The sequence below is a fragment of the Nicotiana tabacum genome, chromosome 5 (assembly GCF_000715075.1).
Source record: "Nicotiana tabacum cultivar K326 chromosome 5, ASM71507v2, whole genome shotgun sequence".
NCBI lineage: Eukaryota > Viridiplantae > Streptophyta > Magnoliopsida > Solanales > Solanaceae > Nicotiana > Nicotiana tabacum.
In genome coordinates, this window is record NC_134084.1 from 13499003 (window position 1) to 13643181 (window position 144179).

The 144179-nt window shown below is 39.1% G+C and overlaps 3 protein-coding genes and 1 pseudogene across 3 annotated transcripts; 2 read left to right on the forward strand and 2 right to left on the reverse strand.

The window, feature by feature from the left end:
- Positions 1-11564: 11564 nt before the first annotated feature.
- LOC107791402 (abscisic acid 8'-hydroxylase CYP707A2) lies at positions 11565-14400 on the forward strand. The gene is made up of 7 exons (XM_016613468.2): positions 11565-11871; positions 11984-12302; positions 12458-12841; positions 12953-13127; positions 13248-13354; positions 13456-13574; positions 13698-14400. The coding sequence occupies exons 1-7, from the start codon at positions 11672-11674 to the stop codon at positions 13804-13806; spliced, it is 1413 nt and encodes a 470-aa protein (XP_016468954.1). The 5' UTR covers positions 11565-11671; the 3' UTR covers positions 13807-14400.
- Positions 14401-21393: 6993 nt separating this feature from the next.
- On the reverse strand, positions 21394-95695 carry LOC142180693 (long-chain-alcohol oxidase FAO4A-like; annotated as a pseudogene).
- Positions 61527-67520, reverse strand: LOC107791392 (uncharacterized). The gene is made up of 2 exons (XM_016613458.2): positions 67135-67520; positions 61527-63194 (listed from the first exon to the last, which is right to left on the reverse strand). Exon 2 carries the CDS (start codon positions 63190-63192, stop codon positions 61888-61890), a length of 1305 nt encoding a protein of 434 aa, XP_016468944.1. The 5' UTR covers positions 63193-63194; positions 67135-67520; the 3' UTR covers positions 61527-61887.
- Positions 95696-105109: 9414 nt separating the features above from the next.
- On the forward strand, positions 105110-108526 carry LOC142180694 (uncharacterized). The gene is made up of 11 exons (XM_075252742.1): positions 105110-105259; positions 105378-105432; positions 105544-105842; positions 105909-106186; positions 106291-106455; positions 106556-106581; positions 106751-107215; positions 107378-107509; positions 107955-108023; positions 108123-108253; positions 108344-108526. Exons 1-11 carry the CDS (start codon positions 105110-105112, stop codon positions 108524-108526), a joined length of 1953 nt encoding a protein of 650 aa, XP_075108843.1.
- Positions 108527-144179: the final 35653 nt, after the last annotated feature.

Here is a 144179-nt window from a genome sequence, read left to right on the forward strand (position 1 = left end):
GGAAGAGTAGGCCATTATGCAAAATATTGCAAAATCAAAGATAAAATCAAAGAACTGAATCTAGATGATCATATCAAAGATTCTTTATGTAAGATTCTTTTGAATTCTTCTCCAGATATATCTGATATTGATGAAGGATCTTCGTCAACAAGTGAAGACTTAAGGGTCCTTCATGAAGAAAGTTATACTTCATCTTCTGAAGAAGAGCACGATTCTTGTAATAAGGGACAATGCTCAAATCATTGTTGTAATACTAACGATGAACTTTTTAATATTTACTCCCAATTTAGGGACTTAAAGATCAATGTTCTGTCTAATGACAATTTGATTGTTCTACTAAGGGTTATTAAAGACCCTGAACTACGGTCCCAACTAATAGATAAAATTTCTACCAATCCAGAAACAGGAACAGAGACGGAAGAAATTCCATCTCAAAAAGGACCTTACACCATGTCTGACATCAGAAAAATGGTGAAAAATAAGTCCCAGCCTGAAAGGTTTGCTATTGTCCAAGATTTAAGTACTAAGATAAGTTATCTCAAGAAAGAAATCTCGGAATTAAAAGCTTCAAATGTAGCTTTATATGAAAGAATTTTCAAATTAGAAAACTCTGGGGTAATTAATACAGATCCCAGCATTAAGATTACTGAGATAGATAATATTGCTAGTCCTTCAGAAGAAAATACTGCTAGTACTTTATTGGCAGCAATGGATTTTCCTGAAGATGAATTTTTAGAAAAATTACAATATTTTTTCACTCAAAAGTTTTTAATAAAAATAACTCTTTTAATTGATTACAATTTTAGAAAAGAGTTTGTTGCTCTATTTGATAGTGGAGCAGATTTAAATTGTGTAAGAGAAGGAGTTATACCGTCCAGATATTTTCATAAAACCGCTCACCGTTTAAAAAATGCTAGTGGTGGTGCAATGGGTATTTCATATAAATTACCTAAATCTTATATTTGCCAACAAGACACATGCATTCCTGAGAGTTTTGTTTTGGTAAAAGACATTCAACAAGAAGTAATACTTGGTGTCCCATTTTTCATCAAATTAATGCCTTTTTTATATTGGGATACAAAATGTTTCATGGGTACCTATAATGGTAAGAGTATCACTTTTGAGTTTATAACGAGTCAGTCCAAAGATTTTTAAATGAGATTATTTCTAATAATATTTCTTTAAAAGTCAATCAAATTGAGTTTTTGAAAAATGAAATTTGTTCCATTACGATTGGACAGGATTTAAAAAATCCTAAGTTAACAGAAAAAATCAATTTTCTCAAAAACCAATTTTCTACTTCTATTTGCGGGGACCATCCGAATTAATTTTGGAGTAGGAAAAAGCATATTATAAGTCTTCCATATGAAGAAGACTTTTTCGAGGATAATATCCCTACCAAGGCTCGACCTTGTCAAATGAACTCTGAGTATTTGGAGTTATGCAAAAAGGAAATTGATTCCTTACAGCAAAAGGGTTTAATTAGACCCTCAAGATCTAAATGGTCTTGTACTACGTTTTATGTAAATAAGCATGCTGAGCAGGAACGCGGAGTTTCTAGACTACTAATTAATTATAAACCCTTTAATAAGGTATTAAAATGGATTAGATATCCTATCCCCAATAAAAAGGATTTACTAGATAGACTTCATGATACCATTATATTTTCAAATTTTGATTTAAAATCAGGTTATTGGCAGATTCATATACCTGAATCAGATAGATATAAAACTGTTTTTAATGTGCTAATGGGCCAATATGAATGAAATGTTATGCCCTTTGGTTTGAAAAATGCTCCCTCTGAAGTTCAAAAGATTATGAATGATATTTTCCTTCCTTATATGGATTTTATAATAGTTTATATTGATGATATTCTAGTATTTTCAAAAAATCTTGAAGCTCATTTCAAACATTTATACTTATTCAAAAAGATTATTATTCAAAATGGTTTAGTTATATCAAAACCAAAAATGATGATTTTCCAAACTTCTATAAGATTTTTGGGTCATAACATTGAGAAGGAGAGGATTATTCCAATAAATAGAAGTATTGAATTTGCTTCTAAATTCCCTGATATAATTACGGATAAAACCCAGCTCCAGAGATTTCTAGGAAGTTTAAATTACATTTCTCCTTTTATAAAGGACCTTGTTAAAGATACTGCTATTCTTTATGAAAGATTAAAGAAGAACCCCAAAACATGGACTAACAGTCATACTGGAGCAGTCAAGAGAATTAAACAAAAGGTTAATAACCTTCCATGTTTAACTCTCGCCAAACCTACTTGGGCAAAGATTGTGGAAACTGATGCTTCTGACATTGGTTATGGAGGAATATTAAAACAATGTTCTCCAATAGGTAAACAAGAATATCTTGTTCAGTTTTATTCTGGTAGATGGAATGTTACGACCCTAACCCCAAACTCGGTCGTGATGTCGCCTCTCTTGAAGACAAGGCCAACCAGTCTAACCCAATTCATCTTTTAAAGCAGTTAATTAACATAAATATAGATAATAATGCGAAATTCCAGCCCGACACAGCCCTAACCGGGGTGTCACAAGTAACGAGCATATATAAGAATGAAATTTCCACTTTACAGTCTAGAAATACACTGAACAAGAATAATGAATAACATAGAAAGATAGTGGTGCTGCGAACGCTGGCAGTCACCTCGCTAAAACCTCTACAACTCTGCCTCCACGCAGCCAATACCCGCTACCGGGTGAATAAATACCTGCAACTGCACGCGAGGTGCAGGGAGTAAAGTGAATACTCCAACTCAGTGAGTAATAAAGGTAAATAATAACTGAGCAACAAGAAATCATGTAAAGCAACCAACATGCTATATAGAAGCAGTGTAAAACTCCTTGAGAAAAATCAGTGAAACTGTAAATTCTTTAGAAAATACCTTGGCTCAGTTTTAACCTCTTTTGAAAATGATCTTTTCAATAGTTGTGAAATAATTTCAAAACAATTAGTGTCGCTATGCACAGAAATCCGCCCCTCGGGCACAAATACCACAATTAAACAAGTAAAAGACAAGTGAGTATGCAAAATGAACGTATAAACCTCGCCCCTCGGGCAATCATATAGAATAGTACCAGCCCCTCAGGCACAAATTAGTTCCTGGTCAGCCATTGTTACCTGACCTCACGGTGTTAGTCCTGGTCAGTCATTGTTACCTGACCAAATTGCATCATACAGTGTCATTGTTACCACTGTCTCAAATCACATGGGTACCCGCGCTCACTGCGGGTGTGCAGACTCTGGAGGGGCTCCTACAGCCCAAGCGCAATAATAACATAAGGCCTGAAAGCCTCCTCACATCACTTATAAGGCCTGAAAGTCTCCTCACATCACTCAAGCCACCGCGTGGCATAAATAGTAACTCGGGCCCTCGGCCTCATATCACTCAGCATATCCTCACATATGACCCTTGGCCTCACTCAGTCCGAAAATCATCACAAGCCCCTTGGGAATTTGTAAAACAGTAGTTCTCAGCCCAAAATATCATTTAGAAATATCATTTGAGTTTCAAATCTGTATAAAAGTGGCTGAGTTTGTAAAACAATAATCATCAACAGGACTGAGTTTAAATATAAGTCAAAATAGTGAGGAAATAGTGATAAAAATTCACGAAGGATTCAAATAATTGGCACGAAGCCCAAATATGGCAAACAACCCAAATCATGATGATAACAAATCAGTTTCAATCAAATATGCAGTAAAATCATCAATACGGGATGGACCAAGTCACAATCCCCAGTAGTAAAGGACCCCGCGCTCTTCATCCAGCGCGTGTCTCACCTCAATATAGCACTATGATGTGCAATCCGGGGTTTCAAACCCTCAGGACATCATTTACACTCATTACTCACCTCAAACCGGCCAAAGCTCTAGCTCGCTATGCCCTTGCCTCTCAAATTAGCCTCCTTGTGCGACGAATCTGCTCAAAATCACAACGAATATGTCGGATTATGCTAAAGGGACAATACCCAATCGAAAACACTCGAAAAAAATCAAAATTAACGAATTTGGAAAAACCCGAGCCCCGGGCCCACGTCTCGAAACTCAGAAATTTTTACATCAACGGGTTCCTTGTCTCCCCACGAGTCTAACCATACCAAAATTATCAAATTCCCATAACATTTCAACCCTCAAATCCTCAATTCTATCCGAGAGGGTTTCTAACTTTTTCCGCTAAATTCACGGATTTAATACCAAAATTTGTAATATATTCGAGTAATCTAACCAAAATTGAGTTAAGAATACTTACCTCGTTGTTCTCCCTGAAAATCTCTCGAAATATTGCCTCACCCGAGCTCCAAATCGTCAAAAATGGAAAAATCTCCCGAAACATTCTGTCCGGTACTGTTCACGGGTCACTGTTCACCCCGCGGTTACTGTTCACGGTACTGTTCACTGGGTACTATTTCTGCAATTTTTCTCCAAATTTTCCTAAGTCTGAAATCACTCTGAAATACTCCCGAGCCCTCGGGGCTCCTAATCAAACATATGCACTAACTCAACAACATCCTACGAACTTAATCATACGATCAAATCGCCAAAATAACGTCATATACCATGAATTAAGCTTTAAAATCCAAGAATTCTTTCAAATTTCATAAAACATCAAATTTTTCGTTTTGAGTCCGAAACACGTCAAATGGCGTCCGTTTTCAACCAAACTTTATAGAAAGTGCTTAAACCATATGTAAGACCTGTACCGGGCATCGGAACTAAAATACGGTCCCGATATCATCACTTTCTAATCAAATTTCATTTCCATTTTCCTTAAATATTTTCAAAAAACAATTTTACTCAAAAATTTATTTCTCGGGCCTGGGACCTCGGAATTCGATGATTCTTGTTCCTATGAGTCAAAAATAATGATACAAACATAGCCCTTCAGTCGAAACTCAATTCGGAGCTCGTTTGCTCAGTGCGATATCCATTTCGCTCGTTAAACAATTAACAGATGTTTCGCGTCAAAAATCCAATCGCGACTTGATGAAATTAGACCAAACTTTCCAGATCAGTCCTATAATTCATTATCAAAATTCCGGAAGTCTCAAAATCAAATTTCAATCTCGAGAACTAAAAATGGACCTTTGGATCATTACGTGCTTATGCTCAAAACGACAAAAATCTTCCAAAAACTCTTTCAAAACTTATCCGAGCCTCATGTGACCCCGACAAAACATGCCAACACACCCCATAACATCATTCAAACTTTTTCCAATCAACAAAATACCTCAAACAACATTAAAACCATCAATTCACATCGAATTCAAGCCTAAGTTTTCCAAAAACTTCTGAAACACGCATTTGATAAAAAACCCGACCAAATCATCTCCGAATGACATGAAATTTTGCACACACATCCCAAATCACATAATGAAGCTACAGAAACTCTCGGAATTCCATTCCAAGACTTGGATAAAAATCTCACCTATCAACCGGAAATCGCTAAAATACTACTTTCGCCAATTCAAGCCAAATTTCACACCGGATCTCCAAAACCAATTCCGATCGCGCTCCTAAGTCATAAATTACCTAATGGAGCTAGACAAATCATAAAAATTCCGATCTGAGTTTATTTACACATAAGTCAACTCTTGGTCAAACCTTTCAAATTCAAAGCTTTCAACTGAGACTATTCTTCCAAATTCATTCTGATTAACCTGAAACCCAACACCAATGATTTACATAAGTCATAATACACCACACGGGGAAAGTAATGCCCAAGAATTGGCGAGCAAAGTGCAAAAGCTCAAAACGACCGGTCGGGTCGTTACATGGAATAACTCCCAGAAAAATTATGCGACTGTAGCTAAAGAAATTCTTGCTGTTGTCAAATGTGTTATGAAATTTCAAACCGATTTATATAATCAAAAATTTCTTATTAAGACTGACTGTCAAGCGGCAAAGTTTATCTTTAATAAATATTTTAAACATGATGTTTCTAAACAAATGTTTGCAAGGTGGCAAGCTTTATTAGCCCCTTTTGATTTTGAGATAATATATTAAAAAGGGTCAGATAATACCCTTCCTGACTTTCTTACAAGAGAATATTTGAACTAATAGTTCTTTATTTTGTTCTACAGATTATGAGGCCTACATATAGACCTCATCGAGAAAGAGGAAGGGCATCTGCCGAAGGCAGAGGGAATAATATTCTCGCCCAAATGGGAAGCCAAAAATTAATGCTGCTAATAAGCAGGAGGTAATACGGATCATCCTTTATATAAGGAATTCATAAATTTTATACAATCCAAGAAAGATGAGGGTACATCATCTAATGTACCAACCTATTCCTCAGTTATATTAGAGGATAGCAATGAAAACTTTGAGGTTTATAACCGAAAGGATATAAAAGAGTTAATAATTCTTTTGGAACAATCTGACCATAAATGGAAGGATAACCCATGGCAATTAATGACCAGATACTTTGATATAGCGTCATACGCTACTCTTGCTTATAAATACAGGATACACAATGAGATTATACTCTCAACGACAGGATCAGCTGAAATTCAACATTTTTATCCTGCCAATACCAAGAAAACTTATAGTTTTTCAAAAATTATTATCAAAAACGTTATACCTGCAGATGAATGGGGTATGAGTACCCTTAGGGATCGAGAATATACTCATCCTGATAAGAAAGTCTCGGCTAAATTTAATTATTGAGACTATGTTGAAAGTTTTAATAAAACTTTCCTCTATGAGAATCCTAATAAGAAACACTCATGGTTCATTAAGCTATTGGCTAGTGAAAAAAAAGGTTGGGAAATTATGCATGCTCAAGGGTAGAAAACATGCCTATAGGACTGCATTCTCTACTTGTTCAAATCGCATTTAGAAAACATGCCTATAGGAATGCTCCAATTCTGCATATTCACATTACATTTAGAAACCATGTCTATAGGACTTACCTGTTCAACACCACATCTAGATAACCTGCCTATAGGGATTATCTAAAATTCTGCATATTTGTCACCGTTTAGATATCATGTTTTTTTAGGGCCCAATTGGTTATAACCCAGTAGCATGCTGAAATCAGTAACGCATAGAAATCATGCCTATAGGGGTTCTTAAATAAATTTGAGTCGTTCCATTCACATTCAATGTTAGATATCATGCCCATGTAGATTAGAGTCAATAATAGTAGATACCATCATCTACAGAATTTGGAACTAGTCTAATTCATTGTATGAGGCCTTCTTATCCTTCATGCCTTATCTTTCCCTTTGTCGTTTATCCTTACAGAAGATTCTTCTGTGATTTCCTTCAGTTTTGCAAGAAAATCTTCAATTTCTTCCATGTTTACTTCTATGTCAGAAGTACTCTGTGCTTCTCCTGCTGCACATACTTCTTCATCTGAAGTAGTTACTAGTGAGGTCATAGATATATCATCCCCTATTCTTGCTTCAAAATTTTTTGCAAGATCCTTTTTTATTTCCTCGAAGTATGAAGCGAGGATTTCTTTTTTGGATATGGCTCTCTTCTTCATTTGGAGCTTTTTGGTGACCTGTTGGAAAGAGCTGATTTCTCCTTCATTGATATGTGTCCTTTCTTGTTTGACATACACATCAATTTTGTCTTTAATTTGTTGAATTAATTATTCACCAAATAATTTTTCCTACTGGTTTGTTTTTACTAACTTTGTCCAGAAATTGTTATAAACAATTCTTTGGAGGCAAGGAACTCCTTCGTTGGTATAACCAACTTCTACATCCTATTTCATAATCCAAGGGATAGAAAATTCTATGAAAAAATACATAGCGGCAATTCCATCGTAAAAGATATTATCTTTTTGTAATGAAATAATTTGGGAGATATATCTACCCATTGAGTATAGGGGTAATAAAAATAACTTTAATAAAGTAAAGGGTCCCTCCATTATTGAAGGGAATCTGCTTTTATAAAGCAATTTGTTCGTTTGTAATTATAGACTTTATCTTTTTATCTTGTCGGTCTCACCTTAATTATTTTGTCGGTCAATTCTACTTTTTAGTTTTGTTTGTTTGTAGACTGATCCATTATATAAGGATCATTTTCCATTCTCTAGAGGCAGGCGTTAGCCAAAGTATTAGCTCAGTCTTCTCTCTAGTTTCTCTCTTCACTTGTAAAGAATCCTTCTGTAATATTTTCTCTTTTAAAATAAAATCAAAAAGGTTGCTTGGCTATAACTAAAGCTTAAATCATTGTTGTAATACTGACGATGAACTTTTTCATATTTACTCCCAATTTAGGGACTTAAGAGATCAATGTTCTGTCTAATGACAATTTGATTGATCTACTAAGGGTTATTAAAGACCCTGAACTAAGGTCCCAACTAATAGATAAAATTCCTACCAATCCAGAAACAGGAACAGAGGTAGAAGAAATTCCATCTCAAAAAGGACCTTACACCATGTCTGAAATCAGAAAAATGGTGAAATTTTCAAATTAGAAAACTCTGGGGTAATTAATACAGATCCCAGCATTAAGATTACTGCGATAGATAATATTGCTAGTCCTTCAGAAGAAAATACTGCTAGTACTTTATTGGCAGTAATGGATTTTCCTGAAGATGAATTTTTAGAAAAATTACAATATTTTATCACTCAAATTTTTTTAATAAAAATAACTCTTTTAATTGACTACAATTTCATAAAAGAGTTTGTTGCTCTATTTGATAGTGGAGTAGATTTAAATTGTGTAAGAGAAGGAGTTATACCCTCTAGATATTTTCATAAAACCACTCACCGTTTAAAAAAATGCTAGGGTCATAGAGGATGTTGTTGCACCTCGAAACACTGGTAATACTGAGATTACAGAAATAGAACAAGCCTCAGATGACACTGTAAAAATCAGGTTCAATGAACCAATACAAACTGATAATATCAGTTTATCATCTAGGTTGACTAAATCAAATTCTTCATACATTTCTCCAATTGATTATGTGGTAGACTTTCCATCTAGAGCATCCCGTAGATAGTGATCATGCTACGTTCAGGTTATTATCTGAAAATGATCTAGCCCCTTATAGGGATTCACATAGATTTATACACATAGGCTTAATACAAGTCGCCTTTAAGCCACTTACTTTAAGAGGCTTACCTGAACGTTTTATAGCAGCTCTCAGAGATGGCAGAAATCAAAACTGGAAAAAGTCTCTTATAGGGACTGTGCAAACCAGTTTGGCTTATGGCCCGGTTTACTTTAATGCTTACCCCAATTTGCAAATTTCTCTTAATGATGAGAATTTCTTAAATGCTTTAATACTTAGCATTAAATTACATGGTTATGACTATTTGCCTGGTACAGAAGTTATATGTATCTGCTATAGGATTTATTATAAACCATTGTATACTTTGAATCCTATGTGCAAAATCATGGACTTCAAAAATGAAAACTATTCTTGTAGAAACCAACTTTGATAAATCCAAAGTAACTTTAAAATAAATACTTCAAGTTGTCAAGTCTAAAATCAACCAGATGAGGTCAGGTCAAACATCAAGTTGAATCCATATTCAACCAAACACGTGGCAACACAAAACAAAAATATACTTTATACTCATATTATAATAATATAAAAATCTCATATCCATGCTTCGAGTCCTTCAAGTTCAACCTTGCATTTAATATGTATGGTAATTTCAGAAACAATGGGAAAAGGTCAAAGTTTGAGGAAATTAAGAGGCTACTAGTTAAATTTGAGCGAGTCAAAATGGGTTAATAAAAAAATGAGTTATGACCGAACATGCCAAAATGGTTTAAGGTGAAGATGGATTAAATAATGGATTATAATCAAACTCGTCCAACATGACCCAACTCCCTTTTTTTCTTTTTTCTTTTTAGTTTGCTTTTTGGAAGAAAAAAAAAAGTAAAAGTTTTTTTTTTTTTTAGTTTAAATTCTTTCAAATTTTCATAATTTTTTATGTGACCTGGAGGTCACGAGTTCGAGTCGTGGAACAACATCTTGCGGAGATGCAGGATAAAGATACGTACAATAGATTTTAGTGGTCCGGTCCTTTCCCGGACCCTGCGCATAATGGAAGTTTAGTGCACCGAGTTATCTTTTTAAATTTTTTTCATTTATAATTTCCCGTCTTCAAATATGATTTTATACATTAGGCTTTGATGGCATTTCAACCTATTGATTATACCATTTTGACCCGTTTTTATCTAATAGTTTAGTGAGTCATTTTGGGTTCAACCTGTTGAGGCAAGTTACCAAACATTTTATAACTCAAATTTTCAAAGTGAATTCAGTATTTTTGACATGATATATAATATGTATATATATATAATTAATGAAAAGTTATCAAATTTTATAAAAAATATTGTGTTTCGAACTCAAATTTTCAAATCGAATCCAACATTTCGACATGAAATATGAAAGCATATGTGTAAAAAATTAGCAAATTTTCAAAAAAAAAAATTATGTTTTCAATCCATAATTTATAACATGTCCCGTAATATATACCTAAAAGTTACTCATCAAATTAAAAAACTCATCAATATATACCTGGGAAAAGGAATCTTAAAGAATATTAATGCATCTGTTAAATTTTATTTTTAAAACTCTTGATTCCATTTACTAATCATTGTTTAAAATTCCTATACGATGGTACGGATAGCAAGTTCATCCCCTCTATACCCTTTTTTCCTCCTTTGCCCTTTCATAATCTGTACGCTGCGTCGCTGCCAGTCCATAGAGTCAACCTAGAAGTTTTATTTTGCGTCTCATACAACTTGCACTAGTTGTATGAGACTCATTTTTATCTCATAAATTTGTGGACCTCAATCTTACATTTCTGGGTTCACAAAAATCTGGGTCCATAAAACTGTGAGACAAAAAAAATTGTCTCATACAACTAGTATCAGTTGTATGAGAACAAAATAAAATTTTCCGAGTCAAGTAAACTTAATAAGTAGCTATCTATTCGAGGTAGTCTAAAAAAGAATAGATTTTGGAGAACTTACTTTGGATACAAAGATCTACCGTGCAACCTATGGGTTCATGTGAATCTAATAATTTTTGCTTAAATATTATATATGTATTAAGAAATTTACTTAATATTTATAAATATTTTATTGTAAATCTAATTATTATTGTTATATTAACTTGAGTTCTTACAGGAAATCCATAAATTTAAATTCTAGATCTGTCTTTCGCCCATGCTCGTCACTCCCCGATACCCCTTAGTATTGTTATGTTAACTTGAGTTCTTACAAGAAACCCATAAATTTAAATTCTGGATCTACCTACTATAAATTTAAATTCTAAATTCACCTCTACCCAATTCTCCCTACCCCTCTACCCTTTACCTCTACTTCACTCGCACACTCTTTCTACATATATCCAAACTTACACGTGCCCCACACCCTCTCCTTTCCGCTCTCTTTCTATTTTGAATATATACAACAAAATAATGAGCTGTAGGGAGATTCCGTGTGTGGGATTCAAGCTGTAAATTAAAGGACCCCACCCACCCTACTCCTCACCCCACCCCATCAATTTTTTTTTCTTCCATTTTATCTATATATACACACCCTTTGCACTTGTTTTTTTTCATTCATTAAACCATCAAAGTTTCAAACTAGCAACCTAGCACCAAACAACATTTGAAGTACTTGTTTCTAGTACCTTTTGTCTGTTGAAACTTAAAGGAAAAACATGGAGTTTGTTTCTATGTTTTGCTTATCTGCTATTGTTTCTTTCTCTCTTCTTCTTATCCATTCAATCTTCAAGTTCTTGGCTTTTGCTGCCAAGAAATTGCCTCTTCCTCCTGGCACTTTGGGTTGGCCTTATATTGGAGAAACTTTTCAACTTTACTCTCAAAATCCCAATGTTTTCTTTGCCTCAAAAGTCAAAAAGTTAGTAAACAAATCACTCACTTTCTTTAGTTTTCTCTTGATTTTCTTGATCTCAAGTTGCTAATGAAAAATGGCTTGTGTTTGTTTTTTTCTTTTTTTTCTTTTTTTATAGGTATGGTTCAATATTCAAGACTCACATATTGGGTTGTAATTGTGTGATGATATCAAGTCCTGAAGCAGCTAAACAAGTTTTAGTCACAAGAGCTAACTTATTTAAGCCTACATTTCCAGCTAGTAAAGAAAGAATGTTGGGAAAACAAGCAATTTTCTTTCATCAAGGTGATTACCATGCTAAGTTGAGGAAATTAGTCCTTCGTGCTTTCACGCCCGAATCGATCAGAAACATCGTCCCAGATATCGAATCCATCGTCGAAAGTACGCTCGAATCGTTCGAAGGAAGATTGATTAACACTTATCAAGAAATGAAGACAGTATGTTCTCAAATTTCCTAGTACTAAAACTTAGCAAAAAAACAGGGGAAAACAGAGGAAAACAGAGTCCCCTGTTTTTTTGCTCTGTTATTGAATAATGCTGCATTTTGGATAGTTTACTAAACTTGTTTTCTACATTTTTGGTCATTTTGCAGTATACATTCAATGTTGCATTGATTTCAATATTTGGAAAAGATGAAATCCTATACAGAGAAGATCTAAAGAGGTGTTATTACATTCTAGAAAAAGGGTATAATTCAATGCCAATCAATCTTCCTGGTACATTATTCAATAAAGCAATGAAAGCAAGGAAAGAATTAGCAAAAATTGTGGCAAAAATCATCTCAACTAGAAGGGAAATGAAGATCAATCATACCGATTTACTTGGTTCTTTTATGGGAGATAAAGGACTCACTGACGAACAAATTGCAGATAATATCATTGGTGTGATTTTCGCAGCTAGAGACACTACTGCTAGTGTTCTTACATGGATCCTTAAATATCTTGGAGAAAACCCTAGTGTCCTACATGCTGTCACAGTAAGATCCATACCCTAAGAAAAATCAAGAAAATTTCTACTTTTTTTTTCCAAGTATGGTTTCATTATAGGAAGCAGGAATATTAATTTTTTTTTTAAATTTTTTTTCCAGGAAGAACAAGAGACTATAATGAGAAATAAAGAAGAGAATGGTGAAGAAAAAGTTCTAAATTGGGCAGATACTAAAAATATGCCTTTAACTACAAGAGTAATTCAAGAAACACTCAGAGTTGCTTCTATCTTATCTTTTACTTTTAGAGAAGCTGTTGAAGATGTTGAATTTGAAGGTAAATTTTGACCCTTTTGATTTGTTCAAGTCAAAACTATCATTTTCCAATTTTAGATATTTTTTAAAAAAAATACTCTTTTCTTGTTATATTTGTTAATTTTTTTTTTGATAATTTCAGGATATTTAATACCTAAAGGATGGAAAGTACTACCACTCTTTAGAAACATTCACCACAGCCCAGACAATTTTCCTGAGCCAGAGAAATTTGATCCTTCAAGATTTGAGGTAAATATCAGAGAAAATTATAATTTTTAATTTTAAGTCTTTTTTCTTCTTATTTTCCCATAAAAATCCTATTATCTGAGACAAATCATTTTATGTGACAGGTGTCACCAAAGCCCAATACTTTCATGCCATTTGGCAATGGGGTCCACTCATGTCCAGGGAATGAATTAGCCAAGATGGAGATTTTGGTTCTTGTACATCATCTGACCACAAAGTACAGGTCAGTAACAGATCTTACAAAAACAAAAAAAGAAATAATTCTAACTGAATTCTCATCATTTATTTCCTAAAAATAGTATGCCAAATATATTTTCCTAAACTTTTTTTTCTTAATTTCTGACAGGTGGTCTATGATGGGCCCACAAAATGGAATTCAGTATGGGCCATTTGCTCTTCCCCAAAATGGTCTGCCCATTAAGCTATATCCCAAGAATTCATCACCATACGTCTAATAAGGAGTGAGATAAAAACTTCATTCCCAAAAAAAAAAATTGGAACAAGAAGAAAAAGGAGGAGAAGATAAAATGAAGATGAAGAAACCACAAATGGGGTTTCCCTCAAGGAATATGAAAATAAAAATATTAAACAAAAATAAGTTCAGGATCAGGGGCGGAGGTAGAGTTTCGACTACGCGTTGGACCGAATTCAAAAATTTTGGTCTGAACTTTATATTTATCTTAAGAAAAAGATATTCAAGGCCTCACTGATGTCGGTATTGCATGAGCTTGACCATTCCAAAGGATACGGCCAAGTTCAAGACGAACACAATCTTGATATGTTCAGGGACCTAAAATTGTAAATACAGAGTAGCTTCACAGAAAGTCAAAACACAAGAGGGTCTGATTCATTTTCCTTGAAGAAAAGGAGAAACTTAGGCCTTAGGGAGAAGGTAATTAATTAGTGTACCATAGTAAGAGGTTTTTTTAAAAAATATTTCTTTAAATATTTATTTGGGTTAATTTTTATTGAATTCTGACATGTAAAAAAGTCCGCAAGGCAATTAATGAAAGTCTGATTAAGACAGCACATAGTTCTGTCAATTTCTCAAGATTATTGTTGTTTATTTGTTATTGCTCCAATATTCATTCAGTTGATTGATACATATTCATCCTCATCCTTTCGATGTAGCTACCGTCCCTTCTTCCTCACAAGATATAAATAATAAAAAAACATATAATAATATAAGTAAAAGAAGTGCACGCGTAGTATTTAATGGGCATTAAAATTTCGAAAAATGTGAGGAAAAAAATTCAATGTTAAAAAATGATATTTGAAATTAAAGTTATATTTGGACATGAATACAAAATAGGAGTTGTTTTTGAATCTTTACGGGTGGTCTGAAATGAAAATTGTAAAAACATGCCTTTTAGAGTTTTTCGAATTCCGGAAAAAGTAAAAAAAAAATTTGCCATACAGGCCCTTAGTGTATATACTTATTTTCAAAATTATAAATTTCATATTTTAAACATGCTTACTTATAAATATTCTATTGATGACTTGATACAACAAGAAGAAGAACTCAGTGAATTTTCACAAATAGCATCCAATGAGGTTAAGATGTACACAACTTTACCTCTACCTTAGAAGGGCAGAAAAACTGCTTCCGATAAACTCTCGGCTAAATAAAAAATTAAAAAGTAACGACGACAACAGATAATAATAACAACAAGATAAAACAAGAAGACCAAAAAGCAAGCAAACACCAAGTAGTGGTAACAATCTAAGAATAAAGAGATACCATGCTAACCCCAATGCTATTGAGCTGAGCATACATACGAAGAACGCTCGACAACCTAATAACCTACTACCCTAATTTTTGATCGTCACATCCTTCTATCAATGGTCATGTCCTCAATAAGCTACAGTTACGACATGTCCGATCCCGCCTAATTAGTTCCCCACGACTTCTTTGGTTTACCTCTACCCATCCTCATATCTCACACCCATCAAGGTTAACCTCTCACATCAGGGCTTCTGTGCTTCTCCTCTTAACATGCCCAAACCATTTCAACCTTGCCTCCCGCATCTTATCCTCCATGAGGGCCACATACCTTGACCCGAATAACTTCATTCCTAATCCTATCTAACCTGGTATGCCCACACATCCATTTCAACGTGCTCATCTCAACTTCTGGACATGAGAATTCTTGGCCGACTAACACTCTGCCCTGAATCCTATTTATAAGTTGATAATATAAAAAATTCTGACGATACATGTAACTTAAAACTCTTTCTCGAATTATCAAATACCGAGCAGTATGGCCTGTATGTCTGGTGTACTTTTTCGTTTTGTTCTCTGTTGCAGCTATTGCTGCTGTGTCATATTCAAATGAGAATTCTTGGCCTTCAACATTTGGATGCTTGACTACTGCTTCGTTTGTAGTGAATGAATTTCTCTTTAGTAAAATTACTATATAATCTTTTTAATATAATTCACATAGTACCAAAATCATTCAGAAAAGAACACAGAAACTTTAAACTACATGTCTAAATTAAGGTGCTGAATTATGGGAAGTCTACGGGATTTTGAAAATTAATTAGAAGAATTAATCTAAATAACCGTCTACGTCCAACTACTTAAATTAAAAATAGCTCATGCATAATCAGTATAGAATTTATGTAATCTTAAGTTAATAAACCATACTTTTTTACATCCCTTCCTTGATGCCAAGCGGCAGTTATCTCATAGTAACACTCAGCTGCCCAAAATCCTCTAGACTCTCTATAAAGCTGCAGTAAACCGTGTCATCTATATGATACTATAAAGGGCAGTCCGGTGCACTAAGTACTCGCTATGCGTGAGTCCGGGGAATGATGATATTACGTTGAGCGTCCTATCTCATCAATATATACATATATGTGAACTAGTTCACTCGTAAAATATGTCATACTAATCGGCAAGAAGTGAACTGGCTTGATTAGCCGATCAATAATGATTTCATGTGACCTGCAAGGGTGGCCGAGTTGGTTGAGCAGCAGATCCTCCATATAGGAGGTCGTAGGTTCCAAACCTTCTAAATGCTTTCTAAGTCAAGCTCGTCACATGGAGCTTGCATAGCGCGGTTTAATTACCTTTTCAGTGTAGTTTGCGAGCTATTGTACTATATTAGTTTTACCCAGAGCGTACCCAAAGGGTAATGGCTGCGAATTCCCTAATTTAACAATAAAAAAAATGATGTCAATGTTGCCAACTGTTACCGAAAGAATTCTCTGTTCGGTGTTAGTGTCTTACTCATGTTTCATGAAACTTAGGCAGTTCTAATTAAGTTACGTGCACTAGTTCAGTACTATACTTTGACTGCAGTTTGCCGAGTGCAGACTATTCTTATGCCAACAGAAGAAGCATCTCTTTCTCATTTATGAAAACGATATTCTTTGTTTGGTTAATTATGATATAGACGACACCACAACATGATTGTAGCCTTTTCAACAAGTAAATAGTGCATATGCATGACAGTTGAACAACCTTATGTCTAATTAAGAGGCAATAATATCTCCAATATCACAAGTCTATTATTGACTTGACTTTTATCATATCGGGAAACTTTGGAGCTAACAATAAATTTGTCTTCGTGTGATATATAGGTCATGGATTTGAGTCGTGAAAAAAGTCACTAATGCTTGCATTAATTAGATACGTTGTCTATATCACACCCCTAGGAGTGCGGCCTTTTCTCAGACCCTGCGTAAATACAAAATACTTTGTGCACACCGGGCTGTCCTTTTCTTTTTTCATATTGTCGGGTACAAACTTGATGAATCATGTTCGGTCTATATAAGTTATGTCATACTTTTATGTGACTTTTTTCAACAAATTATTAACTTGACTTTTACCATATAGTTGAAGGGGAGCTTTGCAACAATAATTAAATTGTCTTCGTGAGATCTATATGTTGCAGGTTTGAGCTATAAAAGCATCCACTAATACATGCATTAGGGTACGCCGTCTATACCACACCCCTATAAGTGCGACCTTAATTTTCTGGACCCTATGTGAATACGGGATATTTTGTGCACACTGACTGGTCCTTTTCTTTTATCATATTGTCGGGTACAAACTTGATGAATCATGTTCAGTCTATATAAGTTGTTATGTCATACTTTTATGTGACTTTTTCAACAAATCATTAAAGTGCACATATGCATCGTATATGAGTAGTCTATGTCTAACAGAGATTACAATTTGAACTGTGATGTTACGATTATGAATCGCCATGACTTCTTTTACCCAATTGACTTTGCTACACTCGTCCTAATATTAGTGGTCAATAAAATGGATTAAGTATCACGAGGTCTCAGGTTTGAATTCCATAAAACGCAATGTTATTTCTTCCCTTCTAATCTAACGTTGGTGGATAGAGTTACTCGATAGTTATGTTGGTGGGAGATAACAGATATTCCCGTGAAATTAACTGTTGAGCAAGCTGATCTGACATTACGATTTTAAAAAAAATGTACTAAGACACATGTCATCTATCATGGGTGGTCCAATGCTAATACTTTTTCATTTGACTTTGATGAATTCAATTGCTTAACAAAAGTAGCTGACTTTAATTGGGACCTTTAATTTTTATGAATTTGGGAACACTTATCTCTTGTTCCTGCTTTCATGCCGCTCTTTAATTTCTAGTTTTAATTTTAAAAGTATAAATTGTAGTTGGGAATGTAAGCTGTAAACTGATATTAATGACTAATTTTTCTTATCTTCCTCTTTTTCTTCCCTTATTATCACGTGAAAATCTATCATATTTGAATTTTTTTTTAGTGTATAGTATTATTCTACTCTTATCAATAAGTCTATCTTGTAAATGGGGCTACGAACATTATGATAGATTTCAAATAATTAGTATTAAGAGAAAATTTAGAAGAATTTTTACACAAGTGTAAAACCAGAATAGTCACAGGGTTAGTTGTCATCATTTTTCTATCTTGAAAATCATTGAGGAATCTAGAACTTATAATTAGTGGGTTCAAGATTAGCGTGATTTTATATTCTATATATATATATATATATATATATATTTTTTAATTTTTTCTTGTGTATTTTTATACAATTCAAGTCATAAGTAATTGGTTCCGTTGACCATGCAAAACCTCCCCTAAATTCATATAGAAAATCTATTAGATAAGTATTTTACGTTAAAAAAGACAGCCCGGTGCACGAAGTATTTTATGTTTATGTAGGTTCCGAAAAAGCAAAAGTGGATCCAATATTTGTAGTTTATGGGTTCCTACATCAATCACAAGTTAATAACTAGGTTTACTCTCAAATATTTATAATTATTTAATGAATTTTTTAATGCATATACAAGGTATGGGCAAAAGCTACTGGGTTCACAGGAACCCGCATCATTGCCTATAGATCTGCCACTGCAGGGAATGGAGGCACCACAATGAGGTGTAATCTAGACAGTTTACCCTAATACAAATATCGGTGACTAATTTCACGTATGGCTCGAATTCGGGCATATAAATCACACAGAAACAACTATGCTGTTCCAAAACTCCCCTCAAGTATTCTACATTATAAACTTTGAATTCCCTGCGTATTTAGAAGAAAACACCACATGGGTTCATCATCAAGATTGTAAACACATCATAGCCAAAATGTCAATGGCTCTTTTATTCAAAAGGAAACATGAAAAGGAGAGATGAAGTGAACTGTTCAGGAAATGGCTAGCTGACTTTCCAGGTGTCCAATTGCACACATCATTTTTGCTTTCTAGCCATGGAAAAACATTCATATTTTGCTAATCATGTACTATTTGATTTTAATCACTATAAATTACTCATCATTAATCATTACTAATTATTCATGTACTAATTTATTGCGCTTTCACGATCATAAATCTTAGTTTGTGGATGCCAGACAGCGGAATAAGAGCTCTTAGTCCTTTCGGCACAACATAAAATAAAGGCTATTTTTATTGCGGATTTATTAGAGCTTGAGAATCTAGCTAGGGATAAGAAGGAATTCCCAGACTTGGAATATTTTTAATTAGTTTCTCATCTTTGGCATTTCTCATCAGTCACTCTAAATAACAACTTCAGAATAAATAAAATTAATAACCCTAATTAAGAAGTCAACCCTATGAGAAGCAGAAAGTTGATTGGCAAGATCCTCTGCAAAATAAATAAGTAAAGAATTCAATCCTGTACATAGATTATACATTGATTATACGGCTATTTGAGTTAATTCTTCTTAAATATTTTATTTTATCCTTAATAAGATGTTTTTATAGCCACACAAATATTATGACATATTTAGACCACAAATTTACAAAATTTAATAGTCACGCAAATATTATGACAAGTTTAAAACTATAAATTTCAAGTCTTCTTTTATAGTTTAAACTTCGTGTCGAATCAAACTATATCACATAAATTGAAATAGAGGAAGTATATTATTGCCTAAACCTATTACCGAACAACCCAAAATTAGTACTATTTCGATTTAAGTAGCAATAAAATTTCTCATCCTGGAGATGTAACGATCTAATCTCTCAGTCCTACCATTTACATCTTAGGGGAAAAGTCTTAATTAAATATTTGCACAAATTAATTTTAACATCTTATATTGTCTTAGGTGTGAATATGGGTAAAAATCAGTTACAATTTTGACTAAGTCTTTCGCTAGCTAATTAGGTCACTACTGAGATTTTAAAGAATTTGACTTAAAAAGGTTTCCTAGGGTCATATATCTCAAGCTACCTAGCAGTACTTTTAATAACAATAACTACTGCTCCCTCCCTCTCTTCACACACTTTCCGTTTTAGTCTGTTAGAAAAGAATGATGAATTCTTATCTTTAAAAAAAAAAGCTTTCCTTTTTACCTTGATGATATAATTTTATAGCCCACGGAAATGTCTATGACATGTATCAAACTACAATTATACATAGGTAAGACCTCTATATATTTGTTTTTGTAAACAGTTAATCTAAATAGTCGATCATTAAACCGCTTAAAGTAAATATATATATATCGATTAGAAAAATAAACAGTTCCCGCTGCTATTTGTGTAAAAATCCCTTATAATTGCATCTACCCTCATGGGCCTAAACACATTATTGAAGAACAAGCCCCCACACACAAGTGAAATGGAGATTTCAGAAGCTCATGGGACATTGCCCCAATGACAATAGAGATCCATTAAAAAAAAAAAGACTTTAAAGTTTGTGGTCTAAAACATATCATAACAGGTATGTGATTGTAAAATTATATTATCAAAGATAAAATAAGAATTTTTTATTTTTTTTTCAAATATAAAAATATACTCGTATCACTTTTTGAGATAGACTAAAAAAGAAAGTGTGGTACATAAGATGAGGCATGCACGGTAGAAAAAGTGCATAAAATCATTGCAAATACAATAATGAGCTTGAACCTTGGATTTTACATTAAGGGGTTGTTTGGTAGGACATATTAAGAAATATAGTATATTAATTAGCTTTGGTATTATTAATCCTTTATTTGGTAGTATTTTTCAACCTATCTATAATTAGTACTTGTATTGCTATAAATAGCCAGGAGCGAAGCTACTTTGGTTGAAGGGTGGTCAACTGACCACCTTTAGTCGAAAAATTATACTACATATAAGGTAAAATATTACTTGTTATTGATTAAAAACAGACTTTGAACACCCTTGCATAGCCCACTGACAAAGGGTGTTCAAACACCCTTATTGAATTTCATAGTTTCGCCACGGTACATAGCAAACCATGATATTAGTAATAACATAGTTTTTAATACATGGATAAACATGTATAAAGGCGGAACTGCCTTTTCAAAATCTTTAATACGTCAGAACAAACAATCGATAAAAAATAATATCAGCATAACTAATCAAAGTATTACTAATTTCAACATTATCATTATCAGTATACCCTATTCAGTAATATTCTTATATATCATAACAATGTATGGACATGTACTTCCAAAAGATATAAATAACTTTTTTTCCTCCTTCTACAAAGTTTCCCTAAGTACAATTCATCCTCAATCCCTCAGCAACAATATCCTATTAATTCATCTTCACAGTCTAAAGAACTTAAAGCACATTTTGTGCAGTGAAATAAGAAATGGCCTGAACAGTGACCATTGGATTTACACCAAGTGCAGTTGGAAAAACACTTTGTGTCACCCTTAAACAAATCCTCTACTTCCCATGTCTCTCCTTTTGGATTAACAACTGATATTTTTGATCCACTCCCATTCTATAACTTCCAATTTGATGTGCTGAACATATTGACACTGACCTCTTTGTTTTTTTTTTAAAGATTAAGAGGTCTGAATTTGAATACACATCTGAATATCAAGATATGTATTTAAGACATCTGAATATATTAAGATGTATATTAAGATCTGAATACTAAATAATTAAGACTGTTTAATTTTTAACATATGAATGTATAAAATTTATCTTTATTTGAAAATTAATAAACATAAAATTCAAATGTAGTACTAACTATTCTAATATTCTATCAATAAAATATATAGTTTTTTAAAATATGATAGTTGGTGGTGGTGATGGCTAACGGGTGAATGCCGACTAGAGGCGGTGGTTGGTGGTAGTTTTGGTTGATGATGGCGTTCATGCTAGTAGCTAGTAGTGATTGGTAGTGGTGTTGATTATGATTGATGATGGTGGTGGTGGATGGTGATAGTTAATAATAGCGGGTGGTGGTAGTAGTTGTGACTGAGGAAGGTAGTGGGTGGGTGGTGATAAATTATAATGATGGGCAGTGTCGGTTGTGGTTGTTAATGGTGATGGGGTGGTAAGCTGTGGTAGTTGAGGTGGATGAGTGTTGATTGTGGGTGAAAATGATGGTGGTCGAAGTGGTGGGGATAGTGGGTGGTGATGGTCGATAATAGTGACGGTTATAATTGAGGATGATGGTGGCGTGGTGGTGGTGGTAGTGGCATAGTGGTAGTTGATAATGGTAATTGGTAGGCGGTGGCGATAGTTAATAATGAATATGTGATAGCATCTTAATGAAATTAAGTCTCTGTTATAGATTTTAATTATACAGACTTATTCAGATCCATTAAGTGGTTGTGAAGTAAAAAAAAAACACACTTAATGATTAAGATCTGAATAATTAAGGTTCAGATTTTAAAAACAAATACACTTAATATCTGAGATCTGAATGATTAAGACTCAGACCTCCATTAAGTGCAAACAATGAGGCCTGAAAGACTATTAAATTCTCTTGAACTTTCTTCTTTTACAGAATTTTCAAATTCCTCAAAACTTGCTTCTTTTACCTTTAAAATTCTTCCTGTTCCATGGTGAGTTCCAATCTCTTTTGCGCCAGTTGCTGCTAAGATTCTTAACAACTTCTCTAAGCCTACATATTAGAAAAGAACAATATAATAAATAATACGAAAAAGGGCCAAAACTGTTCCTAATCTATTCGCTTAAGTTTAAAAATACCCTTTGTTCACCTATTTTGTAAAAACTGTCCTCACCGTTAAAAATCTGGCCCATTCATGCCCCTAACGTCAACTTTTCGTCTCACTCATGCCCTAAAAACTAACAGCCCTATTTTGATTAAGAAAAAAAATTATTATTTATTATGTGTTAATTTCCTATTGGCTTAAATTAAAACCTCACCCCATATCCACTTATTAGCCTATTCCGTCTTACATTTTCACCTTTCAACACCCACGGATCTCCCTCTCCATCTCAGATTTTTCGGCCTTAATTTAATTTTTAAATTAACATTTTTTATTAAATCAATTTTCTGAGTGAAATCAGGTACTCTTTGAAATTGTGCTTCATTGTAAGATTTTATGGTTTAATAAGTTATTTTTCTGCCAACATTATATTTGTTGTGCCATCATGTAGCTTTTAAGAGTTAATTGAAATCATATGACCAATACTTTACGTCATACAACTTTTACCTGAATATATGAACACTAACAGAGTATCAATAGTAATGATCATTGAGCATTTGCAATATTTTTTGTTGTATATTTCCTGATAACTCCGCATCCAATTTTGATTATACCAATGATTTATTTGGTCTCTGCTGTCACACCCCCCTTTTTAAACAAACCTCTACTTCACTAAACCCTCTTAAATAGATAAAAAGATTTAGTAAAGCTTGAAAAGAGTTTTCCAATTAGAACGTGACAAAAATTGTGTTCAAAAGGAAATAACTCAGAGTCGCCACCTGACATTGGTTTCGGTGTGCCAGGTCACCGTTTTTAAAAAAAATGATTTTTTCTTTTAAAACCTTTCAGACTCTAAAAGCAAGTCCGCACCAGAGATTCGGGTAAGGGGGTTCATTTGACTCGGGGAGAAGGTGTTAGGTACTCCCCAAGTCCCGTGAAGGTCACGGTTGCGTACTCGATCTAGGTGGCTTTTAAACATTCAAATTGAGGTAAAACACACAGAAATGAAATAAACACACAAGAGGCTCGAGGTCGTCCCCAACTAATAAAAGAAAAAATAAAAATAAAAAGTAAAAATAAAAATAAAAATAAAAATAAAAACAAAATACTATGCATTCTACTTTAGGCCTCCAAATACAAGTACTTCTGGGCATACCCCGAAAAATATATACAAATCACACGGGGCATTCCCCAGATAATGAACTAAAGAAACGACCTCTTGCCTCGAAAATCAAAATAAAGAAAACTTGAGATTTGCCTACCCAAGTGTGGTCGGCCTAAACATGCTCTTACGAGTCGAAACAATAAAATAATGTGAAAGAAAATTAAGTTAAACTAAATTAATAGCCTGCTGAATTTTCTGTTTTAAATTCTTTAATTTCTCCTACCTCCCGCGACCCATAAGATAGTGATCTAAAATACTTGATTCAAATTATCTACACACGAGGATAGCACTCAACATAGTAGACACATGAAAGAAAACATAGCAACTCAATGAACCAGACAAGAATAATAAAATAAAATGTATCAAGCAACAGATCAAAGCATGACAAGAGCAAATCTAACTTTAGCTGCCTAATCCCTATTCAGACGTGCCTCTCGTTTTCCGACTCTACCTCACCCCAAATCTCACCTGCAGGGATCTTATGTGAAAATCACTAAATCAGATATCCTCCTCTTCCTCCATTTTATCCACAAAATCAATTCCCTCGTATTTTTATCATGAAGACTCCATTAACACCATGTATCCTTATGTTAGACAAACGGAAGCATGAAATTATTTCAAACTTTTAAAGCATTGATTTCATTTTGAACTTTCAGCATTCATTTGATTTCCACACTTTTGAAAAATCAAAATTTCAAGAATGACAACTTGGGCATGTTTGAAAAGCAACAAAAGAAAATTCAGCAGAACATTTCATGTTTAAATTTGCTTAATGTGATAAATAGAAATCGAAGATAAGATAAGTCACATTCAATCTAGCATATCAATTTGATTTTCCCTCAAACTAACTGGAACCTCGCTTGTGCACCAGATTCAAACACAATCACAACACCAAAATCTCTCAAACAAGATTTAAACTAGCCAACATGCACGGTCACCTGGTTAACTAACAGAAAGAGAGACTCCAAACTCGTGACAGAATGTGATATAGACCAACTTATCACACAAACAAGTGGAAAACAACAATTTCGACACATGACCAACTTAATAATTAAAGCTTTAAACCTCACTAACCAAATGCATGTTCTACTGCTATCCATAATACTTAATGGATTCTTCAGCGATTATCAGGTGGCAAATGGAATTATGTCCTCAATAGGAGCTCAATTACACACAAAATCTTTTTCATTTCCTCTTATGCTACAATAAACAATACAGTTCTCAAACAGATCACTTCCTAACAATCAGGAATGCAAGGAGAGCAAGGACCAGATTCAACAAAGCAATCAAAAGCGGTCGGGAAGCTAATTCAAATAAACGTACCAATCTTTACGCTTAGATATACGCATAAGGAGTCATTGGGGATTACTCAACCTTATCGACACTTTGTGTTAAGGGTAGAAAATATTGAAGGATAATTTAATTTGTTTCGAGTTTACACATAATCTCACAAACAGGAACATCAGTGGCAATGACAAACAGTGACGTGATGGCCTCACACTTTATTAACAATTACAAACCAATTAGAGTTTTCGACAGGTTTCACTTTAAGCAAACAAGATAGACTTCAACATGCCTCAAGCTAATCAAATAATGAACAGAGGACTCCAGCATTCTTCTCATGAGAGCCTATTCAAACAGAAACTAATACCAACTCAACTGCAATGTTTCATGCTCTCATTGTCATGTTCAAAATCAAGCAAACCCTATGATTAAACCTCTAAGTTTCAACAGGTAAGAACAGTTTTACGCCCACCGACACTAACAGGAAAACATTGCAAACATCAAGGGGACTAGTCGAACTAAAACTAACAACAATACGACACTTCAATAATCCATACAACTACCAGCCAATTCCAACTTCAGTCGAGCATATTGGAATCAGTCAGATCTGAGATTATACGACATCTGAACACACAAACAAAACAGACCAGATGCACATACCAAAGAAAATCCATCCAAATTCTTCATCAATCAGAATCCAACAATTTGTTTCGATTAACACTTAAACTTAAACCATTTTTTAAGATTTAAACCAATTCTAATGGCTTATTCTAGGCTCTCGTCATATTCGATCACATCTTTACGCAGAGATATAGAAAAGAGGGAGGTATGAACCTGATAGACGAGAATTTTGATTAATTCTGCTTTCAATCGAAGACAAGTGAATCCAGAAATGAAAATCCAAAGAGGACAGGAGCTACAATGCGACAGGATACAAAAACCAACGAACTCAAACTCGAACGACGAACTCGATCTCGGCTCAATCAATCTCCATGTTAAAACAAAATTTAAGAAAAAAAGAAACTAAAATATTTTTTGGGATATTTTCTGATTTTTCGAAATGGAAATAAGTTCTGACAAAAATCTAAACTCACTATTTTTATTTTTTGTATTTTTTTCGAAATTAAATTATGTCTAAAAATCTGAGAATGAAGATGAAAACAAAAGAAGATTTGTTTTTTGTAAACCTTCGCTTCTTTCTCCAACTTCCTCCTCCAAATTTCTGTCTGATTTCTCTCTTATATAGTTCGAGATCGAACAAATGGAGGGTCTAGATTGACAGTGATTCAATCTACGACCTCCATTTATTCGATTCCAACTTAGAGAGCAAGAAAACGCGTCAATAATGATTGTCACACCTCCTTTTTCCGTACCCGCGAGGGGACAAGAGAGTTTTTTCCAATTAAAGGACAATCGAAAGGGGATTTATTTGTTTATTTCAGAGTCGCCACTTGGGAGGTTTAGGGTGTCCCAAGTCACCAATTTTAATCCCGAATCGAGGAAAATAATGACTCTATATTACAGTCTGCATACCAGAAATCCGGATAAGGAATTCTGTTAACCCGGGAGAAGGTGTTAGGCATTCCCGAGTTCCGTGGTTCTAGCACGGTCGCTCAACTGTTATATTCGGCTTGATTATCTGATTTTATACAAGTGTGAACTTGCGTGCAAAATTTAACTTTTAACCGCTTTTGTCATTTACTGTTTTTATCAAGAATTGCAACGTTGTGAAAATGTATCTCGAACCGCGTTACAATCAATGTACCCGTGGTCGTCGACACACTTTGACTCCGTTGAGATTTGGATTTGGGTCACATCAAATGTGCACCCGAGTTTAAGGAAATTAAATTATTAAAGGCGCGCCTAAAGCGACTAGCGTATTTATTTTGGGTAAGACCGTGGAATTTTACTAAACGATCCATCCCGAAGTCCAAATAATTTTTTAAAGCAAATATTTACTGAGGGCCCCGCAATTTGTATTTTATTTGGCGAGGCTCATCTCATTCTTATTATTTTTTTTTTAAAAATGAAATTGCAACGTCATGGACACGCATCTCGAACCACGTCACAATCAATGTACCCGTAATTAGAAATACATTTCGAATCCGTCGAGATTTGGATTTGGGTCACATAAATGTGCACCCGAGTTTAAGACGGTAAGGTTTATTAAAGCGTGTCCTAAAGAGACTAACGTGTTGTTATTTTAGGAGGGTTGTGAGATTTGCTAAACAACCCGTCCTGGAAACTAAATGCTTCAATAATATACATTTAACAAGGGCCCCGCATATGCGCGTTTTGTTTATTTTCATCGAGGCTCATCTCGTTCTTATTTTAAAAGGATATCCTATAGCAACTACGTTTCTTGTCGTGTTTGTCTCTATCAATTGAAAACAGTAGATAATCCTAATTAATTACATGCTTTGCAAGTTGTTTGTAATGGAATTCGGAAATGCTTAGCAAATCGGGACCGAAGCTGCGTGCACAGTCGGCCAAACAAATAATCATGGGCCCAAATCCAGCCCACGCGCGGTTGGCCAGACCTGGGCCACTGCTCGTTCGATGCGGGCCTGCCTGGTCTGTCTTCGACCTGGGCTCGACCTTCATGAGGTTGAGGCCCTGAATTTGTGTTCTTTATCTTGAAACATGATTTTAAGAGTCATATATGGCAATTTATTGGAAAGGAAAGAACTTAATTTACAGTGTACAAGTTTCATGCTTGGACTACATTACAGCATATATGGCAAAGTAAACTAAATCTGAGATGCAACCTAATTCATTGAGACCACTTTTATCTAACAGCATACATATATAATTATCATTCGATACCCTATATTGACCTCAACTAGGCTTGTTAGCTAACTTCAGTATCCCAAAATATGAGCTATTAGACATTACATGACATTCAACACAACAGTACATGTATATAAACAACATCTGCAGATCTTCTCTTTTATACTCATTGCTCAAACTTTCGAGTTACATTGGTAGTGTAATTGTGTACCTGGTATGGAGGACAAAGAAGGAAGGAATGATCAGCTAGGCAGTATGCAGTAAACACAGCAACAACAAATACTCAGCAACAACACAGCAACAACCAACTAAACCAAATGTTTTCCATAGCCACAGACAACCAACAATGATCTCCCAGAATACAAGGACTAGCAAGTAGTCGAGTGCCAAGCCAGTAATCTCAGGAAAGAGTAAAGAAATAGCAGCAGTAACTGAGGGTTCAAATGCAGTAAAACCACCAGTTTAATCAACCACAAACAACTCAGTCAATGCAAGCAACAGAACTTGGCCAAGACAGATTGACCAAAATGCATTCTTATACCACTTTCAGGCAGTGTTTGGTTACAATGTCTTACTCGAGCCTCTCTTATGTTTTCAATCTTTTCTTTTAACTCACCACTCTTTCTTAAGACTTAAAGATTCCAGCCTTAAGACTAAAAATTCCAACCTTTTGTTTTCTCTTTTTCTGAAGACTAAAAGTCCAGCCCTTTTTCAGTTCTCAAATGGCCTATTTATAAGCCAAAGTGACCAAGTGCAGCTAAGCTGCCCCCATGCTGCAACTTGCAGCCTGCCCCTACCCTGTTAAACCCATGCTTGAGCATCTCTTGGTGCCAGCCCCCTTTGTTCCCCACGCCTGGTTTATTCTTTAATCAAGGATTAGGGGCTTATTTTAGTATTCCTTTTAAACCCATACTCTTGTGTCTTGTCCCCCCATTGGCATTAGTTTAATCCTAATATAGTACCCCATTTGTCAGCTCACTTAAACTAATTACTTCTGTTCTTTTTAACACCCCAGAATACCCCTGTCAACCTTGATTATTACTGCCCCTGCCTATTGCAGCATCAAGGCATTTTTTGAACTGATGAAAGTTCGAACTCAAGACTGCCTGGGCTGAACCTTTTCAGTCAGTTTTATAGTGCAAACAAACCATTTCAAACAATGCTGGGGCATACAGTCAGTGACAAAGCTCAATTAGTCATGCGACCTTATTAGCTCATTCGATTTATTAGTTATAGAAAGCTAATCGACGATATTTATCGAGTCGACTATACTAATTATAACAGGTAATAATCAATCGCTCACATAAACAATATGTTTAGGGACCTAAAGGGCATCAGACAATTCTGTGTTCAATAACTGGGAACCTATATAAGTTTATTCATTTGACGACCAATCTAATAGAACATGTTCATCACAGAGTACATTCAGAATACACACATAGAAAATCAACCGACCAAAAAAAAAGGTCTTTAAAGAGATGAAAGAAATCCGAATGAAAAATAACAAAAATAACAAACAAACCCAACGAAACATGCTGACCACTTAATTAAAAACTAACACAAAAGAAAGGAAAACGTACCGAAAATGTTTAAATCACACAGACCCAAATCTGATTCATCTTCGAACTTTGAGGCCGAACAAACTTTAATCAGGGTGTTCTCACATGAGAACACCTTGATTAAGGTCTATTAGACCTCAAACCCATGTCCAAACCGGCCGGATTCCCCAGGTGCGTGTGTTCTAAAGTCTGGATTTCTAGATCTGATTTTTAGGGAGTTGTGGGTAGATTCGGACCAAACCAAGCTTGGTTTGGTCACGAGGAAGGTCAGGGGAGTGTCTGGTATGAAGATAAGGTGGTTTGGCATAGATCCGGGTTCGACTCAAATCTTCAAATGAAGATTCGAGACGAACGAAAGTGATTCGAGGCTCGTGGTTAGTGGATTCGTGTTCAGGACAATGAGGTGGTCCTAGGGTGTTCAGGAGGCGGTCATCGGCGTTCATGCCGCCGGCTTTAATGGCGAGGGATACTGGGGCGGCTGCTAGGGTTCGAGGATGAGAAGGGGTTGTGTTTGGGACGAGGGTGTACAGTGGGGAAGGCGGGGTTTGGTTTGGGGGGCGTGGGGTGTAATGGAGAGCTTATATATGTATTGAGGATTTAGATCCTGGCCGTTGGATCAATGGGGATCTATGGCCAGGATCCATCCACTTAGGAAAGACGGTGTCGTTTGGGCGTGATGGTGGGTGAGACCGGGTAAAGGGCATGGATCGGGCCATGTTGACGGGTTTAGAGGAGGGCCTGGATCCGTTGGATCAATGGGGTTGGACGGCTTAGATCATCTTGCCTGAAACGACGTCGTTGAGGCGAGTTGAACAGCCTGATCTGGACCGTTCGTTTGAATCAGATCAACGGTTTTGGTAGGGATGCCAATACGGCGTCGTTTGAGTCCGTGTTTGGGCAGGCTTGTTTTGGACTGGATCATAGTGCTGGTTTGGGCCTGTTTTATTTCATTTCTTTTGGGCCCAAACCGGTTTTCCCTCACTCTTTTACTTTTTTTTTTTTTTCTTTTTTTTTTCTTTTTAATAATAATAAATAAAATAGTGTAATTAAAATCAACAACACTGTAACATTTCCACATAATTATCACAAAAATATTTAAGTAAGTTAAATCACAACCTAGAACGAACGACGCACATATATTCATATTTTTGAATTTTGTTTTAACGACACATATATTTTATATATATATTTTTTTTTGTATTTTCGTTTGATAATGACTAGATGCAAAATGGACAGACCCACAAACACATGTCACGGACAGATCGAAAAATTGTACATCGAAACCATTTGTCACTATTTTTATTTTCTTTTGGAGTGATTGTCCGTAAAGTAAAAATCACGTGCTTACAGCTGCCCCTCTTTGCCCGAAGACACGAAGGGTTTTCGCGCAAAGATAAAGCGAGCGATTTTTGCCCGTCCGAATACTCCGTGTGAAGCATTTTTTTGAAAAAGATTTGACCGAACCTTTGCTTCAGAGGTTTCCTACATATCCTGGGCTGAACAGGAATCAGGTCAATGTAGTTCGGGAAATCTTTGGTAGCTGGGACTACCGTGTGACTGTAGTGTTTGCTGTTGTTGTGCGCTGTTGCATGCTGCTGTAGGATGCCACTGCTCAAACGATCTCCCTATTACATTGCTCAAAGGAAAACAAGAAGCTAAGCTAAACTGAGGATCCTGAAATCCCATCCATCTTCAACTTGTTCTTGTTGCCTTGCTTTCTTGTCGGCTACCACTTTCCTCCGATGCCTTTACCTTGTGACTTTGGGAGATGATGCTGGTCCTTTGCTGACGTTTGAATGCCAGTTTCATCACTTTGCTTGATCCGCTGGGGACACGACTTTCTTCTTTAAATTTTCCAATGGTTTCTTCAATGGTATGTTTCTTCATCAGCATCGTCATACTGGGCATGCTACAGCGCTCCCAAACTGCTTCTTTTGAGATGCGTTCCTTTTTCCTTTTGAATTGCGCGCTTGCCTCTGCAGTTGTCTGCTTCTTGGTGCTGGGGATTTCATGGTTTCCTGGTGGGCGACCTAGAACTTAAATGTATTCCCGCATTATACTGGTGGGCGACCTAGAACTTAAATGTATTCCCGCATTATACTGGTGGGCGACCTAGAACTTAAATGTATTCCCGCATTATACTGGTGGGCGACCTAGAACTTAAAATGTATTCCCGCATTATACTGGTGGGCGACCTAGAACTTAAAATGTATTCCCGCATTATACTGGTGGGCGACCTAGAACTTAAAAGTATTCCCGCATTATACTGGTGGGCGACCTAGAACTTAAAAGTATTCCCGCATTATACTGGTGGGCGACCTAGAACTTAAAAGTATTCCCGCATTATACTGGTGGGCGACCTAGAACTTAAAAGTATTCCCGCATTATACTGGTGGACGACCTAGAACTTAAAAGTATTCCCGCATTATACTGGTGGGCGACCTAGAACTTAAAAATGTATTCCCGCATTATACTGGTGGGCAACCTAGAACTGGAATGTATTCCCGCATTATACTGGTGGGCGACCTAGAACTTAAAAGTATTCCCGCATTATACTGGTGGGCGACCTAGAACTTAAAAGTATTCCCGCATTATACTGGTGGGCGACCTAGAACTTAAAAGTATTCCCGCATTATACTGGTGGGCGACCTAGAACTTGAATGTATTCCCGCATTATACTGGTGGGCGACCTAGAACTTAAATGTATTCCCGCATTATACTGGTGGGCGACCTAGAACTTAAAAATGTATTCCCGCATTATACTGGTGGGCGACCTAGAACTTAAAAGTATTCCCGCATTATACTGGTGGGCGACCTAGAACTTGAATGTATTCCCGCATTATACTGGTGGGCGACCTAGAACTTGAATGTATTCCCGCTTTATACTGGTGGGCGACCTAGAACTTAAAAGTATTCCCGCATTATACTGGTGGGCGACCTAGAACTTAAAAGTATTCCCGCATTATACTGGTGGGCGACCTAGAACTTGAATGTATTCCCGCATTATACTGGTGGGCGACCTAGAACTTGAATGTATTCCCGCATTATACTGGTGGGCGACCTAGAACTTAAATGTATTCCCGCATTATACTGGTGGGCGACCTAGAACTTAAAAGTATTCCCGCATTATACTGGTGGGCGACCTAGAACTTAAAAGTATTCCCGCATTATACTGGTGGGCGACCTAGAACTTAAAAATGTATTCCCGCATTATACTGGTGGGCGACCTAGAACTTAAAAGTATTCCCGCATTATACTGGTGGGCGACCTAGAACTTAAATGTATTCCCGCATTATACTGGTGGGCAACCTAGAACTGGAATGTATTCCCGCATTATACTGGTGGGCGACCTAGAACTTGAATGTATTCCCGCGTTATACTGGTGGGCGACCTAGAACTTAAAAGTATTGAAATTGCTTCCCCGTTCTTCCGAGAAAATTTTCGACAATCGGCGGAAAATTTTCTGCCCCAGTTTTTGGTGACTTCCATGGCGTTGCATCTTGCTGCCCTCATCAATCCTCTGTTCCCTGCAACAGACAAAAGGATTTGGTCAGTTTTAATCGTGGTGGTAGAGGGTGCCTTTCTGGCGAGCAATTTTTCTCTCTTCCTCTTTTCTTGCTCTTTGTCCCTATAATTGTTTGGCGGGCAAAGTTGCCTGTTGGGGGTCTCTAGCCTGCTGGGGATTGGTTTTCAATTTATCCCCTTTTCTGCTTTCTCTTTAAACACATGATGTGGGAGTCTGCTTCTAACTCCCGAAACCACTCCCTTTTGGAGCTTACTTCTTCCAAAATTTCCGGGCACAATCACTGCATTGCCCGGGACCGGCCTCTAAGACTGTTTGTATTATCCTGCATTGGATGAATTCCCCTTTGGTTCCTGGTAGTAAGCTTTCGAAAAATCCTTTCAAGACACATTTTAGGAAAAGAAATAAAAGATATGGAAAGGAGAAAATCTTTCTGAACCAATATTTTTTGTGGGAGGAGACAATCAAAAGAACTTATCTGGAGGACATGACTGGTCCCCGTGATCATGACGTGCACCATAGATTCCCGACCCAGTCTATTTGTATCAATCGATTTGCCCGATGGTCTGACTTGCGGGGGATGATAAAGGAGTGTCCGTTTTGGATGTTGTAGCTTTTGCCGATCTGTCTTGTCGCCTCATAGTGCCCTTCGAGGGGTTTTCACTAATGAGACTCTCTCGTTTCTCTCATCTCCCGGCGCCTTATGGTGCCTGTGAAGGTTTTCACCGATAAGACTCTCTCATTTTATTTCTTTCGAGGAATCAGGGCGTTGTAGATACGACCTTCTCTTCTGGAAACTTCTTTGACTATCAATCCATTCCCAGTCTTACGATCCTCTTCTTTGCTGGGGATTGGTGTACCATTCTCGGTCTTATTTACCTGACTCGACATCTTTTGAACATTGATCGGGAGGTCTTTTGGACGTTGAATGTTGGTTCTGGTGTGGAGTTAAAGAAAGGCTATGAAAAAATGAAAATAATTTGATGGGTGATGTGCTACAACTTTTGGAATCAAACCTTTGTTGGAATTTTAAAATATAACTTCTGCCCCAGGTTTCTTGCTTGGGGAATTTATTTTTATACTTATGTTGCGCTATGTGCGTTACGCCCGCTTTACGCACACTATGTACATTATGCATCGTATATCCACTATGATGCATACTATGACCGAGCCGTGAGGCGCCTACGTATCCTCTTTGAGGAATCAGGTCAAACGTAGTTCCCACGATTTTGTATTTCTTATGATTTTATCTTCTTCTTTTTTTATGTCCTTTCCATTAGTGATTCCAAAAGAGGGGTATGAAAGAATTACTTAAGGCTCAAAGGGGGAAGCAAGGGTTAAACAGTGTTTGGATAGAAGAAAGAATTGCCTCCGTCATCGAAGCAAGGGTTAAACAGTGTTTGGGTAGAAGAAAAAAAAAAAAAATTGCCTCCGTCATCTCATTATCCAATAAATGCCAAATACAAACAAATAGACCAAAAATTGCCATAATTAAAGAAGTTACGCATAATATCTCTTGACTGCATCTGAATTGATAGCCATGTCGACACATCTACCTTCGACATCTGTCAAACACAAAGCACCGTTGGACAATACTCTGGTCACGATATAAGGCCCTTGCCAATTTGGGGCGAATTTGCCTTTTGCCTCGACCTGATGTGGGAGGATCTTCTTTAATACCAGCTGCCCTACTTCAAACTTCCTGGGGCGCACCTTCTTATCATACGCTCTTGCCATTCTCTTTTGGTACAGCTGACCATGGCACACTGCTGCCAATCTTTTCTCATCTATCAGGCTCAACTGTTCCAATCGAGCTTTGACCCATTCATCATCATCAATCCCGGCTTCAGCGACAATTCGGAGGGACGGAATCTCGACCTCCGCTGGTATCACGGCCTCAGTTCCATACACCAACAAATAAGGAGTTGTGCCTATGGAAGTCCGGACGGTAGTGCGGTAACCCAACAAAGCAAAGGGTAATTTCTCGTGCCATTGTCTGGACCCTTCCACCATTTTTCGCAGTATCTTCTTGATATTCTTATTGGCTGCTTCGACTGCTCCATTTGCCTTAGGACGATATGGGGTGGAATTGCGGTGTGTAATCTTGAATTGTTGGCATACCTCTCTCATCAAGCTGCTATTAAGATTCGCACCATTATCCGTGATGATCACTTTTGGGATCCCAAATCTACAGATGATATGGGAGTGAACAAAGTCCACCACTGCCTTCTTAGTTACTGATTTGAAGGTTTTAGCCTCAACCCATTTGGTGAAGTAATCAATGGTCACTAGAATGAACCTATGACTGTTGGATGCTGCTGGCTCAATGGGCCCAATGACATCCATGCCCCATGCTACAAATGGCCAGGGTGCTGACATCGTATGTAACTCTGTTGGCGGAGAGTGAATCAAGTCTCCATGTATCTGGCACTGATGGCATTTCCTCACGAAAGTGATACAGTCGTGTTCCATGGTGAGCCAATAACACCCTGTTCGAAGGATCTTTCTTGCCAATACATATCCACTCATGTGCGGCCCACAAACTCCGGCATGTACTTCCGCCATAACCGTCGTTGCCTGCCCGGCATCTATGCATCTCAACAATCCCAAATCCGGGGTTCTTTTGTACAATATTCCCCCACTGAGGAAGAAACCATTCGACAAACGCCGGAGGGCTCTTTTTTGGTCTCCAGAGGTATGTTCTGGATATATTCCCATCCTGAGGTATTCCTTGATATCATGAAACCAGGGTTTGCTATCGGCTTCTTCTTCTATGGCATTGCAGTAGGCGTGCTAATCACGGACCTGGATGTGTAGAGGATCAACATACATTTTGTCAGGGTGGTGCAGCATTGATGCTAAGGTGGCTAAGGCATCCGCAACCTCATTGTGAACTCTCGGGATGTGTTTGAACTTTACCGATCGAAATTGCTTGCTCAGATCATGCAAGCATTGTCGGTATGGTACGAGTTTTAGATCTCGTGTTTCCCATTCTCCCTGAATTTGATGTATCAAGAGGTCCGAGTCTCCCAAGACCAAGACGTCTTGGACATCCATGTCGGCAGCCAGGCGCAGCCCCAGAATGCAAGCCTCATATTCGGCCATATTGTTGGTGCAATAGAAGCGTAGTTGAGCCGTAACAGGATAATGCCGTCCTGTTTCAGAAATGAGTACTGCCCCTATTCCAACCCCTTTTGCGTTTGCAGCTCCATCGAAGAAAAGCTTCCAACCCGGTTCCTCGGGTAATTCCAACTCATTCGTATGCATCACCTCTTCGTCAGGAAAATACGTTCTTAAGGGCTCGTATTTTTCATCAACGGGATTCTCTGCCAAATGGTCTGCCAGTGCCTGGGCTTTCATGGCCGTCCTCGTCACGTAGATGATATCAAATTCTGTGAGCAGAATTTGCCATTTTGCTAACCTTCCCGTGGGCATAGGTTTTTGAAAGATATACTTCAACGGGTCCAAACGGGATATGAGATAAGTAGTGTATGAAGACAGGTAGTGCTTCAACTTCTGAGCTACCCAAGTTAGGGCGCAGCATGTTTTCTCGAGTTGAGTGTACTTGACCTCATGTACTGTGAATTTCTTGCTAAGATAGTAGATGGCCTGCTCCTTCCTTCCTGTGTCATCATGTTGCCCCAGTACACAACCAAATGAATTTTCCAAGACCGTCAGGTAAAGAATTAGAGGTTTCCCGGGCTTAGGCGGGACCAATACGGGTGGATTGGACAGATACCCTTTGATTTGGTCGAAAGCCTCCTGACACTCTGCCGTCCAATCTACCGCCGCATCCTTTTTCAGCAGCCGAAATATGGGTTCACAAGTTGCTGTGAGTTGAGCGATGAACCTGCTGATGTAATTGAGTCTACCCAACAAACTCATTACCTCCGTTCTGTTCCTTGGCGATGGCAAATCTCGGATGGATTCAATTTTGGATGGGTCTAACTCAATCCCCCGTCGACTGACGATGAATCCTAGCAACTTTCCTGATGGAACCCCGAATGCGCATTTGGCCGGGTTAAGCTTGATATCATACCTCCGGAGTCTTTGGAAAAATCTCCTTAGGTCTGCCACATGGTCCTCCTGACGCCAAGATTTGATGATCACATCATCGACGTACACCTCTATTTCTTTGTGTATCATGTCATGAAACACAGCAGTCATTGCTCGCATGTACGTTGCCCCAGCGTTCTTTAATCCGAACGGCATTACCCGATAGCAGTAGGTTCCCCATGGCGTAATAAACGCTGTCTTCTCAACATCCTCCTCATCCATTAGGATCTGATGATAACCTGCATAGCAATCCACAAAGGATCCGATCTCGCGCCCAGCGCAATTATCGATCAGGATATGAATGTTGGGCAACGGGAAATTGTCCTTGGGACTTGCTTTTTTGAGGTTGCGGTAGTCGACGCACACCCTGATTTTTCCATCCTTCTTTGGGACTGGTACCACATTGGCCAACCACTCGGGATACCGAGTGACCCGAATGACCTTCGATTGTAATTGCTTAATCACTTCTTCTTTGATCTTTACACTCATTTCTGTTTTAAATTTCCTTAGTTTTTGCTTGATCGGAGGGTATGCCGGGTCAGTGGGCAATTTGTGAACCACTAAATCGGTGCTCAATCCAGGTATATCATCATATGACCATGCAAAAACATCTTTGAATTCCCTGAGAGTTTCGATCAATTCTGCTTTGACATTCGGCTTAATGTGGATGCTAATTTTGGTCTCCTGGACGTTATCAGCGTCTCCTAGATTCACAGCCTCGGTGTCATTTAGGTTAGGCTTGGGTTTCTCTTCAAATTGGCTCAGTTCTCGGTTTATTTCTTCGAAGGCTTCCCCTTCGTCACATTCAGATTCATCGTCACAAACGACCTTTTGCATCATTGAGTCGGTTTCAGATTGATTTATTAGACTAGGTCGAAGATCCGCTGTGCATGCCATGTCATTAGGACCAGTAAAAAGAGAACTGTTCAGAAAGAACAAAACAAGAAGTTAAAATGGGACAAAAGAAAAGAACTTTATTAAATTTGCAGGATAAAAAGGGTTCACACTTTTACAAAACGAAAGTAAAATTGGGATTACACCCTTGAATAATCCGATCAAACAAACAAACAAACAAAACATTAATCAAAGCCTACTACCAAGACTCCCCTCGGACAGGAAGAGGAGTAACCGTCCAATTGTTGGTCTTGGCCTCAGGCCCCACAAATTGTATCTCTGCTCTGCTGGAACCTTCTCCAGCTTCCACCATACTGACATCCGCAAATAGCCTCTCACGACTCTGATTCAGGTCTTCACTTATGCCGATCAAAGGTCCTCGAATCTTTGGGATCGCTGACCCCTTGGCACTAGCTTTAACAAAAGACCTTGAGAGGCGTGGTACTGGTTTAGGCAGAGACCAGACTCTCTTCTTCATTTTTCGCGCTTGCTTCCTGTCTGCTGCGGTTGGTTTGAACCCCAACCCGAAAGTTTCCAGATTCTTAGGAAGGGAGACAGGTTGGACTATCCCTTGAAGTTCAACTCCCAGGCCTTTTCCCGGCACAAACCCATTACCCAGCATTTCTGATACCATCATGACCGTTGCGGCAGTCACCCTAGGGTGCGGGATGATTTCTCCTTCAGAAATTTTGTTGGCCGACCCTGTATCGAGAATCTGGTAGACCCAGGGACCCTTGTCATCAGTGGTCTCTATGAAAGGCACAATGGTTCCGCCCATGGTGCATGTTGTATCCTCGCCGTGCAACACGACCTCTTGTCTTTCCCACTCGAACTTCACTGTCTGATGTAGGGTGGAAGGCACCGCTTTAGCTGCATGAATCCAAGGTCGTCCTAACAGCAAGTTGTAAGATACCGTGGCGTCCAATACCTGGAATTCCATGGTAAACAGGACCGGGCCAATGGTCAGTTCAAGTACAACATCCCCCACAGTGGCTGTTCCGTTTCCGTCAAACCCCCGGACACAGATGCTATTCTTCCGGATTCTTCCACGGTCAATCTTTAACTGGTCCAGGGTGGATAATGGACAAATATTGGCGCTTGAGCCATTATCCACCAATACTCGGGTTACCACCGAGTCTTCACATTTTACAGCTAGGTATAGAGCTTTGTTATGCTCCGTACCTTCCACCGGCAGGTCATCATCTGAGAATGTCACTCTGTTCACCTCGAAAATCTTGCTAGCAATGGTTTCCAGGTGGTTTACAGAAATCTCACTGGGTACATGGGCCTCGTTCAATATCTTTAACAGGGCCCGACGATGTTCCTCAGAATGGAGGAGTAATGACAATAGTGAGATCTGGGCAGGTGTTTTTCTCAGCTGCTCAACCACAGAATAGTCTTGTACTTTCATCTTCCTCAGGAAGTCTTCGGCCTCTTCTTCTGACACTGGCTTCTTGGTTGCCACTGGGTTTGTTTTTCTTAACTCCACCGGAGCAAAGCATCGACCTGATCGAGTCAGCCCTTGCGCTTCACAACTGACTTCTTCCACCTGTTTTCCTTGGTATGTCACCACTGCTTTTTCATATTTCCAGGGCACAGCCCTGCTGTCAAGCATTGGCAGTTGGACCACCGGCTTTATGGTCACCCGTTCTCTACATACCCCTTTCAACATGACTGTCGGTGTGGGCAGGATCCCTGGTATTACCAACTTGCTTGGCTCGGGTTTGCTTGCTATGACGGACGGGCTCTTCCCCCATATTACTACCGGCTTGATGCCTTCTCCCTGCGACTGTAAATTTGTTTCTCCACTGGTTACGACTTCTTTTGGGTCAGCTTGGATCATCATCACTGTTTGTGAGGGTTTTCTTAATTCTCCTCCCTCACACACCAACTCAATCATGTGAGTTTCGTGGTGCGCTGGCAGTGGGTTTTGGTTGATGTTAGGAGCCTCCGGTGTCTGGACCTCGATCTTATTGGTGTCAATAAGATCCTGTATGGCATGCCTTAACTTCCAGCACTTCTCGGTATCGTGCCCGAGCATCCCTGAACAGTACTCACAACTGATTGAACGATCCAAATTCTGAGGCGGGGGATTTGGTTCCCGAGTATGGACAGGACTAACCAGACCCAATTGCCGCAGCTTGTGGAACACAGCGGTGTAGGTTTCTCCCAGTTCGGTGAAGGTTCTTTGCTTCCACAACCTGTCATTTCTGGCATCTGGATTTCCCCTGAAACCTGCCCCTGAAGGATTTCTATATGCCCTTGGTGGAGGGTAAGTGTTTTGTGGTGGTGCATATATGTTCTGGGGAGCCGGTGCGCGCCATTGTGGGCGAACCGGAGGCTGAGTGTATACCTGGGCTTGGTGTACGGAACAATGTGGTTCTCGAGGTGGATAGAAATTTTGTGGTGGGTTGTATGGGTAGTTTGACCTGTGAGGCCTGGGTTGGTTGTAGTGTGGCCTGCCAGCCCTGGACCAACTGCCTGCCTCGATCGTGGCAACCTCTTCTTTCTTTCTTCTTAGCGCACCTCCCGTGCCGCTTTGAATAGCCTGGGTTGTGGCCTTAAGTGCCGAATAGTTTAAGATCTTGTCCGACCTCAAACCTTCTTCTATCATGACCCCTATTTTGACCACCTCGTTGAAAGATTTTCCAACCGTTGTCACCAAGTGACCAAAGTAGGTTGGATCCAATGTCTGCAAAAAGTAGTCTACCATCTCTCCCTCTCTCATGGGAGGATCGACCCTAGCTGCTTGTTCTCTCCAGCGGAACCCGAACTCGCGAAAACTTTCCCCGGGTTTCTTCCCAGTTCTCAATAACGTGAGACGGTCAGGGACTATCTCCAGGTTGTACTGGAAATGACCTATAAAAGCCTGCGCCAGATCATCCCACGTGTACCACCTGCTGAAATCTTGCCTGGTATACCATTCCAGTGCAGATCCACTCAGACTTTGGCCGAAATAAGCTATCAAAAGCTCATCCTTGCCTCCTGCCCCTCTCATTTTGCTACAGAATCCCCGCAAATGTGCCATGGGATCACCGTGCCCTTCATATAAATCAAACTTGGGCATCTTGAACCCAGCCGGGAGTTGGACATCCGGGAAAGGGCACAGATCTTTGTATGCCACACTGACTTGATTGCCCAGCCCGTGTAAGTTCCTGAAGGATTGCTCCAGGCTTTTGAACTTTCTCAACACTTCATCCTGTTCAGGGGCCTTGACCAGCTTCTCAACCTCTGCCGGTACTTCCAACTGTAGATTGTAAGCCTGTGGTTCGGGTGCATGGAATGTAGGCTCAGGGGGATAGTATTGGGTGTCATGAGCCTGAAATAACGGCTCACTAGTCGTTCGCTGTAAAGGGGCTGATGTAGGTCCCACAAAAATGGGAATATTGGGTGTTGGGAGAGGTTGATGGGGTGGTGGAGCTTGGGAATCATGAGGGCTTCTTTCTTGATGATAGAGGGGATTTGGGCGGCTTGTGGAAGGGCCAGAGTGAGGGTACTCCGGCATGTGTCCCAGTGTCTCAGGGCTCTTTTGCGTTTTGGCCAGGGCTAGCTGCATTGCATGCATCTCTAGTCCCATCCTTTCAATCTTTTCCATTGCCTCTTTTAGCAACTGGCTCATCGGCCTTTCTTCCTCATTACTATTCTCTGAAGTAGTCATGCTTGTTGCTACCGGTCCTTTGGATCTGGTTTGGTATGAATGTGTTGCCAGAATTCTTTAACAACTAACTGTCTGGTATCAGACAACAACAAACTTTGTTAGTGTTAGAGCTTAACAGATTTGATCATAACACATAGAGGATGCAATGCACCTAGGCAGTTAATCGTTTCTACATGCTTTGCCTCAAACAACATACGTCATCCCGGTTTGCTCATTCATCCCTTTTTAAAGTACTTTGGGAAACCCTGTGTTTTATTTTGTATTTTTGTTTTTATTTATTAAAAGCGGTCGAATCTTATGGGGATTGCCTACGTATCACGTCCCCGCGTGAATCAGACCAGGCGTAGTTCTGCCTTAAAGTAAAGAAACACACAATTCTTGTGAAATCATTGAATTCATTCTCAAAATTTTGCTATTACAAATTACATCAAGCAAGGAATAGCAACAGTACAGACTCCACGGTTTTAAACTCGGTTTAACGAAAAAGAAAACAACATATGGAAAAACAACCAAAGCCAAATAAACAGGACTTGACCAAAACTAATTCTCCAATTTAAGGGGCCGCGAGGCATCATCCGGCCTTTTCGCGGCTCTAGGTGTAAGGTCTCTTTGCAAGCTCTTCAACTCGTTCATAATCCGGTGGACGCAGCCCATGATGGAAACAAGGAGGGTCTTCCGAGGTGTTCGCTCATATGCCAAGCATTTCATGTAGATGTAATGCCCTATTTCATCAATCCTTCCCCGGATGTTGTCCCTTGCTGTGAACAAATGCCTTATCTGTTGGTTCTTCAATCCCAGTGTTTGCGCATTGTTGGCAAGCTGATCCTGGAACATCTCCATTTGCCTTTCCATTCTGGTCATTGCATCGTAATATTGCCTTCTGTCGGCTTGGGCATTTCGTGTTTGCTTGAGGATCCTTTCTCGAAGAGAGGCATTCGTTTCCCTTAATGTCCCGATGCTCAGTTCATACTCCCTTATGACTTGTTGCAGGCGCTGCCTCCGAGCCATCGCACCCTTTGCCCACTTGGTTCGCAATTTTGCTGTGCTGGCCCTGGCTTTTTCCAAATCTTCCTGGCATTCCGCAACCTGATCTTTTAACCCTGCTATCAATCTTTTATCTGCCCGGCTTCCTAGCTGGCTATTAGCCTCTTTTTTCATTCTCCGGATCTGAGCTTTGAGGATCTCGCCTTCTCTGATTAACTTGTTCTTTTCTCCCTTGTGGGTAGCAGACTGTAATTGGCACTCAAACTTCATATCCTGAACTTGTTGCTTCAGTTTGCCTGCTTTGACAAGATATTCCTGCTCTTTGGCCAACCAGCCCCACTGTTCTTGTGAAGATTTGGCAAATTCTTGCAGGTGAGGTCTTTTGGTCAGTCTTCCAGATGATGTCTCCCCTTTGTACCAGGCCTGATACCCGGGCGAAACTTCCCCTTTTGCCCGATTCATTACACAAGTATTTGCTTCTAAGTATTGACATTGGCTCCAAATTTGACGAACCCTTGCTTCAGGAAACTGGCCGTCGGGACTGATCTCGATTACCTGGATGCTCAGATCCTCGTCTTTCGGCACTATCTGATACCTCCCAAGTTGCCTTAAAACCCGATGCGGCGCGTATGGTTGAATACTTTTAAGTCCCATTAAGAGAAAATGGGGCCTGGCTGCTGGCATGTATATGACTTCATCGATCGGTAGCCACCCTAGCGCCCACTGTATTTGACTGGTGTTGAGGGTATGGAAATATGAGGTCCATGCTATAACTCCTTCTGGTAGGTAGGTTTCATCAACTCTGGTATAGAACTCCTCTATGCAGGTCTTTCCAGCGGATCCATGGCTCAGAAACTGGGCTCGGTGACATAGGTGTTCGATCATCCACATTTGCAACAACAAATTGCAACCCTCGAAAAAGCTTCCTCCGGCTTTGCAAGAAGTGAGTGCCTGGAATATATCAGATACTATCATGGGCGCCAACGTACTATCACTCTGTGTGAGCAACGTACTGACGACCCCTGCTATCTTTATGTCAATATTCCCATCTTTTCTTGGGAATACTAGTAGTCCTAAGAAAGTTATCATGAAAGCAATTCGTCTATGTTCTTCCCACTTTTGGCGATTACCTTTGCTGCACAACTGGTTTTCTGGCTTGTTGAATCCTCCTATGTGACCATATCTTTGATATATGAAACTCATGCTGCAAAAACCTTTTGCCAAGTCAGGGTTATGAATTGTTCTGACTATCTTTAAGGAGTCCAGGAACCGGTGTATTGCTACAGCTCTTGGAGCAATCAGATATTTGTGCCTCAAAGGAGTCTCAGTGCTGCCGATATACCCTGCTATTTCTTCCAAAGTTGGGGTGAGTTCAAAATCTGAGAAACGGAAGACATTGTGCGCAGGATCCCAGTGGGGGACTAGTGCCCTTATGATATCTCCTCGTGGCCTGATATCCAACAAACTCGTGAGGCCTTTCAGATACTTCTTGATTTCGTCATGCCCCTCTTTGCCCAAATCATTCCACCAGAGCCGCAATTGGAGGGGAATTTTATTCATGATTGAAAAGGGTTCATTCGGAATCGTGCTCATTCTGCACATTTATTAATAAGATTTTAACAAACGACACTTATCCTGATAAAACAAAAATATATGCGATTTTTTGTGAATTTTCGTATATATATATAAAAACTTTCTAAAGAAGTCAATAACGGAAAATATTTTGGATTTTTGTTTCGAAAACTGGGAGCCTGAAAGGACTTTTCTAGACCTTTAGCAAGATAAATACTTTTGCCACAAATAAAGATATATATACATTTTGAAGTAAAGCAAAACTTTTGAATTTTTCATATATATATATATATACATATATTTGCAACAAATAATAAAAGTAAAGACAACACAAGACTTTTTTTTATTATTATTTTCATAAAAAAAAACCATTTTAAAAATAAGATCTCTTTTTTTTTTTAATTTTTATGACAAGACAAACTCTATATTTCTATTGATATTTTATTTTTTGAAAATTTTTAAAACCGAACAACGACTTCTTTTTTTTCAAAATTTTGGCAGAGTTTTGACAGTAAACAATCAATTCCTAACCGTTATTTCCCTTTTTTTTCACAATATTCCAAATATTCAAACACCGGTCAGCATGCGGGCATGAGACAAATAAATGCACGGAAAACAATAGGATGCGTCAGAATGGCCTTTTCATATCAGGTTGCTAGTCCTAGACGGACCCAACCCCTGTGTTGAGTCCCCTAAGTCATATGCAACATGATGCAAATAAGCGTTCCTACTAGGGATCCGGCATGAAGTCACGTTATTCTATGTTCAAAACCTGGGTCGGTGTTCTAGACAGTGTACCCGAGCAGACAACTCGAGTTGAGGAAGGAGCTCCTTTCCGGGAACCAAAAGGCCAGCCGGCTTAGAAACTTTCCGAGCCTCTTTTATTTAGGGTATGGCACTAACAGAATAGGGAGTCTCAACCAGTGAGCACATCCCCGGAGGTAAGAAGAGAAAGGTTTCGGCACAGTTTATATACAGTTCCAATAATATCAAAGCGGTAAAAGCATCATTTAGCACATTAGGCTCAGGACATGTAATAATCAGATAAAAAATAAATCCAAATAATAACAATTATTCTAAGCTCGAATTCTTAACCCTGAACCAGTGGTTCTGGGTTATAATCCCCAGCAGAGTCGCCAGAGCTGTCACACCTCCTTTTTCCGTACCCGCGAGGGGACAAGGGAGTTTTTTCCAATTAAAGGACAATCGAAAGGGGATTTATTTGTTTATTTCAGAGTCGCCACTTGGGAGGTTTAGGGTGTCCCAAGTCACCAATTTTAATCCCGAATCGAGGAAAATAATGACTCTATATTACAGTCTGCATACCAGAAATCCGGATAAGGAATTCTGTTAACCCGGGAGAAGGTGTTAGGCATTCCCGAGTTCTGTGGTTCTAGCACGGTCGCTCAACTGTTATATTCGGCTTGATTATCTGATCTTATACAAGTGTGAACTTGCGTGCAAAATTTAACTTTTAACCGCTTTTGTCATTTACTGTTTTTATCAAGAATTGCAACGTTGTGAAAATGTATCTCGAACCGCGTTACAATCAATGTACCCGTGGTCGTCGACACACTTTGACTCCGTTGAGATTTGGATTTGGGTCACATCAAATGTGCACCCGAGTTTAAGGAAATTAAATTATTAAAGGCGCGCCTAAAGCGACTAGCGTATTTATTTTGGGTAAGACCGTGGAATTTTACTAAACGATCCATCCCGAAGTCCAAATAATTTTTTAAAGCAAATATTTACTGAGGGCCCCGCAATTTGTATTTTATTTGGCGAGGCTCATCTCATTCTTATTATTTTTTTTTAAAAATGAAATTGCAACGTCATGGACACGCATCTCGAACCACATCACAATCAATGTACCCGTAATTAGAAATACATTTCGAATCCGTCGAGATTTGGATTTGGGTCACATAAATGTGCACCCGAGTTTAAGACGGTAAGGTTTATTAAAGCGTGTCCTAAAGAGACTAACGTGTTGTTATTTTAGGAGGGTTGTGAGATTTGCTAAACAACCCGTCCTGGAAACTAAATGCTTCAATAATATACATTTAACAAGGGCCCCGCATATGCGCGTTTTGTTTATTTTCATCGAGGCTCATCTCGTTCTTATTTTAAAAGGATATCCTATAGCAACTACGTTTCTTGTCGTGTTTGTCTCTATCAATTGAAAACAGTAGATAATCCTAATTAATTACATGCTTGCAAGTTGTTTGTAATGGAATTCGGAAATGCTTAGCAAATCGGGACCGAAGCTGCGTGCACAGTCGGCTAAACAAATAATCATGGGCCCAAATCCAGCCCACGCGCGGTTGGCCAGACCTGGGCCACTGCTCGTTCGATGCGGGCCTGCCTGGTCTGTCTTCGACCTGGGCTCGACCTTCATGAGGTTGAGGCCCTGAATTTGTGTTCTTTATCTTGAAACATGATTTTAAGAGTCATATATGGCAATTTATTGGAAAGGAAAGAACTTAATTTACAGTGTACAAGTTTCATGCTTGGACTACATTACAGCATATATGGCAAAGTAAACTAAATCTGAGATGCAACCTAATTCATTGAGACCACTTTTATCTAACAACATACATATATAATTATCATTCGATACCCTATATTGACCTCAACTAGGCTTGTTAGCTAACTTCAGTATCCCAAAATATGAGCTATTAGACATTACATGACGTTCAACACAACAGTACATGTATATAAACAACATCTGCAGATCTTCTCTTTTATACTCATTGCTCAAACTTTCGAGTTACATTGGTAGTGTAATTGTGTACCTGGTATGGAGGACAAAGAAGGAAGGAATGATCAGCTAGGCAGTATGCAGTAAACACAGCAACAACAGATACTCAGCAACAACACAGCAACAACCAACTAAACCAAATGTTTTCCATAGCCACAGACAACCAACAATGATCTCCCAGAATACAAGGACTAGCAAGTAGTCGAGTGCCAAGCCAGTAATCTCAGGAAAGAGTAAAGAAATAGCAGCAGTAACTGAGGGTTCAAATGCAGTAAAACCACCAGTTTAATCAACCACAAACAACTCAGTCAATGCAAGCAACAGAACTTGGCCAAGACAGATTGACCAAAATGCATTCTTATACCACTTTCAGGCAGTGTTTGGTTACAATGTCTTACTCGAGCCTCTCTTATGTTTTCAATCTTTTCTTTTAACTCACCACTCTTTCTTAAGACTTAAAGATTCCAGCCTTAAGACTAAAAATTCCAACCTTTTGTTTTCTCTTTTTCTGAAGACTAAAAGTCCAGCCCTTTTTCAGTTCTCAAATGGCCTATTTATAAGCCAAAGTGACCAAGTGCAGCTAAGCTGCCCCCATGCTGCAACTTGCAGCCTGCCCCTACCCTGTTAAACCCATGCTTGAGCATCTCTTGGTGCCAGCCCCCTTTGTTCCCCACGCCTGGTTTATTCTTTAATCAAGGATTAGGGGCTTATTTTAGTATTCCTTTTAAACCCATACTCTTGTGTCTTGTCCCCCCATTGGCATTAGTTTAATCCTAATTTAGTACCCCATTTGTCAGCTCACTTAAACTAATTACTTCTGTTCTTTTTAACACCCCAGAATACCCCTGTCAACCTTGATTATTACTGCCCCTGCCTATTGCAGCATCAGGGCATTTTTTGAACTGATGAAAGTTCGAACTCAAGACTGCCTGGGCTGAACCTTTTCAGTCAGTTTTATAGTGCAAACAAACCATTTCAAACAATGCTGGGGCATACAGTCAGTGACAAAGCTCAATTAGTCATGCGACCTTATTAGCTCATTCGATTTATTAGTTATAGAAAGCTAATCGACGATATTTATCGAGTCGACTATACTAATTATAACAGGTAATAATCAATCGCTCACATAAACAATATGTTTAGGGACCTAAAGGGCATCAGACAATTCTGTGTTCAATAACTGGGAACCTATATAAGTTTATTCATTTGACGACCAATCTAATCTAACATGTTCATCACAGAGTACATTCAAAATACACACATAGAAAATCAACCGACCAAAGAAAAAGGTCTTTAAAGAGATGAAAGAAATCCGAATGAAAAATAACAAAAATAACAAACAAACCCAACGAAACATGCTGACCACTTAATTAAAAACTAACACAAAAGAAAGGAAAACGTACCGAAAATGTTTAAATCACACAGACCCAAATCTGATTCATCTTCGAACTTTGAGGCCGAACAAACTTTAATCAGGGTGTTCTCACATGAGAACACCTTGATTAAGGTCTATTAGACCTCAAACCCATGTCCAAACCGGCCGGATTCCCCAGGTGCGTGTGTTCTAAAGTCTGGATTTCTAGATCTGATTTTTAGGGAGTTGTGGGTAGATTCGGACCAAACCAAGCTTGGTTTGGTCACGAGGAAGGTCAGGGGAGTGTCTGGTATGAAGATAAGGTGGTTTGGCATAGATCCGGGTTCGACTCAAATCTTCAAATGAAGATTCGAGACGAACGAAAGTGATTCGAGGCTCGTGGTTAGTGGATTCGTGTTCAGGACAATGAGGTGGTCCTAGGGTGTTCAGGAGGCGGTCATCGGCGTTCATGCCGCCGGCTTTAATGGCGAGGGATACTGGGGCGGCTGCTAGGGTTCGAGGATGAGAAGGGGTTGTGTTTGGGACGAGGGTGTACAGTGGGGAAGGCGGGGTTTGGTTTGGGGGGCGTGGGGTGTAATGGAGAGCTTATATATGTATTGAGGATTTAGATCCTGGCCGTTGGATCAATGGGGATCTATGGCCAGGATCCATCCACTTAGGAAAGACGGTGTCGTTTGGGCGTGATGGTGGGTGAGACCGGGTAAAGGGCATGGATCGGGCCATGTTGACGGGTTTAGAGGAGGGCCTGGATCCGTTGGATCAATGGGGTTGGACGACTTAGATCATCTTGCCTGAAACGACGTCGTTGAGGCGAGTTGAACAGCCTGATCTGGACCGTTCGTTTGAATCAGATCAACGGTTTTGGTAGGGATGCCAATACGGCGTCGTTTGAGTCCGTGTTTGGGCAGGCTTGTTTTGGACTGGATCATAGTGCTGGTTTGGGCCTGTTTTATTTCATTTCTTTTGGGCCCAAACCGGTTTTCCCTCACTCTTTTACTTTTTTTTTTCTTTTTTTTCTTTTTAATAATAATAAATAAAATAGTGTAATTAAAATCAACAACACTGTAACATTTCCACATAATTATCACAAAAATATTTAAGTAAGTTAAATCACAACCTAGAACGAACGACACACATATATTCATATTTTTGAATTTTGTTTTAACGACACATATATTTTATATATATATATTTTTTTGTATTTTCGTTTGATAATGACTAGATGCAAAATGGACAGACCCACAAACACATGTCACGGACAGATCGAAAAATTGTACAGCGAAACCATTTGTCACTATTTTTATTTTCTTTTGGAGTGATTGTCCGTAAAGCAAAAATCACGTGCTTACAATGATGAGATTCGTTAGGATTTTGCTACGTGGAAGATGAAACGAAGGGAAGGAGGGACCATAGGGGACCAGTGCTTACGTGGAGTACCGGATTATGGGTGATTTCCGGCGGGTTTGGGGTGGCTGGGCTCGGCAGAAGTGAGATGAGAGAGGGGTGGATGCGGCTGATCTATGATGGGTTTTTAGGTTTAGGGTTTCTTAATATTAGATTTATATATTAAGTAGGGAAGAAATAAGGGTTGTTGGATTAGATAGAATGAATGACTAGGATTTAAAAAAGAAATGAGGCGGTTCAGTAGGTTAAGCGGACGGGTCAGCTGGGTTGGGCTACTTGGGCGGATTTGGGGGTAATTTTGGGGCAATTGGGCTCAAATTTAGTGGGTTCTAACTCTTTTAAGTCTAATAATTAGAAACTTGAACTTTTCTTTTAAAAAATAATTTAAAATTAATTCTAATTAATTAAAGTAAAATATATAATACTACGAAACAATATATTTTTTTATATGAATTATTATATTCGAAATAAGAGTGAAAATCATGGTAAAAACAAAATATATGGCTAAAAAAACTTAATAGCCTAAACTAAATAGAAATAAGGTAAAACATGAAACTATATATATATTTATTATTATTTTTTGTATTTTTTAAGGATTATACTAAAAATAAAAATATAAAAACCATGGCAAACTTAACATAATACTACTATAAAAATACTAATGAACTTAAAAAAAAATTAAAAAAAAAAACAAAAACAAGCATATCTAATAAGATAAATTGAAATTTTCTTCTTCTTTTTTTTTCTTTTTTTAATTTGATTTGAAATTAAAAATAAAATAGGCTAAAATTACATAATAACTCAAGTAGATATTTTAAAACATAAAGTTACTAAAACTAACTTTAAAACTATGCGAGTCAAAAATTACATGTCTACAGCTACCCCTCTTTGACGGGAAACACCAAGTGTTTTCGGACAAAGAACGATAAGACATGTTTTTTTGACTCGAACCTTATTTAGAGAGACAAAAACTAAAGAAAAGAGAATGTGACCGAGCCCTGGTGTCTGAGCTGCCTACATATCATCGGCTATAAAGGAATCAGGTCACGTGTAGTTTAGAGTGAGAAAAGCGATGGAGTATACCGAGGTGGAGAGCCAAGTGAAGTGCCATCGAGGTTCCGGTCCGCGGTTCCTGCCATTACATCAAAAATAAAAGGGAAAAATTACGGCAAAAGTAAAAAAAGAATAAAAAATCCTATCTACTTCTTGTCTTGAATCTTCCGTGAATCTCTACTTGATCTTCAATTTGCAATTGAGAAAGGGACCCTATTCTTCAGGCGGGCTCCTGAGGCTTCTTGAATTTGCGAATTGAAGATAACTCTGAAATGAATTCCCTCGTTCTCTAGGTGGGCGCCTACCAATAACTTGACTTTGGTATAAAATGAGTTCCCTCGTTCTCCAGGTGGGTGCCTGATTTCCAAAACTTGAATTGTATTCCCTCGTTATCCAGGTGGGCGCCTGATTGCCAACAACTTGAATCCAGGTGGGCGCCTGATTGCCAACAACTTGAATTGTATTCCCTTGTTATCCAGGTGGGCGCCTGATTACCAAAACTTGAATTGTATTCCCTCATTATCCAGGTGGGCGCCTGATTACTAAAACTTGAATTGTATTCCCTCGTTATCCAGGTGGGCGCCTGATTACCAAAACCTTGAAACTGTATTCCCTCGTTATCCAGGTGGGCGCCTGATTGCTACAAAACAGTCAAAACAAAAGAAATTTTTCTGCCCCAGTTTGGAGATCTGGGCATATTTGTGAATGTTAATCGGATCATGTTACCTACAGAGCTCTAAGAATTTAAAAGCTAAATCCCATTATCTAGGAGGGCCCTGAAAACTTCGAATTAAATCTCGTCTTAAGAGTGATAACTTTAAAGCTAAATTATATTTTCTAAAGGGAGAACTTACGCTAAAACTTAAAATTAAATCCCATTATCCAGGAGGGTCCTGAGAATTTAAAAACTAAATCCCATTATCCAGGAGGGTCCTTTAAAAACTAAATCCCATTATCCAGGAGGGTCCTGAAAATTTTAAATTAAATCCCATTATCCAGGAGGGTCCTAAAAATTTAAAAACTAAATCCTATTATCCAGGAGGGTCCTGAAAAATTTAAATTAAATTCCATTATCTAGGAGGGTCCTGCGAATTTCAAAACTAAATCCCATTATCCAGGAGGGTCCTAAAAATATTTTTTTAAAATTAAATCCTATTTTCCAAGAGGGTCCTGAAAATTCAAAAACTAAATCCTATTATCCAGGAGGGTCCTAAAAGCTTTTAAAGTTGAATCCCATTATACAAGAGAGTCCTGAAAATTTAAAAACTAAATCCTATTATCTAGGAAGGTCCTAAAAATTTAAAAACTAAATCCCATTATACAGGAGGGTCCAGAAAAGTTGAGAATGAACTTACCTGAGCCATGCTCTCGTCTTGGAGGATTCTAAACAGAATTTCTTGCCCCTGAACCATGCCTTTTTTCATGGGAGGTCCCTGTGGATTAAGCAATTTTCTTGCCCCTATTTCAGACAAATGTAATCTTGTTAGTTTGAAAACGTGGTGGTTAGTTTGTGGCATCATTGCTGAGTGTCTACTTCCGCCATTGCCAAGCTTCATTCTGATTAGTTGCTTCGGGCTAGCAAGAAGTTGTTTGACCTTTTGATTGGAACTGGACCACAAAACCTCTGCATGACCTGAATCTCTCACACTCACTTGTTGCATTGTGTTTTCATTTTGAAAGTTGTTGAATCCTTGTATTTTCTCAAAATTCAAGATTCACTTGATTGCCTGAACCTCAGTTATCACCATACTGCTTATTCTAAATCAAGTCAATTGTGATGTGCCTGGCCGGACTCCGCTTTGTGCAATTTAGAAGCTGGTAGTAGGCTTTGAAATCCTTTCCTGCTTGTTCAACAAGGGCTGACTCAAAAGAGACCCATAAAGATAGACTCAAAGAACAAAGTGAAATAAATTTTGACAAAAGGAACAAAGGAAAATTTTGAGCACAGATGACTATATGAAGAAGAATGAGAAAAGAAGACTTATCTGAGGGAAGCAGCTAGCTCCAATGATCATGACATGCATTTTGGATTGATCAGCCTAATCCGTCCAACCAATCATATTTTCAGTTCATGTCCTGTCTGCATACTTCAAAATCGGGCTTTCACATATCCAAATTCTCTGTAAAGTCATGAGCCTCATTCGACTTGTAGTGCCCCAAAGGATTTTCACCAACAAGCCTCTCTCATTTGTTCATCTCTCAACTCACCATCGCCTTATGGTGCCCGCGAGGGTTTTCACCAATAAGACTCTCTCATTTTAAATTTTCTCTCAGCTCACCATCGCCTTACGGTGCCCGTGAGGGTTTTCACCAATAAGACTCTCTCATTTATTCAATTTTCCTTTGTGCCCATGATCAAAGTGTTACCCATGATGTAAATCATACATCTGTCTTGCTTGACCTGGCATCCTCGAAGATTGATCAGAAGGTCTTTCTTTGGACCCTAATGTAGGCTTTTGGACAGGGTTAGAAAGAAAGGATGGCATGAAGGCTCAAACTAATTTAAGATGAAAGGGGTTAAAATTACAACTTTTGGAATTAGATCTTTTCAAAACCCAAACTTCTGCCCCAGTTTCTTTGGGTCTGGGGAATTTTTATTTTTATTTTGATGGGACCGAACCGTGAGACTGCCTACGTATCCTTAAAAGGAATCAGGTCGAACGTAGTTCCAAAGGAAGTTGTTTGTTTTTGTTGCTTTTCTTTTCTTTTCTTTTTTCTTTTTTCTTTTTTTTTCTTCTTTCTTCTTTCTTTTTTTCTTTTTTTCTTTCTTTTTTTTTCTTTTCTCTTTTTTTTCTTTTTCTTTCTTTTTCATTCTTCTTATTTTTCATTCATTCATTCATCATCATTTTTTTTCGTTCTCTAATTTTGTTCCTGATTCCAAAATAGGGGTATGAAAGAAAATAAATAAAGCTCAAAATAAAGGATGAAAGTGTTTGGGTAGCGGAACAAAATGCCCTCATCATTTCAACATTGAACATGCCAAGTACAAAATACAACTGAAGGTATGCAAAGAAATCATACATAGTACCTCTTAACTGTATCAGAATTGATAGCCATATCTACACATTTGCCTTCTATGTCTGTTAAATACAAAGCACCATTGGGCAACACTCTTGTCACAACGAATGACCCCTGCTAGTTTGGGGCGAACTTGCCTTTGGCTTCCACCTGATGAGGAATGATGCGTTTCAATACCATCTGGCCCACTTCAAATTTTTGAGGACGCACCTTTTTGTTGTATGCTCTTGTCATTCTCTTCTGATACAATTGACCATGACATACTGCAGCCAATCTTTTCTCATCAATCAAACTCAACTGCTCTAGTCGGGTTTTGACCCACTCATCATCATCAATTTCAGCTTCTGCAACGATCCGAAGGGATGGAATCTCAACTTCTGCAAGTATAACTGCCTCAGTTCCATATACCAGCAGATAAGGAGTTGCACCTACTGAAGTGCGGATAGTAGTGCGATAACCCAGTAAGGCAAAAGGCAACTTTTCATGCCATTGCCTAGAACCTTGCACCATCTTATGAAGTATCTTCTTTATGTTCTTGTTAGCAGCCTCAACAACCCTATTTGCCTTGGGGCGATACGGAGTGGAGTTCCGATGCTTGATCTTGAACTGTTGACATACCTATTTCATTAAATGACTGTTGAGATCAGCAGCATTATTTGTGATGATCACCTTGGGAATTCCGAACCGATAACTGATATTTGAATGAACAAAATCCACCACTACCTTCTTGGTCAAGTTACAGCTTCGACCCACTTGGAAAAGTAATCAATTGCCACCAGAATAAACCTGTGCCCGTTTGACACTGCCGACTCAATTGGTCCAATAACATCCATGCCCCAAGCAACAAATGGCCAAGGTGCAGACATTGTGTGTCACTCAGATGGGGGAGAATGAATCAAATCATCGTGTACCTGGCATTGATGACACTTGCGGACAAAACTGATACAATCCCGTTCCATGGTGAGCCAATAATAACCTGCTCGAAGTATCTTCTTTGCCAAAACATACCCGTTCATATGCGGTCCGCAAACTCCAGAATGCATTTCAGCCATGATAGTTGAAGCTTTTTTAGCATCTATGCACCTCAGCAGTCCTAAATCCGGAGTCTTCTTGTACAAGATTCCTCCACTGAAGAAAAATCCACTAGCCAGACGTCGAATGGTTCTCTTTTGGTCACCTGTAACATGTACTGGATATACCCTGACCTGATGTATTCATGATATCGTGGAACCAAGGTTCGCCATCGATTTCCTCTTCCACCACATTACAATAAGCATGTTGATCGTGAATTTGGATATGCACGGGGTCAACATAAGCCTTGTCCGGATGATGTAACATTGACGCCAGAGTAGCCAAGGCATCAGCAATCTCATTATGAATCCTGGGAATATGTCTAAATTCAACCGACCTGAATCGTTGGCAAAGATCATGCAGGCACTATCGGTACGGTATGAGCTTCAAATCTCGAGTCTCCCATTCTCTTTGAATCTGGTGAACCAACAAATCTGAATCTCCCAGAACAAGTATTTCCTGGACTCCCATGTATATAACTGACCTCAAACCCAGAATGCATGCTTCATACTCAGCCATGTTTTTGGTGCAATAAAATCGAAGCTGGGCTGTTACAGGGTAGTGTTGCCCTGTTTCAGAGATAAGTACAACCCCTATTCCGACACCTTTCATGTTAGCAGCTCCATCAAAGAAAGAGTTTCCAACCTGGCTTTTCATCACAGTCAACCTCGTAAGCACACATGACCTCCTCATCAAGAAAATAAGTCTTCAGTGGCTCATATTCATCATCCACCGGATTCTCGGCCAAGTGGTCGGCCAAGGCTTGGGCCTTCATCGCGGTCCGAGTCACATAGATGATGTCAAACTCTGTAAGTAAAATCTGCCACTTCGCCAGTCTTCCCGTGGGCATAGGCTTCTGAAAGATATCTTTAGAGGATCCATGCGGGAAATGAGGTAAGTAGTGTAGGATGACAGATAATGCTTCAACTTTTGTGCCACCCAAGTCAGGGCGCAACATGTCCTCTCAAACAGAGTGTACTTAACCTCATAGGGAGTGACTTCTTACTGAGATAATAGATTGATTGCTCCTTCTTTCCCGTGATATCATGTTGACCCAATACACAGCCAAAAGAATTATCAAAGACTGTCAAATAGAGAATTAAAGGTCTTTCTGGCTCTGGTGGGACCAACACAGGTGGATTCGACAAGTACCTCTTAATCTTATCAAATGCTTCTTGACATTTGTCAGTCCACTTGACCGCAACATTCTTCTTCAGCAGCTTAAAGATGGGCTCATAGGTTGTCGTGAGCTAAGAAATGAACCTGCTGATGTAATTTAACCTTCCAAGCAAACTCATCACCTCTGTTTTGTTCTTTGGAGGCGGTAACTCTTGAATGGCTTTGATCTTCGACGGATCTAACTCAATGCGCGTCTACTAACCACGAATCCCAGCAGTTTCCCAAATAGGACACCAAATGCATATTTCACTGGATTGAGATTGAGGTTGTACCTGCGGAGCCTTTGGAAAAACTTCCTCAAGTCCTTGACATGGTCAGACTGCTTCTTTGACTTTATGATCACATCATCTACATAAACCTCGATCTCCTTGTGTATCATGTCATGAAATATGGTGGTCATCGCCCTCATGTAAGTTGCCCCAGCATTCTTCAAACCAAATGGCATTATCCGATAACAGTATGTTTCCTATGGCGTGATGAATGTTGTCTTTTCTGCATCTTCCTCATCCATCAAGATCTGGTGATATCCCGTGTAACAGTCCACAAAAGACCCAATCTCATGCTTGGCACAATTATTGATCAGAATGTGAATGTTCAGCAATGGAAAATCATCCTTTGGGCTTGATTTGTTAAGATCACGATAATCAACACAGACCCTGGTCTTACCATCCTTCTTTGGTACTAGCACAACATTGGCTAACCAAGTGGGATATCGAGTGACTCGAATGACCTTTGCAGTAAGCTGCTTTGTGATTTCTTCTTTGATCTTCACACTTATATCAGTCTTGAACTTTCACAACTTTTGCTTGATAGGAGGGAATGCTGGATCAATTGGCAATTTGTGAACTACCAGATCAGTGCTCAAGCCCGGCATATCGTCATATGACCATGCAAAGACATCTTTGTACTCAAACAATGTTTTGATTATTTCCTCCTTAACTTGCGGTTCTAAATGCACACTTATCTTGGTTTCCCTAACATCATCCTGGTCCCATAAATTGATTGCTTCAGTCTCACTCAAATTAGGCTTTGGTTTTTATTCAAATTGTTTTAGCTCTTTACTGATTTCCTCAAATGCTGCTTCTTCATCATATTCTACTTCTTGGATTGTTATTTCAAAATTAGATTGGCTTTTAAGACTCGGCTGAAAACTCTTCATGCATGTCATATCACATCAACCAACATAAAAAGAACTGTACAAAAGAAAAAAGAACAATATAAAACACTATTAAGAATAACGAAAAACGAAAAATTGCATTTCATTGAAAATAAAAGGATAGAAGGGTTTGAACATCAAAACAAGCAAAAACTAAAAATCTGGATTACAACCCTGGAATAACCCAGATAACAGAAAGGAAAACAAAGCAAACTACCAAAACTCCTTCCTGGTGGGGAGAGGAGTAGCTTCCTAATTGCTAAGCTTCACATTTGGGACAACGAGCTGCACATCTGCTTTACTAGAGCCTTCACTAACTTCTACCATATTGACATCTTCGAACAGACTTTGGAACTTCTTGATCAGCTCTTCATCAACATCGACCACGGGTTTTGGGATTGAGGAGGTTGGAGGTTTTTCGGCCCCTAGATTAACAAAGACTTAGAGATGTGTGGGACGAGATTGGGGAGCGACTATACCTTCTGTTTCAGATTTTTAATCCTTTTCACGTCCTTCTCTGTGGGCATGAATCCCAAACCAGATGTACCAGGATTCCCACTGGGATGCACAATACCCTGCAAAGATGAGCCCAAACCCTTGCCCGGCACAAAACCATTCTTCAACATTTCATTTGCAACCATGACGGACGCGGAGGATAGCTTAGGACCCGGAATGCATTTTCCTTCAGGAATTTTCTCAACAGACACTATTTCGAAAGTCTGATAGACCCAAGGTCCCTTATCATCTTCAGCTTCGATTAACAGAACAATTGTATCATTACAAGCTGACAAGTCCTCGTCACCGTGCACGACTATTTCCTGCCTATCCCATTCAAACTTCACCATTTGGTGCAGAGAAGATGGGACTGCCTTAGCAGCATGTATCCAGGGCCTGCCTAATAACAGATTGTAGGAGACAGCCACATCTAACACTTGGAATTCCATGGTAAACTCAACAGGCCCTATCGACAATTCGAGCATTATATCTCCAACAGAATCTTTACCTCCCCCATCAAAGCCTCGAACACACACACTGTTCAAGTGGATTCTTTCGGTGCCAATCTTCAGTTTTTGTAGAGTAGACAGTGGACAAATATTCGCACTAGAGCCATTATCAATCAAAACCCCTGAGACAACAGAATTTTCACACTTCACGGTGAGATAAAGAGCTCGGTTGTGTTCTGTACCCTCCATAGGTAGGAAGTTCATCGTCCGAGAAAGTGATCCTATTTGCTTCGAAGATCTTGCCAGCTATCTTTTCCAAGTGGTTCACTGTGATCTTATCAGGAACGTGTGCCTCATTTAAAATCTTCATCAAAACCTTGCGATGTTCATCTGAATGTATCAATAAAGACAAAAGAGAAATCTGAGCTGGTGTTTTCCTAAACTACTCCACAATGGAATAATCCTTCACTTTCATCTTTTTCAGGAACTCCTCAGCCTCTTCCTCGGTGACCGATTTCTTTACTGGCATTGGGCTATCCTTGAATGGCTTGGCTCTCCTTAATTCTTCTGGGGTGAAATATCTCCCAGAACGAGTCAATCCCCCAGTTTCATTAATTTCTTCCTCTACTTATTTTCCTTTGTATGTCACTATCGCTTGTTTATAATTCCACGGAACAACCTTGGCATCCACCACTAGAAGCTGGGTTACTGGTTTAATGATGATAGAGGTAGAAGGGGCCCCCTTCACAACAATGACAGGCTTACTTGGAATCCCTGGTACTACCACTTTTGAACATTCCGGACTTTCCCTAACATCTTTTGACAGCCCTTTCACGACCAATAGTGGTGGTTTCAAATTGAGTGAGCTCGGCTTTTCTGTCACCCCTTCAACTATCAAGGGCTTCGCTTTGGTAGAGTCAGGAGCTTTGACCAAATTACTTTCACTGGCCCGAATCATCATGACGGACTTAGAAGACTTCCTGGGCTCCCCGTCCTTGTGAATTATTTCAAATAAATGTGTCTCTACATGGGCTGGCAAAGGGTTTTGGTTGATGTTCGGTGCGTCTGGGCTTTGGACTACAATTTGGTTGGTATCAATAAGCTCCCAGATTGCCGTTTTCAAACACCAGCACTTCTCTATGTCATGCCCTAGAGCATCAGAACAATAGGGACATCTTAAGGAATAGTCGAGGTTCTTTGGAGGGGGATTTGGTATCTTTGACTCAATCGGCCTCAAGACGTCCAACTGCCTTAACCGTTGAAACAAACTAGCATAAAACTCTCCAAACGGGGTAAAAGTTTGCTTTCGCTGCTGCCTCTCTCTTCTATACTCCGGCCTCGATCGAAAGTTTGATACAGTAGGGTTTTGGTAGGGTTGTGGAGGTGGATAGGTATTTTGTGTAGCTGGATAGGTATTCTGCGGAGCTGGAGCATGCCATTGCGGGTAAGGAGGGGGTTGAGCATATAAATGTGCATGGTGAACAAGGTATTGGGATGGCCTGACTGAGTATTGGGGGTTTTGCGGGGAAAAGTAATGTTGAGGTGGATTATATAGAGCTTGGGCGTAGGCTTGAGGTCGGGGTCGAGGATGGGTGTATTGATGAGGTAAACCCCTTTGGCCATGCCATGATCCAGAGACAACCATAACGACATCTTCCTTCTTCTTCTTGCCTAGCAAACTTCCGGTACCACTCTGGATTGCCTGGGTGGTTGCTTTTATAGCAGAATAACTCATGATCTTACTCGACTTGAGCCCCTCTTCCACCATTTCTCCCATCTTCACCACATCATTGAAAGACTTACCAATGGCTGAGATCAAGTGGCCATAGTAAGTGAGCTCCAGGGCTTGAAGAAAGTATTTAACCATCTCGTCCTCTTCCATCGGAGGATTGACTCGTGCAGCTTGCTCCCTCCATCGGAACCCATATTCTCTAAAGTTTTCACTAGGTTTCTTTTCCACCTTGGTCAGAGATAGGCGGTCTGGAACAATGTCTTAATTGTACTGAAAGTGCCGGGCAAAGGCCTGAGCCATATCGTCTCAGGTGTACCACCTGCTGGCGTCCTGGCGGGTGTACCAATCTAAAGCTGCCCCACTCAGACTTTGGTTAAAATATGCCATCAGTAATTCGTCTTTTCCCCCGGCGCCTCTTATTTTACTGCAATAACCTCTCAAATGAGCTACAGGATCCCTATGTCCGTCATATAAGTCAAACTTGGGCATCTTGAACCTGGCAAGCAATTGGACATCGGGGAACAAACACAAATCCTTATAGGCCACACTCACTTGGTTTCCCAACCCTTGCACATTTCTCAATGATTGCTCCAAACTCTGTACTTTCCTAAACATCTCTTCTTGCTCTGCGTTCTTGGGTAGTTTGTCAGTTTCAACATGAGGCTCAAATTGGGGAGTGTAAGAGTAAGGATCTGGGACTTTGAAGGTGGGCTCCGGTGCATTGTAGTGGGCATCTGTAGCGGGGAATGCGGGATCACTAGAGGATCGGTGGAGGGTAGCTTGTGGAGGGGGTACAAAAATAGGAGCAGATATCGGAGCAGGGTACAAGGTTGTTTTGGCCGGCGGAGCATGAACAGTTTGGGCTGAAGTGCCGAGGTAGTTGTGGTAAGGGGTAAAGCCAGGTGCGTGTTGTGGGGAAAGATCAATGGTATTGGGCATCTGGGATTGAGAGAGTGGGGGAATGGAAGTAGGGTTTTCTGTGTAGTTGGTAGGGAACGAGGGTGGAGGGTGTCCCTTAATCCAGGCTTGATACATTTCTGCCATTTGATGCTTCAACCTCCGGACCTCCTCTTGCAGTTCTGATTCCGACTCAACAATCTCCCTTGGTGGGTCTACAACTCCAGTGTATGTTTCCTTGCTAGCCATGACTGTTTGACGCTTTGATCGGGTGTTGTATGGATGACTTGCCAGGATGCCAACAAACTAACCACCTTCCTGAAACTCTGATAAAGATAACAGAGGACAATAACACGAAACCACCATGTTAGCATTAGGGTATTTATCAAATAATAATATCACATTACGTGCAAGGCACCTAGCAACGATTAACGATTCTAAAATGGCTTTGAGGGTCGCAGGGTCATATGGCATCATCCCGATTTGCTCATTTCAGTTCTTCCTTCTCTTTCTTTTCCAACTCTTCTTATCACCCTTTTCTCTTTTTCTTTCTCTTTTTATTTTTGAAACCAAAATGATTTGATCGAACCCGCTGTAGGTTGCCTACGTATCATGTCCCTCATGAATCAGACCAAGCGTAGTTTTGGAAAGGTGATGGAAAATAAACTAAAACAAAATCATTTTGGGATTTTTCATTTAAAACTTTTCGATATTAAAATACAAAGGGAAATACGATAATAAAAGACCTGACAGACCCAACTACACTACGACAGACTCTGACACTACCTAAAGGACTCGATACTTCTAGACAAGGCACGAAAGTAAAAGACAACATAAGACAATCTCAAACACCTAAATAGAATGACTCCTCAAGCTGCTGTTGAATGTGACTGTCCTGATCGGGATGGTCCTAGGCTGTCCGTCATGCTCAAACTCTGTAACATGCCTCGTAAAGAAACACCGATACTGGGAATAAAGGCCCTGGCGTGTGCCCCCGCATCCTGAAGGCCGACCCTAAACAAATATTTGCCATGCTTCTCCACGTTTGCTACCAATCCCGCCAACTAAGACTTTATCAACTCAAGCTTATCCCAGGGATCTTGGTCCGATGCCTCCTCAAAATCATCTGTATGAACTGCCCGACCCCTAAGTTGTGCTGGCAATGGGGTGCTGACCCCTGGTGGGACAGACTGTAACCAAATCAAGTACTCTTGAGTACACTCGGGCCTGCCAACGTCCTCTACTAATGTATTTTTCTTCATCCTCTTTGCATTGTTCCAGTATTGCACATACCTGATTTCATCATCCACCTTTTTGCTAAAATTTATGATGTGCCTCCGAATATTCAAAGTTGGAGGCTCCTCTTGTCTTCTTCCCAACTGTCGCATTACCCTAACAGGAGTGTACGACCTGACACACTTGAGTCTTATCAGCATCAGGAAAGGCTGCATGAGGCATCCTACCAAGATATGGTCCAAAGGTAGCCAAAAATAAGCCCATAAAACATTCCCATTTGTCCTCAAACCAAGGAACTCAATCCAAGTTGTGACGCCTACTGGGTATGTAAACTTAGGATATTTCATCCTACGCTCGATGCATACCACCCGATCCCTCAAGGCACGGTCGATGGAATAAAGTAAGGAAGCGGTGTGCAAATGCTCCATCATCCACAATTGTAGCAAAAGGTTACTTCCTTCAAAATACCTGACACCTCCCCTAACCTCACTCAGGGCTCGGTACAACTCTGCTAAGATCATCGGTACAACGGTAACGATTTTGCATTGCTTCTCATGAAATAGTACCATTACCACTGACTGTAGACGGGTGCTGATATGCCTCTCATCTAATGGAAAAACCAATAATCCCAACAAGTCAAGGCTGAAAGCTTTGAGGCGACGTTTTTGCCATTTTGCCTTGGTTGTGCAAAACTCATCCCAAAAGACGTCAAAACTATCCTGTGGTCCAAATTTAGTAAACAAATAATCCAAAGATATCCAGGACTGCTTGAGGCATTTTAAATGCTTGTTATCTTTCAAGCCCAGGTCGCTGAGGAATCTTGTCCTAGAGTGGTCTCGGGGAAGTATCATGTCCTTGCCTATATAGCTTAAACGAGTGAGACCAGACATTTCCGCCAAGGTAGGAGTCATCTCACACTCTCCAAATCTGAAAATCAAATTTTGCGGATCCCAATAAGTCAGCATCGCCTCCACTAAATCTGGGCGGGGTGTGATATCAAGAAGGGAAGTTAGGGTGCCCAATTTCTGCATTAACTCATGTTGCTCTAACGATGAAGACATTTTCCACCACTTGATCAACTTCCTAGGAATCTTTACTACCATCAGCACTTTGGATCGAATCAGCGGGTCCATACCTGAATGAAGCAAACATGGTTAGCGACTCGGGGCACTACGTGACCCCACCATATTTCCTAATGGACAAATGCAGGACACAACTTGGCTATATTTACAAAATGGCCTAAGTGGCTGAAAGTGGCTATTAGCGCAAACTTGACAAAGTTGACCCATAATGAATGAGAAATACTCCATTTAAAGCTTACATGACTCTAATATCCCGACAATCATGGTCTTAAAAATTACTTTACGGAAATGGACCCCTTTTTTGTGCAAAAATGGCCGATGCAACCAAATGCGACTAGGGACGCAAACACGACATGGATGGACCTTAAAGTGATATGACACCGAGTTATAAACTCAAGATCCTAAGACATGGGTAATTGAGCCACTCTTGCGAAAATAACCCTATTTTGCAAAAATGGCCGATGTGGCCAAAAGTGGCTAGACATGCAAGATTTGGCTACGACCCCGGAAGCCAAGAACCTAGGACCTACTAGGAATACCGGACCCTATGTGGGTTGCCTACGTATCACATCTCGAAAGACGAGAATCAGGTTTGCGTAGTTCGGGAAGATTAAACATGGGATGAAGCCTTTAAAAAAATGCAACTAATTTGGAAAAACCATTTTTTTTGTATTTTTGATGAAAATTGAAAAATATTATTCTTCTTTTTTTTTTGGATTTTTCTTTTTCTCCCTTTTTGAATTTTTGGGAAAATGATGGAAAATGTAAAATCTTTTTTCTTTTTTTTTCCGGATTTTTTTCATTTTCATTTTGATTTTTGGAAAACTATGAAAAAAATGTGAGTGGGCCCTACTTTCTTCATTTTCACCATTCTTTCCCAAGCATCGGTCCATCAAATGACCTTTTTACCCTCACAGATGCAACATTTAGCACATAGGATGATTAAATGTCATTTTGGGCCACGAGCCCATTTTGACAAAATTTGGATAGACTTCCTACAAAGGGACACAGTACCTGGGACCGAGCCCTACTAGGTCTAAATGACATGATGTAAATAAAAATGACCTAAAGGTTGACCTAAGTTTGGGGTTCACTAACCAAGCAATTCGGGGGATCGTATGGTCGATGGTGGCTGCTCAAGCTTTCCACCCACTCTATACGTCCGACGCCCCCCCCTCCTAAATCAAGGGTGACTCAACAAAGAGTTCGTGCACGCTATGCGTGCTCCGAGACTTGTTGCGGAAAGAAGTGACTGGGTAATGCATATGATGACAGTTATAAAGCAATAAACAAATAAAGCAAAAGCTGTAAACACATAAACAACTAGCAAATAACAAGATATAAAAACATAATAAAAATTAAGTAAAGCTAATGAAAAAGCATAAAAACCTCAACCAAATATTCTAAAAGCCAACAAAATCAAGTACTAGCTCGAACCTGCAAGTCCCCAGCAGAGTCTCCAGAGATGTCACACCCCCCTTTTTAAACAAACCTCTACTTCACTAAACCCTCTTAAATAGATAAAAAGATTTAGTAAAGCTTGAAAAGGGTTTTTCAATTAGAACGTGACAAAAATTGTGTTCAAAAGGAAATAACTCAGAGTCGCCACCTGATATTAGTTTCGGTGTGCCAGGTCATCTTTTTTTTTTGTAAAAAAATGATTTTTCCTTTTAAAACCTTTCAAACTCTAAAACCAAGTCCGAACCAGAGATTCGGGTAAGGGGGTTCATTTGACTCGGAGAGAAGGTGTTAGGCAGTCCCCAAGTCCCGTGAAGATCATGGTTGCGTACTCGATCTAGTTGGCTTTTATACATTCAAATTGAGGTAAAACACACAGAAATAAAATAAACACACAAGAGGCTCGAGGTCGTCCCCAACTAATAAAAGAAAAAATAAAAATAAAAATAAAAATAAAAATAAAAATAAAAACAAAATACTACGCATTCTACTTTAGGCCTCCAAATACAAGTACTTCGGGGCATACTCCGAAAAATATATACAAATCACACAGGGCATTCCCCAGATAATGAACTAAAGAAACGACCTCTTGCCTCGAAAATCAAAATAAAGAAAACTTGAGATTTGCCTACCCAAGTATGGTCGGCCTAAGCATGCTCTTACTAGTCAAAACAATAAAATAATGTGAAAGAAAACTAAGTTAAACTAAATTAATAGCCTGCTGAATTTTCTGTTTTAAATTCTTTAATTTCTCCTACCTCCCGCGACCCATAAGATAGTGATCTAAAATACTTGATTCAAATTATCTACATACGAGGATAGCACTCAACATAGTAGACACATGAAAGAAAACATAGCAACTCAATGAACCAGACAAGAATAATAAAATAAAATAAATCAAGCAGCAGATCAAAGCATGACAAGAGCAAATCTAACTTTAGTTGCCTAATCCCTATTCAGACGTGCCTCTCGTTTTCCGACTCTACCTCACCCCAAATCTCACCTACACGGATCTTATGTGAAAATCATTAAATCATATATCCTCCTCCTCCTCCATTCTATCCACAGAATCAATTCCCTCGCATTTTTATCATGAAGACTCCATTAACACCATATATCCTTATGTTAGACAAACGGAAGCATGAGATTATTTCAAACTTTTAAAGCATTGATTTCATTTTGAACTTTCAGCATTCATTTGATTTTCACACTCTTGAAAAATCAAAATTTCAAGAATGACAACTTGGGCATGTTTGAAAAGCAACAAAAGAAAATTCAGCAGAACATTTCATGTTTAAATTTGCTTAATGTGATAAATAGAAATCGAAGATAAGATAAGTCACATTCAATCTAGCATATCAAACAAGATTTAAACTAGCCACCATGCACGGTCACCTGGTTAACTAACAGAAAGAGAGACCCCAAACTCGTTACAGAATGTGATATAGACCAACTTATCAGCTTAATAATTAAAGCTTTAAACCTCATTGAACAAATGCATGTTCTACTGCTATCCATAGTACTTAATAGATTCTTCAGTAATTATCAGGTGGTAAATGGAATCATGTCCTCAATAGGAGCTCAATTACACACAAAATCTTTTTCATTTCCTCTTATCCTACAATAAACAATAAAGTTCTCAAGCAGATCACTTCCTAATAATCAGGAATGCAAGGAGAGCAAGGACCAGATTCAACAAAGCAATCAAAAGCGCCGGGAAGCTAATTCAAATAAACGTACCAATCTTTACGCTTAGATATACGTATAAGGAGTCGCTAGGGATTACTCAACCTTATCGACACTTTGTGTTAAGGGTAGAAAATATTGAAAGATAATTTAATCTGTTTCGAGTTTACACATAATCTCACAAACAGGAACATCAGTGGCAATGACAAACAGTGACGTGATGGCCTCACACTTTATTAACAATTACAAACCAATTAGAGTTTTCGACAGGTTTCACTTTAAGCAAACAAGATAGACTTCAACATGCCTCAAGCTAATCAAATAATGAACAGAGGACTCCAGCATTCTTCTCATGAGAGCCTATTCAAACAGAAACTAATACCAACTCAACTGCAATGTTTCATGCTCTCATTGTCATGTTCAAAATCAAGCAAACCCTATGATTAAACCTCTAAGTTTCAACAGGTAAGAACAGTTTTACGCCCACCGACACTAACAGGAAAACATTGCAAACATCAAGGGGACTAGTCGAACTAAAACTAACAACAATACGACATTTCAATAATCCATACAACTACCAGCCAATTCCAACTTCAGTCGAGCATATTGGAATCAGTCAGATATGAGATTATAGGAGATCTAAACACATAAACGAAACAGAGCAGATGCACATACCAAAGAAAATTCATCCAAATTCTTCATCAATCAAAATCCAACAATTTGTTTTGATTAACGCTTAAACTTAAACCATTTTTTAAGATTCAAACAAATTCTAATGGCTTATTTTAGGCTCTCGTCATATTCGATCGCATCTTTACGCAGAGATATAGAAAAGAGGGAGGTATGAACCTGATAGATGGGAATTTTGATTAATTCTGCTTTCAATCGAAGACAAGTGAATCTGGAAATGAAAATCCAAAGAGGACAACAGCTACAATGCGACAGGATGCAAAAACCAACGAACTCGAACTCGAACTCGAACGGCGAACTCGATCTCGGCTCAATCAATCTCCATGTTAAAACAAAATTTAAGAAAAGAAGAAACTAAAATATTTTTTGGAATATTTTCTGATTTTTCGAAATGGAAACAAGTTCTAACAAAAATCTAAACTCACTATTTTTATTTTTGTATTTTTTCGAAATTAAATTATGTCTAAAAATTTGAGAATGAAGATGAAAACAGAAGAAGAATTTTTTTTCGTAAACCTTCACTTCTTTCTCCAGCTTCCTCCTCCAAATTTCTGTCTGATTTCTCTCTTATATAATTCGAGATCGAACAAATGGAGGGTCTAGATTGACAGTGATTCAATCTACGACCTCCATTTATTCGATTCCAACTTAGAGAGCAAGAAAATACGTCAATAATGATGAGATTCGTTGGGATTTTGCTACGTGGAAGATGAAACGAAGGGAAGGGGGGACCATAGGGGACCAATGCTTACGTGGAGTGCCGGATTTTTGGTGATTTTCGGCGGGTTTGTGGTGGCTGGGTTGGGCAGAAGTGAGATGAGAGAGGGGTGGATGCGGCTGATCTAGGATGAGTTTTTAGGTTTAAGGTTTCTTAATATTAGGTTTATATATTAAGTAGAGAAGAAATAAGGGCTGTTGGATAAGATAGAATGAATGGCTAGGATTTAAAAAAGAAATGGGGCGGTTCAGCAGGTTAAGCGGACGGGTCAGCTGGGTTGGGCTACTTGGGCGGATTTGGGGGTAATTTTGGGGCAATTGGGCTCAAATTTAGTGGGTTAACTCTTTTAAGTCCAATAATTAGAAACTTGAACTTTTCTTTTAAAAAATAATTTAAAATTAATTATAATTAATTAAAGTAAAACATATCATACTACGAAACAATATATTTTTTATATGAATTATTATATTCGAAATAAGAGTGAAAATCATGGTAAAAACAAAATATATGACTATAAAAATCTTAATAGCCTAAACTAAATAGAAATAAGGTAAAACATGAAACTATATATATATTTATTATTAGTTTTTGTATTTTTCAAGGATTATACTAAAAATAAAATATAAAAACCATGGCAAACTTAGCATAATACTACTATAAAAAAACTCATGAACTTAAAAAAAATAAAAAAAATAAAAACAAAAACACGCATATCTAATAAGATAAATTGAAATTTTCTTCTTCTTTTTTTATTTTTTTTTAATTTGATTTGAAATTAAAAATAAAATAGGCTAAAATTACATAATAATTCAAGTAGATATTTTAAAACATAAAGATACTAAAACTAACTTTAAAACTATGCGAGTCAAAAATTACATGTCTACATCTGCTCGGACCTCGACCTTTTTCTTCTTCTTCATTGGCTCACCATAGTCTGAACATCCAACCATGTCCATAAATTAAGCTATTGTAAGAGGATGCTCTTCAGGTTATATCAACACCGCCAATTTTAAAAAAGAGACGGTTAAATCAAGAGAAATATTTGAGATCATATGCGTGAGAATATGAGAGAATACGACTTATTGGTGAATGTGACTATAATAAACACTTGATTGAGCTTATTGTGTGACTATTGATGTGTATATTTAATATACAAAGAAATAGGAAGAGGAAGGTGATTAACTATACAAGAGAGTTTTGTTTGCTTAGGGAAAAAATGGGTGTATGATAGGTCTAGTTGGTGGAATAATTTTTAAAAGAAAGAGGAGAAAGAAACGGAGGAAAAGGGTCTTAGAATATGGGTGAGTTTATTTTAATTTAGGTGAGTCTTAAGTTAGGCCAATGGAACGATGACACATGGAAATTAATTAATTTTTTTTTGCCTAACAGAGTCTTTGAAAGTTGTATGACGTAAAGTATTGGTGACAAAAAAAATTTGGTTGTCTGAAGATAAAACTTTAATGATGTTTGTAGTGATTATTCAAATAGAGTGCAAGGTCAAAAAAAGGATGAGAAGAACAAGAAGAATATGAACACATACACGCTAGAGGGGGGAAGGGTGGAGGAGAGAGATTTTTTGAGATGGGGGTATTATTGTACAAACTCCAATAGTCTAGGGATAGTTCTGACCTTTTTCCGTTATGACACGTGGTATTAATTAAATATTTTTTATCTATCATGGCCGTTAATCGTAAGGGCATTCTTGAGCCGAAAAGATAATGGCGAGGGCAATTTTTTTAAAATAGGTGGACGGAGGACATTATTGTACCAACTCCAATAGTCTAGGGGCAGTTTTTACCCTTTTTCGTAAATAATAATTTAGAATTAAATAAAGGCTTTGAAGCGTAAAGTAACTTTTTTCGTATACTAAACAGAAAAATATTGTGATGACCCAAAATGGTCATCACTTGTTTTAAAATGAAACTCCGTATTCTGAGGCCTTGAAAACCTCATTTAAAGTCACCTTGATTTGGGTGTGCAGTCCGGGCGCGTAGCCGAAAAGCTTAAATATGAAATCCTGTGAAAAATGATAAAATTTAATTATAAAATGAGTTAATATGACTTCGGTCAATATTTTGGGTAAACGGACCCGGACTCTTGATTTGACAATCCCGGAGAGTCCGTAGGAAAATGTGGGACTTGGGCGTATGCCCGGAATCGAATTCCGAGGTTCCAAGCCCGAGAAATGAATTTTTTAAAAGAAATTATTTTCTGAAACTGTTTAAGGAAAATTGAAATGAAATTTGCTTAGAACATGATGGTATCGGGCCCGTATTTTGGTTCTGGCGCCCGGTACAGGCCTTAGATATGGTTTAAGTCATTTCTATAAAGTTTGGTTGAAAAAAGACGTCGTTTGACGTGATTCGGACCTAAATTGCTAAATTTGATACTTGATGAAGTTTGAGAAAAAGTTCTTGATTTTGAGGTTTGATTCATTGTTATTGAGGTTATTTTGGCGATTTGATCGCACGAATAAGTTCGTATAATGTTGTTGAGTTAGTACGTGTGCTTGGTTTGGAGTTTCGAGGGCTCGGGTGAGTTTCGAGGGCTCGGGTGAGTTTCGGGTAGGTTCCGGGATGTTTTAGGCTTAAAACCAGAAGTTGCAGGTCTCTCAACCCCACCAGTGCGGTTCGCGGTCGACCTTGTGCGGTGTGCGGTGAAGGCTGTGCGGCCGAGGTTGGCTTTGTGCGGTCCGCACAGGGCGCTGCAGTGCGGTCCGCGATCGGTTTCGTGCGGAGCGCGGTGGAGACCTATGCGGCCATAGTCCATTTTGTGCGGTCTGTACAGGGGGTCTGAGAGGCGTATAAATAGACAGGATTTTCAGTCATTTTTCATTTTTCAAAACCCCAAAAACATAAGAGGCGATTTTTCAAACAACCTTCCTTCTCCATATCAATTGTAAGTCATTTTTAACTAGTTTTCTTCAATCATTAATGTCACACCTCCTTTTTCCGCCCCCGCGAGGGTGCGTAGGGAGTTTTCTCCAATTAAAGGACAGTCGAAACGGGATTTGTTTGTTTGTTTCAGAGTCGCCACTTGGGAATTTTAAGGCATCCCAAGTCACCAATTTTAATCCCTGAATCGAGGAGAATATGACTCTGTTTATTATTCTGCGAACCAGAAATCCTGAGTAAGGAATTCTGTTAATCCGGAAGAAGGTGTTAGGCATTTCCGAATTCCGTGGTTCTAGCACGGTCGCTTAACTATTTTTATTATTGGCTTAATTATCTCGATTTTACATTTTTATTGCATGATTTTGTTACCGCTTCTGTTTAGATTGTTTAAAATTAAAGACCCTTCTTCGAATCGAATCACGCGTACGTGTATTCGTTTTATATATTATATATTTTTTAACGTGGGAAATCGTGTCACGCGTACGTATACACAATGATATTGATAATATATTTATTATAAAAATAATTATTTTTTCGAAATTGTGTTTAAAAATAAAATTAAGAACATTCGCCTTTCTTAAATAGTGAACCGCACATCTCGGGTTTTATAAAATTAATTTAATATCCCCCGACGAATTAAAATTTTGGCTCAAAGTTGCGCGAACGCATAATCCGAACTGCCTTTAAAAATGTAATTTAGGCCACGCGAACGTATCCCTAATTTCACAAAATATTCTTGATAAAATTCTCTACAAATTGTTTATTGCATCCACTTATTTTTATATGAAGCCATAGAGAAACATTGATTTAGACGTCTCTATATTTTCTTGAAAAGCATTCAAAAGTTATTATGTGTTCACCGCAAATCTTACTTTACGCGTATGAATTATATTCCTCCAAGCCATTAAAATTTTAAAGAATTAATGATATGAAAAAGAAACAAACAACATGTAACTAAAAATACTACCATTTTTTATCGTGGATACAACATTAATATATCCAAAAATCGAATCGCATATAAAACTGGAAAAAGAATTAATTTGATAAACAAATTAATAGTTTCTGAAGAATTTTCATTGTTATATTTAATGCGAACTCTATTTCTACATATCCTTGACATAAAATGTTGCAATTCGTGCTTATAAATCCCATATCCTTCTCATATACTTGTTTTTAGTCCAAAGTTATAATTATTTAGTTAATTTTTGATTACGAATATTGAGTTTGAGATAAATAAACCAATTCTTATTCTCTACCTATGCGAATATTTGTATACACTAACTCTATATTTTGTAAAAAATCATCGACATTATTTCATACATTAAAAGAAATGAGTTGATCGCGTTCCTAAAATAACTATGCCATTTGTTATTAAGAAAGAGAACTAATCTACCAATTGATTTAATAAGACGACATCATCTAGCCTTAAACAAAATTGGATATTTGACAAAATAAGCTAGTAATGTAATTTCTGGGTATTTCCGTACTATTCTTTACTTAGCTAACAATATCACAAGATTTAATTAATGGCCAATTTTCTGCAATGTTCCCTATCTCAACAATTCAAACAGTAAATGTCATCACTAGTCCTCAAAACATATAAGATTATCGTGGAATTCACTACTCCAGAAGGTTAATTAGTTAACAGTTTATCATGTCAAGTATAATACTATATTAACCAACTAAAACAAAACTGAAACTTAAACAACTAAAATTTGATTGAACAATATTTTTAGCAACAACAAACCTATTTTAGGATTTAACAACAACAACAAACAAGTATATTTAGATTTCTAACTTCAATCATATTGAACTTAAAATCAATTCTAACAACATTACAACAAACAATTCCTATATTAAACTTAAACAAGATTATGAGACAAATTCAAGAAATAATCATAAATGATAAACAAGAAATCAAACTATACAAAATTCGGATTCAAGATCATCCAAACAAAGTATGAACATGAATGAATCTATTTTAACACAACAAACATGACGGATTAAACAATTAAATCAATTTATTTCCTTTAACACAACTAAATTCTTTTAGACAAATAACAAGATCGACGAATAAACAATTATGAATTTAAGCTTGAACTTAACAATATTAACAATTTCTAACAATACATAAACTCATGAAACAAATTGAAGAAATAGTTAATTAAATTTCAATTTGAATCTAACAAACATCAAACTAACAAATATTCACTTAAACAATAATACAAACATGAAATGAGTATGAAAACAACTAATTACACTTCTATTTTGAAATCTGAAAATTAATTTAACAAAACAACATGAACACACTAGAAAATTATTTCAACGATGAATCAACGAACAAGACAAGGATTAAATCATTTAACGATTTTGGATCCGAAAAATATCAAACAAAAATATGAAACAAAAATAAAACTTAGAACAACTAACCGGAGATGAACAACGACGAACTCGAACCATGTATGGACTGTTTTGACAAATATCAACCAAAGCTCGAACAAAAGCTTGAACTCGACTTTATTAAGTAACGTCGAAATAGTAGCAATAATTTACGCGAAACAAAAGCAACGTTTGGTTGTTTGTTCGGAGAAGATGAAGCAGCCACAGCATCGTGGCCATGGCGGAAACGTGAGCAGCAGCACAGCGAGGGAGACGACGTGAAGCAGCAGCAATCCGAAGCAGCGAGCAGCAGCACGGCGCGGACAGCCATGGACGACGACATGGTCGACGTCGAAGCTCGTCCATGGCTGTGTTCGTTTGGTTGTTCGGTTGAGACAGAAGCAACAGCGACGGGGCCTCGAACAATAGAAGGAACAAACAACGGGCTGGTCGACGCACAAGCAGAAGCAACTGGTGGCGACGACAGACTGTTTTGCCGGAGAAGATGAAGCTCGACCAAACGACGACGAACTAGAGCAACAATGGTGGACGAAGAAGATGAAATGCTTGGGTAGCAGCTGTTTGGACGATGAGGGTGTGTCGAAGAAGAAGGTAAAGGGCAGCCATGGATGCTTGGTTGGAGCTTTGGAGGAAGAAGAAGAAGATAGGAGAGGGGGGCAGATGGTTTAGATTTTTAGGGTTTTTTCTTCTTCTTTTAATTTTTGTTTTGTTTTGTAAAATGTAAGACAAAGGGGTTTGGGTCTTTTGGGTTATGGACTGGGTCGACCCAGTTAGAAATGGACTGGGTCGTAGGGAAGATTGGGCCATTTTTTGGGCCTGTGGCTTAAAATTGAAGAAGAGGCCCAATTCCGACTTTCTTTATATTTTCGCTCTCTTTTCTTCTTTTATTTTTCTAAAACTAAATTATAAAAATACTTAAACTATTATTAAGAACTAAATTAAGTTATAAAAGCGCAAATTAACCCAATAACAATTAACGCACAATTAAGTATTAATTAAGCATAAAATTGTATATTTGGACATTAAATGCTAAAAATGCAAACGATGCCTATTTTTGTAATTTTTAATTTTTGTAAAACAAATTTAATTACTAACAATTGTAGAAATAAATCCTTCATGTAAAATGCGACATATTTTTGTATTTTTTTTATTAATTTAGCAAATAAACATGCACAAGCACATACAAATAATTATTAAAAATATCACAAAATTGCACACTAAAGAAAAATCATTTTATTTTTGGATTTTTTGGGAGTAATTCTCATATAAGGCAAAAATCACGTGCTTACAGCTGCCCCTCTTTGCCCGGAGACACGAAGGGTTTTCGTGCAAAGATAAAGCGAGCGATTTTTGCCCATCCGAGTACTCCGTGTGAAGCATTTTTTTTTTGAAAAAGATTTGACCGAACCTTTGCTTCAAAGGTTTCCTACATATCCTGGGCTAAACAGGAATCAGGTCAATGTAGTTCGCGAAATTTTGGTAGCTGGGACTACCGTTGGACTGCAATATTACTGTTGTTGCATGCTATTACTACTGCTTACCGATCTCCTTGTTACACCGTGCTTAAAAGAAAACAAGAAGCTAAGCTATACTGCAATTTTTCTTGTTGCCTTACTTTCTTGTCTGCTTGCATTTTTTTCCGGTGCTTTTTATTCTTTTTGACACATGCACTTGAGTTTGTGCTGTGACCTCTTGTTGCAACCTTCTGTTTCCCGGTGCCGGGGAATTTTATTGTTTCCTACTGGGAATTCCTATTGTAACCCTCTGTTTTTATTGTCCTCTGACTTGATCTTGAAATGTATGCCTCTGTTATCTGGGCGGGCTCCCAACTTCAATACTTGAAAATTAACGACTTGAAATGTATGCCTCTGTTATCTGGGCGGGCTCCCAACTTCAATGCTTGAAATGTAAAGACTGAATGTGTATGCCTCTGTTGTCTGGGCGGGCTCCCAAATTCGACTCTTGAAATATAAAGACTGAAATGTATGCCTCTGTTATCTGGGCGGGCTCCCAACTTCAATGCTTGAAATGTAAAGACTGAATGTGTGCCTCTGTTCTATGGGCGGGCTCCCAACTTCAACAACTGAAATGTAAAGACTGAAATGTATGCCTCTGTTATCTGGGCGGGCTCCCAACATCAACAACAACTTTTCAAAATAAGCGTCATTCCTCTCTTCAGGCGGGCTCCTGACTTCATCAACAACTTTGAAAATAATCGCCATTCCTCTCTTCAGGCGGGCTCCTGACTTCAATCAATACATCGCCATTCCTTTCTTTAGGTTGGCAAGATTTCAACAACTTTTAAAAATGCCTTTCCTCTCTTCAGGTGGGCTCCTGACTTCAACAACAACATTGAAAATAATCGCCATTCCTCTCTTCAGGCGGGCTCCTGACTTCAACCAATACATCGCCATTTCCTTTCTTTAGGCTGGCAAGATTTCAACAACTTTTAAAAACGCCTTTCCTCTCTTCAGGCGGCTCCTGACTTCAACAACAACTTTGAAAATAATCGCCATTCCATTCTTCAGGGGGGCTCCTGACTTCAACCAATACATCGCCATTCTATTCTTCAGGGGGGCTCCTGATTTCAACATAAATCGCCATTCTATTCTTCAGGGGGGCTCCCGACTTCAACCATTTTTTTTTCAATTCAAACTTTTTTTTTTTAAATTATCCTAGGAGAAAATTCATCAGACTAGGATTTGATATCTTATCTTAGGAGAAAGATTCATCGGACTAAGATTTGATATCTTATCTTGGGAGAAAAATTTCATCGGACCAAGATTGTGACTCTAGGAGATAAATCGTCAGACTAGGTCCATTTTGTTGTGATCTTAGGAGAAAGATTCATCCGACTAAGATTTTATTATATTATCTTGGGAGAAAAAATTTCATCAGACCAAGATTTTGACTCTAGGAGATAAATCGTCAGACTAGGTCCATTTTGTTGTGATCTTAGGAGAAAGATTCATCCGACTAAGATTTTATCTTGGGAGAACAATTTCATCAGACCAAGATTTTGACTCTAGGAGATAAATTGTAAGACTAGGTCCATTTTGTTGTGATCTTAGGAGAAAGATTCATCCGACTAATATTTTATCTTGGGAGAAAAATTTCATCTGACCAAGATTTAGACTCTAGGAGATAAATCGTCAGACTAGGTCCATTTTGTTGTGATTTTAGGAGAAAGATTCATCCGACTAAGATTTTATTATATTATCTTGGGAGAAAAATTTCATCAGACCAAGATTTAGACTCTAGGAGATAAATCGTCAGACTAGGTCCATTTTGTTGTGATCTTAGGAGAAAGATTCATCCGACTAAGATTTTATCTTGGGAGAAAAATTTCATCAGACCAAGATTTTAACTCTAGGAGATAAATCGTCAGACTAGGTCCATTTTGTTGTGATCTTAGGAGAAAGATTCATCCGACTAAAATTTGATATCTTATCTTGGGAGAAAAATTTCATCGGACCAAGATTGTATCGGGAGGTAAATTCATCAGACTAGGACTTTTTTATCCTAGGAGAAAAATGTAAAGATCAATGATTTAAGAAACTTACCTTTGCAATTTCTTCTTTTCTTTTCTTTTTCCTTTGCGTTGCTTTGTTCTTGCTTGCTGGGGATAATACCATTGTCTCCTTTCTTCCCCTCCTTCAAATTTGTTTTTTTTTATTTTTTATTTTTTTATTTTTTATATTCTCTCAACACAGCCGGGGATAAAAGTGTTATCTTTTGGGATAACGTTGTTGAGGATAATGCTGCTGGGGAATTTTATCCCTTTAAATCGATGCTTCATTCTTCTGGAAGCTGCTGGGGATGATAATGGCTTTTTGCTTTTCTGAGCACAAGCGTCATCCCTTTATTCTGTCTGCTGGGGATAACTTCCTCCATTGAAACTTATTTTGTTGGGGCAACACTGGTTCAAAGACCACTTCCTTGGTGTTATCTTTATTCTTCCCCAGATGGGTACCTGATTTTCCAGAAAATTTTCTAACTGAAAAGAAAATTTTCTGCCCCAGTTTGACAATCTTTCTTGTGGCATGCATTTCCGACATCAATGCCATTTCCTTTACCTGTTTTAACTCAAACAAAATTTGTTAGCTTAAAGCGTGGTAGTTGGTTGTGATACTCCACTGGGATGGCTTTTCCCTTTCTCCTTCCTTGCTCTGCATTCCACAAGGGACGATGATGATATTATTTGCTGGGGATAATCCTTTTATGCTGGGGATATCCCTCTTCTTTCGTGACATGGCTCGGAAACTTGCATTTTCCCGACTTTTTAGTCTCGCATGAATTTCTCAAATCATGCTTATTGCTCTCATTATTTGTCCATGGGCCTTGGCCTTGAGGTTTTAATAACCTTTGATTTCGGCAAGGATATCCCTCTTGACACTCGTCGATCCTTTTGTCAATTCCCTTTTGCTGGGGATATCTTTCTTGACATTGGCCTCGCGCTTGTTCCTTCCTGACTATATCACTTGGATGTATTAGTCAGATCTTATCTTGGAAAGCTGATGGCCTATTTTGAAGTCATTTCCCACTGGTTCTGACCAAACAGACTCTACTGGGGAAATTTCTATGAAAGGAAAAGATAAAAGGGAACAGAATAAAAGACAACGGAAAAATATGACTCTTTAACAAAAGAAACTATAAATAAAAACCTATCAAACGCAAATACTGACTCTAATGGTCATGACATGCACATGTGGCCTATCCTCCATCGTCAATCGTCTTTCAAGATCTTCCCTTGACTATCCTCCATCTGATTCCCAATCTTATTCGACTTGTAGTGCCCAAAAGGTTTTCACCATCAAGTCTCTCTCATTTTGGTTTTTTCTCTCAGCTTTCATCGCCTTATGGTGTCCGTGAAGATTTTCACCGATAAGACTCTCTCATTTATATCACTTTCCAGTTGGGGATTTGGAGTGTTGCCGGTATGACTCTCTCTGTTGAAGATTAGAGTTCTTTCTGCTGTGGAACAGAATGTTGTGTTCGCCGGTAAGACTCTCATTTGTCTGACTTGGCATCTTTTGCAGACTGATCAGAAGGTCTTTCTTTGGACCGTAATGTGGTTTTTTTGGATAGGCTTAGAAATAAAGGGTATTAAAGGCTCAAAAACAAATCAATTTGGGGTTAAAAATTACAACCTTCGAAATCATATTTGTTTATAACAAGCGCAACCCTTGCCTCAGTTTCTTGCTTGGGGATTATTTATTTATTATATATATATATATATTTTAAATTTTTTGTTACACTATGCACACCATGCACATTATGCACACTATGCACCCTATGACCGAACCGTGAGGCGCCTACGTATCCTCTTTGAGGAATCAGGTCAAACGTAGTTCCCAATTCCTCTTTTTCATTTGACTTTATTTTGTTTTTTTGTTTTTTCATTTTTCTTTTTCTTTTTCGTTTTTTTTTTGATTTTTTTCTTTACCTTCCAGGCTCGTATTTCCTAGTCATTGCTATTGATTCTGAACGAGGGGTATGAAAGAAAATAAATAAGGCTCAAAAAGGGGTAACGAAGGATAAAGTGTTTAGGTAGCAGAATAAAATGCCTTCGTCATTCCAGTCTTCAAAACATGCCAAGTGCAAACAACATAATTGAACATAGACTTTTAGTCTCTTCCGATGGTGCTGGACTTGACAATTATGTTAAACACTTGCTTTTAATTTGTCATTTCTAAGCATTGCTGGGCGACACTCTCACTCTCATGCACGACCCTCATGCCAATTTGGCGAATCTTGCATTTAACGGTTTTCTTTATGTTTTACTTGCCCCAGTTCCACATGACTCGGGCTTCAAATAATCTCAAACCGTTCTGATTTCCTTTAAATGCTTTGAGCACCTTCCGAGGGTTTTATGATTAACTTTTAAGATTAGGCCCAATATGTGTGCATGTCATGTCACGAGAATCGGCGCTGAACAAAAAATGATAAAAGGACTAAACAAAAGATGACTGGAAACAATAAAAGACCGGCTTTTGTATTAGACTACCGGCGAAATGGTTTGAATAATAAAACAAACAAAATAACCAGAATAAAATCCTAACACAGCCTTAACAAAACTTAAACAAACTGATATGACAAACTGGAAAGATAAGAAGGTTTGACACAAGACAATATTCGGACTACAACCCTAAGGATAATCCGGACAACAGAAATGACAACAAAATAAGACACCACCAGCTTCTCTTTTGCTAACCAAGGAACGGAGCGTCCTCCCACTTTATCAAAATTGGCATCTTTAGCCACTGAGCTTTGCATCAGTATTGTCTAGACCATTTCCAACTTCGATATCATCAACCTTAGTCAACAAGTCCTAATAGGATTTGAGTGTTTCTGTTATCAAGCTTGATCCCCGCAAAGTGTGCTTTTAGGTCTTGTAGTTTCGGCTTACCACAAACAAACCACCTTCTTTCTTTGCGATTCAAAACAGGTTAGAATGGACTCAGTCGGTCCTCATTATTAACAACATTTTTTTTTCATTCTCTTTTCTTTTTTTCGATTTTTTTTTTCATTTTTTTGTTGTTTTTTTTGTTGTGGTCGAATCTTATGGAGATTGCCTACGTATCATGACCCCGCATGAATCAGACCTTGCGTAGTTCGGACCAATAAAAGATAAACAATAAACATTTTTTTTATCAATTTTCATATTAAAACAAATTGGGTTTCAATGGTTTGAAGATGACCTACAAACTCGAAAATCAAACAACCCACATATTTTAATCAAAAGATTTATAACCTTAAAACAAATGACCGGCTTCCTTTCTCCGTTTGACAAATGCAACCGAACGGTTATTTTTGCAAATGTGGCCCCTTCCAAATTTTGAGGCCGGAGAGGATTATTTTACGACACTTTACAAACTTGTTTATTCTTTTACGAAAATAGCCTTTCGACAATTGAAAGATACTCTAGGGCTATTTCGGCAAGAACGGTTTAAGACGTGGTCAAAGCTGGCTCGGCTTATTTTGACCAAAAATCCAAACGGTATTCACCTGACCGTTGACTCTTTGTTTTTGTTTTTTGTTTTTGTGTTTTTTCTTCAAATTACAATAAAAACCGGGTATTGCAAACACGACCCTTCAGCGCCTCGGGGACGAAGATTTTTAAGGCTGTGTGGGTCAATTGGACCAAATCTTAAAAATGACCCAAAGGTGGTTATTTATGCAAAGTCAGCCTTCCGGCGTCCCTTTCGGGAATATTCGGCTATGTCTTGATAAAACAGCGTCACCCGACTTCTTTATGACAAAATTAAAATTTGACATATTATTTTTGGCTATTTTTTAGCAAAAGGGGAGGTTGGACACCACCCGACTTATTTATGACAAGATTAAAATTTTGACACGTTTATTTATTTATTTATTTATTTATTGGTTTGGCTATTTTAGCAAAAAGGGAGGGTTGGACCCGATGAGGGTTGCCTACGTATCTCACATCCGGTGAGAATCAAACCAGCGTAGTTCGGGCCAGGTCATGAATAAAGTAAGTAAACTAATTTTAAATTATTATTATTTTTGACTTTGTAAAAGAACTGCTTTAAAAGAAGAAAGGAAGTATATTTTTTTTGATTAATTTCTTTTTGAAAGAAAGACTTGTAAAAATTTCTTTTCTTTTGATTCGAACTTTGAGAATTTCAAAAGTAAAAGGAAGATATTTTTTCCTGAATTTTCATTTGTTTTTTTTCTTATTCTAAGAAGAAAGAAAATATTTTTTTTTTTGGAATTTTACCTTTAATAAAAGAAATGCTTTCTAAAAAAAATATTTTTGAATTTTCTTTTCAATTTTCAAGAAGAAGGAAAATATTTTCGAATTTGTTTTATTTTATTATGTATATATATATATATATATATTAATAATTAAAAAAAACTTTCTAAAGAAGTCAATAATGGAAAATATTTTTGGATTTTTTGTTTTGAAAATTGGGAGTCTAAACAAAACTTTTCTAGACTTTTTTGGCAGGACAAATATTTTTGCAACAAATAAAGATATATATACATTTTTTGAAAATAAAGAAAAACTTTTTAGATTTTTATATATATATATATATGCAACATATATATATATATATATATATATATTTGCAACAAATAATAAAACCACTTTCAACGCGACTCTTTTTATTTTATTATTTTTATTTTTATTTTGGTATCTAAACAAATAAATAAATAAAAACCCATTTTAAAAACAAGACTCTTTTTCATTTTCATTTTCATTTTTTATGGCAAGACAAACTATTTTTTTTTCTAATTTGTTTTTTTTTTTAAAAACAAGACAGAACAACGACTCTTTTTTTTTCTATTTTTCCTTTGCTTTTAATAAAACAAACTAATAAAACATTTTTTTTTCATTTTCTCAAAATTTCGGCACAGTTTTGAAAGTTATTTGTGCATTGGTTTTTTTTCCCCCAAAAATAAACAATCAATTCCCTAACCGCTATTTTTTTTCAATTTTAAAATATTATTCCTGATATTCAAAAGTCAATCAGCACACAAGTACGAATCAAATAAATGCGCAAGTAGGAGCAAGTAAGATGCATCAGGATGATCATTTTCATTTTTTGGTACACCTGTCCTAGACAGACCCAACCCCTGTGTTGAGTTTCCAAAGTCAAATGCACGTGATGCAAACAAACGCTCCTACTAGGGATCCGGCATGAAGCTGAGTTATTCTAAGTGAAAAAACCTGAGGCATATTGATCTAGCCCTGGCTTACCCAAACGGACAGTTTGAGCCGAAGCGGGGGCAACGTACCGGGAGCACAAAAGTCTACCCGGCCTAGTTACTTGTCCCAACTTCGTCTTATTTGGTATGACTTTAACAGAAAGGTGGGCCACGCGCACGTGTGCACCATAAATTTAGAAGACTCAGAAAGAAGGGGGTTTCGTAGCAGTTGTATATATTCATAATTCAAACAATATTAAAGCGGTAAAAGTGTAATTTAGCACATTGGGCATATATCATGTAAAAAAATCAGATAATAAATAAAGCCAACTATAACAATTATTTTAAGCTCGAATTCTTGAACCCTGAACCAGAGGTTCTGGGTAATTTATCCCCAACAGAGTCGCCAGAGCTGTCACACCTCCTTTTTCCGCCCCCGCGAGGATGCGTAGGGAGTTTTCTCCAATTAAAGGACAGTCGAAACGGGATTTGTTTGTTTGTTTCAGAGTCGCCACTTGGGAATTTTAAGGCGTCCCAAGTCACCAATTTTAATCCCTGAATCGAGGAGAATATGACTCTGTTTATTATTCTGCGAACCAGAAATCCTGAGTAAGGAATTCTGTTAATCCGGAAGAAGGTGTTAGGCATTTCCGAATTCCGTGGTTCTAGCACGGTCGCTTAACTGTTTTTATTCTTGGCTTAATTATCTCGATTTTACATTTTTATTGCATGATTTTGTTACCGCTTCTGTTTAGATTGTTTAAAATTAAAGACCCTTCTTCGAATCGAATCACGCGTACGTGTATTCGTTTTATATATTATATATTTTTTAACATGAGAAATCGTGTCACGCGTACGTGTACACAATGATATTGATAATATATTTATTATAAAAATAATTATTTTTTTTCGAAATTGTGTTTAAAAATAAAATTAAGAACATTCGCCTTTCTTAAATAGTGAACCGCACATCTCAGGTTTTATAAAATTAATTTAATATCCCCCGACGAATTAAAATTTTGGCTCAAAGTTGCGCGAACGCATAATCCGAACTGCCTTTAAAAATGTAATTTAGGCCACGCGAACGTATCCCTAATTTCACAAAATATTCTTGATAAAATTCTCTACAAATTGTTTATTGCATCCACTTATTTTTATATGAAGCCATAGAGAAACATTGATTTAGACGTCTCTATATTTTCTTGAAAAGCATTCAAAAGTTATTATGTGTTCACCGCAAATCTTATTTTACGCATATGAATTATATTCCTCCAAGCCATTCAAATTTTAAAGAATTAATGATATGAAAAAGAAACAAACAACATGTAACTAAAAATACTACCATTTTTTATCGTGGATACAACATTAATATATCCAAAAATCGAATCGCATATAAAACTGGAAAAAGAATTAATTTGATAAACAAATTAATAGTTTCTGAAGAATTTTCATTGTTATATTTAATGCGAACTCTATTTCTACATATCCTTGACATAAAATGTTGCAATTCGTGCTTATAAATCCCATATCCTTCTCATATACTTATTTTAGTCCAAAGTTATAATTATTTAGTTAATTTTTATTACGAACATTGAGTTTGAGATAAATAAACCAATTCTTATTCTCTACCTATGCGAATATTTGTATACACTAACTCTATATTTTGTAAAAAATCATCGACATTATTTCATACATTAAAAGAAATGAGTTGATCGCGTTCCTAAAATAACTATGCCATTTGTTATTAAGAAAGAGAACTAATCTACCAATTGATTTAATAAGATGACATCATCTAGCCTTAAACAAAATTGGATATTTGACAAAATAAGCTAGTAATGTAATTTCTGGGTATTTCCGTACTATTCTTTACTTAGCTAACAATATCACAAGATTTAATTAATGACCAATTTTCTGCAATGTTCCCTATCTCAATGATTCAAACAGTAAATGTCATCACTAGTCCTCAAAACATATAAGATTATCGTGGAATTCACTACTCCAGAAGGTTAATTAGTTAACAGTTTATCATGTCAAGTATAATACTATATTAACCAACTAAAACAAAACTGAAACTTAAACTAATAAAATTTAAATGAGTAGAAGACATCCTTATAATTCCAAACTTCATTTACTTGCCGTGTTGAAGCTTTTCATGACATGAATTTACAGATATGTACTTGATATTGGAAGCAAAAGAAAATGAAGATGAGAATCATCAACAGTAATAACAGTACAACAGCAACAACTGCCCAGCAACAGTAACAACCCAGTAACAGACCGGTGGAGTAGTAATCCCAAAAACAAAAGCTTTAAGCTTTAAATGAAACAACAACCATTAATACTAATTTCAAACAAAGAAAGAAAGCAGTAGATTTTTAGTTTTTATTTTTATTTTTGAAAGCTTAAATATTTTTCGGAATTTTTCTCTCTTCTATTCTCTGTCCGTTTTTTTTCTCTCTATCTGTGTGTGTATTTTTTCTCGTATCTCTTCTCTCTGTATTGTCTCTATGATTTCAAGACTTCTTATATATAACCCATCCCATAAACCTTTCAATTAATTAAAATCCATACTTTTTCTCTACCCAACCCATTATCTTCCCACTCATCCTCATTACATTAAATAAACATATCACACCACCCCATTATATTTTGTCCCCCATGCCTATATTAAACAAGTACAAGATTCCTCCCCATTATATTTTGTCTTGTCCCCCCTTTATATTAAACAACTATATCACAACCCACCCCATTTCATTTTGTCCCCCATGCTTCAAATAAACAATTACAAAATGTATAATTCCTAAACTACCCCTCACGACCTTACTGAAATTACCAAACTACCCATCAACGTACTACAAATTACCAAACTACCCATCAACGTACTACAACACATCATTTAATCAAACTAAACCAAAATATAGACAATATGGTTAATTTCTAACAATGTTCAAACAACCAATTTCATGAACATGATTTCTTCAACATTTCAATAACAAATCACATGAACATGATTTCAACCACAAATCATATGAACACAAATTGAACAACCAAGAACAACTAAAATTTGATTGAACAATATTTTTAGCAACAACAAACCTATTTTAGGATTTAACAACAACAACAAACAAGTATATTTAGATTTCTAACTTCAATCATATTGAACTTAAAATCAATTCTAACAACATTACAACAAACAATTCCTATATTAAACTTAAACAAGATTATGAGACAAATTCAAGAAATAATTATAAATGATAAACAAGAAATCAAACTATACAAAATTCGGATTCAAGATCATCCAAACAAAGTATGAACATGAATGAATCTATTTTAACACAACAAACATGACGGATTAAACGATTAAATCAATATATTTCCTTTAACACAACTAAATTCTTTTAGACAAATAACAAGATCGACGAATAAACAATTATGAACTTAAGCTTGAACTTAACAATATTAACAATTTCTAACAATACATAAACTCATGAAACAAATTGAAGAAATAGTTAATTAAATTTCAATTTGAATCTAACAAACATCAAACTAACAAATATTCACTTAAACAATAATACAAACATGAAATGAATATGAAAACAACTAATTAAACTTCTATTTTGAAATCTGAAAATTAATTTAACAAAATAACATGAACACACTAGAAAATTATTTCAACGATGAATCAACGAACAAGACAAGGATTAAATCATTTAACGATTTTGGATCCGGAAAATATCAAACAAAAATATGAACAAAAATAAAACTTAGAACAACTAACCGGAAATGAACAACGATGAACTTGAACCATGTATGGATTGTTTTGACAAATATCAACCAAAGCTCGAACAAAAGCTTGAACTCGACTTTATTGAGTAACGTCGAAATAGTAGCAATAATTTACGCGAAACAGAAGCAACGTTTGGTTGTTTGTTCGGAGAAGATGAAGCAGCCAAAACATCGTGGCCATGGCGGAAACATGAGCAGCAGCACAGTGAGGGAGACGACGTGAAGCAGCAGCAATCCGAAGCAGCGAGCAGCAGCACAGCGAGGACAGCCATGGACGACGACATGGTCGACGTCGAAGCTCGTCCATGGCTGTGTTCGTTTGGTTGTTTGGTTGAGACAGAAGCAGCAGCGACGGGGCTTCGAACAACAGAAGGAACAAACAACGGGCTGGTCGACGCACAAGCAGAAGCAACTGGTGGCGACGACGGACTGTTTTGCCGGAGAAGATGAAGCTCGACCAAACGACGACGAACTAGAGCAACAATGGTGGACGAAGAAGATGAAGTGCTTGGGCAGCAGCTGTTTGGACGATGAGGGTGTGTCGAAGAAGAAGGTAAAGGGCAGCCATGGATGGTTGGTTGGAGCTTTGGAGGAAGAAGAAGAAGATAGGAGAGGGGGGGCGGATGGTTTAGATTTTTAGGGTTTTTTCTTCTTCTTTTAATTTTTGTTTTGTTTTGTAAAATGTAAGACAAAGGGGTTTGGGTCTTTTGGGTTATGGACTGGGTCGACCCAGTTAGAAATGGACTGGGTCGTAGGGAAGATTGGGCCATTTTTTGGGCCTGTGGCTTGAAATTGAAGAAGAGGCCCAATTCCGACTTTCTTTATATTTTCGCTTTCTTTTCTTCTTTTATTTTTCTAAAACTAAATTATAAAAATACTTAAACTATTATTAAGAACTAAATTAAGTTATAAAAGCGCAAATTAACTCCCAATAACAATTAACGCACAATTAAGTATTAATTAAGCATAAAATTGTATATTTGGACATTAAATGCTAAAAATGCAAACGATGCCTATTTTTTGTAAATTTTTTATTTTTGTAAAACAAATTTAATTATATCCTTCATGTAAAATGCGACATATTTTTGTATTTTTTTTATTAATTTAGCAAATAAACATGCACAAGCACATACAAATAATTATTAAAAATATCACAAAATTGCACACTAAAGAAAAATCATTTTATTTTTGGATTTTTTGGGAGTAATTCTCATATAAGGCAAAAATCACGTGCTTACAATTAACATCTTTTAACATGATTTCAACTTCAAATCAATGATTTCATGGGAGGAAATTGGGTGTTTTGGGTAGAACCTAGGTTTTTCAAAAAAAATTGGGGATTTGGACCTCGATTTGAGGTCCGATTTCAAAACAAATCATATATTTGGGTTCGAGGGGGAATGGGTAAACGGGTTTTGGTTCGAACCTCGGATTTTGACCATGTGGGCCCAAGGGGCGATTTTTGACTTTTTGGGTAAAACTTTAGAAAACTCATTTTCATGCATTGAGGTTGATTTATTTAGCGTTTATTGACGTAATTAAGTAATTTGTGACTAGATACGAGCGAATTAGCGGTGGAATCAAGGGGTAAAGCTATAATTGAAGCTTGAGTTGTGTTCGAGGCATCGAGGTAAGTGTTTGGTCTAACCTTAGCTTGAGGGATTAAGAGTTGTGTCCTATTTGCTATTTGTTTCTTGTTGAGTACGACGTATAGGCATGATGACGAGTATCTACGCGTTGGGGTCAAGCATGTCCGTGAGTCTTATCTTGTGATTTTTATGATCTCGTTGTATTATTCATGCCTTGGTGAAGATTTCTAGTTGTTGTGTAAAGTTGTGGAAAGAGTTGTGACCTATGAACATTGAGGAGCGTTGGCTCCAGTTGTATAACGAATTGTGAAAGTATAAGTGATAATCGAAACTCTAGAGCATTGGCTCGAGTTATGAAATGAATTGTGAAGTAAAAGTGAGAAAGAGAAGATATCATTGTGTTGCCCCCTTGTTGGGCTATTGTTGAGTTGAGGTTTCATTGCATTGTGTTCTTAATTGATACTACGGACGCTTAGGTTGATGATTCTTCGTGTTAGGTGTTGTAACGAGTTTGGTTATAGTTGGGTAGTTAGGTGTTGTAACAAGTTTAGTTATGACTGAGGTAGTTAGATGTTGAAACTAGTTGAGTTATAGTTGAGATAATTAGATATTGGAACAAGTTTGGTTATGGTTGTTTCTCCCTTGCCGGGACGTATATACTTGTACTGTTGAGTTCCCTTGTCGGGATATTGTAGTCTATTGTTGATCCCTTGTCGGGACGAGTAACTATGATTATTGTTGACTGTATATTTGGAATGGGTTGCACGCTGCAACATACATTATATTGGATCGGGTTGCACGCCGCAACAGATATTAAATTCGAACGAGTTGCACGCCGTAACATATATTATATTGAAACAGGTTGCACGCCGCAACTATATAGTTTGGAACGGGTTGCGCACCACAACAGATATTATATCGGATCGGGTTGTACGCTGCAACAGATATTATATTGGATCGGGTTGCACGCCGCAACAGATATTAAATTAGATCGGGTTGCACGCCACAACAGTTATATATGTGGATCGGGTTGCACGCCGTAACAATGTTAAATGATAAGGGATCAGGTTGCGCGCCGCAACAGTGTTGTCATTGTATTGATTGTAGGCATCGAGTGTTCTTTCATACTTTATTAAGTTCCTGATAGAATTGATATATTTCGCCGAAGCATGTTTCCCCCTCCTTTTTAAACTGTTTTTACCTGTTTACTTTTCCGTTGTGTATTATATAACTGCACAGGTTTATCTGGAGTCTGGTCCTAGCCTCGTCACTACCTCGCCGGGGTTAGGCCAGACACTTACCAGCACATGGGGTCGGTTGTGCTGATACTACACTCTGCACTCTGTGCAGACACCGGAGTAGCCTTTGGTCAGCAGCAGTAGCTCGGGAGCCAGCTTCAGTCCACCGAGACACCGAGGTAGCCTTGCAGGCGTTCGCAGGCCCGACGTTTCCTCTACCTTATTTTATATTCTGTTATCTCAAGTATTCAAGACAAACAGTGCTATATTTCTTTCAAACGGTTGTATTTAGTACTCTTAGTAGTCCGTGGATGTTGTGGCACTAGGTTCTGGTTAGAGGTACGTGATGGTCTTTGAGACATTTTCGTTTTCTATATATTTAAGATGTCCGCTAAATTTCATGTTCCGCTGTTATTTAACTATTTATTTCCTTGTTAATATAATTGGTAAGAAGCTTTAAAATAAAGGATTTAATGATTTCTAAGCTCATAGCTTGCCTAACTTCTACGAGTAGGCGCCATCACGAGTTCCGAGGATGAAAAATCCGGGTCGTGACAAATATATAATTGTCCCTTTAGGATACAACAAAACATGTAATGATCTTGAATTTTTGTCCCGACTTGTTACATGGGCAAAACTTCAAGTGTAACAAGTGTTGCCCCGTGCTTTCCCTCTGGACAACACTTTTAATTTTTGACTAGGGGTGTATATGGACCGAATTGGTTCGATTTTTATCAAAACTAAACCAAAACTACTATATCGATTTGGATTGGTTCGATTTGGCAGGGTTTTTTTTAAGGATTTTTTGTTACTTAAATATTATTTCAATCTTACTTTGTTAAATTTTTTATAAGTAAATATATGTTTGGAAAAAATTTGAAAAATTGACAAACATATTATCTATTAAATTTTCTTATGTGAGAATTTACTTAGTAACACATGATAGTTATTTTTTTAGTCGCCTGACAATAATTTTTCGTTAATGTACACTTTCAAGGTTAACCGAATTTAGTAATTAAACATAGAAGTAAATATGTTACCTAAATAATAATAACCACTTCAAATTCGAAAAAGATATAAGAATTTAATAGATCTTGACATATGAATATGAAAGAATAAAGAGATTGACGCTTTTTAGTAACACTTGATAAGAAAGTGATCATACAGCCCATTATTTAAGGTTAATAAATATGGAACACTTCATATTTTACTAAATACTATATCCCATTAGAGAATCCCAAATATTTGTAGACGTTTTTTAAGACAATTCTATATAAAATCTTAAAAGTATATGTAAAAATTATATATTTATATGTCGGTTTGACTGAGATTTTTTTTACTCAATACCAAACCAAGCCTAATCGGGGTTTTTAATCGGTTTGGTGCAGTTTTTCGGTTCGGTTTGTACACCCCATGTTTTTTACATTAAAATTCTGTCCATAAGGCAAACAGGGGCCAAAAGTTAAAGACCATCCAAAAAATGTCATATTTTTGCAAATTTTTATCCCATTTGTGCCCACAAATATTAGGTGTTATTTACACCAGATGGCCACTCTTTGCCGCATGGTATTTAAAACTTGACCACTGCTCCAAAATTAGATATGTTGTCTGAATATCAATTTTGAATTTTAAACTTAAGTCCAATGACCACTTTCAAATTTTAGATCATTAGTAAAAAGTGACTACTTTCTTAATACAATTTCGCAAAAGGTGGATGTAAATCAGCCAAATATTATAAACTACAACTAATCATGCCTTTAGGTTTTCTTCATCAATTTGATCCATCTTGTATGTTACTGAATGTGGTGAAATTGTTTCTCCTGAACCCCTATCTCTTGCCAAAGCAAATATATGTGTAGTTCTTGAATATTTGCACATTCTCATTTTAATATCAAGGCCTAAAATTCATGGCAATATTACTGAAAACATGCCAGGGTACAATGCTGGTGTTTGTATCACTGCACCATAGCCCGATTCTTCGAAATTCGCCACGACTTTAGACATTGCTGACATTATTACTCCTTCGTAGCTCTTCTTCTCCGCTTCTGGCCATACTTCAAAATTCTTTATACTGTTAGTGTCTTTATTTGGGAAGTATATATCCCCACGCGAAAATAACCGGATGGAGGTGTAAGTTTTTACTAATATTTGGTTTCTTTAAGCCACTTCTCTTAAGAAATGAAGGGGTGCGAAGTGCACCACAAGCTACAATTGTGACTTTGGATTTGACCATTAAAATTTGTCTCACCCCTTTATTTTGAAATTCACAAGAAACTCCAAATAGCTTCTCGCCCCTAGCTGAAGGTGGTCTTTTCCTTTCCTATTATGGAAATATATCAATAATATATATCCCACAAAATGCAAAAGCTATTCATAACAGAATATATTTTTAGAGTTTGATGAGGAAATATTGTCCTATAATAAGTTATAATTTGAATGGTAGAAAATATTCCTATAAAGATTTCTTGTGTTTTCTATGTATTGATTTGATATGTTATAGTTAACTTTTTCTTGTAAAAAGGACCATATAGTTATACTAGTATTAATAATTCAGAGTCTAATAATAGAAACCAAATGAAATATTTATCATAAAATTTTATACCAAAAAATTAAACACTCTTTTTCTTGTTTTGCGTCCTAAAAGATTAACATATTTTTATATTTCGATAACTAGTTAACTCTATACGGTCTCATTTTGCATGCTATTGACATGATTTTTGATAGACCTAAGTACCAAAAGCAAATTATTTGTAGAACGCTATTTTTGATAATTTAACCATATCTAGCTTATTTGTAGTCTTTCATTTTATCCCGTGTCTAGTCAAATAAACCGAAATTTTACGTCGGAAGTATCTTTTATCACATGGTCAATAAAACGACCCTTGAGTGAAACCATGCGTTAGAAATGTTTAGTTATAGTGTTAGTTATAGTGTTTGGGTGTACAGCTAGATGTCAGCTAAGCTAAGTTAGTGGAGTCTTAGTTAGTTAAGTAGGTGCTTAGTAGTAACTTATTTTGGGGAGAAATTCAAAAATGGTCAGATTTATAACTGGTCGTTCAAAAATAGCCCAGTTTCAAAAGTAATCGAAATTTAGCCACTTTTAATGTAAAGATAAATCTGAGTGAAACACTGTTCAAGACCCGGAAAATACGCCAGTATATTATACTGGAGTTCCAGCATAAGTATGCTTGAACTCCAGCATATTATACTGGAGTTCCAGGATAAGTATGCTGGAACTCCAGCATAATATGATGGAGTTCCAGCAAGTATAATTGTCCAGTATAATATATTGGAGTTTGGAGCACCGATGCTCCAGTCTCCAGTATATTATACTGGAGTCAGCAAAGTATACCGGTCTAGCATAATATGCTGGAGTTCATACACAGGTGCACCGAACTCCAGTATAATCTCAGCATAATATGATGGAGTTCCAGCAAGTATAATTGTCCAGTATAATATATTGGAGTTTGGAGCACCGATGCTCCAGTCTCCAGTATATTATACTGGAGTAAGCAAAGTATACCGGTCCAACATAATATGCTGGAGTTCATACACAGGTGCACCGAACTCCAGTATATTATACTGGACCGATCTCTGTTGCAGCAAAATAGTGGCTATTTTTCATTGACTTCGTAAACGCTGGCTATTTTTTAATGACCAATCCGAAAACTGGCTATACCGTGCTATTTTTACCTTATTTTGTATATAAATATACACTAGTGTACAGTATAATAATGACTTCTAATGGAAATGAAGAGAGACATACTTCTTCTCAGTCTGTGCATAACTGCTTCTATTTCTCCATAGCCAACAACTCAATCTAGATCTAGGATTTTCATCATGGTATCAGAGCCCGCGTTGAAGATCCACACATAGTTATCAAGTTCCTAGATTCTTAGTTGCGTTCAGTAATTGAGTTGGAGTAATTTTCGATATCTTCGAAGCTAGGGATTTATCAGTAATCAACAATTGCATTCTCTTTTCTAAGATCGATTATTGCTTAACAATGGGGATCGAGAGTTGAAGAAATTGATACAAGTGCAGCAACAGTCGAAGGAGGCCCTATCTTAATTGATCAACACCATCTAATGTTCCTTCAACCATGCAATACTCCAGGTAAATCTCTAATTTTAGTCAAATTAACTGGACCTAAATATTATACACTGTGGAGTAGTACAATGCGTATGAGTTTAATAGGAAAAAAGTAAGCTAGAGTTTGTGGATGGTAGATGATATTAAGCTATATAGATGATATTTACACCTTAATAGTAACCATGCTTTATTGTTGTTTTATAGGTAAATTGACAACAAAATACTCTAAATGGTGTTCTTTTGTTTCGCAGGGAATATTCTAAGAGAGGAAGCACCACGAAGTGTTTTGGAGGCAATAATGTGAAGAAAACGCCAACTCGAGAAGTACCCGAGCACAAAGAAGCAAGAAAATGGCCTGAGCAAATTCCACCGCGGCCATGGTGAAATCGCGACAGACTAAAGCTCGAGGCAGAATGATTAGCTCCCACCACGGTATTGTCACGGTCTTGCCGCGACCGCAGTGCACTGTTCACGCTTCAGAAATTTTTGGACCAAAGTGTAAATTCGGAAAAACTTGTTCCAAACCTTTATAAGCTATAGAAACTCGCCCAAGATTGTTTTAAGCTTGTTTTTAGACTACTTTGGAGGCAAGAACAAGTGTAAGAAGATCAACCAAACATTAGAGTTTTTCTATCTCTTTTATTTTCTTGCAATTACCCATTATGAATAATTTAGTATTTTCTTCTTGTCTGGTCATGAGTAGCTAATTCCTTAGTCTAGTGTTTTGATGGAACCTATTAAAGGATGAAATTCTTGTGATGTTAATATAGTTTGCCAGTTAATCTTTATTTTGTTCAACTGCGTGTTGGTTGTAGTTAATTGACAGGATCCTCAATTAGCTATGCCTATTTAGTGTGCATAACTCGGGAGAGAGTGCATATGTAGGTAGTTGTTGAACAACACCACTCCCAAAGTATATGAGGGATCAATAACTGCGGGTTTAAAGGCGGAATTAGGGATAACGAAGCCTTGAGTGCAATCTAAAGTGAGCTGTAATATACAAAGCCAGCTAGCGTATCTCGGGAGAGTGCGTCTAGTAAATTATCGTGATTACTCCGGAGAGATTTACGGTAATAAGAGTGCTCATGATTGATATAGACGATTTGGTGAATCTATATGAAACATAACCGGAAGGGATTCCATCAATAGGAGAAATCATAACCTTAGAACCTTCTCTTAATTGGTTACAGCTTAATCATAGTTAGTTTTAAGTGCTTATTACTTTCATTCTCAGTTAGTAGAAACACCATCAATTGTTATTGACAACGTTTGGGAAGTTGATTCCGTAGAATTTAGTAAATCCAACGAAAGTAATTGATAGGTTGATTCCTTGTGGGTTCGACTCTGGACTGAATACTCATATTATATTTGCAACATCTGCGTGTCCTTTTAATATGCATAGTTGGATGTGATCAAATTTTGGCGCCGTTACCGGGGAATTAACGGTGTTATCAATTACAATTGAAAGAAGTACAAAATTCTTAGTGTAGTCAGTTTTCTCTATACCCAATCTTTACATTGAAATTTTAACGTTTATTGACATGGTTGTACAAGTGCATGCCTAGAAACTCATCGAGAACTGGTGAAGTATTTGAAGCATTATTAGATCCCGAGAAAATTTTCAAGGCCTTGAATCGGGACAACCGGAAAAGCAAACAACAACAAACAACTGAACAAATCGAACCAGACATGGGGGACAACGTGGTAGACCCAGTAGCCCCAATAGCACCTATGTCACCTTCTATGCCAGAGGCTGCTCTCTATGATTGGGCATAACCCACAACTGAAAATCTGGACACTACGATTGTAGTCCCGCAGATACAGGCTGAATCATTCCAATTCACGAATAACATGCTGCACTTATTGCAAAACAAGGGACTATTTTCGGGGTCACAAGTCGAATATCCTCAACAACACTTGAAGAATTTCCTGTCAATCTGCAAAACCCAAAGGCATCCCAACGTAACTACGAAAGCAATCAAGCTGTTATTGTTTCTATTCTCAGTGACAGGAGCTGCCCAGACCTGGCTAAACTCACTCCCCATAAATTCCATAACCACTTGGGAGGAGTTAGTCAAGCAATTCCATAACAAGTTCCACCCACACAACAAGACTGCTCAACAAATTGATGAAATTTTGAGTTTTAAACAGAGACCAATGTAGACACTGCATGAAACATGGGAACGTTTCAAAGGTATGCTGGTTATACACCCGCACCATGGTATTGCAGATCTGATGTTAGGTCAACGGTATTACATGGGATTGTCAGATAGCGTGAAGAACATTGTTGATGCTTCAGCTGGTGGAGCATTTTTTAGCAAAACATGGAGAGAAGGCTAGAGTCTGCTTGATAAGATGGCGCAGAATTCGGGATGGACAACTAGTAATGCACCTATCACTCCAGTGGTTCACTCAATACCCTTAGATCCATACAACTCTATGGATGGAAATAGGGCCACCTTATTGACACAGATGAGTATACTCACTAAAAAGGTGGAAGAGTCAGGGCAGAAGCAGTAGGTACACATCATAGATACTACCAATGGGGGCTTGTGCACATCTTGCATTAGTCATCCAATTGGTAACCAGTGGAATGTAGAACATGATCATCATCACTACCCTGAAGACATAAACTATGTGTCTAATTATGGAGGCCAGAGACAGGGTGGTCAGAATTGGGGCTAGCAAAATCAGCCGTACATGCCAGTCCAGCACAGTTCAACAATGGGAACATGGGAGGTATGAGACCTCCTAACAATATGGCACCTTATCCACGGCCACAGGGATATAACAATCAGAATTAGCAGCAAGGGTATCACCCTCCTCATCAGCACCATGGTGGACGGCAGGAAGATGGGTTTGCTAGACTTGAGGCAATGATGCAGTAGGTTATTGGGTCCAATGCAAAAATTAGTGAGAGAGTAGATGCACACGATTCATCTATCAAGAATATTGAAGTGCAGATGGGGCAAATTTCAATGTCTCTAAATAATCGTCCTCATGGGATATTACCTGTAGACACTCAAATAAACCTCAAAGATCAAGGCCCGAAGTAGCTGATGATAGTGAGTCTATGGAATGGCAGAGATTTAGACATAGAACAAGAAAGGGATCGAGAGATCAGACAGGCTGAGACTCGCATACCAGTGCCCATTGAGCCAGATGAGTCAACGAAACTTACAGAGGTGATAGTCCAGCCTGCTCAAGAAGAACACAACATTCAGATTGAGACTGAGAAAGAAGTTGAGACATCCCAGGAACAAGTAGTTGAGGTGGCAACTGATAAAGAGCAGTCCCAATGCATTGGGAAGAAGAGACCTCCTGCACCATTCCCTCAAAGGCTAGCTAAGCACAAGAAAGAGGAGCAGTACAAGAAATTCTTGGAGATGCTGAAAAAAATCCAGGTAAATATTCCATTGATTGATGCTTTGAAAGAGATGCTTGAGTATGCAAAAATGATGAAGGACTTAATGTTGAGAAAATTCGATTTCCAAGATCTGGCTACAGTGACTCTTACTCAGACCTTCAGTGCAGTGGTGACTAGACCAATTGCGAAGAAGCTATCTGACCCAGGGAGCTTTACAATTCCCTACACTATTGGTAATTTTGCTTTTGCTAAGGCACTTTGTGATCTAGGGGATAGCATTAATCTTATGCCCCTGGCGATTTATAAGAGGCTAGGGATTGGAAGAGCTAGATCCACCTCTATGTTGTTGCAGCTGGCAGACAGGACTGTAAAAAGACCATCTAGTATCCTAGATGATGTGTTGATTCAGGTGGGGAAATTTGTGTTCCCTGCAGATTTTGTGATCTTGGACTGCAAGGTGGATGAAGAAATTCCCATAATTTTGGGAAGGCCATTCTTAGCCACTGGGAGAGCTCTCATTGATTATGAGACTGGGGAGCTCAAAATGAGATTGAACGACGAGGAGATAACATTCAATGTGCAGAAATGTATGAGGCGACCAAGTGAATTCGCTAATTGCTTTCTTATTGATGCGTGGATATAATTGTCGAAACTGATGATGAGATGCTGACTATTGAGGACCTTTTTGCTGCATGCCTGATGAATTTAGATGAGTTGAATGGAGAAGAACTAGCAGAATGGGTGTTGGCACTAGAGGGCAGAGGGTTCTGGGATAGAACTCTTGAATTTGAGCCCTTGCACTTAGAAAATAGAAAAAATCCTCCAGCCAAGCCATCCATCGAAGAACCCCCAAAGCTAAAGTTGAAGCCACTGCCCACCCATCTCAGGTATGAGTTCCTTGGACCTGACTCCACATTACCTGTTATTATCTCATCTAGTTTGTTAGATGTGCAAGCACAACAACTCTTGCAGGTACTCAAGGAGTGTAAGACTGCCATTGGGTGGACCATGGCAGACATAAAGGGGATCAACCCTGCCTACTGTATGCATAAAATTCTGCTGGAAGAGGGCCACAAACCTTCCAGGGAACACCAAATAAGGCTGAACCCCAACATGAAGGAAGTTGTGAAGAAAGAAGTGATAAAATGGTTAGATGCGAGAATCATTTTCCCAATCTCTGATAGCAGCTGGGTTAGCCCGGTTCAATGTGTACCTAAAAAGGGTGGCATGACGGTAGTTAAAAATGAAAATAATGAACTGATCTCTACGAGAACCATCACGGGCTGGAGAATTTGCATGGATTACAGAAAGTTAAATCTAGCCACTCGGAAAGACCACTTCCCACTTCCCTTCATTGATTAGATGCTGGACAGACTGGAAGGGAGGTCACACTTCTGTTTTCTGGATGGGTACTCAAGGTACAATCAGATCTCCATTGCACCAGAGGACAAAGAGAAGACCTCCTTAACTTGCCCGTATGACATTTATGCCTTTCGGAGGATGCCATTTGGCCTATGCAATGCACCCGCCACATTCCAAAGTTGCATGATGTCCATATTCACTGACATGGTAGAAGGCATAATGGAGGTATTCATGGATGATTTCTTAGTGGTGGGAAATCCATTCGATGAATGCCTAATAAATCTGACGTGTGTGCTAAAAAGGTGTATTGAGACTAACCTGGTTCTTAATTGGGAGAAGTGCCATTTCATGATACAAGAGGGCATAGTCTTGGGACACCGGGTGTCAAGCAAGGGAATTGAGGTGGATCGTGCTAAAGTGGATGTGATAGCAAAGCTGCCCCTTACAACTTCAGTCAAAGCAATTAGGAGCTTCCTCGGGCATTCCGGTTTCTACCGTAGATTCATAAGAGACTTCTCAAAAATTGCCAACCCTCTCTGTATGTTGTTAGAAAAATATCACCCCTTCTTATTTTCTGATGATTGTAGGGTAGCATTCGAGGAGCTGAAGAAGAGGCTAGTCACAACACCCATTATTGTTGTCCCCGACTGGGAGCAACCCTTCGAAATCATGTGTGACGCTAGTGACTACGCAATGGGGGAATCTACTATGCTAGTAGAACGCTGAGTGGAGCCCAGTTGAACTACACTATGACTGAGAAGGAGATGTTCGTTGTGGTGTTTGCTTTCGACAAGTTTAGATCATACCTAATTCGCTCTAAGGTAATTGTATACACTGATCATGCAGCTCTCAGGTACTTGATTGATAAGAAGGAGTCTAAGCCGCGCCTGATTCGTTGGGTGTTGCTACTGCAAGAATTTGACCTCAAAATTCGTGACTGTAAGGCCACAGAAAACCAAGTCGTTGATCATCTATCACGACTTGAGGGAGATGAATACTCAATTGAGGTTGAGAATATTATGGAAACCTTTCCAAACTAGCAACTGCTTGCTACTAGTCGTGAGGAAGTGCCATGGTATGCAGACTTTGCAAATTACCTAGCCAGCGGTATAGTTCCCTATGGCCTTTCCTCTTTACAAAAGAAAATTTTTTATCGTGACTGCCATATGTATTATTGGGATGAACCTTACCTGTTTCGAATATGTGTTGACAATATGATCCGGAGGTACGTCCCCGAGATAGAACAATCTTCTGTTTTGTAGGCATGTCATGCATCGGTGTATGAAGGGCATTTTTGAGGAGTCAGGACAACTGCGAAAGTGCTAGAGGCCAAATTCTTTTGGCCAACAGTAGTTAAAGATGCACACCAATAGGTGAAGGGCTGCAATGAAAATCAGCGGACCGGGAACATTTCCCGTCGCCATGAGATGCCCATGAACCCGATTCAAGAGGTGAAAGTGTTTGATGTCTGGCAGATTGACTTCATGGGACCCTTTGTCAGCTCCTTTGGCAATAAGTACATACTTGTTGTTGTGGATTACGTGTCCAAATAGGTAGAGGCTATAACGTTTCCCACTAATGATGCAAGAGTGGTGGTGGGATTTTTGAAGAAGAACATATTCACTCGCTTTGGGACACCAAGAGCGATTATCAGTGACAGAGGCACCTACTTCTGTAATAGAGCTTTTGAGAAGTTGCTAGCAAAGTATGGTGTACGCCACAAGGTGGCTACCCCATATCACCCCCAGACTAGTGGGCAGGTTGAAGTGTCCAACAGAGAGATAAAGAGTGTGCTCACTAAGACTGTGAACGCCACAAAAATTGATTGGGCGAAAAAGCTAGATGATGCACTCTGGGCTTATAAAACTGCTTTTAAAACACCAATTGGTCTGTCACCATATAAGTTGGTGTTTGTGAAGGCCTGCCACTTGCCAGTGGAACTTGAACATAAAGCTTGGTGGGCACTAAAACAGCTGAACCTAGACATTGAAGCTGCGAGCACAACGAGAATCACTAAATTGCATGAGCTTGACGAGTTCAGATATCTTGCTTTTGAGAGCACAAGGTTGTACACGGAAAGAATAAAGAGGTTGCATGACCAGAACATTGCTGAGCGACATTTCAAACCCGGGGACATGGTATTGCTCTATAACTCAAGATTACGATTATTTCCTGGTAAGCTTAAGTCACGATGGTCTGGTTCATTTCGAGTGGTAGAAGTCTCAACTTCAGGAGCTGTGGAGATTGCCTCGGAGAAATAATCTCAGACATTTAGAGTCAATGGGCAGAGATTAAAACTATACATAGGCATAAAAGAACCAAAGGAAGTGTCTGAGATCCACCTGACGGAACCTCAGAGGTCGAACGAGCCTTAAATGTGCTTGTCTGCATCGTGCCGCGACGTTAAATCAGGCGCTGCATGGGAGGAAACCCACGAATGTGTTATTAGCATTATTGTGTAACTTTCTATATAAAAAAATAGCGTCAGCACCGCGACCGCGGCGTGACCACGACAAGACCGCGGTGAAGGCCAGGTATTCTGCCTCGAACTTGCTAGACTCATCGCGTCCGCGATGTGATCGCGGTATGATTGCGGTGAGACGTGAACTTTTTGCCTCTGATTTTTTAAAACCCGCCTCGACCGCGGTAGGACTGCGGTCGACCACGGTGGGCACCAGGTATTTTTATTTTTTAATTTTTTTTCCGTTCTTCCTTATTTTTATTCTTCTTTTATTTTCTAACACCTAATTCCATAACCCAAAAAGACACGACCCCCCTCTAATTCTCAATTCCTCTCTCTCTCTAAACCCTAACCCCCTCCTCCCAAAAGAAAATCCCAAATCCCTCTCTTCTTCTTCTTCTTCACTCATCCCACTTACCCCATCTTCATTCCTCTTACTCCTTCACCCTTCCGGGTATGTAATACTCATCTCTTCCTTCGTTTTTCTTTTTGTATTTTGTTGCAGTATATGCTAGCCTAGTGTTTGTAATGTTGTAGTAATGTTTAGTCGATTTTGTTAGTTTTTCTTGTGAATTTCGTTTTTGAGAATGGTTGGTGAAGGGGCTGTGTGTTTAATATGGTGGAAATGTGTATGTGGTGGGTGTTGAATGAACTGTTGTGGGGTGTGATGGTGTAGTAGAATTTATTATTTGGGGAAGTTTTGATATATTCACATGGGCTATGTATATGAAGAAATTTGTCTTGCCCATAAGGTGTTTGGGAAATTGCCCAAATGGAGTCATAAGGGGCTAATGTGACATGGTTGTGGTGAAGTCTGAGTAACCACTAATAGTCACACATTTCACACACTCACTAATTAGGCGTTTCTCTATTTAGCAGGTACAATGAGTTCATCCAGGCAGAGACACAACAACGAGTCCTCCGCTAGTGGACCGGGAAGCTCCTTGAGAGCTAGGAGTCAGGCTAGTGCACCACAGTTTGACAACACTAGGTTTGTCTCCCAACCGACGGAGGACAAATACAATGCAAAGGCAGCAAAGAAATTGCTACATGAGGTGCATATTGACAGACATGCCTTAGAGGTGGAATGCCCAAACATCTTTAATGAATTGAGAAGGTGTCAGCTGGACATCTTCTTGAGGTACCGGAGGTGGCCAATGTTCAGATGGTCAGGGATTTCTATACGAACTGCCCGGAACATGAGGATAGGGTTGTTACTTTGCGCAATACTCTGGTTAATGCATCCATCGAGGCCATCCGCATGGTTTATCGGTTGCCAGTGTTTCGGGGAGAAGATGATGATTATCGTACTTTTAGTTGAACAAGTGCCTTGTGGGGAACTCTTCTTGAAACTATCTGTTTGCCAAACAGAGAACACATATGGATAAAGCCCAGGATCACACTTAACTCACAATCTCTCAATTGTGAGGCTAAGTGTTGGCTAACTATTATCAACAGTCGGTTGCTGCCTTCCAGCAACACGACTGATGTCAATCTACCACGGGCGTCAGTAATCTACTGTTTCATGGCTCACAGGGATTTTGATGTGGCCCGTCTCCTCCATGACGAGATGCTCATTAGATCACCTGAGTTGCTCAAAGGCTTCTACTTCCCTTCTCTAGTCACCAGGTTGTGCCGCCTTGCTAGAGTCCCTGAAGACCTTAGAATTAATGGGAAACCACTAAAAGCTCCGTTCTTGGCAAGAAAAATCAGAATTGGGATGGAGCCGTGGTGAATGTTGATGAATCAGATGATGAATTTGATGATGATGATGATGCTGAGGCAGCTGAAGTCCCATCACCTCTGAGAGTTAAGGAGGCATGCCCATCACAGCCATGCTGGAGCACCCACATGACAGATTTGGAGCAGGAGATGGCTGGGTTGCATACCTCAGTCACTGATTTGGGTGCTTATGTAGATGAGGTGGCTGACTGGTAGGTGAAGTCGGAGAAGAAATTCTTAGGCTGGCTGAGAGCTTTGGGTAGTGCTTGCAATGTGAACCCAGACACCATATCCGATCAGGAGTGATCCTCCAGGGAAGTTCCTTTACCTCACTGTTTTATAAATTTTTAAGCCATGAGGACATGTCTACGTTTTAAGTGTGGGGTGGGGGATACTTCACTGTATGTATGTATTTGTAACAATTGACTGTTTGATTTTGTTTTGTTTTGCTTTGAGTGTTTTGATGTTTTGAGTAATTGTTCATTAGGTAAGTTAAAATAGGTAAGTGACTTGTCCCGATGACAGATCTCTTTCGACGGGGTTCTTGAGGGACTAAGTCGAGAAATAAAAAGGGAATATAGAGACTCTTCCTGATGAATGATCCTTGAGACAATTTTCTTGAGGGAAGTTAGTCTAGAAAAAATACCAAAAAGATTTTTTATTTTATATTTAGGTAGTGTAGTAACTGTCCCTTGGTTTTTCTTTAGGCCACGACTCTTTTCCAAGGGTTTAGCTTGAACCGGGTGTAGGTATTTTTTGTTCATTTTGTTTATTTTTAGTTTTTAGATTAGGAATAATGGGATATGAGCTAAAATCGAAGGATAAACCCTTAGCGTTGATACACGTGAACACAATAGACACTAGAGTGTAATGCTTAGTCTCAATGGTTGAATCTTGCTAAAGTGCCTTAAAATTGTATGTTTGTATCTAACTTGAACACTCAAAAGGGAATGTCTTGATAAATCAATCCGGAGTGAGTCATGTGCCATTTTTGTGTAAGTTTTACTGTATCCCATGATTCACATTTGATGGCTAGAACTTGCCCTGTGTGTTTGCAAAGCGAAATAGTAGTTTCATTCAGTTTTAGAAGTGATATAGGCATTTCTTTGTTGAGCTAGACACATAAAGTAAACCCACATGAATGTAATACATCTTAGTCAACCCCGTTGAGCCTATATGCCTGTTTCTTTGACAATCACATTGCGAGCCTTACCCAATTGTTTGAATAGCCTGCTGTTTGAACCCTTTTACCTCCTATAAGCACTTGAATGGTATTGAAATTATGCAAAAAGCACAAGTGTGGGGTGGTGGTTTGGTTTTTGAGTGGAACCATTGAAATAGAGAAAAAGGTGAAGAGTGTTGAAGAGTAAAAGAATGAGAACCACAGAAAAAAATGAGTAAAATGTAGTAATTGATAAGTGGTGGTTTGTTACAACTGCATCTAACGGATGGGGATGTTTTTAAATAAAAGTGGCGGAGTGTTTCGTTGATATAAGTATGGCCTTGAAGGTTAATGTAATTATATTAAAAGTACTTAGGGAGGTTAGTCACTATATCCAAATATATCCTACCCGTCCTTTAGCCTACATTACAACCAAGTGAAGTCCTATTGATCTTAGACTGAGTGGGCTCGATTAGTAGAGTATTACACTACGGGCAAGATTATGATGCACCTTTGTGGCATGTGAATGTTCTTTTTGAGAGTGATCAAATTTTGTCTATCTAAGTTCCTAATTGTTCTAATTATCATCATATGTGGAACTACTCTCTTGTGTGATGTGAGGGCATGTGATTCACAAAGGAAAGGTAAGTTTTGACTCTTGTATATAGTGCTTTGAGTAAGTGTGAATGTTGCATGGTATGAGAGATTTGACTTTTGAGGTAAATGTTGTTCACTACTAGGTGCAACTTTGGAAAAATGTTCAAGGTGTGAGTCGTTAAGGAAAAAGCTTAGGGAAGGAACTTTGATGGAGAGTGGTGGATTGCTCGAGGACTAGCAATGATTTAAGTGTGGGGTGTTGATATTAGGCTATATAGATGATATTTACACCTTAATAGTACCATGCGTTATTGTTGTTTTATAGGTAAATTGACAACAAAATGCTCTAAATGGTGTTCTTTTGTTTCGCAGGGAATATTCTAAGTGAGGAAGCACCACATAGTATTTTGGAGGCAATAATGTGAAGAAAACGCCCACTCGAGAAGTACCCGAGCACAAAGAAGCAAGAAAATGGCCTGAGAAAATTCCACCGCGGCCGTGGTGCAATCGCGGCAGACTAAAGCTCGAGGCAGAATGATTAGCTCCCACCGCGGTCTTGCCACGGTCTTGCCGCGACCGCGGTGCACTGTTCACGCTTCAGAAATTTTTGGACCAAAGTGTAAATTCGGGAAAACTTGTTCCAAACCTTTATAAGCTATAGAAACTTGCCCAAGATTGTTTTAAGCTTGTTTTTAGACTACTTTGGAGGCAAGAACAAGTGTAAGAAGATCAATCAAACATTAGAGTTTTTTTATCTCTTTTATTTTCTTGCAATTACCCATTATGAATAATTTAGTATTTTCTTCTTGTCTTGTCATGAGTAGCTAATTCCTTAGTCTAGTGTTTTGATGGAACCTATTAAAGGATGAAATTCTTGTGATATTAATATAGTTTGCCAGTTAATCTCTATTTTGTTCAACTGCACGTTTGTTGTAGTTAATTGACAGGATCCTCAATTAGCTATGCCTATTTAGTGTGCATAACTCGAGAGAGAGTGCATATGTAGGTAGTTGTTGAACAACACCACTCCCAAAGTATATGAGGGATCAATAACTGCGGGTTTAAAGGCGAAATTAGGGATAACGAAGCCTTGGGTGCAATCTAAAGTGAGCTGTAATAAACAAAGCCAGCTAGCATATCTCGGGAGAGTGCATCTAGTAAATTATCATGATTACTCGGGAGAGATTTACGGTAATAAGAGTGCTCATGATTGATAGAGATGATTTGGTGAATCTATATGAAACATAACAGGAAGGGATTCCATCAATAAGAGAATCATAACCTTAGAACCTTCTCTTAATTGGTTACAGCTTAATCATAGTTAGTTTTCAGTTGCTTATTTACTTTCATTCTCAGTTAGTAGAAACACCATCAATTGTTATTGACAACGTTTGGGAAGTTGATTCTGTAGAATTTAGTAAATCCAACGAAAGTAATTCATAGGTTGATTCTTTGTGGGTTCAACTCTGGGCTGAATACTTAGATTATATTTACAACGTCCGCGTGTCCTTTTAATAAGCATAGTTGGGCGTGATCAGTAGATAAGGAGAAGTTTGATATAACTCTTGAATGGTGGAAAAAGTGTGAGGCCATAATATTCTCCTGGATTATGAATTAAGTAAGTGCTGAATTTTTAAATAGCATGGTGTATGCCTCAAGTGCTCACAAAGTATGGATGAACCTCAAAGAAAGGTTTGATAAAGTTAATGGCTCTCGTGTGTTGTATCTTCACAAACAGATTTCCACTTTGACTCAAGGGATGTCCTCTGTGTCAACTTACTTCTCTTAGTTGAAGGAACTTTGGGCAGAGTATAATGCTCTTATACCTGCCCTAGGTGTGCCTGTAAGGAATCAAAAAAATATGTTGAGCACTTTCAATACCAAAGGCTATTGCAGTTTCTGATGGGATTGAATGAGTCTTACTCCCATTCTAGCAACCAGATATTGAACATACTACCCATTCCATGATCATTTCTGAGGAGAATAGAAGGTTTATCTATTAGATATCCCAAATTACTAAAGTAACTAAAGGAATTGCCCCGTTAAGTGGCAAAAACATAGGTGTGCCAAACAATGGCACAACTTTATTCAGTAGGAAAGGTCACAATAACTATTCAGGAGGCTCTACATGAGGGAACACTTATGCTAGAGGGAACAACTATTCTGGTGGATAGTCCTATGCTGGAGGAAACAATTATAGATCAAAAAAGAACTTTCTATACTGTGACTACTGCAACTTTAAGGGACACACTATAGAGACCTACTACAAATAAATAGATATCCCCTTGACTTTAAAGCTAAGAAAAAGTTTGGCTCAGGAAATGCAGTGCATTATGCTTAGGATTCACCAAATGGTGCAGGAAACAATCAAGCTTCAACTGCAGCTAATTTTGCAGGTTCTTCACAAGTACAACATGGTGCTACTACTGGACATGGGACTCAGAATGTGATGCTCAACATTCCCCAGTTCACTCAGGAACAGTATCAATAGATAATTCAACTATTAGGAAAAGGGAGTGAAGGCAACCGTTCAACTATTCCAATGTCAGCATGTATGATATCTTGTGTAGTGAACTCAGAAGTGTTAGCTAAGTGGATAGTAGACTCAGGTGCTTCAAGCCATATGGTGCATAGTCTTAATCTGTTGATTAATCCTAAGTTGCTTGCTAATAATAAAGGTGGTACAGTTCAACTCCTTACAGCTGTTAAAGTTCATATTAGTCATATAGGATCATCCTATATTATTCAGGGTCATAGGATTAGTAATGTCCTATATATACCTGATTTCATATACAATTTACTCTCTGTATTTAAGCTAACAAAGGAGATGAGATAGGATATGATGTTCTTTCTTGAATTCTGCATTTTTTAGGAACTCTCCAGTGGACAGGTGAAGGGGATTGGTAGAGAAGATGATAGGTTGTATGTGTTATATTCTGGAGATGTCAGTACAACTGGATTTCAAGTTCCTAGTAAAGTTCCTATACCATTGGTTCCTCAAGCACCACCTACTACAAATATGATAAAAACCTACAGAATAATGGATGTAGCCTTGTGGCATAAGAGATTAGGGCATACACCTGAAAAGACTTTGAGGAACATACTGTATTTCAGGACTATGAATGCAATAATACTACTGAATCTTGTATTGTATGTCCTTTGGCAAAATAGACCATGTTTCCTTTTCTTTTGAGCACTAATAACATTAATGTTTGTTTTTATACATTGTATGATGATGTGTGGGGACCCTATAGAGTTCCTACTTATGATGGCAAGAAGTATTTTCTTACTCTTGTAGATGACTATTCTAGATATTCCTGGATATTTTTGCTGCCTACTAAGGTAGAAGTGATTGTTGCACTTAGATCCTTTCTATTAATGATTCAGAATGCCTATTCAGCCTCTGTGAAGATCTTTAGGTCAGAAAATGAGAGTGAATTTCTTAACTCTCAAGTGGCTGAGCTACTAAAGTCTAAAGGAATTATTCATCAAAGCTCTTGCATATACACTCCACAACAGAATGGAGTTGTATAGAGGAGACACAGGTACATTTTAGAAGTTTCCAGGTCCCTAAGGTTTCAGGTAGTTATTCCTCTTAGATTTTTGGGAGAGTTTGTTACCGTAGATGTGTATATCATAAATAGACTGCCCTCAGATGTAATTCAAGGTAAATCTCCTTTTGAAGTTCTACTAAGTTATGCTCCTTCATTGAAGCATATGATAAGTGTTTGGCTTGCCTTGGCTATGTTACAGATGTGTGGAAGTCTGACAAATTTGCTCCCAGAGCAGTTCCAGTTGTCTTCTTAGGCTATTCTATGACACAAAAAGGCTACAAGATGTGTGATGTTCACTTTAGGATCTTCACTGTCAGTAGAGATGTAGTGTTCAAGGAAGATGTATTTTCTTTCAAGTATGCTCACACCACCTCTTCTATATTTCCTGTGTTGGATCTCACTTCTACTATTCTCTCTTATCCTGAAAACAAGTTATTATCTCAGCACACCTCTCCTACTAATTCATCATCTGGTGATGAGATTCCACTCAACAACACAACAAGTGAGACTACAATACACACATGTGACAGTTCAGCTGTCGGTGATCTTGATATCTCAGTGCCTATACCTGCTGAGCCAAGCTTGCCTTTATCTCCACCACTGCCTACTGCTGAGCCTCCTCTCAGTAGGAAGTCCAACATAGATAAGGGACTATGTCACTCACAACAAAGAGAAGGCCCATTGTTGCTATCCTATCTCCAAATGTGTTTGCTATGGTAATGTTTCTTAATCTTTTGGCAGTGCCTTGGCAGCTTACTCTTTCGTTGTTGAACCACATTTGCTGAAGCTTTCAAAGACCCTAAGTGGATTGCTGCAATGAAGAATGAAATCTTAGCTCTGGAGGAAAACAACACTTGGAGTATAGTAGCTTTACCTCCAGGAAAATGCCCATTGGCTGCAAATGGGTCTTTAAGGTTAGGTACACTTCTTCAGGAGAAGTTGAAAGATATAACTCTAGGCTTGTAGCCTTTAAACAACAAGAAGGTCTGGATTATACTGAAACCTTTCTCTAGTAGCTAAAATGGTGACTGTGAGGTCTGTTTTGGCCATAGTTGCTGCCAAGCATTGGTTCATCTATCAGATAAATGTCCACAATACTTTCTTGCATGTAGAGATACTTGAAGAGGTCTACATGGAGGTTCCTTCTGATTTTGCCAGCTAGGGAGGGAAACAAATGGCTTGCAAACTTCATAAGTTTTTGTATGGGCTTAAACAAGCTCTTAGACAATGAAACAAGAGACTTACAGATGCATTGGTTCAGCTTGAATTTACTCAAAGTCATTTTGACTATTCATTATTCACCGAAAGAGTGCAAATAGAACTAGTACTAGTACTAGTCTATGTTGATGATCTTTTGATAACAGGAAGCAGTCCAAGTCTGATCCTACAAATTAGAAATGATCTAAAGCTCAAGTTTAAGATGAAGGACCTAGGTAAACGTAAGTTCTTTCTGGGGATAGAGTTTGTTAGGTCAAAGTAAAGGATTGTGATGAGCCAAAGGAAGTATGCATTAGAGTTAATTGCTGAGCTAGGACTTAGTGGTGCCAAACCTGCTGGTACACCCTTGGAGACCAGCTCTAAGCTCATCTATGTTAAGTTTGATAGTTTCATGAACAAAGATTCCTCTAATGAAGCTAATGCGGAAGGCAAAGAACTAGAGAATGTTGGTCCTTATTAGAGATTGATAGGCAGACTCTTGCATCTTATTATAACCAGGATTGACTTTTCATATGTAGTGCATGTACTTATTCAGTTTATGCACAGATATAAGCTATCTCATATGGATGCTGCTCTGAGGGTTGTCAGGCATATCAAAATAGCTCCAGGTCTTGGTCTGTTGATGCCCTCAGAAGGATCTGAGAAACTTAAAGCCTATTGTGACTCAGATTGGGGTGGTTGCTTACAAACACGAAGGTCGGTAACAGGATATAGTTAAGTTTGGTGATATATTGGTATCTTGGAAGTCTAAGAAATAGGAAACAATTGCTAGAAGCTCAGCTGAAGCAGAATTTAGAAGCATGGCTTCAACAGTTGCAAAATTGACTTGGCTTACAAGATTGTTCTCAGAGTTAAGAGTGAAGTTGTCTCTACCTATAGACCTGCACTGTGATAGCAAAGCTGCAATCCAGATTGCAGCTAACCCCATATTCCATGAAAGAACTAAACATATTGATATTGACTACCACTTTGTGAGGGAAAAAATTGTACAAGGTTTGATCAAGACTCATTATGTGCATACCAAAGAACAACAAGCTAATTTGCTGACTAAGAGCCTTGGGAAAGTGCAACATAACTATCTGATGTCCAAGCTGAGGTTGAAGGATCTGTTTCAACTATTAGCTTGAGGGAGGGTGTTGAAATATTTAGTTATAGTATTAGGGTGTATAGCTGGAATGCCAGCTAAGCTAATTTAGTGGAGCATTAGTTAGTTAAGTAGGTGCTTGGTAGTAGCTTATTTTGTATAGAAATATACACTAGAGTACAGTGTAATAACAACTTCTAACAGAAATGAAGAGAGACATTCTTCTTCTCAGTTGTCTGTACGTAACTGCTTCTCCAACTATAGCTCATCAACTCAATCTAGATCTAGGATTTCACCACTATAGAAGTTTTAGAAAAAGGTGATTTATTAGCAAATAATAGTGAGTACTAACCATATAATTAGAAAAAATTGAAGCAATTTATAAAAAAGGTTATACGTTAAAGAGACGATCGATCCTACTAGCACAAAATTGAACTGGCTTGATAATAAAGCCTTGTTTGTCACGAGAAAAGAAAAACATAGTAACCTTACATGAAACTTGCTTGTATAGTAATGTAACTTTCAACTTTGTTTTTACTTTGTATAAAGATATGAAAACTGTTCCAATGGACAAAAAGCCGAAGGCAAAACTGAAAAGGTAACACAAATACACGTTTTTATAATCGCTTGGCCGTATTAAAAGTGAAAATGATTCTTTGTATTCAGTTTACTCCATGATTTGTTACTTTGTTCACCTTAATCCACATTTTGGTTTTCATTTTCCTTTTTTTTGATAGAATTCATATAAGCTTATGCTATATCTTCTACAAATTCACTCCGACCTCTTCGTATCCAATTCTCTAAAGAAAAGGATTACTTCCCCCACCTTAACCAAGAAAAGACCTTTAGAAGAAAAATAAGTAATGGTACAAGAGAATTTTAGGAGTCTTTTCGTACTTTAAATTAATATGCAACTGATTATGTTTTACAGTACTAGTCTCTACGTTCGTGCGATGCACCAATATCTTATGTCAAATGTTATCAAACACTTTTCAAAAGTAATAAACATTTTAAAATGACATAAATATGCAATTGAAATTGTAAATCGCTTAAAGAATACAACAATACTTAATATTATTTTTTGATTGAATGATTCACTTTAATTTAGTTAAGCCTTAATGATCCAGGTACATAAAAGTCATATTTTTTTTTAAATTAAGATACATTAATAACGAATAATACAAAGATAAAAAGTTATTAGGTAATAATTCAATTTCAAGATTTAACTCCAACCGTGATTAATTAAACTCCAATCATGTTGCAACCCCAAATACCGATCGTGATGGCGCCTATCACATTACTAGGCAAGCCAACCAGTCCACTAACCATAGCCCATTTCCTTTAGTAAGAAACCATTTCCAATACGAGTTTAAACACTGATTTCATAATAAACATTTAAAATGACAGAAAATATGCAGATGTCAAACAATAATAAACTACACAGCCCAACTGATCTGGTGTCACGAGTCTAGAGCCTCTAATGCAAGTTCGAACATCCTACTACATAGATAGTCTAGAAAATACTGAAAAAGGTAACAAGATAGAAGGGAGAGAATAGGGCTGCGAATGCCATGTAGCTACCTTGAAATCCCCGACAGAAAACTGAACCAGCTGAAAAATGCTCACTCGGCTGCTCGGGCACCTGGATCTACACACAAGGTGCAGTGAGTAATGTGAGTACGCCAACTCAGTAAGTAACTAAAGTAAATAAGGTCTGAAAGTAATGACGAGCAGTTCAAAAATACATAACGGAATAACCAACGAAATAACATGTCATCTTTACAGTTCAAAAAAATCAGTTTTCGTTATAAAACCACATTTCCAGTTTAAACATTTGGAACCAATTACTTAGCAGTATATCAAACAAAGGCTTATTTAAAAGAAGAGTGAAATCAGTGAAAACATTATGACAAGGCCTCTCGGGCAAGGAATCACTCAGAATCTGGCCCCTCGGGCAGCCTCTCATTCACTCGTGACTCAACTCTCCTCACTCAATACTCACTCTCAGCACTCGTCTCATTTATATCTCATAATAATATAAATCATAGTAACAGCTGCGTCGTGCAGCCCGATCCATATATTTATAGTCGACTACGCTCACTGGGGGTGTGTAGACTCCAGAGAGACTCCTACAGCCTAAGCGTCATATCGTTGCGGCGTGCAACCCGGTCCATATAAGTATCGTTGCAGCGTGCAACCCGATCCATAATATATATATATATATATATATATATATATATATATATATAATATCCTCACTATTAGGTTCTCAACCTCGCTCAGTTATTAACCTTACAGCCTCTCGGGCACAACAATAGAACTTAGTGAACTTAACCCAAACAGCCCTCACAATTTAGAAGTGGGGGTGAAAAAAACAGTTTTAAACATTTAAATAGGTAAAACATGACTGAGGATATGTTTTCAGCAAGTAAAGTGAGGAAACAGTAAAAATTCGCCTAAGGGTCTCAACAGGTCGGCACAAGGCCCCAAACACGACATACAGTCCATAATATAGTATAAATAGCTAAACTACGGAATATCATAAGGTTCCAAATCAATTACGCGGCTTAATAGTCGCTACGGGATGGACCAAGTCACAATCTCTACCGGTGCACGCCCACATGCTCGTCACCTAGCATGTGCGTCACCGCATTTATCAAAACAAGTCAAATACCGGGTTTGTACCCTCAGTTCCAGATTTACAATGGTTACTTACCTCAAACCGGTGAAAATACTACTCCGCAATGCCTTTGCCCCTCAAATCGGCCTCCACTCGCGTCGAATCTATTCAAAATCAGAATCACGGCGTCAAAATATGCTAAAGGAATGAAGCCCAAACTAAAACAATCAAAAATTACCAAAAAATCCCAAAATTAGCAAAACTCGAGCCTCGGGCCCACTTCTCGAAACTTAGAAATTTTCACATCATTAGATTTCTTATCTCCCCACGAGTCTATACGTATAAAAAATACCAAAATCGGAGTTCAAATGACCCCTCAAATCCTCAATTTAAGACCTCTTAAACTCAAGCCCTAATTCTCCATTTTAGCCCTTTAATTCCTTTAATTTCAGTCTTAATCCATGAAATATTACCATAAAAGTGTGTTTTAGGTCAAAAATCCTTACCTTAACGAAGTCCCTTTGATTCATCTCCTCAAAATCATCCGAAGCTCCCAATTCCGAGTTTAAAAATGGTTAAACCCTTCAAAAATCGCGAAGGAAGAAATATATACATTCTGCCCAGGCTTTTCCGCATTTGCGGCACACCCACCGCATCTGCGGTACTGCATTTGCGGTCAAAACTCTGCTTCTGCGGAAATTCATTAATTCAGCCTAAACCACATCTGCAGTCTACTAGCCGCATCTGCGACTCCGCAGGTGCGGTCCCTCTACCGCATCTACGGTTCACGACATTCTTCCCATGATCTGCTTCTGCGGCCAATCCAATGCATATGTGGCACCACACCTGCGGTCCCCAAACCACAGGTGCGAAAATACCAGAAGCAGCAAAACTTCAGCAGCTGCAATTACACTTCAACTTCCCCGTTAACCACCCGAAATCATCCTGAGGCCCCGGGACCTCAACCAAAAGCATAAACATAACCCAATACCTTATTCAAACTTATTCCACTTATGAAAACACCCCAAACAACATCCAATCTACCAAATCACATCGAATTCAAGCCTAAGTTTCTAAAATCTTCCGAAATATGCTTTTGATCAAACACCCAAACAAACCACGTCCAAATGACCTGAAGTTTTACACACATATCCCAATTGACACAACTAAGCTACTGCAACTCTCGGAGTTCCATTCCGACTCCTATATCAAAATCTCGCCTATCAACCAAAAATTGCCAAAATATCAATTTCGCCAATTCAAGCCCTAGTCTTCTCCAAACCTCCAAAACCCATTTCGATCACGCTCATAAGTCACAAATCACCTCTCGAAGCTAACTGAACCATCAGAACTCATATCCGAGCCTTCTAACACATAAGTCAACATCCGGTTGACTTTTCCAACTTAAGCCTTCTTAAAAGAGACTAAGTGGCTCAAACTTCACCAAACTCATTCCGGACTCGATCCGACCAACCCGATACCACAAAATACGGATAACGAAGCATAAAAAAGCTAAAATGGAGGAAACAGAGCGGTACTCATGAGACGAATGGCCGGGTCGTCACATCCTCCCCAACTTAAACAAACGTTCGTCCTCGAACGAGTCAAGAAACATACCTGAAGCCTCAAATAGGTGAGGATATCTACTCCGCATCTCCCGCTCGGTCTCCCAGTTAGCCTCCTTCACGGACCGACCTCTCCACTGCACTTTCACTGACGCCATATCTTTTGACCTCAACTTTCAAATCTGACGACCCAAAATAGCTACTGGCTCCACATCATAGGTCAAATCATCATCCAACTGAACCGTGCTGAAGTCCAAAACATGAGACGAATCTCCAATATACTTTCGGAGCATAGAAACATGAAATACTGGATGCACATTCGACAAGCTGGGCGGCAAAGCAAGCTCATAAGCCACCTCCCCAATCCTCCAAAGCACCTCAAAAGGTCTAATGAACCGCGAACTCAATTTCCTTTTCTTCCCAAATCTCATGACACCCTTCATGGGTGAGACCTTCAACAGAACCTTCTCGCCAACCATGTAGGACACATCTCAAACCTTCCTATCGGCATAACTCTTTTGTCTCGACCGCGCTGCATGAAGCCTTCCCTGAATCACCTTCGCCTTCTCCAAAGCATTCTGCACCAAATCAGTCCCTAATAGCCTAGCCTCACCAGGCTCAAACCAACCAACTGGAGATCTACACCGCCTCCCATAAAAAGCTTCATATGGAGCCATTTGAATACTCGACTGGTAGCTATTGTTATAAGCAAACTCTACGAGCAGTAGAAACTCATCCCATGATCCTCTAAACTCCATGAAGCAAGCATGCAACATGTCCTTCAATATCTGAATAGTATGCTCGGACTGTCCGTCCGTTTGAGTATGAAAAGCTGTGCTCAACTCAACTTGAGTACCCAACTCTCTTTGTACGACCCTCTAATACTGCGAGGTAAATTGAGTACCTCTATCCGGAATGATAGAAACTGGAACACCATGCAAACAAACAATCTCCCGGATATAGATCCCTGCCAACCGCTCTGAAGAATAGGTAGTACACATAGGAATGAAGTCCACGGACTTGGTCAGCCGATCCACAATCACCCAAATAGCATCGAACTTCTTCAAAGTCCGTGAAAGTCCAACAACAAAGTCCATAGTGATCCTCTCCCACTTTTACTCAGGAATAACCATCTGCTGAAGTAAACCACCCGGTCTCTAATGCTCATATTTCACCTGCTGACAATTGATACACCGAGCTACAAATCCCACAATATCTTTCTTCATTATCCTCCACCAATAGTGTTGTCTCAATCCTTACACATCTTCGCGGCACCCAGATTAATGGAATACCGCAAGCTATGGGCCTCCTACAGAATCAACTCCCGAAGCCCATCCACATTGGGCACACAAATCCGGCCCTACATCCTCAACACCCCATCATCATCGATGGTTACATCCCTGGCATCATCATGCTGAACTCTGTCCCTAAGGACAAGCAAATGCAGATCATCATATTGGCGCTCTCCGATGCAATCATATAAGGAAGACCGAGAAATCACACAAGCCAACACCCGACTGGGCTCCAAAATATCTAACCTCATGAAACGATTGGCCAAGGCCTGAACATCAACCGCAAGGGGTCTCTCCCCAACTGGGATATATGCCAAACTCCCCATACTCACTGCCTTTCGGCTCAAAGCATCGGCCACCACATTGGCCTTTTTCGGATGATACAATATAGTAATATCATAATCCTTTAGCAACACCAACCATCTCTACTGCCTCAAATTAAGATTCTTTTGCTTGAACAAATGCTGAAGATTGCGATGATCAATGAACACTTCACAAGATATGCCATACAAGTAATGTCTCCAAATCTTCAATGCGTGAACTATGGCAGCCAACTCCAAATCATGAACGGGGTAGTTCTTCTCATGGGGCCTCAACTGACGAGAGGCATAAGCAATAACTCTACCCTACTGCATCAACACACAACCAATCCTAACTCTCGAAGCATCACAATACACGATATAAGAGCCTGAAGATGATGGCAAAACCAACACTAGAGCTGTGGTCAAAGCTATCTTGAGCTTCTGAAAGCTCTCCTCACACTTGTCCAACCATACAAATAGAGCACCCTTTTGAGTCTACTTGGTCAAGGGCAATGCGATAGATGAGAATCCCTAAACAAACCGGCGATAATAGCCTGCCAAACCAAGAAAGATGCGAATCTCTGTGGCTGAGGATGGCCTAGGCCAACTCTGAACCACCTCTATCTTCTTCAGATCAACCTGAATACCCTCGCTGGACACCACGTGCCCTAAGAAAGCCACTAAACCAAGCCAAAACTCACACTTGGAAAATTTTGCATAAAGTTTCTCCTCCCTCAATTTCTGCAATACCACTCTCAAATGCTTTGCGTTCTCCTACTAACTACGTGAATACACCAGAATATACTACGACAAACGAATCAAGATAAGGCTGAAACACGTTGTTCATCAAATGCATGAATGTTGCTGGGCATTGGTCAGCCCAAAAGACATCACCAAGAACTCATAATGACCATATCGGGGCCTAAAAGCTGTCTTAAGTATATTTGAATCCCTGAACTTTAACTGGTGATAGCCCAAATGGAGATCAATCTTGGAGAACACTCTCGCTCCCTGAAGCTGGTCAAACAAATCATCAATGCGAGGCAAAGGATACTTGTTCTTAGTTGTTACCTTGTTCAATTGCCTATAATCAATGCACATTCTCATTGTGCCATCCTTCTTCTTCACAAACAGAACCGGCGTACCACAAGGTGACATACTAGGCCGAATGAACCCTTTATCAAGGAGTCCCTAAAGCTGCTTCTTTAACTCCTTCAACTCTGCTGGTGTCATAAGATACGACAGAATAGAAATGGACTGAGTGCCTGGCACCAGATCAATACCAAAATCAATATCCCTGTCTGGTGGCATGCCCAGAAGGTCTGCAGGAAACATATCGGGAAAATCCCTCACGATTGGGACAGAATTAATACTGGGAGCCTTAGTTCTAACATCTCTCACAAACGTTAGATATGAAAGACAACCCTTCCTAACCATACGCTGGGCCTTCAAGAAAGAGATCACTCTACTAGGAACGTAATCAGTCACACCTCGCCACTCGATCCATGGCATACCCGGCATAGCCAAAGTGACTATCTTGGCATGATAGTCCAAAATAGCACGATATGGAGATAACCAATCCATGCCCAAAATGACATCGAAATCCACCATACTCAGTAATAACAGATCCACTCGAGTCTTCAGACCCCCAATAGTCACCACACATAACCGATACACACGGTCTACAACAACAGTATTGCCCATCAGGGTAGATACATGAACAGGTAAAGCAAGAAACTCCTAGGATAACATCTTGAGACTCGAGCAAAGTATGAGGACACATAAGAAAAGGTGGAACCGGGATCAAATAATACAGAGGCATCTCTGTGGCAGACTTAAACAATACCTATAATGACAGTATCCGAAGCAATAACATCTGGTCTACCTGGGATAGCATAGAAACGAGCCTGACCACCGCCTGATCGACCTACCCCTCTGGGGAGACCCCTGGCTGCCTGACCTCCACCCCTAGCTGGCTGGGCGGGTGATGAAGTAACTGGACCACAAGTCGAGGGCTGACCCCTCTGTTGAGACTAACTATCATGAAGCTGAAGGCACTGCCTCCTCATATGTCCAAACTCTCCATACTCATAACAACTCCCCGGTGTTGGAGATAGGGACTAAAGGGAACCCCTAGCACCGGAATGACAAGTAGAAGGACCTGGTATGGAAGAACCCTGGACTGATGGAGCACGAGATGAGCTCTGAGTTAGAAGGGCACTAAGTGATGACTGGCCCTGCTGAGATCTATAATAACCATGACCCGAAGATGCCCCGCGGTAACCTGGGTGAGCTTACTAAGCCTACCTGAAAAGACAGCCTCTGCCCTGCTGGAACTGACCCCTCGAAGGAGCACTGCTAAAACCACTAGATCCCCGAGGCCTCTTGGCCTCTCTCTTCTCTCGCTCCTGCCGGCGTACAGTCTCAATCTCACAGGCGATATCAACAACCTCCTCGAAGGTAGCACCCGTCACCCTGTCTCTAGTCATGAGAATTCGTAGATGATACGTGAGGCCATCAACAAACCTCCTAATCCTCTCTCAAACTATGGGAACCATCCAAACCGCATGACGGGCTAACTCAGAGAACCGCATCTCATACTGCGTCACCGTCATCTCCCCCTGATGCAGCTGCTCAAACTGCCTACGTAGCTCCTCTCGGCACGACTGTGGTACATACTTCTCTAGGAAAAGAATAGAGAACTGCTGCCAAGTAAGGGGCGCTGCACCAATAGGCCTACGCCTCTCATACGCCTCCCACAAGTGAAGACAACCCCAAAAAACTGAAATGTAGTAAATGTCACACCACTAGTCTCAAGAATCCCTGTTGTACGAAGAATCCACTAGCACTTATCCAAGAAACCCTGGGCATCCTCGCCCTCTGCACCGCTGAATGACGGAGGCTAGAGCCTACCAAACTTCTCAAGTCGAAGCTGCTCATCATCCGGCATAACTGGTACTACAAAATCCTGAGCTGGTGCAACCGGCTGGGCTGGAGGTATCCCCGGTGTTTGTAATCCCTGCACTACCTACTCAGGTGTTCAAGCAACGGGAGTCTGGGTTCCTCCACCGGCCTGGGAAGCAGCTGCGGCCATAGTAGCTGAGACTGCCTGAGCCAAACCGGTACACACTGATAAGATCTGAGCTAAAGCCTCCTAGAGACCTGAGATCGCAATGGGCACAACTGGTGTCTGAACCGGTGCTATTGTAGCATCTACAACCGGGACCTGATCCGGAACTGGGACAACTGGTGGATTGTTGGTGCTGCTCTAGCCCCTGCCACGGCCTCGACCACGACTTTGGCCTCTAGTGGCCCCAGCTGGTGGTACTGGCAGTCATCCGCCCTGCCCGGTAGCACGTGTCCTCACCATCTGAGAGAAAATGGAATATTAGACGTTTAGTACTCGGAACAACAAATTAGTACGACAAGAATCTCAAGAATATGAAGTTTTTCCTAAAGGTTCTGCAGCCTATCGAGGATAAATACAGACGTCTCCATACCGATCCGCGAGACTCTACTAAACCGGCTCATGACTCGCGAGACCTATGTAACCTAGGCTCTAATACCAACTTGTCATGACCCCAAATACCGGTTGTGATGGCGCCTATCACATTACTAGGTAAGCCAACCAGTCCACTAACCACAACCCATTTCCTTTAGTAATAAACCATTTCCAACACGAGTTTTAAACACCGATTTCATAATAAACGTTTAAAATGACAGAAAATATGTAGTAGTCAAATAATAATAAACTACACAACCCAACTGATCTAGTGTCACGAGTCTAGAGCCTCTAATGCAAGTCCGAACATCCTACTACATAGATAGTCTAGAAAATACTGAAATGGTAACAAGATAAAAGAGAGAGAACAAGGTTGCAAACGCCATGCAGCTACCTCAAAATCCCCGACAGAAAACTGAACCAGTTGAAAAATGCTCACTCGGCCGCTCGGGCACTTGGATCTACACACAAGGTGCAGGGAGTAACGTGAGTACGCCAACTCAGTAAGTAACTAAAGTAAATAAGGTCTGAAATTAGTGACGAGCAGTTCAAAAATACATAACAGAATAACCAACAAAATAACATGTCATCTTTACAGTTAAAAAAAATCAGTTTTCTTTATAAACTAACATTTCCACTTTAAACATATGGAACCAATTACTTAGCAGTATATCAAATAGAGGCCTATTTAATAGAAGAGTGAAATCAGTGAAAACATCATGACAAGGCCTCTCGGGCAAGGAATCACTTAGAATCTGGCCCCTCAGGCAGCTTCTCAGTTATTCGTGACTCAATTCTCGTCACTCGGTACTCACTCTTAGCACTCGGCTCATTTATATCTCATAATAATAGAAATAATAGTAGCAGCTGCGGCGTGCAGCCCAATCCATATATTTATAATCAACTACACTCACAAGGGGTATGCAGACTCCGAAGGGGCTCCTATATCCCAAGCGTCATATCGTTACGACGTGCAGCCTGATCCATATAAGTATTGTTGCGACGTGCAGCCCGATCCATAATATAAACATATAATATCCTCACTATTAGGTTCTCAACCTCGTTCAGTCATTAACCTTACAGTCTCTCAGGCACAATAATAGAAATTAGGGAACTCAGCCCAAACAGTCCTCACAATTTAGAAGTGGGGTGATAAAACCAGTTTTAAACATTTAAATAGGTAAAACATGACTGAGGATATGCTTTCAACAAGTAAAGTGAGGAAAATAGTAAAAATGCCCCTAAGGGTCTCAACAGGTCGGCACAAGGCCCCAAACATGGCATACAGTCCATAATATAGTATAAATAGCTAAACTACGAAATATCATAAGGTTCCAAATCAATTACGTGGCTTAATAGTCGCTACGAGACAGACCAAGTCACAATCCTTACCGGTGCACGCCCACACGCTCTTCACCTAGCATGTGTATCACTGCATTTATCAAAACAAGTCAAATACCGGGGTTTGTACCCTCAGTTCCAGATTTAAAATGGTTACTTACCTCAAAACCGATGAAAATACTACTTCGCGACACCTTTGCCCCTCGAATCGTCCTCCACTCTCATCGAATCTATTCAAAATTAGATTCATGACATCAAAATATGCTAAGGGAGCGAAGCCCAAGTGAAAACAATCGAAAAATACCAAAAAATCCCGAAATTAGCAAAATTCGATCCCCGAGCCCACTTCTCGAAACTCAAAAAATTTCACAGCATTAGATTTCTTATCTCCCCACGAGTCTATACGTATCAAGTATACCAAAATCAGAGTTCAAATGACCCCTCAAATCCTCAATATAAGGCCTTTTAAATTCAAGCCCTAATCCTATAATTTTTAGCCCTTCAATTCCTTTAATTTTAGTCTTAATCCATGAAATATTACCATAGAAGTGTGTTTTAGGTCCAAAATCCTTACCTTAAAGAACTACCTTTGATTCCTCTCCTCAAAATCGCAAAAAGCTCCCAACTCTGAAATTAAAAATAGTTAAACCCTTCAAAAATCACGAAGGAAGAAATATATACATTTTGCCCAGGCTTTTCCGCATCTGCGATACCGCATTTGCAGTCCACTAGCCACATCTCCGACTCCGCAGGTGCGGTCCCTCTACCGCATCTGCGGTTCTAGAAATTCTTCCCAAGATCTGCTTCTGCGGCCAATTCAACGCATATTCGGCACCGCACCTGCGGTCTCCAAACCGCAGGTGCAAAAATACTAGAAGCAACAAAACTTCAACAACTGCAATTACACTTCAACTTCCCCGTTAACCACCCGAAATCATCCTGAAGCTCCTGAGACCTCAACCAAAAGCATAAACATAACCCAATACCTTATTCAAACTTGTTCCAATCATCAAAACACCATAAACAACATCAAATCTACCAAATCACATAGGATTTAAGCCTAAGTTTCTAAAATCTTCTAAAATATGCTTTTGATCAAAAACCAAACCAAACCACATTCCTATCACGCTCTTAAGTCACAAATAACCTTCCGAAGCTAACAGAACCATCAGAACTCATATCCGATCCCTTTAACACATAAGTCAACATCCGATTAATTTTTCCAACTTAAGCCTTCTTAAAAGAGACTACGTGTCTCAAACTTCACCAAGCTCATTCCGGACTCGATCCTGTAAGCACGTGATTTTTTCCCTATGAAAGAATTACTCCCAAAAAATTCAAAATAAAATGATTTTCCTTGGTGTGCAAATTTTGAGAATTTTTGTGACATTTATTTATAATTATTTGTATTTGTCTGTGCATGTTTATTTATTAAATTAATAAAAAATACAAAAATATGTCGCATTTTGCATGTAGGATTTAATTCTACAATTGTTAGTAATTAAGTTTGTTTTACAAAAATTGAAAATTACAAAAATAGGCATCTTTTGCACATTTAGCATTTAATGTCCAATTGTACAATTTTATGCTTAATTATTACTTAATTGTGCGTTAATTGTTATTGGGAGTTAATTTGCATTTTTATAACTTAATTTAGTTCTTAATAATAATTTAAGGATTTTTAGAATTTAGTTTTTGAAAATAAAAGAAGAAAAGAGAGAAAAAATGCAAAAAATCGGAATTGGGCTCTTCTTCTAATTCCAGCTACAAGCCCAAGAATACCCAACCTTCCCCATGACCCGATCCATCTCCACACGGGTCGACCCGGTCCGCCCCATTACCCCAATACCTAACCCCTCTTCATTTTTGATTTTTTCCAAAACAAAAAAAAAAACCCCTAAACTAAACTATCCGCCCCCCACCCTCTCTTCTTCTTCTCCAACTCCCCGAGCTCCCCAACCATGGCAGCTACCCTTTCCCCCTCTGCCTTACCTTCGCACACACGCACAGCCCCTCCGGCGACCAACCACAGCACCCATCGACGACCTCACATCCAAAATAACCAACGTCCATGGCTGTCATGGCTAGCGCTGCCACTGCTGCGTCTTAGTCTTCTCCATGGCGAGCTCAGGCTCGTCCATGGACTGCCCTCCACTGCCATCTCCGAGCTTCTGCTAAGTTGTCGCTGCCTTAGCCCCGTCCAAACGACAACCAGTCCAAGCACCACCATCTTTTGCTTCGTCTTCAACATACCAACTGACCACATTCTCGTCGAAACCAAACGACCACGTTGCACAGCCTCGCCATGAACGACCCTTCTGCTTCATCTTCTCCATAGCTGCTGCGTTTTCACTGTCCGCCATAGATGTTGTCGCTGCTGCATCGTCCAGCTTCATCGATGCTGTCGCTGCTACTCCCAAAGCCAAGCCCGTTCAGCATCTGCTTGGGCTGCGATGCTGCTGCTTTGTCAAGCAGCTGAACTTAAAACCAAATCGCGCGGCTTCACTTTTTCCGGCGCCTCCAGTCCAAAAACGAGACTCACCATTTCGCTTATTCAAGCTTTGGTCGAGGTTTGTCGAAACAGTCCATACATAGTTCGAGTTCGTCGTTGGTCAGTCATTGTTCGTCGTTTCGATCCGGTTAGTGGATTTTGAGTTTCACTTTTGTCCGTATTTTGTTTTTGATATTCTCAAATCTAAAATCGGTAAATGTTTGATTTTTGTTTTGTTCGTGTTCATTGTTTTGTTAATTTTTCAGTTTGTTCATGTGAAATTGTTAGTTTAATGTTTGTTAGATTCAAATTGAAATTTAATTAATTATTTCTTCAGTTTGTTTCATGTGTTTTATGTATTTTTCAGAAATTGTTAATGTTGTTAGATTCAAGTTTAAATTCATAATTGTTTCTTCTTCGGTTTTGTTTTTTTATTTGTCTAAAAGAATTTAGTTGTAATAGGGAAATATGTTGGTTTAATCATTTGAATCCGTCATGTTTGTTATTTAATATGGATTTAATACAAGTTTATTCTTTGTTTGAAGTTCATCCAGTAATTTAATTTGAGTTGGTTTTGGTTTTTGATTTTTGATTTGTTGATTTAGTTTGAATCATGTATTGTGTTGTTAATATTGTTGTTTCCTTGCTCATCCATTTTTGGTCTAAGTTAACCAGGATTGGTTCCCAATATGGTTAATTTATTTCCATTAATTTGAAGTTGTATGATTCATCTGTGTACATATGATTTGTTGTTGAATTTGTTTAGAAATTGGTCATATTTGCTATATTTTGGTTGAGATTGATTATGTGAATTGGTTATAGCTGATGGGGTAGTTTGGTAAATTGCAGTACGTTCAGGGGTAAAATGGTAATTGCAATAAGGTCGGAGGGGTAGTTTGGTAATTGAACATTTTGAATAACTCTTTATGTTAAGCATGAGGGACAAGATGTAATGGGTTGGGGTTGGTAATAATTGTTTAATATAATGGGGGACAAGACATAATGTAGTGGGGGGAATATTGTAATTGTTTATGTTAGGCGTGGGGGACAAGATGTAATGGGGTGAGGTTGATATAATTGTTTAATATAATGGGGGACAAGACATAATGTAGTGGAGTTGGAATAATGTGATTATTTATGTTAAGCATGGGGGACAAGGGTTTAAAATAAAGAAAACATTAAGTAGTGGGGACAAAGCATGCAATTGAGGGAATATTTGGGGTTGGGGATTCAAGACTAGAGTCTTGTTATAAATAGAGTCATTTTTGACACATTTTAGAGGACTTGAACATTCAAAGAGGACTAAGACTTCAGAGAAAAAACTTAGACTGAACTTGAAAGATTTTCGAGTATTAATTTGAAAGATGAAAACATTCCGAAAATCTCAAGAGTGTTAGAGAGTCAAAAAAAAAAAAACAAAGGGAGAAGCGAGTTTAGTTTCGGGTTTAATACACGCGTGGTTTGTTGCTGTTTAGTTTGCTTACAAACTTTTGGGTTTATTCTATTGAGTTGTTCGGTTTTTCCTCAAAGTTTTCTGGGCCTTGAATCTGATTCGAATTTGTTGTTGTTGTTGCTGTGTATTTACACTACTGCTGCTTCTACTGATCTTCATCTTCTTTCCTTGCTTTCCCAAATACCAGGTACACAAACTGATACACTGGTTCATCTTGTAAGCCACTCGAGGCATGAATGCAAACAAATGAGAATGATTTGAAGTTATAATTTAATGTAGTCTTTTCCTTCTTTTACTGTCTGTATGTAGAATGTTCTATGCGTTGCCATGCAAACTCCTTAAACAACTCACTTTTGAAACTTAACAATAATAACTCGAAAGTATGTAAATAAAGTAGGACCTTATCTTCATTTATTTTAGAAAACAAAAAATAGAAAATGTAGTCATGCTAAGATTATCCTTTTAAAAATAATGAGACGAGCCTCGCCCAATAAAAATGCAAATTGCGGGGCCCTCAATAATTGATCATAATAAATAGTTAGAATTTGATATGGACTGTTTAGTGAATTTCACTGCCTTCCCCAAAGATAATAACGCGTTAGACTCTTTAGGCGCGACTTAATTAAATTACATTCTTAAATTCGGGTGCGCATTTATGTGACCCAAATTCAAATCTCAACTGAGTCGAAATGTGTTAACAACTACGGGTGCATTGATTGTGACGTGGTTCGAGATGCATTTTCACGACGTTGCAATTCTATAAAAAATAAATGATAATAATAAAAGCGGTTTAAACTTAATAAAAGCACATAAGTCACAACATGTATTTAAATAAGATTTTTAGCCATTATAACAATTTAAGCGACCGTGCTAGAACCACGGGATTCGAGGGTGCCTAACACCTTCCCTCGGGTCAACAGAATTCCTTACTTAGAATTTCTGGTTCGCAGACTTCATTTGGAAAGTCGAAAATTTCCTCGATTTGGGATTCAAGATAAACCGGTGACTTGGGACACCAAAAGCCAAACCTTTCCCAAGTGGCGACTCTGAATTAAATAAATAATCTCATTTCGAATATTGTCACTTAAATTGGAAAAACTCCCTCGCGCATTTATCCTTCGGGGCGGGCGCGCAAAAAGGAGGTGTGACAGCTCTGGCGACTCCGCTGGGGAAAAGAACCCAGAGCGTTTGTTCAGGGTTCATAATTCGAGCTTAGAATAATTGTTATATTTGGCTTTATTATCTGATCTTTACTACATGTTTGGGCATAACGTGCTAAATGTTGTCTTTTATCGCTTTGATATTATTTGAACTGTATATAAACTGTGCCGAAACCTTCTCTTCTTACCTCCGGGGAGGAGCTTGCTGGTCAAGACTCCCTATTCTGTTAGTGTCATACCCAGAAAATAAGAAAGAGGCCGGACAAGTTACAAAGCTGGACGATCTCGCGGGTCCCCGGTACGTAGCCCCCTTCTCGACTCGAGTTGTCCGCTCGGGTACACAGTCTAGGACATATACCCAGGATGAACCTAGTATAACAAAACCTCATGTCGGATCCCTAGTAGGAACGCTTATTTGCATCACGTTGCATTTGACATAGGGGACTCAACACAGGGGTTGGGTCCATCTAGGACAGGCAACCTGAAATGAAAAGACCATCCTGCTGCATCCCATTTGTTTTGCGCATTTATTTGCTTCAGCTCTGCATGCTGACCGGTTTCTAAAAAAACAACTTTTAGAAAAAATAGCAGCGCAGGGAGATAATTACTTATTTTTGGAAAAAATAAAACCAATGTCCAAGTAGTGTCAAAACCTTGCCGGAATTTTCTTAAAAAAAGGAAAAAATGAAAACAAAGTTTGTCTTTTAGTTTGATTTATTAAAAAAACATATAAAAAAAAATCCTTTTAATCACTTTCAAAAATCCAAAAATATATATATAAAAGTAGAAAAAAAAAGGGAAAATTCAAAATTCAAAAACAAATGTTGTTTCTTTTGTAGTATCTTTTTTATAAATTCAGACTAATAGTCCAAATACTTCCTTAAAAAGATTTTTCTTTAGCCTTTATCTCTTTTCAAAAATAAAATAAAAAATAAAATATAAAAATCCAGAAAAATATTTTTCCTTTTCTTTAAAAGATTGTGTTCAGAAGGGGTTTTACTCTACGCTTGATCAAGACCGAACTACGCCGGTTTGATTCTCACAGGGTGTGAGATACGTAGGCAACCCTCATCGGGTCCAATCTCCCTTTTTTCAGAAATAGCCAAAATATCAGAATTTTAATTTATGAGTCGGGTGACGCTGTTTTATCAAGACATAGCCGAATGTTCTCGAAAGGGACGCCGGAGGGCTGACTTTGCATAAACAACCACCTTTTGGGTCATGTTTAAGATTTAATCCAGTTGACCCACACAACCTTAAAAATCTTCGTCCCCGAGGCATTGAAAGGCCGTGTTTGCAATATTGAGTTTTTCATTTTTGAAAAATGATAAAAAGAGTCATAAATAAGTCGGGTGATACTGTTTTTGTCAAAAATAGCCGAATGTTCCCGAAAGGGACGCCGGAAGGCTGACTTTGCATAAACAGCCACTTTTTGGGTCATGTTTAGGATTTTGGTCCAGTTGACCCACACAGCCTTAAAAATCTTCGTCCCCGAGGCGCTGAAGGGCCGTGTTTGCAACACCCGGTTTTTTATTGTAATTTGAAAAAAAAAATAGTCTCCCCACGGGTTAAATGCGTTGCATAAACAACCACTTTTGGGTCATGTTTAGGATTTTGGTCCAGTTGACCCACACAGCCTTAAAAATCTTCGTCCCCGAGGTGTTGAAGGGTTGTGTTTGCAACACCCGGTTTTTATTGTAAGTTAAAAAAAAATAGTTAGCGGTCAAGTAAATACTGTTTGGGTTTTTAGTCAAATATAAGCCGAGCCAGCTTCGGCCGCGTCTTAAACCGTTCTTGCCCAAATAGCCTTAGAGTATCTTTCAATTGTCGAAATGTTATTTTCGTAAAAGAATGGAGAAGTTTGTAAAGCGTCATAAAATAATCCTCCCCGACTTCAAAATTCATGTGAAATTTGGAAGGGGCCACGTTTGCAAAAATAACCGTTCGGTTACATTTGTCAAACGGAGAAAGGAAGCTGGCCAGTTGTTTTTGGAGTTTGTAAATCTTTTAATTAGAATACGTGGGTTGTTTGATTTTCGAGTTTGTAGGTCATCTTTAAACCTTTGGAACCCAGTTTGTTTTAATATGAAAATTGAAAAAAAATGTTTAGTATTGTTTATCTTTTATTGTTTTGAACTACGTAATGATCTGATTCACGTGGCATCGTGATACGTAGGCAATCCTCATCGGATCCGGTCACATTTTAACTGCAAAAATTGAAAACAGTAATAAAAAGAGAAAGAAATAAAAATAAAAATAAAATAAAATAAAGGGGAAGCCTAAAAGGAAGCCAGAATGACGCATGCTTTCGTTGCAAATATGTAGGAATTCACTTAACTGTATAGGTGCATCATGCCCCAGCGTGAGATTACCTATCTGTTATTTGTTTCGAACTAACCGTTCGTTTGTCGTTGTGTCATTTCCAGGTTTTTAGAAAGTTGGTTGGTTTGGTGGAAGTCTGGCCTCACATTCATACTTCACGAGGTCAAAAGGGAGTGTTCAGTTACCCGTTGTTAAGACAAGAGGGGGTATTCACACCTACTTCACAAGATCGAAGGGGAGTATAGCGATGTCTTTGGAATTTCCTTTGCCGACAATTCCTGTCTCTGAGGAAAGTTCAATCTCAGCCGTCCTGACTTCCGAGTCAGCAACTGCTGAGGAAAACAGAATCCTGAGGCTCCGCATGATGGAGATGTTGGATGACTGGAATAATGGAAAGGAGCCACCGAGTGTAATCCCTGGGTTCCCTGAGTTGTTCTACAGAACAAGTGGGACTTCCAATATCCCCATAAGCTATCCAACTACCCCATTCGGGTACCTGACCATTTCAGCCCACTCCGCAGGATCACCCTCTGAGTCTTGCCCTTGGATGTCAACGACGGATGTCGCTACAAGCATATTCACCGCACCGCCCTGCCCAATCATGGCACAACCCACTACACACAGGCCCAATTTTGACTCTTCCTCATTCACCTTTCAAGCACCATCCTTCTCACTGGAACCAACTCGGTTCACCACCAGCACTCATCCTCAACAAACTCAATACGAGTTTGCACCTGGGCAGGATCAAAACCCCAAAATTGCTGAACAAGATGAGATGGCGAAAAGGATGAGGAGCCTCGAGCAAAGTTTGAAAAACATGCAAGGTTTGAGCGGACAGAAGAGCGTCTCCTATACCGATCTATGCATGTTCCCTCACGTGCACCTACCCGTGGGTTTCAAAACCCTAAAATTTGAGAAGTATGACGGGCACGACGACCCCATTGCTCATCTCAAAAAGTATTGCAACCAACTGCGGGGAGCCGGAGGCAAAGAAGAATTGTTGATGGCATACTTCGGGGAAAGTCTGGTAGAAATCACCTCAGAGTGGTATATGGACCAGGACATATCTCGTTGGCATATATGGGATGATCTTGCCAGAGATTTCGTAGGGCAGTTTCAATAAAATATTGACATAGCACCGAACAAAAATGCCTTATCAAACTTGAAGAAGAAACCCTCGGAAAACTTCAGAGAATACGCCATCAAATGGCGCGAGCAAGCATCAAGGGTAAAACCTCCCATGGACGAGATAGAAATGGTCACTACTTTCCTCCAGGCTCAAGAGTCCGATTATTTCCAAAACATGATGTCAGCCATGTGAAAGCCTTTCGCATAAGCGATTAAGATTGGGGAGATGGTGGAGAATGGTCTGAAAACGGGTAGAATTTTGAGTCAGGCAGCCATAAGGGCAACCTCCCAAGCCGTCCAAAGCGGGACTGGAGGAATGGCAAGAGGGAAGAAAAAGGAAGAGACATCCATGACGGCATCAGAGGTAGGAGAATATCATAATCCCAGGCTTTGTTCTTCGGAAAGAACCCCGCAACATTATTTCCCCCACCAAAATGTGACCTATGCTCCTCAGCCCTACATGGTCATGAGCACCCAGACTTACGTCCAGCGGTCGCAGTCAGCCAATCGGGGACAAGCTCCACATCCCAGAAATCAGCCTCCTCACCAAAACCACTACAATCCTCGACCTTCCCAGAATAATTTCCGTCCTCGGGAACCACCCAGGAAACCCAACTATACACCAATCGGTGAACCCTACTCCACCATATTCCCTAAGCTTGTCCAGATGAATTTGTTGCAGTCCATACCACCAAACGGGCAGAACCCGGGATCACCATCATATCAGCGGGGTGTCAGGTGTGCATACCATTCAGGGGTAGAAGGGCACGACAACAACAACTGTTGGACATTGAAACAAGCTGTAGAGAATTTGTTAGAGCAAGGGAAGATTGTATTGAAAGACGAGGACGTCCCAAATGTGACAAATAATCCGCTGCCCGCCCACAATAACGGGCCGATAATTGGGATAATTTGTGAAGAAAAGGAATTTGATCCGGCGCTTAAGGCCATAATTGTTTTTGCTAATACAGAAAGGAAGCCCAAGGCAACCCCGGAGCAAGAAAAGGGAAAAATTGATGTATCCAAGCAGGCCTATATGGTATGGGGAACGATCAAACCACCTCGGCTGAACGAGCCAGTAGTTGTTGGACGCATACCACAGAAGCCAAAATACAGTAAAGAGGAAGATGATAAGGCGTTCCCGCTCGAAGAGAGTGAGGAAATATGTGAGGCGATGAGGAAAAAGCTATGCGAAACACACGTGATCCAGCCAGGAGAGGGAACTAGCACCGCTGAGGTATCGTACATGGGACCAAGCGCCAAGCTTCAAAACTGGAAGGCTACGCCATTCTTGATCAAACGGAAATCCTAATGGACCTGTCCAGCCACTTTCTCTGCACCATGAGCTACCCCAGTGTGTAACTCAGATTGTTTTTCTTCAGTTCCTGTTTTTTTTAATTTCCCGAATGTCAACCCTTTTTTTTATCTTCCCAAAATTCCAAGAAATGAAATCATGGTTCATCGCTCACTTTCTTTTTCAGAGATCTGCTATATTTTCTTTTTTTTTAGTTCTCTTCAATTCTGATGATGCAGCTTTAAATAACATGACATGCATGCGGACTTCATGCCCAGATCCCGAGAACTCCGTCAGACTTCAAATAATGAGTCAAAATTTGAAATATAAAGAATTTGAGAAAATAGGAACAACTAAAGAAAATTGGTTCATGGTTTGGAAAATGTTCGTCACTGAAGCAGAGTTTGAGGACAGTAAATGGGTTTAGACCCGTACAGAATGTTAACCTTAATGACTGCGTTTTGTCACGAGCAATTGTACCGACAAAGAAGGGTTCATACGTCATTGGAAAATATTGCCAAGAGGAGCATTGGTATCTGGGCGACGTCGAAAGAAATGACGCCGACCCCTCTTTGAAAGCAGATGCAGTGCTATGTCTAAATCGCTCTGGCGATGTCTTTGCACAGTTTGAGATGACGAAGGCTTTCATTCTCGGTACCCAAACACTATCAACCCTTTGCAAGCCCTTTTGAGCTGGTTACTCTTCTTTGATTACCCTCCTTGGAACCTGAAAGTATTAATCAAAAAAAAGAAAAAAAAAGAGAGAAATTGAAATGTAAAAAGACAAATAAAAAAAGGGAAGAAGAAGAAAGAATTAGAAAAATAAGAAAATATATATAGATACAATGAAAATGAGGAAAGGAAAATGAATTGAAAAATAAAGTAAAGCAAAAAAAAAAAACCAAAAAACAAAAGTGGCACGAACTACGTCTGACTTGATTCCGAAAGGATACGTAGGCAACCTCTCCCTGGGGTACAGTCACACCAAAATAAAAATCCAAGAAGTCCCCCAAAAGTGAAACTGGGGCAGAAGTTATAATGGTTCGGAAATGATCCCGCCCAAAAGGTTCCAAAGTTGTAGTTCAATCCCAATTCTTTTCACCCAAAACCTTGTCCAAAGTCCTTCTGATCAATCGGCAAAGACAGGAAAGTGGAAAACATCATTGTTGGAATCTGATAGAAATCAAATTGAGAAGAATAAAGTGAGAGAGTCTCATCGGTGAAAACCTTCGGGCACCATGAGGCGATTGAGAGTAGAGAAATCAAAAATGAGAGAGGTCGATTGGCGAAAACCCGCAAAGGGCGTGGTCGACCGGAAAAAGGATACTTCATCACTGAAAGTCCTGGAAAGGTTCTCCAGTTTAGAAACCCAGATCAATAGGTTCATGAGAAGCTGGAGTTTGATACGGATCGGACATCCAGTCCAAAAGACATGTCATGTCAGTTTGAAGCCAGCATGCACTTCAGATAAGTCCTTCTTTTCGCCCCAAAAGGGACGCTTCTCTTTAAACTCATATGCTTTCCTTTTGCATAATTTTCTTTGAATCCCTTTCGATCTAACTCTGATTCCATAACAATTACAAAGAAAAGGTGGCAGGACCGGTTTCACATGGCCCCGCCTGGCAAGAGTCAAAGAAAATGCACGGCCTCAGTGGCGCGTCAGTCCCATCCCGACTGGCCATGGAAGTTGATTTGCTTCCAAAGTAAAGACGTTCAAAAGAAAAGAAAAGCCTACGAAGGCAAAATAAAGTTGGAAAGGTTAAAGTCACACACGGTTAGCCACTGCAGTTTAGATTTGAGGATCAAAATCCCTGACGCAAAACCAACAAATCCCCACAGGGTCTCCCTTGTTAAAATCCCCCAAAGAGCCTGCCCAGCAAATCCCCAACAAGTCCGCCTTGTACAAATCCCCACAGAGTCTCCCCAATAAAAATCCCCACTGAGTTGGCCTCGTAAAGAATCCCCAAGCAGAATGGGATGAAAGAACCAAAGCCTTACACGGGCAAATCATCACAAAATCCGGAAATGCGAGTTTGATCAGTTTAAAAGGGGTCGCCTGTGAATCCAATCAATGGCAGAGTTTCTCAACAGGAATTAGGCCAAGACCAAGCAATTGGAACGATCAAGGCCACCGAACCAACCACCATTTTCAAACTGACAATTTTTCTTTGTTTAGGAAAATTGAGACAGGTGCGATCCAAAGCAACCGTGCAAAAAGCAGGTGTAACCCAAAAGAAATGAAGTGCGCGAGCGTTGAAACAGCTTTGCAGCAGGAAAACGACCAAAACGAAGTTTCCCCAGAATTCTTTCATGTATTTTGATAAATAAAAGGAAATATAAAAGGAAAACCAAAAAAAAGACAAGAAATAAAAATGAAAATCCCAAAAGAAAAACAAATCATGGTAGCATAGGACCTCATCCCTCAACTATTCCGGTATAAACCACGGATCTCCCTGGCATAACCCAAGGAGCTTTTTCTATCCAAATCCCCGGCATAACTCGATGACTCTTTTCCTTTTCCGGCATGACCCGATGAATCTCCCCGGCATAACCCGAGGACTCTTACCTTTTCCGGCATAACCCGATGAATCTTCCCGGCATAACCCGTAGACCTTTTCCAGCATAACCCGATGAATCTTTCCGGCATAACCCGATGAATCTCCCCGGCATAACCCGAGGACTCTTACCTTTTCTGGCATAACCCGATGAATCTTCCGGCATAACCCGAACACTTTTCCATTTAGCCAGCATTAGGGCTCCAATCCCTGAACTGAGCATTTTTCTGTTAGCCGACATTAGGGCTCCAATCCCTGAGTTGAGCACTTTTCCATTTAGCCAGCATTAGTGTTCCAATCCCTGAACTAATCGTTTTTTCTGTTAGCCAGCATTAGGGCTCCAATCCTTGAACTGAGCATTTTTTCTATTAGCCGACATTAGGGCTCAAATCCCTGAGTTGAGCACTTTTCCATTTAGCCAGCATTAGGGCTCCAATCCCTAAACTGAGCGTTTTTCCTTTAGCCGACATTAGGGCTCCAATCCCTGAGTTGAGCGCTTTTTGTTTTAGCCAGCATTAGGGCTCCAATCCCTGAACTGAGCGTTTTTCTGTTAGCCAACATTAGGGCTCCAATCCCTGAGTTGAGCACTTTTCCATTTAGCCAGCATTAGGGCTCCAATCCCTGAACTGATCATTTTTCCTTTTAGCTGACATTAGGGCTCCAATCCCTAAGTTGAGCGCTTTTTGTTTTAGCCAGCATTAGGGCTCCAATCCCTGAACTGAGCATTTTTCTGTTAGCCGACATTAGGGCTCCAATCCCTGAGTTGAGCACTTTTTCATTTAGCCAGCATTAGGGCTCCAATCCCTGAGTTGAGCGCTTTTCCATTTAGCCAACATTAGGGCTCCAATCTCTGAACTGAGCATTTTTTCTGTTAGCCGGCATTAGGGCTCCAATCCCTGAGTTGAGCAACCTTCCTTCAGCCGACATTAGGGCTCCAATCCCTTAGTTGTGCATTTTTACCTTTGGCGACATTAGGGCTCCAATCCCTGAGTTGCGTTTTGCAGACTAGAGTTTTTTCCAATCCCCTCATCAGTGCTGTAAATTTTCATGACAATTAACTCACGAAATTTGCCTAGTTGAAACTGGGGCAGAAAATTTCGTTCATTTGTTTTGTTGTCTCAGCAGGTCTGACCTCGAGGCGCATGGATCGAGATGACCTACGTGATGAGTCTCAATCCAGAATAAAGAAAAGAAGAAAAGAACAAAAAAGAAGATGTTCCCAAAATATCGGAACAAACAAAGGACAGGTCGCTCAAAATTTGATCAAATTCCCGAGCTACGCCAATCCCGTTTCACTCAATATTGCAGAAATAAACAAGCGCCTACTGTAAGCACGTGATTTTTGCTTCATGGACAATCGCTCCAAAAGAAAATAAAAATAGTGGCAAATGGCTTCGCTGTACAATTTTTCGATCTTTCCGTGACATGTGTTGTTAGTCGTTTGTGAGTCTGTCCATTTTGCATCTAGTCATTATCAAACAAAAATACAAAAATATGTGTCGTTAAAAGAAAATTCAAAAATATAAATATATGTGCGTCGTTCGTTCTAGGTTGTGATTTAACTTACTTAAATATTTTCGTGATAATTGTGTGGGAATGTTACATTATTGTTGATGTTAATTTCATTATTTTATTTTTTGTTTAAAAGAAAAAAAAAAGAGAAAAAAAGAAAGCAAAAGAGTGAGGGATTAAAATCGATTTGGGCCCAAAAATTGAAACAAAAAGGGGCCCAAAACCGGCACTCAGACCCAGTCCAAATCCAGCCTGCCCAAGCACGGACTCAAACGACGTCGTATCGGCGTCCCCATTTGAAGCCGTTGATCTGATTCAAAGGAACGGTCCAGATCAGGCTGTTCAACTCACCTCAACGACGCCGTTTCAGGCAAATTGATCTGAGCCGTCTAAGCCTCTTGATCCAACGGTCCACACACGCACCCGTGACCCAACCCTTCACTTAAACCAAACGACCCCGTTTAACTACCAAACGACCCCGTCTCATTTCTCAGCATTAGATCTAAGCCGTTGAGATCATCTGATCTAACGGCTCAGATCCAATCAGCCTCCCCGTATATAAGCCTCCTATCATACCCCGCACCCCCTATACCAACCCCACCCGTCATCGTCCCCAAACTCAGACTTGAAACCCCCAAACCCTAGCAGCCGCCCTAGTCTCCTTTCCACCAAAACCCGGCGGCATGAACGCCGGTGGCCACCTCCCGAACACCCTAAGACCCCCTCACTCCCCTGAACACGAATCCACTAACCACGAACCTCGAATCATCTCCTATCGTCTCGAATCTGGATTTGAAGATTCGAGACAAAACTCGATCTACACCAAACCTCACCATCTTTGTATCAGCCACTCCCCTGACCTTCCTCGTGACCAAACCAAGCTTGGTTTGGTCCGAATCTACCCACAACTCCCTAAAAATCAGATCTGGAAATCCAGACCTTAGAACACATGCACCTGGGGAATCCGGCCGGTCTTGACAAGGGTTTGAGGTCTAATAGACCTTAATCAAGGTGTTCTCATGTGAGAACACCCTGATTAAAGTTTGTTCGGCCTCAAGAGTTCGAAGTTGAGTCTGATTTGGGTCCATTTTGATTTCAAACTTTGTCGGTAAGTTTTTCTTTCCCTTTTCGTTTATATTAACTGCTGATTAAGTCATTAGCATGCTTTGTGGTAATTGTTTGTTATTTTCTGATAGTTTCTTAATTTCTTTCATCTCTGTAAAGACCTTTTATTTGGTCGATTGTCTTCTGTTTGTGTTCTGAATACACTCTGTGATAAACATGATCGTCAGTTAGATTAGTCGTCAAATGAATTAATTCATATAGGCCCAGTAATTTAACAAAAGTTGTCTGATACCCTTTAGGTCCCTGAACGTATTGTTTATATGAGCGACTGATTATTACCTGTTATAATTAGTGTAGTCGACCTGATAAATGTCGTCGATTAGTTTCCTACGATTGAATGTTCAAATATTCTGAATGGGCCTGTATTGTGATTTGAATGTTGGGCATTACCTATGAATGTTAGTTTGTAACTACATTGTAAACAATTAAAAAGCCAGGCTGGGGCAGTTCTGAAATCGAATAATCAAAGCCCAAAGTGCCCTGATGCTGCAATAGGTAGGGCAGTAATAATCAAGGTTAAACAGGGGTAATTTGGGGTTTGAAAAGGGCAGAAAAGGTTAGTTTAAATGAAGCTGACAAGTAGGGGATTAAGTTGGGATTAAACTAATACCAATGGGGAACAAGACACAAGGGTATGGGGCTTAAAATGAATAATAAAATGAGCCCATAATTCTGGATTAAACAAAACCAGGCGTGGGGAATAAAGGGGCTGGCACCAAAAGATGCTTAGGCATGGGCTTTAAAGAGTATGGGCAGACTGCAAGTTGCAAAAAAAGGCAGCTTAGCTGTACTTGGACATTTGGCTTATAAATAGGCCATTCGAGAACTAAAACAGGGGGATTTTTAGTCTTCAGAAAAAAGGAAGAATTTTGAGTCTTGAGGCTGGAATCTTTAAGTCTTAAGAAAGGTTTGTGAGTTAAAAGAAAAGACTGAAAACATAAGAGAGTTCCAGTAAGACATTGCAACCAAACACTGTCTGAAAGCTGTATAAGAGTGCATTTTGGTCAAGCTGTCTTGGCCAAGTTCTGTGTTTGCATTGACTGAACTGTTTCTAGTTGTTGAATTGGTAGTATTGCTGCATTGAATACTCTGCTGTTGTTGTTGTTGTTTCATCATTCTTTTCTGGGTTCACTGGTTTGGTACTCGACTATTTGCTGGTCCTCTTTGGTTCTGGGAAATATTGTTGTTTGTCTGTGGACTGTGGACACCACTGGGATTGTTCATTTGTTGTCCGACTCTTTGCTGAGCTTCATCATTATTGGCTCGTTGTTTGTTGCTGTGTTGTTGCTGTGAATCTGCTGATTGCTGTTGTTTGCTGTGTGCTACTCAGCTGATCCTTTTCCTTCTTCTACTGTTCCTCTATACCAGGTACACACCTAATACACTGTCAAATGTAGCTGCAAATTTGAGCGTGAATGCAAATGAAAGGACCTGAAGAATGTTTTTTTTCTATATACATAATTTGCTACCTTAAATATCATGTAATGTAGAAAATTTTATGCTTGTTTTGGGTGCTGGGGATAGCCTTCAGGCCTAATATTGACAATGAAGGGTAGTTGAATGTTAGATTGTGTATATAGGATGGTGATAAGAGCATGCCCAAGGTAATAGGTTGTATCTCAGATTTAGTGCAATGGTGCAGTATAAGCATGTAATGTATGCCAAGCATGAAAATCGTATACTGTAAATTAATTCCTTGCCTTTCCAATAAATTTCATATATAACTGTTAAAACCATTTTTAGATAAAGAACACGGTTTGCAATCTCAACCCCATGAGGGTCGAGCCCGGGTCAAAACAGACCCAGCAGGCTCGCATCGAACAAGCAGCGGCCCAGGTCTGGCCAATCATGCGTGGGCTAGATTTGGGCCCATGATTATTTGTTCGGCCGACTATATAGGTAGCCTCATTTCTGATTTTTTTAAGAATTTCTGAATATTGTTACAAACAACTTGCAAGCATGTAATTAATTAGGACTATCTACTGTTTTCAATTAGTAGAGACAAACGCGATAAGAAACGTAGTTGTCATAGGACATCCTTTCAAAAATAAGAACGGGATGAGCCTCGACAAACAAAAATGCATAAGATGCGGGACCCTCGTTAAAATGTATATTATCGAAGCATTTAGTTTCCAGGACGGGTTGTTTAGCAAATCTCACAACCCTCCTAAAATAACAATACGCTAGACTCTCTAGGACCCGCCTTAATAAATCTTACCTTCTTAAACTCGGGTGCACATTTATGTGACCCAAATCCAAATCTCAACGGAGTCGAAATGTGTTTCTAATCACGGGTACATTGATTGTGACGTGGTTCGAGATGCATGTCCATGACGTTGCAAATTCATTTTAAAAAAAATAATAATAAGAATGAGATGAGCCTCGCCAAATAAAAATACAAATTGCGGGGCCCTTAGTAAATATTTGTTTTAAAAAATTATTTGGACTTCGGGATGGACCGTTTAGTAAAATTTCACGGTCTTACCCAAAATAAATACGCTAGTCACTTTAGGCGCGTCTTTAATAATTTGATTTCCTTAAACTCGGGTGCACATTGATGTGACCCAAATCCACATCTCAACGGAATCAAAGTGTGTCGACGACCACGGGTACATTGATTGTAACGCGGTTCGAGATACATTTTCACAACGTTGCAATTCTTGATAAAAACAGTAAAATAATAAAAACGGTTAAAAGTTAAATTTTGCACATAAGTTCACACTTGTATAAAATCAGATAATCAAGCCGAATATAACAGTTGAGCGACCGTGCTAGAACCACGGAACTCGGGAATGCCTAACACCTTCTCCCGGGTTAACAGAATTCCTTATCCGGATTTCTGGTACGCAGACTGAGATATAGAGTCATTATTTTCCTCAATTCGAGATTAAAATTGGTGACTTGGGACACCCTAAATCTCCCAAGTGGCGACTCTGAAATAAATAAACCAATCCCGTTTCGATTGTCCTTTAATTGGAAAAAACTCCCCCTCGCCCCCGCGGGCGCGGAAAAAGGAGGTGTGACAGCTCTGGCAACTCCGCTGGGGACTTATACCCAGAACCACTGGTTCAGGGTTAAGAATTCTAGCTTAGAATAATTGTTATTATTTGGCTTTATTTATTATCTGATTATTACATGTTCTGAGCCTAATGTGCTAAATGCTGCTTTTACCGCTTTGATATTATTTGAACTGTATATAAACTGTGCCGAAACCTTTCTCTTCTTACCTCCGGGGATGTGCTCACTGGTTGAGACTCCCTATTCTGTTAGTGTCATACCCTAAATAAAAGAGGCTCGGAAAGTTTCTAAGCCGGCTGGCCTTTTGGTTCCCGGAAAGGAGCTCCTTCCTCAACTCGAGTTGTCCGCTCGGGTACACTGTCTAGAACACCGACCCAGGTTTTGAACATAGAATAACGTGACTTCATGCCGGATCCCTAGTAGGAACGCTTATTTGCATCATGTTGCATATGACTTAGGGGACTCAACACAGGGGTTGGGTCCGTCTAGGACTAGCAACCTGATATGAAAAGGCCATTCTGATGCATCCTATTGTTTTCCGTGCATTTATTTGTCTCATGCCCGCATGCTGACCAGTGTTTGAATATTTGGCATATTGTGAAAAAAAAGGGAAATAACGGTTAGGAATTGATTGTTTATTGTTGAAAAAAAAAACAAATACTGTCAAAACTCTGCCAAAATTTTGAAAAGTCGTTGTTCTGTCTTTCAAAAAATAAAATATCAATAGAAATATATAGTTTGTCTTGTCATAAAAAAAAAACATGTTGCAAATATATGTATATATATATATATATGTGAAAAATTCAAAAGTTTTTCCTTACTTCAAAATGTATATATATCTTTATGTGTTGCAAAAGTATTTGTCTTGCTAAAGGTCTAGAAAAGTTCTTTCAGGCTCCCAGTTTTCGAAACAAAAATCCAAAATATTTTCCGTTATTGACTTCTTTAGAAAGTTTTTTATATATATACGAAAATTCAAAATTCAAAAAAAAAATCCCATATATTTTTGTTTTTATCAGAATAAGTGTCGTTTGTTAAAATCTTATTAATAAATGTGCAGAATGAGCATGATTCCGAATGAACCCTTTTCAATCATGAGTAAAATCCCCCTCCAATTGCGGCTTTGGTGGAATGATTTAGGCAAAGAAGGGCATGACGAAATCAAGAAGTATCTGAAAGGCCTCACGGGTTTGTTGGATATCAGGCCACGAGGAGATATCATAAGGGCACTAGTCCCCCACTGGGATCCTGCGCACAATGTCTTCCGTTTCTCAGATTTTGAACTTACCCCAACTTTAGAAGAAATAGCAGGGTATATCGGCAGCGCTGAGACTCCTCTGAGGCACAAATATCTGATTGCTCCAAGAGCTGTAGCAATACACCGGTTTCTGGACTCCTTAAAGATAGTCAGAACAATTCATAACCCTGACTTGGCAAAAGGGTTTTGCAGCATGAGTTTCATATATCAAAGATATGGTCACATAGGAGGATTCGACAAGCCAGAAAACCAGTTGTGCAGCAAAGGTAATCGCCAAAAGTGGGAAGAACATAGACGGATTGCTTTCATGATAACTTTCTTAGGACTACTAGTGTTCCCAATAAAAGACGGGAATATTGACATAAAGATAGCAAGGGTCGTCAGTACGTTGCTCACACAGAGTGATAGTACGTTGGCGCCCATGATAGTATCTGATATATTCCGGGCTCTCACATCTTGCAAAGCTGGAGGAAGCTTTTTCGAGGGTTGCAATTTGTTGTTGCAAATGTGGATGACCGAACACCTATGTCACCGAGCCCAGTTTCTGAGCCATGGATCCGCTGGAAAGACCTGCATAGAGGAGTTCTATACCAGAGTTAATAAAACCTACCTACCAGAAGGAGTCACAGCATGGACCTCATATTTCCATACCCTCAACGCCAGTCAAATACAGTGGGCGCTAGGATGGTTACCGATCGACGAAGTCATATACATGCCAGCAGCCAGACCCCATTTCCTCTTAATGGGACTCAAGAGCATTCAACCATACGTGCCGTATCGGGTTTTAAGGCAACTAGGGAGGTATCAGATAGTGCCGAAAGATGAGGATCTAAGCACCCAGGTGATCGAGATCAGTCCCGACGGCCAGTTTCCCGAAGCAAGGGTGCGTCAAATTTGGAGCCAATGTCAATACTTAGAAGCAAATACTTGTGTAATGAATCAGGCAAAAGGGGAAGTTTCGCCCGGGTATCAGGCCTGGTACAAAGGGGAGACATCATCTGGAAGACCGACCAAAAGACCTCACCTGTAAGAATTTGCCAAATCTTCACAAGAGCAGTGGGGCTGGTTAGCCAAAGAGCGGGAATATCTTGCCGAAGCAGGCAAACTGAAGCAACAAGTTCAGGATATGAGGTTTGAGTGCCAATTGCAGTCTGCTACCCACAAGGGAGAAAAGAACAGATTAATCAGAGAAGGCGAGGTCCTCAAAGGTCAGATCCGGAGAATGAAAAAGGAGGCTAATAGCCAGCTGAGAAGCCGGGCAGATAAAAGATTGATAGCAGGGTTAAAGGATCAGGTTGCGGAATGCCAGGAAGATTTGGAAAGAGCCAAGGCCAGCATAGCAAAATTGCGGACCAAGTGGGCAAAGGGTGCGATGGCTCGGAGGCAGCGCCTGCAACGAGTCATAAGGGATTATGAACTGAGCATCGGGACCTTAAGGAAAACGAATGCCTCTCTTCAAGAGAGGATCTTCAAGCAAACACGAGATGCCCAATCCGACAGAAGGCAATGTTACAATGCAATGACCAGAATGGAAAGGCAAATGGAGATGTTCCAGGACCAGCTTGCCAGCAATGCACAAACACTAGGATTAAAGAACCGACAGATAAGGCAGTTGTTCGCGGAAAGGGACAACATTCGGGGAAAGATCGACGAGATTGGGCATTACATCTACATGAGATGCCTGGCATGCGAGCAAAAGCCTCGGAAGACCCTCCTTGTTTCCATCATGGGTTACGTCCACCGAATCATGAATGAGTTGAAAAACCTGCAGAGGGACCTCACACCAAGGGCCGCGGAAAGGCCGAATAATGCCTCGCGGGTCCCTAAGTTGGAAAATTAATCTTTGGTTGAGTCCTGTTTATTTGGCTTTGTCGCTTTTCCATATGTTGTTTCTTTTCTTTTGGTCAAAACGGGTTAAGAACTGTGGAGTCTGTACTATTGCTATTCCCTGCTTGAAGTAATTTGTAATAGCAAAATTTTGAGAATGAATTTAATGATTTCACAAGAATTGTGTGTTTTTTTTACTTTAAGGCAGAACTACGCCTGGTCTGATTCACGCGGGGACGTGATATGTAGGCAATCCCCATAAGATTCGACCGATTTTAATAAATAAAGAAAAGAAAATGTAAATAAAATAAAACGCAGGGTTTCGCAAAATACTTTAAAGAGACGAATGAGCAAACCGGGATGACACATGTTGTTTGAAGCAAAGCATGTAGAAACGGTTAACTGCCTAGGTGCATTGCATCCTCTATGTGTTATGATCAAATATGTTAAGCTCTAACACTAACGAAGTTTGTTGTTGTCTGATATCAGACAGTTAGTTGTTAAAGAATTCTGGCAACACATTCATACCAAACCAGATCCAAAGGACCGGTAGCAACAAGCATGACTACTTCGGAGAATAGCAATGAGGAAGAAAGGCCGATGAGCCAGTTGTTAAAACAAGCGATGGAAAAGATTGAAAGGATGGGACTAGAAATGAATGCAATGCAACTAGCCCTAGCCAAAACACAAAAGAGTCCTGAAACACTGGGACACATGCCGGAGTACCCTCACTCTGGCCCTTCCACAAGCCTCCCAAATCCCCTCTATCATCAAGAAAGAAGCCCTCACGATTCCCAAGCTCCACCACCCCATCAACCTCTCCCAACACCCAATATGCCCATTTTTGTGGGACCTGCATCAGCCCCTTTGCAGCGAACGACCAGTGAGCCATTGTTTCAGGCTCACGATACCCAATACTATCCCCCTGAGCCTACATTCCATGCACCAGAACCACAGGCTTACAATCCACATTTGGAAGTACCGGTAGAGGTTGAGAAGCCGGTTAAGGCCCCTGAACAGGATGAAGTGTTGAGAAAGTTCAAAAGCCTGGAGCAATCCTTCACGAACTTGCACGGGCTGGGCAATCAAGTCAGCGTGGCATACAAAGATCTGTGCCCTTTCCCGGATGTCCAACTCCTGGCTTGGTTCAAGATGCCCAAGTTTGATTTATATGAAGGGCACGGTGATCCCATGGCACATTTGCGGGGATTTTGTAGTAAAATGAGAGGGGCAGGAGGCAAGGATGAGCTCTTGATAGCTTATTTCGGCCAAAGTCTGAGCAGATCTGCACTGGAATGGTATACCAGGCAGGATTTCAGCAGGTGGTACACGTGGGATGACCTGGCGCAGGCTTTTGCAGGTCATTTCCAGTACAATCTCGAGATAGTCCCTGACCGTCTCACATTATTGAGAACTGGGAAGAAACCCGGGGAAAGTTTTCGCGAGTTCGGGTTCCGCTGGAGAGAACAAACAGCTAGAGTCGATCCTCCCATGAGAGAGGGAGAGATGGTGGACTATTTTTTGCAGACACTAGATCCAACCTACTTTGGTCACTTGGTGACAATGGTTGGAAAATCTTTCAACGAGGTGGTCAAGATAGGGGTCATGATAGAAGAGGGTTTGAGGTCTGACAAGATCTTGAACTATTCGGCACTCAAGGCCACAACCCAGGCCATTCAAAACGGCATGGGAGGTGCGTTGAGAAGAAAGAAAGAAGAGGTTGCCACGATTGAGGCAGACAGTTGGTCCAGGGCTGGCAGGCCACACTACAACCAACCCAGACCTCACAGGTCAGGATACCCATACAACCCCCCACAAAATTTCTATCCACCTCGAGAACCACATTGTTCCGTACACCAAGCCCAGGTATACACTCAGCCTCCGGTTCGCCCACAATGGCGCGCACCGGCTCCCCAGAACATATATGCACCACCACAAAACACCTACCCTCCGCCAAGGGCATATAGAAACCCTTCAGGGGCAGGCTTCCGGGGAAATCTAGATGCTAGGAATGACAGGTTGCGGAAGCAAAGAACCTTCACAGAGCTGGGAGAAACCTACACGCTTTGTTCCACAAGCTGCGGCAATTGGGTTTGGTTAGTCCTGTCCACACTCGGGAACCAAATCCCCCACCTCAGAATTTGGATCGTTCAATCAGTTGTGAATACTGTTCAGGGATGCTCGGGCACAATACCGAGAAGTGCTGGAAGTTAAGGCATGCCATACAGGATCTTATTGACACCAATAAGATCGAGGTCCAGACACCGGAGGCTCCTAACATCAACCAAAACCCACTGCCAGCGCACCACGAAACTCACATGATTGAGTTGGTGTATGAGGGAGGAGAGCTGAGAAAACCCTCGCAAACAGTGATGATGATCCAAGCCGCCCCAAAAGAAGTCTCAACCAGTGGAGGAACGAGTGTACAGTCGCAGGCAGAAGGCGTCAAGCCAGTAGTGATCTTGGGAAAGAGCCCGTCCGTCGAGCCAAGCAAGTTGGTAATACTAGGGATCCTGCCCACACCGGCGGTCGTGTTGAAAGGGTTATGTAGAGAACGGGTGACCATAAAGCCTGTGGTCCAGCTGCCGATGATTGACAGCAGGGCTGTGCCTTGGAAATATGAAAAGGCAGTAGTGATGTACAAAGGAAAACAGATGGAAGAAGTCAGTTGTGAAGCGCAAGGGCTGACTCGATCAGGTCGATGTTTTGCTCCGGTGGAGCTAAGAAGAACCAACCCAGTTGCAACCAAGAAACCTGTGTCCGAAGAAGAGGCTGAAGAGTTCCTGAGGAAGATGAAAGTACAGGACTATTCTGTGGTCGAACAGCTGAGAAAAACACCGGCCCAGATCTCACTGTTGTCGTTGCTGATCCATTCTGAGGAGCATCGTCGGGCCCTGTTGAAGATATTGAACGAGGCTCATGTACCCAGTGAGATTTCTGTAAACCACCTAGAAACCATTGCCAGCAAGATCTTCGAGGTGAACAGGGTAACATTCTCAGATGATGACCTGCCGGTGGAAGGTACAAAGCATAACAAAGCTCTATACCTAGCTGTCAAATGTGAAGACTCGGTGGTAACTCGAGTATTGGTGGATAACGGCTCAAGCGCCAATATTTGTCCATTATCCACCCTGGACCAGTTAAAGATCGACCGTGGAAGAATCCGGGAGAATAGCATCTGTGTCCGGGGGTTTGACGGAAACGGAACAGCCACTGTGGGGGATGTTGTACTTGAACTGACCATTGGGCCGGTCCTGTTTACCATGGAATTCCAGGTGTTAGATGCCACAGTCTCTTACAATCTGCTGTTAGGACGACCCTGGATTCATGCAGCCAAAGCGGTGCCTTCCACCCTACATCAGACGGTGAAGTTCGAGTGGGAAAGACAAGAGGTCGTGTTACACGGCGAGGATACAACATGCACCATGGGCGGAACCATTGTGCCTTTCATAGAGACCGCTGATGACAAAGGTCCTTGGGTCTACCAGATTTTCGATACAGGGTCGGCCAACAAAATTTCTG

Excerpts from the sequence above, each read along its gene's own strand:
- LOC107791402 (XM_016613468.2), top strand. The coding sequence starts at position 11,672 with ATGGAGTTTGTTTCTATGTTTTGCTTATCTGCTATTGTTTCTTTCTCT. Across the intron at positions 11,872-11,983 it reads TTTGCCTCAAAAGTCAAAAA|GTATGGTTCAATATTCAAGA; the intron begins GTTAGTAAACAA and ends CTTTTTTTATAG. Across the intron at positions 13,355-13,455 it reads TTGATCCTTCAAGATTTGAG|GTGTCACCAAAGCCCAATAC; the intron begins GTAAATATCAGA and ends TTTATGTGACAG.
- LOC142180694 (XM_075252742.1), top strand. The coding sequence starts at position 105,110 with ATGGCACAACTTTATTCAGTAGGAAAGGTCACAATAACTATTCAGGAG. Across the intron at positions 105,843-105,908 it reads TCATATACAATTTACTCTCT|GAACTCTCCAGTGGACAGGT; the intron begins GTATTTAAGCTA and ends TGCATTTTTTAG. Across the intron at positions 106,456-106,555 it reads GCCTCTGTGAAGATCTTTAG|AATGGAGTTGTATAGAGGAG; the intron begins GTCAGAAAATGA and ends ACTCCACAACAG.
- LOC107791392 (XM_016613458.2), bottom strand. The coding sequence starts at position 63,192 with ATGGACCCGCTGATTCGATCCAAAGTGCTGATGGTAGTAAAGATTCCT.